Consider the following 121,896-nt stretch of genomic DNA (forward strand, 5'->3'; position numbering starts at 1 on the left):
CAGAGCAGTTATATCACTCGTGTGCCAGAGTGCATACTGTGGTTGATGACTAAAGAAACATGCTACAATATTTATAGAATAATCTGGAAAAAAAAAACCTTCCCATATCCCCCAGCATTCCCTGAGTTATCCTACAGACTTTGTTTCCAGACTCCCTCTGCTCTCCAGACCCATGGTGAAATGTGAGTACTCATCCTTTTCCTCAAGATCTTGCACACATCTTCACAAGATTTTTTTCCTGTATTTACTTTGCTTTTATACAATTGAAAGTAAATTCAGACATTAGGGATTAAAGGTACATATAGGATACGGGACCTGAGAGGTGCATCTGGACAGGTTATGGAGCCGTGGGACTGCCAGGGGATCCTAAGACATTTATTTATTTTTACACTCCTTTTACCACACTTCCATCAACAGTTAGCAAAATACTTTGTGTAGCTCCATCATATTGCATCAACCATCCACATGGTTCGATGTTAAAATGTCTGTTCACAGCCCTCTGTTGGCTTTGCAAGTGATTGTGCTCCAAACACAGTTCACTTCAAGCCTTAGTGGATGTTCCTTTTCTACCCGGTAACAGGACCAGCTGCAGCATCACTGTGTCCACTCCTTTCAGGCTCCAGCCCATCACAGCTCAAATCCTCACACTTAGACACAGACTTCGTAACAGGTGCATGTGTTAGTACTTCTGCTCCTGAGCACATCCAACAAAATACTAGTTTGTCTCTTGATTTGGCGGCAATATGATATCATTCCAAATGGATTCCTACTCTAGAAGCGACTAATAGAACATGAGTGGGAGACGGGCAGGTGGTCTTCTTTGTTATGGTGAGACGTAAGCTCATTGAAATCATCAGGTTTGATTTCATATTTGATGATCGACCTGAATAGAAAAGCTGCAATATACATTAACTTGTGGTGAACTGTGATCATTTGCAGGTTCTGGTGAATTAAATGTGCATTAACTAGTTTTATGTGGACGTCTATGTCAACATAACAGAAAATAATACTAAAATATTAGAGAGAAGTTTTTCATCAGTGGAAGATTACAGCCATGAAAAAGCCACCTCTGAACTTTGAATTGATGTGTTTTATGTTGACAAAGAGTCAATCAATCTCTCACACACACCAGGTCTGAAACAATCAGTGAGACATGAAGGCAACAGAAGCAGCACCGTCCTGCTGCCACAAGGTGGCATCATTTTCAAATCTCAGCAGTCCGCTCAAAATGGATAGATAGATAGATAGATAGATAGATAGATAGATAGATAGATAGATAGATAGATAGATAGATAGATAGATAGATAGATAGATAGATAGATAGATAGATAGATAGATAGATAGATAGATAGATAGATAGTAAAATAACAAGACAAACCTCATCATCACAAGCAGCATCATCATGACATCTGATAGGCTACCATGATCATGTGACACAGAAGGAAGACGCTGTTGCTGGGCTTCACATGCAACTTTATTCCCTAAAACTTTCACAAGTGAAAACAAATGGCATGTTTCTTATCACCAGAGTGATATCTCGATACTCAAAATAGTATTGAATCATATTTTTGACCGGCAGATAGTGAAACACTGACTCCAAAGCATCGATACACCCACCCCTACAGAGGAGATGTGTAACATCACTTACTGGGAAATTAGATTGAATTTAGGGAAAAAAAAAAATTCTCCCAGATGAACAGCACAGAAGACAGAGGAAATGTCATTCTGAACTCTCATCATTTTCCTCAGAGAGGAATCAAATGTGATTGATAAACTCAAGTTTAATCAGTTTAGCTGCTCATCTGAAATCATGAATCTGGCTGAAGAGCCTTTCCAGTCTGCACAATGTAAGACATCCTCCACCTTTACACTCTTAATACAATATACTGTAGATTTGCTAATAATCTTTCATGAATAATGCTTGTTTACTGCATTAAACTCTTTACATAACACAGATTACTTATGTAATGTATGAAAATGTGATGTGGAGTGATAGTCATTCACATCAGAGAAAAACTGCTGAACAGAGATGTGAAGAGAGAAAACAACGGGCTGTAAACTCACCTTTGTTTTAGGAGTGAGAAAGAAAGAGATTTTAAAGCTTTACTTTCAGCGGGAACCCATTATTCAGTAACCCCATCCCCCTTTTGATTAAAAAACTCTGCAGTATTGAGCTCGCTTCATCTTGAATGGCTCACTGGCTGTGAAAAAGACACATGCTTTAACCTGACAGCTTATGGTTGTGTACCATATGGTGTGCACTGCTCTGAATTTGCATTGTGTGAGTGTACAGTGGTTGCTGTATGGCATCATGAGCTGGAGTGCTGTATATTAAGCAGTGAGTGAGCAGCCCATGTTTTTAGCTGATTGGTGGGAAGCAGAAAAATAGGCCAGCATAAAGCTCTGAGCAATGTTGACAAGGTCAACGTTACAGTGGTGAGACCATGGGTCACAGTCGCTGCAGGATGGCACATCTTGAGGGGTGCTGCCAGTATGCAGCAGTTTGTGTCTTTAAAAGGTGGTCTAAGGAAGAACAATGTTGTGCAAGGAAGATAAAGACAATGTCAAGAATATTTCAAAGTTTAGATGCACTAGACTCCTTAAAAAGAAGATGAGCTATATGATGTCATAGATCCTTGTGTGTAATCCAAGGTTTGAATTGGAGAAATACCAGTCACTTCAGTATATCTGGAAGCCTCGTTTCCACCAACGGGTGCAGGTCGGGACGTGATGGTTGGGTTTGGATATGGTTTGTAAACTGTAATCTCATTACATTTCCACAGCCAACCGTAACCTTACCTGAGAGTATCATCCGGATAGCTATAGATGTCTCAGCTACATAACAGCATGACGCCATCGCAGAACAGCACCTTAAATTAGAACTAAAAACACTACACAGAAACAAAGGCAGAGAATGGCATCATCCAACAGTTGGTGTTCTTTCTTCTTGCCGGTGCTTCATAAAGCCATTTGACATGCACCTGTTGGTGGAACTGGGGCTTATCTGGCTCTATAAATGAGTTTCTGAAAAGCCAAGCAGATGAAAACATGAGCAGTCTTGGAAGCCTGTAACTTTTATGTGTGTGGATGTGTGAAATGACTTGGGATTATTATCTTCTGTGACGACCTCTGCATTGTTTGTACACATTTTGAATGCAAAGTGATTAATAAGCCTTTTAATGAGGAGCTCACCTCAAACTCTGGCATTCTTTGACTCGGCCCCTTTTGATCCCAAAGAAATGCTCACAAACCACTTTTCACAAGTCTTTTTCTTTTGTCCTTTTTATGGCTTTATGAGGAACCTTGAAATAACCTCAATCAGTTTCACGATTTGAACAATTAAAATGAGCAAAAACGAGACAAGCCTAACGTACTTTTCAACATTCAAGAACACACTCACCACATGTGCACAAGTCTTTTACACTTCTGAGTCACCGTGAGAAGCACATGACTGATCTTTAAAATCTGAATTTAGAGCCCAAAGCTGATCAGATTGAGAAGGAAAGTTGTAAATATTAGGCAGGTGCCAAACTGGAAGGAAAAATGGATTAAGTTTATATCGTATTTTCCTTGACTGTCATTGGGAATGTGAGATTACTGTATGTAAGGGGAATAAGCTGAATTAGATCACAAACAGTCCACTTCTCATGGAAACAACAAATCTGTTATTTTCACATGACATCAAAGTATATGAGCCTGTGTCTTGAAAAGTATTGACATATTTCTCAATATTTTTAATATAAACACACATTAATAACAACAAAAAAACCCTGTTTTGTGTAGCTGCACCATGCATCAAAGGATGTATGCATTTGTTCATGGGAAACTTTTCTGTTCACCAAAGATGAAACACACCTAACGGCTGACAGACACACACACAAATTGAACTGATTGTATCCTGAGAGCACAGCCGGGCTGAAAGTTTTTCCTCTTTTTTCAGGGGTCGTATTCAGTTCATCTCGCCTTTTTCAAGCGTGAACTGTCCACCTCTTGGCCAGCAACTTGAGAAGTTGACAAGACCACTTGAGTTGCGACTCATGTTCACCCCTTCGACAAATATCGAGTCAAATCTGCTCTTAGACTTCTTATTTTACTCGGCTGTCTTCTGTGCTGCTGTCACACAATCTCTCTCTCTTACATTTCTATCTTTTGTTCTCTCCTGCATCTCAGTGTGTCTCTCTACTGCTTTAGGAATTTTTCTTCCTTTGAATTTTGATTCCTCCCCAGTGTCTGCACTCTCCTCCCACCTTTTCTAAACCTCTCTTTTTCCCTTTTCTCCCCATATCTCTGCCTCCTTGTGTGCCTCTCACTGATGCGTTTTCTCTTCTTTGCCCTTGATGTTTTTTTTTTCTCCTCTCCATCTCTCGATTCGTCTCATACAACCCAGCACTGGGTTTGATCTCACTATACCTTTCTTTTTCCCAGTCTTTCTTTCAGACACAAACACTCCACTGCCTCTCTCCTCCCGGGTTGCCTGTAGATCACAGTTGGCATGTCTTTCTGTGAGCTGCAGAGTTATCAGCGCCTTGATTCATACAAGCTATCTGGGTGACCCATTTTGCACAAATTCACATGTTTTAATGCACCGAAATGAGGTACTATAATGTGTTTCATCAATGCCACAAATTAGCTTTATCACCACGTTGATGGTCTCTCTCTGCTACAGATAATCTCAAAAAAATTTTCAAACATGCAAACAGTAAAGAGCCAGAATAGAAAATTTGTAGATTTTTTTAAAACATATTTTCTATTCTGGTTCAGATGCTGCTCTGCTTGTTTGTCTTAATGATCTTGTACCTTTTAACATGTGTGATGAGTAACCATGCCAACGGGAAAGTTGTTTACATGCAGGAGCACATGACTAATGTTTGAAATTAGAGCCCAAATGAGGTGTGAATATTTGGCAGAAGCAAAATTGGAGAGCAAAAAGGAGAAAATTTAAACCATTTCTCCTTTGATTGCCATTGGGAATGTGAGATCACTGGCAAGTAAAGAGAATGAGTTTGGATTAATGAAGGTGACTAAGCAGGATACTGGAAATGCATCATCTCAGACTCCACACCTTACATAAGAAATGGAATTTGTGAGGGCAGCCCGAGTTAACACATAAAAAATGTATCTGTTGATGCCTCACCTGTAAACACCTTTGTTTCTGTAATTACTTGTGTGGAAACTTGCACCTGCTTCTGTATCTTTAAGGTCAGTTTTGTGTCCTCAGAAAAAAACTGCTGATTGTGTATTCTAAAAGTTTTTCCTCCAATGAGTAATGAGATTTCACTTGAACTGAGTTTCTGTCTATCTCTGCGTTTCCGTTTTCGATTATTTTCTGCACATAAATGGATGCTTTTCCCAATTAAACTATCTAAAAAACATAATTATTTAGCTTGCAAAGATCTATCCAGTCTCAAACACTGGAACCAGTGACGGTGTTTTGGGGCACACATTATCAGTGACACCCCACCCACCACTCCTGACCTGCTGTGAACGTCGCCCGCTTGAGTCCAGCGTCCTCAATACGGGCTGTGTACGTTACCCAGAGAATAAGAGGAAATAACAAGCCACAACAACCGAGGAGGACGTACACAATAACAGGAAGACGTTGGTATGTGCTGAGAGAATGGGGAAAATATGAGGAAAACGGGGAAATAAGGACGCATTTCTCCTGCTGCTGCTGCTGCTGCGTTTCCGGAGTGTCTGTGGGTTTTGCTGGAGAGAGGATGTTGCTGCTGCATCGCGCGGTCGTCTCACCACATCTCATTGTGATTAAGCATCGATTGGAAGTCTGCGTGTGAACAGACAAGAAGCTGAAATGTTGTCTGCGGGGTCTGAAGGATTTCCCTGATAATCTGCGAGAGTCTCCGCGCGCAGCCTTCCTCCTCAGTCGCATCACTGCCGGCTTATGTGAGACGCAAAGGAGAGAGGAGAGAAAAAAGACAGTTGATATTCTCCTCTGTGTTGAATTATTTAGGAGTATCTGTTCCTCAAGCTCAACACATGCTGGTGTCTTTGTCTTACATCTTCTGTGCGTGATTTTAAAGCCGGGCAGGAAGAAAGTGGAGGTGACACGGATGACAGCCGATGGCCAGGCGTCCCAAATTTCCTCAGAAGGGGGATGCAACCTAAAATAACCTCTGTGTCAGATGGTAAGAGAGCAGATTTATGTTCAGGAATCAGCGCACTGCAACGTTTGTGTTTCTGTGTGGACTCGGGTCTGCCGATGTAACCTCCCTGCAGCTTTCCGCACATCTCAAACCGAGGGAGCCTTGAATCTGCTGCACTCACGGCTTCTCCTGAACTGCCCCCCCTCCCCCTCTCCATCCCCCCTGTTCCTGACCCCTCCTCATCACTCGGAGCCCCGACTTTTTTTTAATGGCTTTTGTGTTCAGAAGATGGAGGGTTTTACTGCTGCTGAACGTGCTTGCGGTCGCTGGCTTCATGACCTTCTGGGCCAAGTGCAACACGCGCAGCATCCAAGCCGCCGGTCCGGAGGCTCCGGCTGACGGAAAGCGGCCCCGGGCCAACGGAACAGCACAGGGGTCCAGCATCAGCCACGAGGTGCTGCTGAAGAGGCTGAGCTCGCTGGAGGATGTGGTGTACAGGCAGTTAAACGGTAAAGAGCATAGTAACACTTAAAGGGAAATGACATGTCAACCTGATTTCCTTCAAGGAATGACTGAAAAGAATTAGATTTTTCCTCGAAGGATTCTCACTGACATGAACTCTGAACATGTCAGATGTCTAACAGAGTTTTTTGGGTTTAACTTCATCAAAATTTTCCCTGCAAAAAAAGTACACAGTCTACATTTTACGCCTTAAAGGTCCCATATTATACACTTTATTCCCAATCTGAGACCATTCATTAATATCTAAATGAAATATTTCCGCCATGGTATGGACAAATCGACCCTCAGTTTGAGTGCAGCGGCTTCTCTTCACCTCCCTCTTTTTAGCAGCTTCAGAAATGTGCCGTTTATGGTGGGCGGAACCCTGGTGGAGCAGCTCAGCTGTTGGCTCCGCCCATCGCATCGCCCGTCATGAGGTGATTGACAGGTTAGGCCTTAGCGGTTGCTAGACGCTGATTACAGCGTAGTGAAGGATAAACAAACGCCGGAACACCGGAACCCATTCCTGAAGAAGAAGTGCTAATATATTTTCAAGCTATCAGACTAATAAGGCCGAAACGATAAAATAACTGCCAGCTCTTACCTCTCCAGCTGTGTCACGGACAGTTGGTATTGAACCTGGCTTCAGCTTCAAACGGTTGGTGAAGCCTGCTTTCCATGCCCCCATGTTGTGGAAACAGTCCTCTTTGAAATGCTGGCCACAGACATGCAAAACCTTTGGAAGTTTTCCGGGTACATTTCCTCCAAAAATAAAATTAATCCACTCAGTCCTCGTGGGTTCAATGGATGGAAGTAAAAAAACGTTTTCGTGTTCATTTATGCAGCCACAAACAGAACAGTGCTTCTGTCGCTTAGCCATGTCCGCTAACGAGGGTTGCCGAAGAGGGAAAAACACTGGGCGCTAGGTGATTTTTAGAGGGCGGGCTTTGAGAGCCGGTAGGCGGGTCCATCGCTCTGTGGGGAGTGGTTATTGTCCCTTATGACGTCATAACGTACACGCTTTCAAACAAGCTCATTTCAGCGCTTACTTCCCTAGAGGTGGAGCAGGGGGGAGAGAGAGCGCCTGAAAGAGTTTCACACTTACGGGTCTCCTACACATGCGGGGGGACCAGTATGACTGTTCCAAAACCATTAAAAAGTGAATTTTGCATAATATGGGACCTTTAAATCTTACGACACATTATCTAATTAATTTATTTATTATGGTGGTTGTTATGTTACGTTATTATTATTATTTTTTTTATTATTAGGCTATTATTATTTTTACCCCGGAACAACAATTTACACAAATTCTTCATTCCTCAATTTGACCTATTTACACATATAAAAGTAAGCATAACATTAATGTGCAGAGGTGGTCCAAGCCTTTTTTGGGTATTTAGTAGAAAATTGATTTGGGGGCACCCACCACCACAGCACCACTTAACAACGGTGCTTTATCATTTTAGACGAGGCAAAACAGGTTTGTAAAGCATATTTCATGTACAAGACAAAGTGCTTTACATATAATATTTAAAGCATTACAGCAAAGTGCAAAAGAAACATTAAATAAGATATTTAAAACAAACTAAAATGAATAAAATATATTGATTAGAAACAGATCAATCTAAAATAGAAAGAAACAGACAGAACACAGGCATCAGTGGGAATATATCATTATCGTTATCATTATCATTGTCACCATCATATTCACTGTAATTAAGATATTCATCATCATCACTGTTAATGTGCTTTGCAAGAAAATATATTTGAAAAGAAACACTGTCAATCTTAATTGAATGCAGTGGCAAATTATCAATATAAAGTATAAAGGATTTTGCAGCTGTTAATGAATGTTTGCAAATAACTTCAGAGTTTGTATGTATTTATAAATCAAGTTTTCTCACACTATTAAAAAGGCCTGAGAAATTCAAGTTTGTGAATAAGTATAAAAGGATTTACATGGTTAAAAAAAAAATCCATATTTGTAAAGAAAAAAAATAAAAGTTCTTTTGCAAAAATCTGTTCATGGATGCAAACCTCAAACCTGCATGCAACACTGAAGTTACAGAGGCCCTGTCTTTACATCTGATTGGATGATGACAAATCAAACTGTCCAGTGAGAGAGCAGATGGCTCTCTGTCCATATGCACCACTTCAGGCTTATTTCAGGGGAGTTGAGGACAGCGACTGATTGTTGATGGCTGATTCATATGTCCGCCATCTAGAGGCGGAAAATGGTAACAGGTTAAAGCTCTCTTTCTGGAAACATGACCTGGGGCCTCATTTATCTAACTGTGCATAGCAAAGCAAACTACAGGTGCGTCTGCGGCGCAAAAAGCAAATGCGGCGGACTTCAGCTTTCAGATTTATAAAAGCGTCCCTCGCCTGTTTCCGTTTATAAATCAGAATCAACTCTAACACGGGCGCACATAAAGGGAATTCCTTCCCAAGCCCACATGGTGGCTATAAATGGTCAGGTGAACGCCTATGATATATTCATCACATCATTTCCATGATGGCTTGGGAGGGAAAAAGGGAAGAAGCATAATTTTTCGGTCTGTGAGATAGAGATCCTGATAGACAATACTGACAAATGCAAAAAAGTTTTATTTGCAGGGCGTGGGCATCACCAATGTCAGAAAGGCAGAATAGTCGGAGCAGGCGGTATGATGCTGTCATTTAGTGTCAGAAGGCAAGACATGCCAGAGGCATCAGATGTTGTGGCTGGATATCTCAGTCAGTCAGTAGAGCATCCAGCATCCGTCTGCCATGCGGGAGATCAAAGTTCGAGTCCCACAGAGGTGAACAGCAACACCTTCCAGTTGGGTCTTTAGGCAAGACGCTACAGCCCACAGTAAATCATTTTAGAGAAAAGCATCTGCTAAATGACAGTAATGATGCCGGTAATGTAGTCTTTAAGTATAAAATAAACATGTGCAGATACATCTGAGATTGGTAGCAGATTATTTAGTGTTAAATAATATTTTTTTATTGTTCCTGGGAGTTCCAACTGGGTCGGTGGTGCTGTAGCTGTGGTTGGAGAGGGTGAGGCTAGAAACTCCACGCAGCACCGCCGTTTCCTCAGAGGAAGTCCTGTAGGTGTGTGTTTCATTAGCGTTGCATCACTTCTAGATGCTCCAGTCTGTGTCCTACTCTGCTGGATCTCAGAATAAATGACCAAAGTTTACTTTTCGCATTTTCTTTTACTGACTAGTAAATGTTGGCAGCTGACTCTTCACCTCATCATTTCCTTGATTTTATTCTGTACCGCTGGTGTCGCAGTTTCCTGTTTTCCCAGATTTGTGCGTACGCCATAGTCAGAGTTTGCATGGAAGTATATTCTTCTGCGTGCGTCGGTTTTTGTACCTACGCCAGCTTTATAAAAGAGGCTCCTGGTGCTTGTCGCAATTTTGTAGCTTTGGTATTCTTCACGGGGCCTATTTTTTCTGCTTGCTATTCTAAACCACACACCCAAAATGATTTAAATATATCTTTCAATATAAAGTTAAGACATCTGTGATTACTACAGAAGTTTTAGAATGAACTAAAACAATGTATTTAACCCTTGAATCATATAGTAGTTCAGTTTATCTAGGAGTTAGTAAAGTAATATCTGGTGAGTTACTGTGCAAAAGTAGAAGCTAAAAAAGTGAACCTGAGCAGTTTGACAGATGTCCAAGCTAAACCACCTAAACATGCCCAAATGTGCCATTTGACCTTTAAAGTAAAAAGTAATTTTATTTCACCGATTCAAAATATATCTCTGCAACCCATTAGTTGACTTTCATAATCGACACCTCAATCGACCAATCACAGTCCACAGAATAAATTGTCCAAATTCACCATAGAAACACCAATAAAGCCCAGAAAGAAGTAAGTTTGTACAGGAAGAAGGGTAAAACCGGCATTTAAGGCTCATTTATGCTTCCTTATGTATGTAAATTGAGATGTCATCATTGCTGACACCTGAGGCTCCTCACTCTTGCAAATGCCAGTGGCCAGAGCAGTCACACCTTCGTCTCCTCCCCTCTGGTTGGCACACCACTCGACCAATCACAACGCCAGTCACCTTCCACCATCCACCAGGAAATAAAAGACTGCTGCTGTGATCATCAGGAGGGTGAACCTGTTTGACACGGGCGGTTTCTCCCTCATTGGCAGACTTGTGGTGGCTGTTGATTGTGTGCTTTCTGTGTCTAGTTGGTGGCAACTTTCGGACTTAGTAAAACTTACAGGTTCCAGCAGGGTTAAACCTGACTGCTTTTGATTTGTAGTGTTAATTAGTAGTCTCGGTTTTGGTTTTGATCGCATACAGCTCGTTTGGCTGCTCTTTACATTTTTTGTTTTCAGATTAAGCTTTAAACCTTAGCAGTGTAAAGTTAGTAAGTGTTGGGCTAATTTAGTGTAAAGTGTTTTTAGTTGTACACTGTTCTTAGTTTATTGAAACTGCTGCACTGTTTGTTTAGCCTAGATTCAGTACGCCAGTTTATGTTCACCTTTTTGATTAACTTTGTGGTTTTTGGTTATCTGGCGGGATTTTGAGTTAGACTTCAGAGGTAACAGTTTTGTGTTTCTTTCAGCAGTTTCACCCCCAACACTGGTTGTGTTGCCACCATTGAGATTATTCTTCATTTTTGTTCAAACAATACAACCTGGTTTTTACTTATTTTAAACATCTGTTCACCATTTTTCCATCTTTTTGTTGCACCCTCTCATATCCCTAAAGTGGGTCGTAACACAAATTTTAAAAAACACAAAGTAAGAACAACAATTAAACGTATGTGCATATCATGCTGTGGGGTGACTTTGTGGAACAGTCTGGACCAAGACAAAGCAAAGAACAAACAAATATATTTAAAAAGAGGTATAAAAATATATTATAACAAGGTATATGGAAGATGAGGGATAAAAATTGCTATAAATATGGGATATAAATGGATATGGATATTTATGTAGTCTATGTTTTATATACTTTTTATGGATGTAGTCTTTATTGATATGAATATTTTGGTAATTATATGTGTTTTATATATTTATATGAATGCAGTATGTTTATTGATATTTATGTTGTATATATATTAAGTTGGATAATAATATAGTATATGGATATTATATAGTACATAGATATACTATATAAACCACAAGGAGTAGAATGGGATGGGATTTCCAGAAAAAGTGTATCCTCCCACTCTTTTTTCAAACTTCTTTATATTGATTTGATGATGCAATAATTATTATTATTACTTTTTCATTTTCTTTCTGTTTATAGTTTCTTTCATTTGTTTGAAATAAATTAATTCATTCATACTTTCATGCATTTTTTATGTTGCCATGGTTGTTAAGTCAGTTTCTCCACTAGTGGTCAGTGTCAGAGTTTGTACCGCGAGCAGTAATGCGTCGCTATAAAGTTGTTTCCAACCGCTCAACACGACCTAAACACTTCCATATCCTCGTTCTGAAAGCTTGCACGATTTCTACAGTTGTGCTTATCTTCATTCTTCTTCTGCTTTCCCGCCCTCCCTTCCTGACCTTCTTCTTCTGTGGTTAGTTTCTTTTGCTGGGTGCATCTGCACAGTACTGCCTCTGCGATTTCCGGTGGTATTGCTCCGTCTTCTGCATCAAACGACAGATGGACCAAATTACATGCGTAACCGACGCAGGAAACGGACGAAACTGTCTGTCTGTCTGCGTATCATCTACTGAGTTGAACATAAATGGGCCTTTAGGATTGCTGCTGCCAGTGTGTGCAAAAATGGTTTGTGCTGTACAGATCTTACTCAGCCCCACGTACGGGGGGTGCTTGTGAGGAAAAGGTTAAAAATATATGTAGATAATATTTCAGTAATATCTGTTAATTAAGGTATTTTCAACTTCCAGACATCTTCTTCCAGAGATGCAGGCAGGAAGTAATGAGGCCTGGTCACATGATCAAGTTACATGACACTGATATGATTTAAAGACAACATATTCTTTTATTTTAAAACTTGCATCAGTCACCCAAAGCCAACAGTTTTAGAGCTTCCAGAAGCAAAAAACAAACAAACAAAAACAAAACAAAGTCATATGTTGCTGATGGGATTAAACGGGTTAATTATCAATAATTAAATTATAAATTTAACCTATTAAACTGGAAAATGTTTAAAAACTTGTTTGAGCTGGGCATCAGAAAATGACTGATTTCAAATAAGAAACATCACTGTCATAACTATCAGATGAGTTTAAATGGATGCAATTAATGTGAGTAGCTTTTCACCGCAAGCTTATCCAAAACTGTACCTAATTAATCCCTGAATAGACAATGTCTCACTTCCATGAGGGTGGTTTGAGGTCAGGGTCGACTACAGAGGGAGGATTCAGCACCGTCAGGATTCAGGATGTTTGCCGGCACATAGAGGCTTGAACACAGCTTATCACATCAAGGGGGAGCCACTTTGATCTTTCTACCACCCACAAATACAACCAGAGGATTCATATTCCATCACTAATGTTTAACAATGAAGCCTTGAATCGGATTTCTTTCTTTGAAGACATACTGGTAACATGCCTTGAAATATAGACGTTGAACACATTTCTGTTTGTGAAATTTAACATGTTTGAATCTATGCTGACATTTGTGAGATTCAGAATTCAGCCTCATCAGTTTTGATAGTCAATGACTACGTACAGTGTATTAAGGATAAACAAACAGCTACAGGCCAGAGAGGAGAGTGGTTTAGCCGGATCCTGACATGTAATCTGCTCTTGTTTGTCTCGTCCAGGTCTGTCAAAATCCCTGGGCCTGATTGAGGGCTTCGGGGGTCGGGGTAAAGACGGGCTTCCTGCCACACTGTCGCCAGCCGAGGAGAGTGATGCTAAATACCTGAGAGACAAGTATGGCTACAACGCTTATCTCAGTGACAGAATCTCTCTGGATCGGACCATACCAGACCACCGGCCCAGCAAGTGAGTATATAAGAAGTGGAAAAACTTTCAGTTTCACTTTGACATGTTAAATAAACCAAATTACATAAAGGAACTTATCTCCAGCTTGCTTTGAGAGTTAGATCAGTCTGTTCAATTTCTGCCTCCAGCTGTGTTCAAAAAGGATGGAATATCCTTTGAGGTCCTTACAACTTATTTAAAAGATCTTTTTAATAATTAAGAGCAACTTTTTTTTTTTTCAATAAAACCGTGTCCAACAACACTGCAAGGATTCAGACTTCAGGACAGTTTTAATTTGGACTCTTTCAACTGGTAAGAAAACTGTTGAAAATTTGTTCGATTATCTAAATGAAACACATTTTTGCTAAGTTTCAGGTTAGGTCTTAAGTCAGTTCACTACTCAAGTAACAAGAATTAAATTTAAACCTTAATGTAAAAAAATGAACCTTTTTAAGTTTTTAATGTATTTTAAATGGTAAATGGTAATGTAATTTTATTTGTAATGTAATGTATTTAATGTATTTTAAGAGTTGTTATACTTACAACAATCAAACAGTAAGCTTACCGTTTGTACAAACTTTCCCATTAAATCTTATGTGTCTTTTTTTTATTTAACGTTTAATAAATCACGTATAATAATTAAATGATCTCTGTGGGCATTCTGGCATGCGGGGAGCAGTTGAGGGAGTGGTTGAGGCTTAACGGTATAAACTCTAGGGCAACACTATAGACTCTTCCCTCACCCCCCTCGGTTCCTCTACCAGAAGCCTGGGAGCTTGAGGGTCCTTAGTGTCTCCGGTTTGATCTCTTCTGGATGGAGATGTCTAATGTGTCTCCATGTGTCTATTGAAGCCACTTCTCCAGTGTGGGGGACACGGCCCCCAGTGCTCAGATGACTACTGGTACAACTGTTGCCTTCACCTTCCAGGCTTTCTCCAGCTCTTCCTTGAGTCCTTGGTATTTCTCCAGTTTCTCGTGTTCCGTTTTCCTGACATTTCCATTGTTGGGAATGGCTGCATCCATCACTATCACTTTCCTGTGCTGCTTATCCATGATCACAATGTCTGGTTGGTTGGCCACCAGCATTTTGTCGGTCTGTATCTGGAAGCCCCACAGGATCTTAGCCGTCTCATTCTCCACCACGTTGGGAGGTGTTTCTGCTTGGTTATGGCGTTCCATGTATTCTTTCCCTGCCAGTGTCTTCCATCCTGCTGTGAGGTGCTGGATTGTTTCAGGTGCCTCTTTGCACAGCCTGCACCTGGGATCCTGCTTGGTGTCTGGCTTGGCACGGTAGAGCTGGGGTCCTGCTTGGCGCAGTAGATCTGGGGTCCTGCTTGGCACTGTAGATCTGGGGTCCTGCTTGGCGCGGTCGATCTGGGTCCCTGCTTGGCGCGGTAGATCTGGTGTCTGCTTGGCATGGTTGATCTGGGTCCCTGCTTGGCACGGTAGATCTGGGGTCCTGCTTGGCGTGGTAGATCTGGTGCCCTGCTTGGTGCGGTAGATCTGGGGTCCGGCTTGGCACGGTTGATCTGGGTCCCTGCTTGGCACGGTAGATCTGTGGTCCTGCTTGGCACGGTTGATCTGGGTCCCTGCTTGGCACGGTAGATCTGGGGTCCGGCTTGGCACGGTAGATCTGGTGCCCTGCTTGGCGCGGTAGATCTGTGGTCCGGCTTGGCATGGTAGATCTGGTGCCCTGCTTGGTGCGGTAGATCTGGTGCCCTGCTTGGCGCGGTAGATCTGGGGTCCTGCTTGGTGCGGTAGATCTGTGGTCCGGCTTGGCACGGTAGATCTGGTGCCCTGCTTGGCGCGGTAGATCTGGTGCCCTGCTTGGTGCGGTAGATCTGGTGCCCTGCGTGGCGCGGTAGATCTGCGGTCCTGCTTGGTGCGGTAGATCTGGGGTTTAGCTTGGCGCGGTAGATCTGGGGCCCTGCTTGGTGCGGTAGATCTGGGGTTTAGCTTGGCGCGGTAGATCTGGGGCCCTGCTTGGTGCGGTAGATCTGGGGCCCTGCTTGGTGCGGTAGATCTGGTGCCCTGCTTGGTGCGGTAGATCTGGTGCCCTGCTTGGCGCGGTAGATCTGAGGTCCTGCTTGGTGCGGTAGATCTGGGGTTCAGCTTGGCGCGGTAGATCTAGGGCCCTGCTTGGCGCGGTAGATCTGGGGTCCTGCTTGGTGTGGTAGATCTGGTGCCCTGCTTGGCGTGGTAGATCTGGGACCCTGCTTGGTGCGGTAGATCTAGGGCCCTGCTTGGTGCGGTAGATCTGGTGCCCTGCTTGGCGTGGTAGATCTGGGACCCTGCTTGGTGCGGTAGATCTAGGGCCCTGCTTGGTGCGGTAGATCTGGTGCCCTGCTTGGCGTGGTAGATCTGGGGTCCTGCTTGGTGCGGTAGATCTGGGCTTACTGCTCCTGTGCTGCTGTGATAAGCGCCTTTGTGCTGTCCTTCAGCTTTCTGTTGGTGGTACATTTCCTCTCAAGATGGTTCCTCCAACTCCTCCTCCAGTTCCCACTGCCTGAGACATTCACTCTTTTCTTCATCCCCTGAGGCCATCCTCCTGATGTATTTGTGGAACTTGGATGTTTTATGCAGTAGTTCAGAAATGCAAGGGGCTCCTCTTAAGTTGCATATCTTTGTTATAGTAAATTAAGAATTAATATTTTTTTGAGAAAATACATATCCTCAGAGCTTCTCAGTGCACCTACTATAAAACCATTTGCTACAAATCAATCAACAATCAAATAAAATGAATGAAAACCATATTTTAAGTTGTGTTGGCATCTCACGTCCATTGATTTCCATTTTACTGGGTAGAGACACAGATCTTACGTGTTAATTAAATAAAAACTTTGCAGTTTGCTGATTAGACTTTTTTTTCCATCCCTGTCAATCTGTTCCTGCTTCTTATTCTCAAATGTAATGAAACTGAACTGTCTGGCAGTTTATTGATCTACTGGACCACAACGTGTTGTGTTTTTGTGTGTACTTAGTCTCCACTTTAGCTGTGGAGTCCGACAGCTTTTCTGAAGAACAATATGTTGGATCTTCTAAGCTTAAAGGAATATTTGAGGCTTGAAATTTGCTTTAAGAGTAAGATTTTATTTCAGGTTATGGTACGTTTGTATTTCAGCTTGTAGCCTGTACACTAAAACCTGCATGGTCCAGGTTTGTCTGCATTACTGGTTAAATGAGTAACAGAGCAGGAAATTAAGTCAGTAATGATGCAAAAGCCCTCGGCCCATTCCTGCCACCAGCTGCATGTGTTTTTGAGTTGATGGGATGAAGAATCCAGCGCTCCTATTTGTCACCCAGGGGGGTCTCTTATGTTGCTGGGATGAAAGTGTCATGTGAAGCGTGTTGGGGTGTGATATCTTTAGGCTTAGCAGCAGCATGTCAGCTGGAGTCTGATGAGTCCACGGTGTTTGATTGAGCCTCTTTTTAAACTGCAGAGCAGGAGGTGGCACTGAAACGTGACAGAGGAGGAGCAAGGAAAAGAAATGAGAACAAAAGAAAGATCAAATGTCATACCATCAGATTACATCCATTTGTCTAACTAGGTTATAATCCCCCCCCAACATAATCCATTTATTTATGAGAGCCAGATTTAACTGATACAGAAAGCCATCTAATTTCAGCTGATCACAGGTTTGTCAATACAGATGAAGAAAGATGAGCCGTCAGCTGACTCCTACAGTCACAATCACAGTCACATTCAGAATAATCAATGAAGCTGTACTTGTAAAGAGACAAGTTCACACTCACACTTGTGATCATTCATGCTGCTCTCCTCTGTCTCCTCCACCCTGCTGTCACTGGTTGCTTTCATATCATCATCTTCATCTTTTCCTTTTCTGAAAAGTCATCATCTTTTCCACGTCCTTTGGCTTCAAAATCAATTTAGCACAGCCCTCTTCAGGTCAACTTGTAGATATTCATCTGGCCTGTTGTAGAAAGTTTCTTTTCCCCTGGTGAAAACTTTCTGTAGTAGATTTGGATATTTGCTTCAGGTTGTCTCACTGAAAGTCTTTTTTTCATCTTAATCTTTCTTGTATTTAGATGATGTTTTTTGAACCAAATCTATTTATTATTTGGTTCCAGTTAAAGAAAACTGACACGAACTTGACGCTTCCACCACTCGGAGTCATTGTGGGTGTTATGTGTTTAGGGGATGCTTCATGGTTTATTAATCTTTTAGAATTATGGTTAAAAGTTGTAGTTTTGTTTATTTAAACAAAATTACATTTTCCACATTGTTTAGGGAGTTTGGGCATTTCGTTGGATAAAATTTTTGTATGTCTTTGGGTGACAAACTTGTGTTTTTAGCCAAGTTTTCTCCCAGTTTCATCAGTGCTGGAAGGAATTTCATTATTTATTTATTAAGGAAATTCATTTTATTAGTTTATTGTTTTGTGTTTTATTTAATTATATTATTTACTGTGTTTATTTTATGTTAAAAGATTTTTTTATATTTGTTCATTATATCATAATAATTTGATTATATTATTTATTTATATTTATTAGTAAAAATTTTTAGATTAGTTTTATTTTTATTATTGTTATTTATTTATTTATTTTTTGTTAATTTTTTATGTAACTGTAAATTTTCAACAAATGATCCCAACATTATGCTTGGAGCATTTAAGAATGTTTGAAATTCCTATTTAATATAACACAGAATAAAAATAAATAAATACATAATTAAACAAGTTATTAAAAAAAAAAAAAAACTGGCAGACATCAGCGTTCTTCATGGTTGATTCAATAACAACTTTGTTAGCAACTGGTTTTAAATATTTGCTGCCAAAATGCCCTTAAGAAGAATCATCCAGTCCCAGGAATTTCCATGAGAACACTGGAATTATTATAGAACTACTTGCCATTAACATTTCATCTTATATGGGAAAGGAGATTATTGATTAATAAGAAGGAAATGTTAAACAAGCAAAAGAAGACATGTTCTTCTCCAAATGGTCTAAACTCGGAGCTGAAGCCTAACCATGCATGTCTCCTCTTCATTCGAGCTGTTCACACAGCAGTAAAAATAGGACTTCTCTCTACAGCAGAACGTATAGACCAATTTAAGGAGAAAAATCCATGTGATTATAGCAGAACAGGAAGTGGTATGTGCTTTACCTTTCGTCCTTATTAAACATGATGTCAGCAGCTCCGCAGAGGATGTTTGATCTTTTCCAGCTGCACTAAAAGGATGAGTGTTTTTTAAAGAATATGGAAAGTTTATTTTAAAAACGATCTGTTTGTTTATCTCTCTGCAGATGTAGGAAAGTCAGCTACCCGAGAGACCTTCCCCAAATCTCCCTCATCTTCATCTTCGTCAACGAAGCTCTGTCTGTGATCCTGCGCTCGGTCCACTCGGCTGTCAATCACACACCAGCTCACTTGATCAAAGAGATCATCCTAGTGGATGACAACAGTGACGACGGTTAGTGGAGATTAAATGATCTCTGTATAAATTCTTACAAGTATATTTAGTGTACATCTGTTTGTAAAGGTAGGAAAGAGAGGGAGTAACACAGTTACTGAGGAAAGATTCCCAGTAGGCTTATAGATTTGGGATATTTTGCTTTACCAATAATTCGCTTTAACTTTTTTCCATCAATTCTTCAAAAGTGACTCTAAAGTTGGGGAAATTAAGAATATTGATTTGTTGACACAAGCTGAGGGAATTAATGTTTAAAAATAAGTTGTTTTGTGTAGGTGTTGATAAGAGCTAAAGGATGGAATTGATTTTACTGACTGGGACAGATCTCAGGCTCACAGCAACATGGGTGTGTCCTTAAAGTAAAAAATCCAATACAACAAATTTCTTTAAGAGGAAAACGGACGTAAACTATTGCTTACAACTACAACTGTGAAACAATAACTGCAACTAAATGGTAAATTGCAGGAAATTCAGCTCATTTATTCATACAGAGAATGTGGTGTTGAGTTTGTTTCGTTAAATTGACCATATAAGGTATATTCACAGCATTACTTTTAATTTAGGTCCAAAACAATAACTTTCCTCCTCTTTGATTATTGTTTGATCGAACCACTCGTGTGTTTCCTCATTACTTCTTTTCTGTTTAGATTCAGTTCACAAATAGATATCCTCTGTATAATTATCTAGTTCAATTTAAAAAAGTATTATTCAGTCAGTAATTAAAGGCAGCTCTGGCCTAGATGCAGCAGAATGGGCCCAAACCACAATACTGCCACCACCATGTGCCACAGTGTTGCAGCCCTGCCATGCAAACCATTTTCAGTTTTTCCAAATGGTGGACTAAGATCAGCCCCTCCTAAAGATGTTTGTAGTTATTTACAAGTTCCTCTGGGTTTCTTTGTGACCTGACAGGGTGCTACACACTGGACTTGTGGAGTAATCACCACTGGTTGACTTCTGCTTGGGTAACAATAGTCTTAAATTTCCTCCATTTGTAGACGATATGTCTGACTACAGACTGGTTATCAGATTCATTGAGAGGGTCTTGTCTTTGGCCCGATAAGCATCAAAAACTCCTTTTCTGAGGTTCTTGATAATCTTCTTGGCATGTTACCTGATACATTCTCAGAAACATGTTGTCAAGCTAGGAATTAAAAGTTCCCAACCCTCTTTAAATAAAACAGTATTAAAATAAAAGGTCCTGACATCTTTATAGATGCGTGTTGCTGAACTGCTTTTTCCATTAAATGCCAATTTAATTCTTTGGTGTCATTTCTTAATTTCGATTCTTTAGTTAGATTTAGTAGAAAGACCTGCATAAAATCTGATCATGCTATGTCATATTTATGCTACAATAAGCAAATTTCAAAATTTTCGCTATACATAAGCAGTCAAGTCTCACAAGAAAACGTGTCCACAGGTGGAGTAGTTTAAGTTCAAGAGTAAAAGCTGTGAGATGGCAGTGTAGTCTTTACACAAGGCAACGTCAGCACTTTACCATAAGCATTAAAATGTTTAAGCCATAAAATAAAGCCATTGTTTTGCTACCTAAACCAATGCAGATATTGCAATAGTAAAGCCTTGGTATAAAATTATTCCTTTTTATGTTTTGATCACCTTAATGTTCTTTTCTTTACACTTTATTGTGATTGATTTAATTTTTCTTTTTATATAAAATAGTCGCACAGGCTAAAGTGTACACCGACAGCATAGTAGATGATTTCTTCTCTGAAACATTGGGCCTCATTCGCTAACCGTTCTGACAAATTTATCCCTAAGTCCTTTTTACGAACTTCCACGAATATTGTGGCATTGAACATTTTCAATGAACACTCAGGAGTATTTGTATTAACATTTCAGTGACAGTTCATTAAAATATAATACAATCAAATTCATTTTTTGGTCAGATTTTTAAAATAATTTTAGGTAATTTACAAAGAATTTTGTTATTTCAAAATAAATAGCAAGATATTGCAGACTGTGTTCTAATATTATTTCCCTCAGGGGAAATGATAATATTTTTTATTTCAAGAAAACTAATTAATTCAAGAACAAGTCGCAGTCAAGACGGATTTAATTCTGTTGCTGGTTTAAAGTCATCAGTGCAATCGATGCACACGCGCATTAAAGCCAGATACGTTCCTTCAACTGCAAGAATATCCCTCCGTAAATCACCTGCGACTCCCAGATCCACCTGCCGAACATGTTCTTTAACAAATAAAGTTTCATACAACAGTGGACTTTTATTCTGATAACTAGTTTTATTTGGAGATGGAGGGTATGCCCCAGCTGCTCGGTTAATAACATAATCATTTGTAAAAAAAACTTAAGTAAAAGTTAGGAGCAAATTTAGGAAGATCCATAAGAGGATGTTGATGAATGAGGCTGAATATGTCCTAATCAGACCCCTGATCACTGAGATGAAAAAGCTGAAATGGACACAGACAGAAATGGTGAACTACTTCCTGACTTTTTCAATTTCTACACAGTAAAAAGCTAAATTTGATTGATTTTTAATGTGCAGAGACAAAGCAAAAGTCAAACGCAGCACATACTTTTTTCATGTTTTTTTTTAACATGAACATGACAATAAGCTGGTTTAATGTTGGCATGATGGTGCCGTGGTCGTCTCTCTGGGAAATATAGCAGTCACTGTGTTTGAGGAGTAGCTTCGGCCACGATGACTGATGGTGTCAAATTTTTTTTGCATGGCAGACAGGCAGATAGAGGCAGAACGCTCAATTGGATGTCAGAGTGGAAATGTCCTCGTCTTATTTATTGGGTCGGGCTGCCAAGCTGGGCTTTGTTAGATGAAGGGACAGGGAGGGGAAGAGATGAAACCAGACAAAGTTAAAGGGAGAGAGAAGAAAGACAGGAATAAGACAGAGAGGTGTCGAAGAGAAGTTAGAGGGGCGGGATGTAACTGAAAGGAAGAAAAGGTCAAGGAGTGAAGAGTGCTGAAGAGAATGAGAATAGGTAAAGAAAATGAAAGAGGAGGAGAAAAAAGAGATGAGGAAGCATCAAATAATGGAGATGCTGAGAGAATAAACCAGGCTATTGGAAAAAGAAGCAGGGAGAGATGAAGAAGATGAGAGATGGAGAGGCCCTGAGATAAATGAGGTTGGACAGGGAGGAGGAGAGGCAGGCAATGAGTATCCGGAAGAAATGGAAGGAGCAATCTAACGGAACTGAATGCAAAGAAAGATCTCAAGGAAATAGAAAAAGACACAAGCCTGTCAAGGCTTTGAAGGATAACAGTGGCATTATGTAATCCCACAAAGACTTAAAACCAACAAAGAGTATGTTTCTCTGCCCAAGCCATGTCCTATTATTGTTTTTTACTAAAGTGTCTCAGTTTAATGTTTATACTGCGTAAAAAATTTCATAAATATGCTTCGGACTGAAGGTTTAAAAAAAGAAAGAAAAGAAAAAGTAAAGCTTTTAAAGAATTATGCATGTTTCAGAAACTAAACAATAGTTTTCAGGGAGCTTTTTCTCTGCTGATATAAAGCAGGAAATCACATTGCTTTATAAATCAGTAACTTTGAATGCATAGAAACAGGTAGAGCTTATAGACTCTTGTTGGGGTAACGGAAATAGTTTTTTGGGAAGCTTTTATTCACCATATATTGACAAATTGTCAGCTGCTCCATTAACCTTGTTGCTGTTCTTGAGTCTTCTTTGGTCAATACCACTCACTGTTTAGCTTCAGCATACTCCGAGTTTACTGTTCTGTATTCACCCACAGAAAAAAACAAACCCCTGTGAGTCTGGGTCAGCTAGACAAGACATAATGCAAGCTAAGCCTATAGTTTATGAGCACAGAGATGCAATGACACACAATACACAGTTACAAAAGACTGAACGGTTACGACATGTTTGGAAAAGCTGCCGGGTAAAGTTTCTCTTCTCCGCGAGGAACATGGCAGCACAGTGTAGGTTTGCAACGCTGCTTCTGAACAAACCAATCAATGTCTCTAGAACAATGTCCAGAAGGGCAAACAATGATCCCAAACAGAGCAGCAGATCTAAACTAGAATGGCTAAAAAAGAAAAGAAACAAGGTGTGACATAATCCAGTCAAAGTCCAGACCTCATCCTGATTCAAAGCTGTGGTTAAAACTTAAAGCAACGCTACATAAGTTTCCAACCTTAGAACTCTGAGCTTCCGACTCGTTCTGAAGGCACACTTACGTTCAATATGCATGTTCCTGGAGCTGTTGTTCCCCTGCAGCGTCCTGAGGCTGAAAAACTGCACTTTTATGACCTGGAGAGCTCAAAGAGGGAGCAAGAAGCAAGACAGATGAATTAAGCCGAAAATATTTTTGCTGATAAACCTAGCATTTGCTTATCAACTGGCTTCCTTGTGAGCATTTTTCACTGCTAGCAGAATATGGACAAATTTGTGAAAGTACTGATGGGCAAATGATGAGGAATCAACAACAGAGATTTCAACTACCAAAAATAAGAAAGACAAAATATGATGAGGCATGCCTTGTCCTGGGCTTGACCAGGTAATGGTCAATGGTGGGTAATGAAAAGAGACCACAGTGGGTTGTATGTCTCAAAATATTATATTAAAGATGGTGTGGGGCATGTCTTATGTCACTTGCACCTTTGATGTACTTTTAGTTTTCTGTACAGCACTTTGGTCCTCTATGATTGTTTTAAAGTGCTTTATAAATAAAGTTGGATTGTATTGAATATGAGCGTCTGACAGTATGAAGCCAAACAAGTTACAATGGCCCTCTGGGGACGTCTCTTCCTGAACACAAAGAAACGCCTGTTGATAACTTCAGAAATAAATGACTTAAGTGTTGTAAACAGCAGTGTTTAACTGTCTCATCAAAGGTTCAACTCCTGTGAAGCCGTTTGCTGTTTCCTGGTTTAAAACACCTCACACTATAGCAGAGGAACTTGACTTTATTGTTGTTGATAAAAAGGGGGCCCTGCAGAAAAAACAACTGCAACTTCTTTCTGCTAAAGGAGCTTCTACAAGCTGCTGAATGGTGGGGTCGACTGAAGTTTTTCACACACTACTTCTGCACTTTGGCTTCGTTTTTGTAAAATAACTAATAACACGGTGTAATATGTAATATTCATCTGAGGTTCAAACCTGGTGAGATCCAGATGTAAATGAAGTTCTTGTTTTGACTGTACAGTCACATTAATTCTGTTATTTTATAAGTTTGTCATTGAATTATTGTGGCAGCCCTGAAAATGGCATGGATGCATTAGAGGCTGGAAGATGAAACATGCCAGAGAGAGGGTAAAGCAGCAAGCCGTTGAACCTCGCCACCGCTGCGCCTCTGCCGCTTCCGTCTCGGCTGACGCTGCTTATTGGCTGACAGCCAGCTATCCATCACACAGGAAGAAACATTTCAGTGGCAGAGAGGGCAAGGCAGGCAAAGGCATAACACACACCAGTCACTGCCTGCACCAGTCACTCAGCTCCATGGCTTCGAGCTTCGAGTATGTGTGTGTGAGAGAGAGAAAACACAGCATAGGAAATTACTCTGTGATCAAGAGTGTGTGTGAGAAAGACAGAGATAAGAGCAGAGAGACACAGAGAGAATGAGAAATGTGTTTTTGTTTTAGGGAATGTTTAAGTGTGTGTGCTGGTGATACAGAGGAAGAAGGGTGAGTGTTTCTGTCCGGAGGGAAAAGGCTGATGAGCTGAGTGAGAGATCAAAGGTGGAGCGATCGCTGATGCTCAGGAAGTCGTAGACTCCCTTTGGTGTTGTTTGGATTCTGTTGGAGCTTAAAACGGCACCACAAGGACCCCAGAGAGCAGATCTGTGCCATCTTACTGGTGCTGTGCATGTGCACAGTATTTTTCTGTAGATCTTATATAAAACATGATTATTGTGAAGTTGTGATACTTTTATAATATTATTTTTTGCCTGGATGATTTGCAGCTTTGGTAATATTTTGTACAGATTTAGGACAGGAGAAGATATCAGCTCTGTTGGTCAGCAGTGGTGATTGGTCAATGTTTATGTTGGCACACTTATCTGGATGTAAAAACTAGCTCATCATTGGTCCCCAGTAAAATAAAAAAAAACTAGTATGATGTGTAGTTATAGTCAAAGTACAATATAATACTAAACTGATGTTGTAGTTTGTGTATGTAAATAAATCCAACAGTACATGAAAATCACTCTGAGAAAACTGATCATTTTGTTTGAGCTCATTTATGTCAGCAGGGCTCGCAGCCAGATTTTGCAGATGATAACAACTTTATGTGTAATTTTAAACTTGTCAAACAGCTTTTCTCTATTACTGTATGCAGACTAAATGTGATACTTTACTGTGCCTGGTAGCGAAATGCGGCTCTTCTTTCATGGCCTATCTTTCAGATGTTAGAGGGCATGATTATGTTCAGTGCTGCAAACTGGGATTATCAAGTTTTGATATTGAGGTGTTTCACAAGTGCAAGTGTCTGTAATGATCCCTGACGTATTGTTTATTTACGGACTACAGAGCAGCTGAAAGGACCACTGGAGGAGTACGTGAACAAGCGCTACCCTGGCCTGGTTAAGATCGTAAGGAACCAGAAGAGAGAGGGATTGATCCGGGCCAGAATCGAGGGCTGGAAGGTGGCCACTGCTGAGGTGACTGGATTTTTTGATGCCCATGTGGAGTTCACTCCTTCATGGTGAGTTCTGTCTGGAATAATTAATAAAAATAACAATAATTGTTATTTCTAATGTAGACATACGGCACTTGAAAGGGAAAATGACATGTTCTCTGTTTTGGAGATACAAGTGGAATGAATTTTAAATAATAGCAAGAACAGTAAGAACAAGAAGTTGATTCATTTGTACAATCGTGAATGAGGAAGAAAAACTGAATCCATGTAAAAGGAACAGCAAGCTATTTCACACCTCAGAGGTTTTGAGATAAAAAAAGAGCAGCAGGTTGAGCTGGTAGGATGAGGATTAAAGACACAGAAGATAAAAAACAAACATTCAGCCAAAAAAAGGACTGATTAGTATCTAAACGTAATGCAGTGTTTTATGGTCCGAGCACATGATCCTCATAAGGATTAATGTTTTAGCTGGACCAACTGGGGTGTAGCTTTAATCAGGGTAAACAAGAGTAGATGGCTGACATGAACAGTGTTGTTTCAGGTTATCTGCCCACTTTGGCTGAACTGTCACTTTCTGTAGGTGCATTAAGAGGAATAACTTCCATCTATAACTTGTGATGTAAAGTCTTTTTTTGCAGGATAGACAGCTCTTTGTTTAGCTGGGGTCCAGGATGTTCCCCTCCTAGCCATTTTTCCTCGCTTCTGCTGCTTCTTTGAGCATTTGCTGCTCTGTGGCCTCTTAAATAATAGATTGTAGAAAAAGCCTTAATAATGATTTGAATAATCTACATTTCTCCATCTGAAACTCGTCTTGTCTTGTCAGTTGGTTCATAGCCCTAAATGCACCTCTAAGTCCCTCCCCTCAAAAAGCCACCTGTCGTAGTCATTTCTGTCATGTAACAAGGCACAAAGTGGTACCTTAAAGTTTAAAAGAAACAGTACAAATACGTACCATTTACTACATGGGAACATGAATGTACCTTTCAGGCCCTCAGATGGGTACAAATAGTTACCTTGAGGTCCAGTTGTGAGCTGTAAGTCCAGATTGTAGGCTGGGAGACAGAAATGTGCTAAACCTGTACCTCTTTTCTGACTGTGCATGATCCACCAGTAACACTGCAGCGCTTATAGTTCACTTGAGAAAAAAACCCCAACTTAATTTAAATTAAAAGTAATCATAGTTTAAATTAATATACATTATTTTTACAATGCCACATTATCTTCATGAATGGCATTTTACTGGTTGCCATGGTTACAGAAAGCACAACTCGATATGAAACTGGGTCATTTTTTACCTTTAGGCAGCAGGATGACGTGGTTAGATTAGAACTTGTTCATGGTTAGACCAAAATAATTTATTTTACAATGTGATCATAACCATCATGAAGTCCATTAATATGCCCCTCAAAATCTGATATCTGGGAGTAATCAGATAATTAGAATAATCAGATCTGACACGTCTACATGCACTTTTGAAATATTAAAAAAATCTTTGTACATATTTTTCAGTCAATTATTAGGTTTTTTTGGAGTATATATGTAGTGGCGTAACTTCAGGTTATTTTCAAAACATCTGGTCTTTATTGAACATAGCGATGCTGGTGGTCGTAGTGCTAGCGGCTAATGTGGGAGCTAATAAGCTGCTAAGTAGACTAAATGTGAATGTTTTTCTTTGTTTATACTCAGACCTCCTGCTGCTGCACATCATTGCTTTTTATTTGCATTATCTTCATGTGTCCCTATTTTTAATGGAAGACATTGAAAAGACATGTCCAGATGTAAAAATACTAAATAAATCAGATATACGGGTCTACATGAACAAAGATATCTAAGTATTGTAGAGAAATCTATGTATGTTAATCTGATTTGTCATGACCAGATAACTAATATCAACTGTTAAAAGGTATCAAATTTTGATGTTTACACGCCCCCTTCAGTTATCTGATAACTCCAGAAACAAGGTTTTTGGTGTGCATGTAAATGGACGCCACTTTTACCCTTCTTGTACAGTTACTGTCATGACCACTAGGGGTGACATATTTTTGAGGCTAACTACTATCCAGGTATGATCAGGGTTTGTGAATGAGGACAAGTTCTGAAGAATTTATCTGCTATAAAAATAAAATAAACACAACAAACAAAAAGGCTGTGATGATGAACCACAAAAAAGATGCACCTTTATCATTTTTCATTACTTTCAACTTTTCATTTTGAATCTCCAACTCTCTCTTTCCCCAATTCTCTTCTTGTTTTTAGTTTATAACAGTTGCAACCTGCAACCTTTACAATGCAAAAAGCCTTTTTTGCCCTCTGCCCAGCTAAATAAAACTTGTTTAGAGCTGCAAATGTTACATGACCTTTCAACAAATGACAACTTATAATTGTTTTTATAAATATCTACTATTGGAGATTTGTTGTCATTTGTTAAAAACCACACTTTTATTTCTATTTTTAGACTTTAAACTAAAGAAAGACAAATCTTTTGCAAAACAGGATAGATAGACTTTCTTCTATGGCAGTGGTTTCCAACCTTTTTCCTCGAAGACCCACTTCACGCATATACTAAAATGCCCTGGACTCCCTGCTCCCCCCTGTGCTGGAATCATGCTGGTTTTAGGCTTTCAAAAGTGAGATTCTCACCATATATAATGTATTCTGGTTGAGTCCTGTCCTTTGATAAAGCCAGTTAAATGAACAACATATAGCCTTAGTTTTTTTTCCTTAAAATAGGGACAATTTGTGGACATTAATCACAATGGGTCTAATGTTCAGGGACCCCAGGTTGGGAACCACTGTTCTATGAGATGTAGATATTTGTGGGAAATTATGTAACAAAGCCCTATAGTTTCCAATCGAATGACAAGAAAATTAGACAAAAAAAATATTGCTGTTACTTTTAGTGTCATTATGTTGTGGAAATTCAGAGCAATTATTCCATGAAAAACTGGAACGTAACACCTACATTTAAAAACATTAGCTGGTTCTTTATCATTTTTAGCCATTGTGGAAGGTCCAGAGCCGCAGGTTGCAGACAGCTGGTCTATGTTTTGCTTCATTTTAATAATTTGAACAGAATTTTATTATTCTTTTCAAGCTGTCTTATCACAAAGTGGTTATGTGAATTTGTAGATTTTTTTTTTTCCATTATAGGATGAAAAAAATGTTTTTTTCTTGGTTATTCTAAAGTCCTCCTTAACTCTGATCCTTCCAACCGTTTAGCTGCTAACTGTGGTTTCCAGTATCAATATGTCTAATGTTAGATTGTGAATAACTAATGATCTTAGATGATTGAATCTCATCAAATTTTCATGTGTATTTGAAGAGCTGGATTAGAACTTGCAGAATCAGCCGATCCATGGTCAACCAGTTACGTATGGGGAACAGGCCTCTGGTTGTTTTCCAGCACCGTTCTCTCAGGTTTCTACACCATGCAGCTCACTCAGCAGAAGTAGATACATGCCCTCCAGAGTCGAGCTGAGCTGAATCAAACAGAATTAGTAATAAAGATGGTACAACATGTAGCTCTTTCTCTCTGACTGAAGCTCTCAGAAGATTGGTGATCTTAGAGGTTCTCTGCCGTCTTCTAGTTGGTGCATAAAGTGCATACATGTGAATGTGTTTGCACTCTCATCAGGGCTGAGCCGGTCTTGGCAAGAATAAAAGAAGACCACAAGAGGATCATCTTGCCGTCCATCGACAACATCAAGCATGACAATTTTGAGGTGGAGCGCTATGAGAACTCCGGCCATGGTTACAACTGGGAGCTGTGGTGCATGTACATCAATCCACCCAAACAGTGGTGGGACGAGGGAGACATGTCTGCTCCTATCAGGCAAGCCAACTTCATCTAATATGTACTGTTAAATAAACTCTTGAATGACCTATTTAATATGACACATGATGCAACAGTGAACATGTGGAAAGACAGAGATACTGTCTTTTATATATATTGCCATGGAAACAAGAAATTGGCGCCGCTATTCATTGAAATAGGTGAATATAAAGAGGAATAAAGAATGTAAGGCAAAAACAGAGTTTAGAATTTTTGCAGAATATTTGCTTTGAGTACCTTTATACTTGAAGTAAGCCTGAAACCTCTTAGACAAAAGATCTGTCATTTTAAGCTGCTTTCAGGAACAGTTCTCCAGGCGTTCCGAAGGACTTTCCAAAGCTCTTCTTAGGATATTTCTGCCTTTTGTTCTATTCTCAGTCCAGATGATCCACACTGATTCAGTAATGTTGAGGTGTGGGTAGTGGGGAGGATCCATCCCTCCATCAGATCTGCTCCCACTGATTTTGAATCCAGTTCTTGTGTCATGTGACATACCTCAGCCTTTTCTCCCTGTTTCCCTACCTTAAGAACGGCTTCTTGACAGCCATCTTTCACCATTTCTGATCAGGCTTTGGCCAACAATAGCTGAAGGTCCAGATGCATCCCTCAGGTTCTGTGTCAGCTCTTTGCTGGATTTGTTCCTGTTTCTTCTTGTTTATCTGTCGTACATAGGTAAATGTTTAGTCCTGACTCTTCTTCTTTTGTCTACCACTTGTCCCGTTCTGCACACCATGCCGAGTTCTCAGCTAACAGCTCTTTGGGAATTACCTTGTTGCTGCTAAAATCCTATTTTCTGTCTGTCAAACTGTCTGATCTTTGTCATTTTTCATTGATGCAGCTTAAGAAATGAGAACAAACGATGTGACAGGCTGCTGGTAACAAACTGCCTAAAGATCTGTTTGTCTGTTATGTGTCAATGTAACACTGGATAATATATCTTAAGTTAGGAGCCATTTATTCTTGATTTATAGGTCAGTGTTATAGTGGATTAACAGAAATACCCTTTAAAATGTTCAGGTACAAGGACTGGACTAATCATGAGTAAAAAGCAGCCACAGTCCAAAAGAAAACATTGAAAGTTTGAAGAAAGGAAAGTTATTCCTAATAAAGTTTGGAGAACTGAAGATCACTCAGCTGTTTATGGACGAGGAGTACACACTTCAAAGGAAACAGACGCTTCAGATGTCTCCTCACTTGTTCTTTAATATTTTAGTTAAATCTATCAATGTTTTTTGAAAAGGGAGATTATTTTTCTCTGTTTTCATCATCGACTTTTGGGAGAGATAAGAAGAAAATGTGAAATAAGCTCCTGTCTGACTCCACTAATAGAAGCTGCTCTGCTTTAACCCCTCCATGTCTGTTGTTGCAAACCACATCTGGCCTTTGTTTTATTATTTAGTTTCTTTATATTTGATTCATTTATTTGATTTATTTACTTGCTTTTATTCACTCTTATATATTTATTTATATATTATTTACTTATTATTTATCATCATTAATTAAATAATGGCTTTTTCCGGATTCAATCCAATTAATCCAGATTTGTTTCTAAATGATATATTCAGATGTTAAGGGGTTACTGATCTAATTTCTGAAGTAAAATTTTGTGTTTAGTCTGATTTTCAGAAAGATTTAAATGGATACACATTACACAGCCATTTTTGTGACGGTAAACGTGCACATTTGTGCACCGAACATCAAACTAAAGAGTTAAAACCCCTCAAAACCACATTCACACGGACAAATCCAAACACCAAGGGTTTGAACTGACATTTACTTTGTGAGTTATCACACATGCATGTGTGATAAACGTGTAAAGACTCAGTGTTACGTGTGTTCATTGTGCGTTTCCTCATCGCAGGACTCCTGCCATGATTGGCTGCTCCTTCGTGGCCAACCGTAATTACTTTGGAGAGCTCGGTCTGCTGGACTCTGGCATGGATGTATACGGAGGAGAGAACATCGAGCTGGGCATAAGGGTTTGTGTGTTCGTCTTTGCTCCCTCTTTACCCCTGTAGGTTTAAGTGGAGCAGTGGCCACCGCAGCATGGCATCGCTGATAAACGAGGCCCCATTAAGGGTCCTGGTGGACCAGTCCTGTGTGTGTAGCTCACATCAGGGCAGCGTAGATAAATAGGTCACATGAAGCATAAAGGTTTGGGTGTTTGCTTCTGTGCATTTGAGAGATTGGAGAATCTGTTGTTCTGCTGGGATTCGTTTTATTTGCAGTTTGTACAGACGTGATTAAATATTGAGCAAATTAGTCTGGTATAAGAAAAAATTACCTATAGGGTCTACTACCCCCAAAAGACAAATAACATCCAACTTTGTCTGTCCAGATACCTTTTAACCCCTTTAGCTTCTTGTTTTTGTTGTGTTGCACTGCAAACTTTAGCAAGCACTTGACCCTTTTTTTCAGACTTTAAAACAAAGCTATAAGCAGTAAGATTAAAGAAATCCAAACTGCTAGCATTCATGATCCTTCGCATGCCTCAGTTGATTTAGACTTGTCTTCCCTCTAGTGTTGAGAAATGTAAAATTCTGTGATCTTTAAGTAAATTTGTGCATGTCATTGCAGGTGTGGCTGTGTGGAGGTAGTATGGAGGTGCTGCCTTGCTCCAGAGTGGCTCACATCGCTCGAATGAAGAAACCATACCACAGCAACATAGCTTTCCACACACGGCGCAATGCTCTGCGTGTGGCCGAGGTCTGGATGGACGAGTACAAGTCCAACGTGTACCTGGCCTGGAACATCCCGATGGAGGTGAGAGAGGCCTGTTTCCATAGCAATGGACCCTAGAGCCAGATGCGTAAACAATGCATTCAGAAAAAGGAAGAATGTGCTGTGAGTGTTTTTTAGAGCAACTGAAGCCTGATATAATGAAGTGAAGATGAAACTAAAATGACCACAGAACTTTAGATAAAATACTTTACTGTAATAATGACTTTTTTGTCATTTTGTCTCTCATCATTGGTTTTCAGTTGTTTGTTCTGATTGAGTTAAAGAGGATGGAACTGACTGCAGCTATGCATCAAAGCTGTGTGTAATGATCTGAGGAAGTCTTTGCTAATGAGGCTTTAAAAAGCGGTGTTTTTAGAAATGATTCAGATTTTCTGGCGCATGATTGGCTCATATGCTCCTTTAAGTTTCCAAATGCTCTGTAAGCAAATACAGCGATTCGTCTGTACATCTGCAGCTCCCTCCGAACTGCCTCCACATGATGCTGCTTACTGAAAAGATGATGAGTTCATCTGTTGCGGATAAAGCAAGAGTAGTTGGTCCTCTGCTTGTAGCCCTAAAACTGTGTTTTCTCTGTTAGAAATCGAAGCATTAATTTTTTTTCCTTAAATCAGACTTCTTCAGTATATAAAATATTATAATCACTGATATTTAAAACAGGCTTATAAAAGTGGCTCAAACAATGCACATTCTGTCTTAGTGTGTACGCAGTGTTATACATCTGGTCACTACTGAGAGGACGTTAGTCCTGTAGTAGAAACCAGGTTTACTACAGTCTGTTTTCCATTCGCAGCTCCTGTGCATGACATTGTTTTTCTGCCTGTTACAAACGTTTTGAAAATCTAAATTATTAAATTTGTGATAGGTGAGTATTCCACAGACAAAAGCAACGCTGAGGTGGTGTTTAAATGCTCTGGATTGACTTCCTGTAATGATTCCTGGTGCTCTTGCAGAACCATGGGATTGATTATGGAGACATATCTCAGAGGGTTGAGCTGAGGAAGAGTCTGCAGTGTAAGAGCTTTCAGTGGTACCTCGACAATGTTTACCCAGAGATGAGGAGGTACAATAACACGCTGTTCTACGGGGAGGTGAGTCATCAGTTCGAATTGCATGAAGGAGAATGAAGCTGGAGGGGAAAGCTGCGTTTACATGAATGGAAGTTTAACAGAAGAGACAAACACTAGGAGGTATCCATATTTTTCTTTTTTTTTCATTTCAGATCCGAAACTCTAAAGTAAGCCATTTGTGCATGGATCAGGGTATGAAGGAGAACCACACAGCCACCCTACACCCTTGCCATGGGTGGGGTCCTCAGGTACAGCATAGATTCATCACTCTTCAGTTTTTCCTCTTAAAAACAAGCAGCTTGTTAGTTTTTTCCTCCAGTGATGCGATTCACTGGTGTACGTCTCACTTGAATCCTCTTAGGAGAGAATTCTGCTGTCAAATAAGAATGTTTGTTTCTGGCTTCGCCCCGAAGCCCTGATTCAGCTCGTGCCATCTCCTCGCCACTTCAACCCCCTGGGGCTCCCGTTTTAGCCTGCAGTGGTAAACAGGTGCTTTGGGGTAAAAACCTGGTTCCTGTAGGCACATGTGAAAAGCTAACAGAGCAAAAATGATTTCAGATGACTGAATCTTACCCTTTCTAGAAAACAGACTTGATCCAGTCTTCTTTGTAAAGTCATCAATCTAAATTGTCCTATCATGTTTTTGTTTTTGTTTTTTTTTTATTAATATTTTAGTTTCTCTCTCTTTAATCCTACAACCAACAGCTCTTGGTTTACAGTATATAGAAACATCTAAAGCATTTTCTCTGAATGCATTTTGATATTCAAACTAACTAGACTACAGTTTGTGTGAGTGACAGGTTGTGTATATGACAGGATGGAGGGAGAGGATTGTCCTATAACTGTTCGCTCTTTCAGGAGGCCTGGGAACTGGTGACCGCCCTGCAGTGTAAGACTGCGGAGGTGATTGTGGAATTGAGGAGTAGCAGAAACTGTTTTTCCATCTTAGGATAGCAGACCAACACCGAGGCAGTCTATGGGAAGTGGAGCAAAACTCTACTTCTTGAAGAAGTTAAAATCCGTCAATGTCTGCAACAAAATGACAAATATCTGCTGGTCTGTGGTGGAGGATGTAATCCGCCATCAGAGCCAGTAGCTGGGTTTCTGTTGCTGCTTCGGATCTGGTGAAACATGAAAACAGTAAAAACTGGGGGGAAAATAATCCTATAATGCTGAAAGAAAGTTTCCATTTATTTATTTATTTGTTTGTTTGTTTGTTTGTTTATTGCCTGTTTTAAAGAAGACAATGTCTGTCTTGACAAAGATGAGGACTTGATTAATTGGCTGTTTTGATCTGATCCTGCAAACAATAAATTCACTTGACTGACTGGCCTCCTCCCAAAGATCCCAGAGACTAAAATAATTTCTCTCTATTTTCCTCTTGTGGATGTCCACCACAGTTGTTGTTTTACTTCTGCTGAATTGCACTCTATACCCCCACCTTTTGGCAACAGCCTAGTTTATTCACTCCACACAAGCCACTGGAAACACGTTGGATTTACATTAATGTTATGCTGTTTTCCAAAGATTGCATTTGTTTGTAAATTTAAAACCAACCAGTCACTCAAAGAACCTGAACAAGCGGATAAAGAAAGCTTGTTCTGAGCTGGAAACTCCAGAGACAAACGCTGCCCAACGAACAACACTGCACACCCGCCACACAAAAGTTTTTTTTTTCTTCTTGAGTAAATAGTAGATTATTGCAATTATAATTCCTATTTATTTAATACTAAAGAAATCACAAGTCACACATCTAAAGAATGTCTCAAAGCTTTCATCTTACTTTAATATTACTGTTAAACTGCAGGTCATAGACTTTCACACAACCTGTAAGTCCTCATTATTATTTACAGTGTACAAAACTCATAACTATACTTAAATATAGACATGATCACCATGAATAGCTGCTATTTACATGGTTTTTTATTTAAAGTATAAATGCTTCTACAGAGCTGATAAGATTATTAGTGATTTTAGGAAAAGATACCAAAAGCAATTAGTCAGAAATCAGAGTATTTACACGCATGTTTGATCTTCATGCTTTGATTTTCTCCTCACATCCTGTGGAAAATCTGCTTTTCAGCTTCCATGCACCACCAGATTTTTGTGGCCAGCCAGTTTTGTGCACCCTATGGGCGAGACACTGATGAAGCAAAGTTTTACACTGATAACACTGATTTACAGGAAAAGCTCAGCTCAGCTACTATATACAACTGGGTAGAAACAAAGACATGTTTTGATTCTCAGCAGCATTAGGAGCAGCAGCAAAGCAGGCATTAAATCAGCCTGCAGGATGCAGGGAAGTTCCTGCCAGATTTACAGTCCTCTCCTACAGCTTGCATTTGTTAAGTTTCTGGTGAGGCCTGAAAGAAAGCAGCTGAAGACCTGAACTTTGTAATATTCACTGTTTAACATGTGGTGCTCCATTTTCCAACAGTTGGGACGTTACACCAAAGACGGTCAGCTGTTCCTGGGTCCACTGGGAAGCACCGGTGAGGACACTCGCTGTGTGGTGGATGATCAGATCAGCAGCTTTCCACAGCTCCTCAACTGTGACAAAGTGACCAATGTCAAACAGAAGACATGGCATTTCACTCAGGTGAGAAGTAGAAAGGTGTGCTTTGGTTTTGGCTCTGCTCTCTGATAACATGACAGATTGGAAAAATGGTTTGGAATCTCTGGTCCAGTCCTGAATTGGTTTGAATCCTACGTGAAGGGAACTACTTCATATCAGTTGGTAACTATAAATCTACTCAAACAAAGGTGACATGTGGCTCCCAATTCTTCATTTTTGGCCCTCTATCGTTCATGGAAACAAACAAAAAATATTCCTTTCTTCTTCTTCTTCTTCTTCTTCTATTTCACACACATTGGTACATATCAGCAATAATAAAACAACAATACTAACAACAATAAGATAGATAGATAGAAAGATAGATAGATAGATAGATAGATAGATAGATAGATAGATAGATAGATAGATAGATAGATAGATAGATAGATAGATAGATAGATAGATAGACAGACAGACAGACAGACAGACAGACAGATAGATAGATAGATAGATAGATAGACAGATAGACAGATAGACAGATAGATAGATAGATAGATAGATTGATAGATAGATAGATAGATAGATAGATAGATAGATAGATAGATAGATAGATAGATACTTTATTGATCCCGAGGGAAATTCAAGCATCCAGTAGCATATACATACATTAAGGGTTAGTACTTAAGCACAACTAGACTAATTTAAAATTAAATAAAGGCAAAGGTAGATAAAGGAGACAAAAATAAAATAAAACAAAACACACTTCTTAAAAGATTAAAACATTCTCTGTAGGAACAGACTCTGATTTCAGCGCTTCCCAAAGCATGAGCCATACCTTGTATCACTTAGTGGTGGCTCAGTGTAAACCAGGGGTGTCCAGGTCCGGTCCTCGAAGGCCCCAATCCTGCAGGTTTCGATGTGTCCCTGCTCCAAAACCACCTGTCTCAAATTACTGAGTCATTGTGCAAAACTTAAGAGGCTGTTGGATCAATTTAATTTGAATCAGGTGTGTTGAAGCAGGAAACACTGAAAACCTGCAGGACAGCGGCCCTCGAGGACCGACTTGGGACACCCCTGGTCTAAACGATTATAATAGACACATGAATTTATACATAAAATTCCTCAACAAAGCATGAGAGGTGGGAACATTATTTGATGCAAGCATGTGGCTTGCACTCGTCCATCTTTGAAGTGAAAACAGTATTTTGAATGCATCATGAAATGCTACCTAAAGCATTTTCATTAAAGCCAATTACACCACAAAGGAGCAGTATTTTTGCTTGTGCATACAGTTTACAGAGTTGACGGTGGTCATCATCATTATCATCATCATCATCGTCATCACCATCATCATCTTCGTCATCATCTTCACATAAATCATTTCTGATTATATGACCCAAATATTAGACTTTGTTTACCACATTTAACACCTGGTCTGCTAAATAAAATGAAGGAAATTTTTACTTGTGGTCCTCCTTGGTTCTAGCAATCATGACAACACTCTTTTTAGGATTATCTATGAGCCGGGTGGCCTGTCGCGTTGGCCCGGGGCGTAGGCGGGCTGTCCCGGGGGGTTTTGACTGCTGGCCCTGGGGGGAAGGTGCTGTTTTGGGGGTGGGGTGGGGGGTTGGGGGCCTGGCTCGTGTCTCCTCGCCTCCTGGCTGGGGCTGTCCCCCCGTGGCGTGGGGTGGCGGGAGGATGGTGGTGGGGGGATGGTGTTTGTGTGTGTGTGTGTTGGGGGGGGGGGGGGGGGGGGGGGGGGAGAGAGTGGTGTGGGTGTGGGGGGATGGGTGGTGGAGGGATGGTGTGTGGGAGGGTGGGGTGTGTGGAGGTGGATGCGTGGTGTGTGGGAGGGGGGGTGGTGTGGGTGTGGGAGGATGAATGGTGGAGGGATGATGTATGTGTGGGAGGATGGGGTATGTGTGGGAGAATGTATGGTGCAGGGATGGGGGAGTGTGTGGGAGGATGGATGGTGGAAGGATGGTGTGTGTGCGGGAGGATGGATGGTGTATGGGAGGGAGGATGGTGTGTGTGTGGGGGAGTGGTGTATGTTTGGGAGAGTGGGTGATGGAGGGGTGGTGTGTGTGTGTGGGAGGATGGGGTACGTGAAGGTGGATGTTTGGTGTAGGAATATGATGTATGTGTGGGAGGATGGGTAGTGGAAGGAAGGTGTGTGTGTGTGTGTGTATGGGAGGTGTGAAGGTGGATGAATGGTGTGTGAGAGGGAGGATGGTGTATGTGTGGGAGGATGAGTGGTGGAAGGATGGTGTGTGTGTGTGGGAGGACAGAGTATGTGAGGGTTGAAATGGTGTATGCGTGGGAGGATAAATGGAGGAGTGGAAGGAGAGTGTGTGTGTTTGTGTGTGTGTGTGTTGGTCTGGGGGGGGGCCGGACTGGTTCTCGGGGTGTGCGGCTGGGCGCTGGGGTGTGGGGCTGGCCTCTGGTGGTGGCCGTCTGGGCGGGCCGGGTCCCCCCTGGTGGCATGCTGGCCCTCGGCCTGTGGGGGGGGGGGGGGGGGGGGGTGGCCCGGCGCTCCTGGGCCCGGGCCCTCTGCCCCGTCTGTCCCGGGCGGCCGGTGCCCGGGGGGGTCGGGGACTGCTGGCCTCGGCCCGCCGGGGCCGGTGCCCTGGGTCCGCAGGGCGGCTCCTGCTGGGGTCTCCTGCTGCTGCCTTCCTGGGCGGGCGAGTGGTCGTCTCTGTGGACCGGTCGGGGTCTGTTGCCTGCGGGGGGGCTGGTGGCCTGGGTCTCGGGACCGCTGGCCTGACTCTGGCCTCTGTTCAAGTGAGGTGGCATCTGCATGATCACTCTGCATGGTCACTCCTTCCTGAACGTCTCCACACAGTCTTTGCGTAGCCGTGTGGCCGAGTTCTCCAACACATCCACACAGGTTTCTCTGCGCGTGTTCTTGAATACAGCAGTTTCACTTATATCTATTATCATATTTTGTTTCTTTTTTTAATTATTTCTGTTCTTATTATTATTATTACTCTTACTCTTATTATTATTATTGTTACTATTACCAACTAGCTGTGTAATGACCTACTGGCTAGGATGATCGTAGCTATATATGTTGTAAGTAGTATGGATTACATGGTCTTCTGTATGATGTTTCAAGTCCCCACCCGCACTCCCCACACCCTTTCTGTCCCTCTCTCTCCCCTCCCTCTTCTCTCTACTTTCTTTTCTCTCTCTCTCTCTCTGTCCCCTCCGGTCGAGTCCAGCATTAAGAGTCTGATTTAATAAAGTTTTTTCATCAAGAGGGACTTTATACATGTAGTATAAATCCCTGCTTGATAGAGTAAAATTGCCCAGCACCAGACAGCAGCCAGACAATCATTCTGTTTGCAACGATGCTGGACAAGACAGGTTAAAAGAAAAAAGAAAAAAAAAAAAAAAAAAAAAAAAAAGGATTATCTATGATGTCATACCGCACACCATAACTTGCACAGATTCGAAGCAGTTGCTGTGAACCAGCAGTGTAGGGAGACAGAATGACCAAGTCCTCTTAGCTCTATGTTACCAGGAGATTCTGGTCGCATATGAAGCTTAAGAGTAGAATGTAGATGTTTCAGAATCTTCTCCAGCTAAATAAATATTAATCTGAAATGATCGTCTTTGTAAACAAAGATGAGTCCATCTTCAGTGAGCAGTGTTAAACACAATGGATCAATCTTGGTGTCATTTTGGATTCTACTTTGGAGCTAAACTTTAACAGCCATATTAGAAGGTACATTGTGAAAAATCGCTGATATCTAGCAGTAAAGATGGGTATAAAAATGAGAAATGCCAAGCAGTTGTGAATGTACAGTGGCTGTCAGTGACCAAAATTCTTCCAGATATAAACATGTTTTCATCTATGAGTGGATGCAGTGGCCTCAGGTGCAGTGATGACTGCACTACAGGTAGCTACATGTGTACCATAGCTCATCCCAAATGGTGCTCTAGCTCTTATCAAACAAAAGCCGTTACCTCGATTTTAAAGCTCAGAGGTTCTTACTTCAAACACAGAGTTGTTTGTCTATTTAGAGACACTGGAATAAAAATGTCGGCACAAATATGGCCGCTGCCATGTGTGTGTGTGTGGACCCTCAGCAAGTAGCTATAAGAGAATAAAATATAACATTTATCTTAGTAACATGATTAGATACCGACAGAAACACAGACAGAAATGATATATCACATTTTTGGTAATTGATCTTTGAGTTTGTTTCATGTTGCACCTTTAAAGCAGGAAACAAAACAGCTTTTTACCACCTGAGTTGGTATTTAAAATAAGAGGACATATGGCTCAACATGATTTGGAAACAACGTGTTCATACGTTTTCAGTAGTCTTATAAACAAAAAAAAATCCAGCTAATCCAGAAGGCTGTGGCTCATATCCTCACAAAAACCTAAAAAAGCCTCAGACTTCTAAGATATCTGGGTCAAGTTTGCTTTTCATACAAAGATTTAAAACTAAACATTTAGTTCTTCTGCTTCTCAAACGATCAGAAAACCTGAAGCCTGATCCAAACCTTAGTTCTTCTAATCCAGCTCATAAAAACTGCTTTTAATTAAGATAAGAAGCTTTTTCTTTTCTTTTTGAATATATTTTCTTGCATTTGCACATTAAACAGAATTAGGGTGATGATGATGATGATGATGTATTCCACTGAGGTCTGTTTGCATCGTATGTAATCCACTCTATGTGTTCTGTTGTCTGTTTCTGTTTCATCTTGGTTTGTTTCTATTTAAATTATTTTATTATTTTTAGTTTGCTGTAACTCTAACTTTAACACACTTTTTAACGTTTCTTTGCTATTTTTTTATTATTTTATATAATTCTGTAATAATTTTTATTAATTATAATTTTATATAATTAATAATTGTATATGAAATACAGGTGAACCTGCCTTGCCTGACACCTGATTAAAAAAGGCCTGGTCATCATTCTTCCCCTTGGTGCTTTCCCCATCTCTTTGCCGGTGGGCTTGGTGCCACTTTTCTATTAGGAATGAGGAATTCTTAAACAAAAAGAAAAAACTCTTCCCCTTAGGTTTACCCTGCAGAGGAGAGGTACACGCTGAACTGCAGTTTTTATGTTCAAATTTGCACATTCACAAGGACAGTTTGTGTTGATTCCTCTTTAAGCACAATTTCACATCATAGTCATGTATTTAAATAGTAAATGTTGGTTAAAAACTGTACTACAGGAGGTCTGAAGTAACCTGACAGCTATTTGGTGGTTAAAACATCGGTTAAAGATCATGTAGGGATTCCTCCGTTACATATTAGCTGTTCAGATATAAGCTCTTGTGTACATTTTTTTAAAATATCCCCTTTATTGTTACAATTACTTAATCCTATTGTTGATATGTAGCAGATCAAAATGATTTTGTGCCACTTTCCAAGCTACATGTCTTTGTATTCATAATTAAGGATCAACGTAATATGAATATAACCTGGAAAGACTAATTGAGGAGCATCTGTCTACATCAAACCTGGCTCAGGTTGCACCCTGTCTCAGCATGGCCATCTGTAAAACCTCATTAAGCTGTCCCTCCTCTTGCCTTGCAGAACGAATCCATCATAAATCGAGCCACGGGGCGCTGTCTGGAGGTGGTGCCGGCCAACGTTTATTTTGGCCACCTGCTGGTCCTGCAGCCCTGCTCCGGGCAGAGGTGGACCATCAAGAACACCATGAAGCAATAGTCATCATCCAAGCCAGTTTCAGACGGGTGTTATAAAGTACACGCCAAGACCAGGACCTGTCACGTGACCTCAGCTTGGCACATGAACAGACGATGAGGTAGAGGCTACTCGTCTTTAAACAAAAGACTGGAGAAGAAACTATTTCTAAGATGGGTGCTGCGAATAATATAATGTTACGGTGAATAAAAAAAGGTTTATTTTTTACAAAGAGAGCATTTAAAATGACAAGCTAAGTGTGGAGGCTGATTCTCTCTGAATTTTACAACCTTTTGACGTGATGCTATAATTCCTGTATGTGCCATTTCTCTACAGTGTTTTTAGGTTAAGAATAGACATCCAGTCTATGAAAACAGTGTCATGTCTTATTCAGGGGAAAAAATTACAAGCTTCACCCCCAAACTCCATAGGCAATATGTTGTTCTGCGTCACATCACGTCTTTTAAGATGGAAAATAGAATAAAATACCTGGAATTCAAGTTTCAGTAAATATGCATTGATAAGATTACATTTATAGTTTTAACAGGTTTCATCTGTTTTAGTGTCAAATAGCTGAAAATGTCTAAGAAGTATAAACTTAACAGAACTAATTAAAATATTACAAATGTTTTTTATCCTTTTTTTCCGGTTAGAAGAGTAGACACTGTAAATATTTATCATTTAAAGATAAAGGCATGAACCGTGAATATTACATGGTGATTTAAAAGCTTATTTTATTAATTTTTTTTAGTTGTCAGAAATCATTCCATCTAAGAATAAAAATAATAAAAATAAAATAAAAATATTTTGTGTAAAATTGCCAAGAGGGCTACTGAGCTCAGTCATGGCTCTATACGTCATGACTTTTTTTATTTATTTTTTTCTATCTTGAAGCGTTCCGTAGCATCAGATGCAGTGAATCTTGTAGCATGGTTGTGACTACTTTATGCACATGGGTACCAAGTTGAGTTGATTTGTTCTGTTACCTGCCATAACTACTGCAGACTTCCACAACTAACGAAGCACTTTTGTCATGACAGACAACGGAAAAGTGCATAAGTGTATGGACTGCTGACATGCTGGAGGCCTTCAGGGCTGAAATTATTAAAATACTGACATGTATATGATGTCATATGTTTAATTAATTCAATGTTACTGGTTGAATTTTTGCTCCTAAGATTGTCTTCCAATAAACAACTGATTTCCTGGTTTGTGCTGATTTTAGGTAAATAATACACAGTTTTGTATCCATTACGTTATTTTTGTTGTTGTCAACTTTAACCCTTTAAAGTCCGATGCTAGAAAAAAAATTGGGGTGAAAAGTATTTTTTTAAATCAGAAATCTAAATTAGGCTCTTAAACAAAATTTAAAATTTGTATATTTATCATTTATTAATGCGAGTTATATAAAAATTATTGTGATATAGTCATCTGGCTCCTGGTGTCCACCAGGGGGCAGAAGACAAGCATCAGATTTATTACATAGGGGTTTTGAACAGTTTTTACTATAAAGTGATGCAAAAGGTCTCAAAAACGGTACAGCAATAAAGGTTTAAGTTTCGAAGCTGCAAAGTAAGAACTACTCTGCTGTTCCACATGTTTTTAAATGATTAGTGATTTAAATCATCTCCAAAAATAGAAAATGTCCAAACCTCCCAACTGCATTAAATCTGGTCCATCTTGCACCAACTTGGCTCATACAAACTTTAATTTAACTTCCTTTAAAACCCAAATTTTACCCTCCACCATCTGAAGCAGCCGAGTGGCAGAACATTAAAGAGACTGTGCTATAAATGGAAAGTTATGGATTCCATTCGGCAGCAGCCATATGTTCAGTGAAAAGCATCCTTGAATTAGACGCTGAGCTCCTGCTGTTTACTCACTCTGAGCTGCTCTGGATGTAGCGTTGGTTAAATGCTTGAGATGGAGGAGCCTGCTGGGAGCACAAGGCCCTGTTTCTAGCCGAGAGCTGGAGATTGTGGTGTGGAGCTGAAGGACAGCGCCTGCATGTTAACACGACTCTGAATGCTGATCAGACTATAAAGGACAGGCCTGCTCATCGCCCCCTGGCATGAAATAGGATTACTATATGTTGGTTAAAACCCTGCTAAATGTCACTCAGCTGTTATTGCAGTAAATAATAGAGTAACAGTTTTTTTTAAAGCTACGTAGGTACAAGATTTTGTAGTTTTTAATTTTAAATCCGATGAAAATATTCAAGCAAATAAATAAAAATGGAGGGACATTTAATTTTTTAACTGTTAATTATGGTTTCCATATGGAATCAGCATCTTCATCATCATCAGCAGCAGCAGCAGTGTTTTACCTGTGGGCACTTAATAAAAGCTGTTTAAACTTGATAACAGGACAGAGAAGTCGATGGTAAAAAACATGATCATGTCATCACTGGTGCCATATGGTGCTAACTGCAGGTCAGCTTCACTGCACCTGTCAGCTCTGCCTCCTCCCTGCTTTGTGGCTGGGCTGCAGGATTGTAATCTGCGTGAAAAGACATCAGAGATGCTGGATATAACAGCTACAGAACAACTTTAACTCCAAACACATGCAGCTGGATAAGACTACACATGGCGCTCTGCAAATGTTTGTAATAAGGTAGCAGTGAACCAAGGAGGAGGTTCGATGAAGGCTTTTTTAAATAAAAAAAATAAGTAATTTTAGAATAATTTGTTTTGAAAAAATCAGATTCCTGCCACAACTACCATCAACCAGAGAAGTATGAAATTATTTTTAGAGAAGAAGAACATAAGCCCTGCAGCAGATGGTTCCCACACAGCCATGATTTGTGCATCACTGAGCCAATCTGGCTCAACATGATGAGGAAAAACTGCTCTGAAATGTTTTATTTTTTCCCCACCAAATTATTTAAGTTCATATTTTAAACAAATAATTATATATGTTCCAAGCAACTTATCTTTTCTTCTTGCAACTTTACATGGTATTTGTCAAATTTGCATAAAGATCAAGCAACTGGAAAACATTTATAAACAAAGCCTTACATTTTTACTTTTCCTAATTATGTTTATTCCACCTACTGGATTATTTCTATTGTTGAATTTACACATTAACAACAGAAAAACTATTTTAGTTTCTTTGCACAAGTAAGCCCTGCAATTAAAGAGCTTAATGCCGCCCCCTGGTGGTCACACATAAAGATGCTGTACAATAAAATCATAAAATGATGATGATGATGAAGAATGATGAATTATGCTGAACAAACCTGTGAACTCTGAGCTCCAGTTGTTTCTTCTCTCACTGATTTACCATTGATCTGCCGTCATAATGGCTTTTACTTTTACATGATTGCCCCACCTAGATCCAGGTAATTCAACTCAACAAACTTTAGATTAGTCATAAAGCTTTATGGTAAATAACTTCAACTTATGTTGCTAAATTGTGACTTTTAAGCAAGTGTAGTTACTCTTTTTTACATAATTATTTATAAAAACTTCATCAGTGATAGCAAATAAGAAGAAATTAAAAACATCCCTTTTAGCTGCTGAGAGTATGAGGTCGGTTCCTCGGGTTTGCAGCTTTGTGAGGGCTGTATTAACAGGTACGCTGAGATCCAAGGATGCGTTTAGTGCATTTATTATAAACAGCACAGAGCTATCACAGCGCAGCAAAGATGGATGAATGGAAAAATGAAAACCATTGATTTCAACAGATAATGAAAATGATGAATGACTGAGCGAGTAGCTGTCAACAAAAGTATGGCTACTGTCCAACCCTGACTCTCTCATATGTGTCTCACGTGAGTGCGCACCTTTACACACGTACGTGCACACGCCCACTCCCACGTAAGCCACCTTCCGCAGCACACACACACTCATTTAAGCGCACCATGCACCACACCTTCATCTGCATGTTTCCTACAGTGATCTCTTCGCATGTATGAAGAGGATGGGGGGAAAAAGAACAAATCAGTGCTGATATATTATTACTTTTAGCTGTAATGTGAGTTTGAAATCTGTCAATCTGAGTTTAGTTGTTAGATGTAATAAGACTATAAGAGCATGAAAGCATGATGATGAGCAGTGGTCGTGTGTTGCTGCAGCAGACAAAGTTTAGATCTGTTGGTGACTAAATATATTATTACTTTTATATTTTGAGATTAACATACCTCACCCCTTTCAGACATCAGATATTTTTTACTAAGAATACACTGTTTTATCTTTTCTTGTAGCTCATCCAGCTTCCTCCCTCCTCATCCTCTCATCTCCAGGTGCATTTTGAAAATTTTACACATCCTTTAAAATTTATGAATGTGAACAATTTAAGGGAAATTAGCAGGACAGAGAGAAGAAGACAGGATGATTAGTTTCTATTAACCTCTGAAAGTCCATTTCATAAAACCAGATTCAAAGTTGATGTCTTCTCACCTGATAATCTGCATTCATAATAAGTCCGTTGTTGAAATAATCCATAAAGCACCCTTTAAAAAAAGATTTTTTTATTGCAACAATTCTTAGTGCTATGATTTTTTATACAGGTTTCCATATTTACAATATCACATTTCTCATGTCTTTCATAAATAGTACAACTGAAAGTCATTCTCTAGTTTATCTTTAAATATTGCACGTGCAAAGTATAATATGTGCTTGTCTAATAGATATTTTGTTAACTATGTACAAAGTTACATAACAACAAAAACAGTGGGATCCAACCACCATGCTACTGAAGAGACACCCCGACAGAAAACTCTACATCAATGATGGAGACGTGCAATCGTACTGCATGAGCAGAGACACTTTGTTTACAGTAAAACCGTAAGAATTGTGACTTTAACCCCCCAAAATAAATAAAAATCTAAGTTTTAAAGACAAATGCCTTCTCAGTTAACAAATTATTAAAAACACATCTCCATCAGTGACTAGCTGTTAATAAGTTGAGAAATTCCATCAAAGCTGCATGAATAAAACATTTTAACCCCTCAAAAATAATCAAATAAAACAATAAAAGAACAAAGCTTCCTCCCTCATTTAATCTACACAATATAATACTGATAGATCAAATGTGAATGAAACCTTTTACAGGTTCAAAAAGACTTTTTCTGCCACAGGCGAGAATGCCATTCCATTAAATACACCATTTAAATACGTGATCGCATATAAATGCTGCTCTACCTGCACTGTTGGTAGAGTCAAAGTCAATCCATGTTTTATACATTAAATTATCTTATTTAACATCATAATATCAACATTTTCCAGACATTGTGAATATAATTCTGAGTAAAAAATACAGAAAATCACTGTTATGATAGAACATGGCCGCTGTGAGTTCACCTCACCACTAGATGGCACTGTTACACAAGCCTTCAACCCCTCCATCGTTTTATTGTGGACTGGGTACAGTGCAAAAACAATAACAGCAACAAACCAGATCCTGCATGATACACACATTTCTTCCAGGAAAACTTAAAATCAGATAAAAACAAAGCCCCTCTGATCTTGTATTTCAATATGAAAACAGCGAAAAGTGTTTATAAGTTGTTTCACTTCTGCAGAGTTTTATGGCTTTGGCAAGAAGGTTGAGAGGAAACAGAAAGGGCCTTCATGTTTGTGAGGAAGTAGCTGGACTCCCCCTTCCTGCACCTCTGACCCCAAGTGGGCAGAGAGCACCGACGGTCATGCACACACACAGATACTGTACACCTAAACACACACTTTAGACACTTTAGACACTTTCGACGTGGGTTACAGTATTTACAGAAGACACTGATTTGATCACATGCATTTGATAATAATGATGTTTTAGACCCCTGGTGGAGTGTAAATGTTGCAGATGATGGTCAGTGCAGGAGTTCAGAGCCAACCTCAGTGGACACTTATACTGTGCAGTGAGAATGTTTGAGCACCCTGTGACTTTAACGCAGACTTTTGGTGCACTGCATTGCAAACCGGTTCCAACCTGCAACTTTGCACCTGTCCATCACTCAAAAGGCAGCAACAAACTACTTTTTAGTATCAATTTATCTGCATTTTTCCCCTTAAACATTCACATTTGGTCTAAAAAGAGTAGACGTTATTCGAATCAATCTTAATTTTCCATCTAGAAATCTAGAAATATTATAATTGGACACTAAGAGAGATTAAGAAAAATAAGTAAATGTTAATAATGGAGGGATACAGCAGTGAATAATTTCAGCTATACAACTAACAAAAACTAATATTAAAGACGGAACATTTTAGTCACATTTAAGTGGAATTTTAATAAGGAAAAGTCAACAATTACTTCAGTTAAAATAACTAAATGGGTTGCCTGTCCACACCTTTAAATGTGAGCCCAGGTGGGGTGGTGGGTGGAACTCTACAAGGAAAAGGAGGGAAGATATGATTGATAGCTCCTTTGTTTTCTTTAACACCGTTGGTGATATAATGCAGCTAAAAGCAGTTAAATGTCATGAGATGACTGACGCTAATCAACTTATTCATGACGCCATTAGGTCAGATTTTCAGTCATCTCAGTTCCACCTGTTTTTCCTCTAATCTCTGTGCTCACATACAGTAGCTGTAATTTAATGCTTTCATTTTTTTTATATCTCTGTGTATTTTTACTTAGGGACAGAAATCAGAACCAGGCTTAGTTACCATAAAAAAAACGTCATGGGTATGACCGACATACAGTTTGTGTTCTACACCACCATCACCTTAAAAATGGAAAAAACGGAAATGATTTGATTTTGGAATTGTTTGAAGTGAATCGTAGCTTTATGAATTTTAAGAGTCTGCAAATTTTTAAACCCGCAGTGATGTGTTAGGGTTCGGTACTGGTCCCTTCATGCATCAGGTTAAACTCTGCCATGAGGCCAAGATGCATTTCAGCCCCAGAACAGACTGCACTGAGATTAGAAAATGCAACTCCAGTTTCCTCAGCTGGAAAACATCTCACCTATTTGCTGTATCCATTATCTTTGCTTTTACCACTGACACATTAGGACACAGCTGAATGCAACCGCTTCACACCGTCTCTCTGGGGGTTACCTGCAATCATTTTGAGAAATGAGGGAAATCACAAACAGAGGCAGAAGTTCATCAGACGGACAAAATTTACATCACATAACCCCTGGGATGCACTGGACACTGCTGACGGATAAAGTATGATACACAGAGAGCACTGGAGGGTGGTTTATTTCCACCAGGAGGAAATAATCATGAAAATCTTGAAGAAAACACAATCTGATTTCTTACTGTCCGAACTGCCTGGCTTGTAAGGCTAATGAGGTGATGCCAGCACCTCAAACCAGCCCACAGACACAGATGTAGTAGGAGCGCACCACGAGAGCTCCAGGAGCTGTGGTCTGATGCACACTGATCCTTCTGCTTCAGTGGCGGTGAGCTCTGCCAACAACCTTTCAGGACCTATAATAAGAGGGCTGTTGTTTTGTCCTTCTCAGTCTCTTCTGGGACCCAGACCGAAACTCCTGGTGGCTGACAGATAAGCAGACTCACATTTCGCCTGCTGGAAAAGCCGGCAGCTCTCAATTCCTGCACTTAGTTTTTAATTCTATCTTTTCTTTTTATTGCATCAGGGAAACAGACAACAGTGGATTGTATGGATGTCAGCCCTTGAGAGTTTGTGTTGGAGTAAAGGGGAGGAGTCCTGCATGACTCCTTATGCTGGCTTCATGGGTTTATTGGACGTCGGTTGGAGACGTGCTTCTCGTTTGAAAAAAATCTAAGTGCAACCTTAAAAATAGATTTAGGTGATGATTATTTCTGTGTAATTCCTTGTGGTTCTTTTTCTATCAACAGGGACATGTCCTCACCCACCGGCATGCACATGCAGGCTGGTTTGTTTCCAGCTCCCAGTGGGCATGGCTACTCCATGCCATTCCTCAGCATCTGATTGGCTGCAATGAGCATGACGCTGATGATGAATGCCATGGCGAAAGCACAGATGAGGCTCTTCCTCACGCACGTCTGCCGGTTCTTCTTTGAGGGGTGAACTAAAAGAGAAATAAGAGATGAACAAACAGAGAGATGAATAACAGAAATAAGTAAACAGTCCCCAGACATCTCTGTCTGCACCCAGATGACAAATATAACGAAGATGCAGGGACACACTGATGCCAAGCTGCAAAACGTCTGCACAATATCTTTAAATTCATGTACAGGCAAATAGTACTTGACAGTGAAACTTTCCACTACAGCCGGGATCAAAGGAAATCCGTTGGAGGTGTGAGCTCACATTTGTGTTGCCGGGTAGAAAAAACAGCTCTGCTCTGGATCTCATCTGAATGATCAGTGGGTTACCGGGAAATCATCAGCAGTGAGGGACACAAAGGTTAGTGTCACATATCAGCAGACTCACTTCTCAGCAACAGCCAAAATATATAGAAGCCCAATTAGTCTGGCAGCTGCACGGAAACCTTGCACGGAGAATTTAGTCTATGGTGATCAGATCATGTAAAATTCCTGCCTTAGAAAATAAATAAATACATGCTTCTTTTAATTAGTTTTTAGACATTTTTTACATTTTTTTTTATATCTGCACACAAACCCAGCAGAACATTTACACCAGAGAATTATTAACCACATTTTCATGGTCAGGCAAATGATCCAGGTCCAGGTGTGAGGAAGGTCCAAATTCAATCTGTAGTCATCAGTGCTCCACAGATGGGATCTGAAAGACGTTCCAGAGCCTGGAACATTTAGACATGTGGCTCGCTTCATGCTCCAAGCATGTCTGCAGGGCAGGAGCTGGTAAATGATGAGCTACAGCCAATGAGAGTCCAACAGACATGAGAAGAGGAAACTTTAAACAAGGAAAATAACAGCCATACAAAAACCATGATGGACTGCATGGTGAAGAAAGTAAACCCCAGCTCAGTAAACTCAGCAGAATTTTCTTGAAACTTGATGAGAGCACCAGTAAAGATGACCATTAAAACCATGCATTCCAGACTCTTTTGACGACAAAGTGACATTTATTATGTACATTTCTGGAGATGTCACTATCCAGCAGCATCCTGAGGCTGAGGACCAGTTTCACAACTTTTCCTTCCAGGATGCTGCGTGACGTTGCAGCCGAGTTTCACTTTACACACAGTGTCACACGCTAGCAAGCAGATGTAAACACACTGGCTGTTATGAACACTCACCATAGCTGATTAACCAAAGAAAGGCAAGAAGACATTATTGGAGGAAGAGAGGAAAAAAGAAAGCGGAAAGGGACAGAGCAAGAGATAAGACAAGAGTCAAGATAAGACCGGCTGGAGAGATCTCAGAGCTGAATTAGCCGTCGATTGGGGGCGACTCACTGAGAAAATCTGCAAAAGTTCTGCAGTGGGTCAAAATAATAAGACTCTAGGGAGAAAAGCAGCAAAAAGTAACTGACTGCTAAAGGTTCGAGCTTTTTCTAGTCAAACTGTGACACTTTGCATGCTGGTCCAGTGCAGGTACTTCACTTTCTGCCATGAGGCTGAGTTGCAATGGTTAATTCTTCTGAAATTCTCTCTTCAGTTAAGTTCCAGGTCTGTTGCGGCTCCTCTGAATTCTTCATGTTTCACTGCTGTGATGTTGCTGCTTTTTTGAGGGAGACTTGTGGTCTGGGCTTTTCAACATTAGGCCACATGAGGCTGAATTCATCAGGCCTGTACAGACATTTATTCACCAAACAGACAGAGAGAAGCAGAGGCAACAAGAATGTGAAGCAACTTCAAGCAGACAGAACTTCACCCTGCTCTCCATCATAGCTGTTGTACTACTCTAATGGGTTTTGCCCTCTCATGTCCCCTCGCCTCATTTATTTTATTCTCATTGGCTGTAGCTCCTCGCTGACAGCTCACTCAGCAACTCTCCCACCCCCACCGTCTTCAATCATTATCCTATATTTGTTCAGAATTGGGGACATAGCCACAAGCCTCACAAATTACATCTGTGAAACATTAACACTTCATGACTGCTAACTCCAACTGAGCACCTTAGACCTGGGCAACAACATGAAATAAGACAGTGAGAACCTGACTTTTCTGAAGGCAACACTGAGGCAGGAAAGACCTCCAAACAAGCAGCAGCAGAGGGAGGCAGCATTAAAAGTCAGGTAAAGCATCTCCTGAGAGGAAATGCAGAATTTGGTGGATTTGAGACTTCCACCAGACACCGAATGTAAGGAACTTGCACCTACATGTTAACCCTTTAGGCCACAGAGTTCTTAATATTTCTATGTATACTCTCAGTTAGTAACAAATGCCATCATGGAATGCAATGAGTCTTTGTGGTAACTCCAGGCTACAGTGTGGAGAGAAAAACTAACACTTGACTACAGGAAACCTCTAACCGAACAAGGCTCAGGGAAGGCAGCCATCTGCTTCTGCCAGTCAGACATTTAACATTAGATTAGCATGAATTAAGAGGAAGAAATGAGATGGCAGGATTCCTAAAAAACTTGGATTTACATCAGAATAACCCAGATATATCAGATGAAAGTTTAGGGCCTGTTTAATCATTCTTACGAGTATAGGAGGTTTCTTCTTCACGAAGTAGTGATGAGAAGTCTGGCATTTTTTTATTATTATTATTATTATTAAAGAAGCAGCTATTTTAGCTCCCCCCAGAGGAACTGGCTCTTTTGGCTCTCAAATGGCCGAGAGCTTCTATTTTAGCCTAAGTTACAAGTTATGCATGGTTTGTGTGTTGGTAAGCTATTTTTTATGTAAAGTTTCCATAAAATCCTTATCTTTAGGCATTTCTTGTTAAAAGAAAAAATGTTTATCACACATTTAAATGAACAACTGAACAGAACCACAACAAACAAATTGAATAAACAAAATAAAGTTTTATTTATTTATTTTTTTATCCCAGAAAGAAATGTTATGTTGTAGTAGTTTTTCTTAATAGCACCTAATTTATCCGCTTTTTTCCAACACACTTGCAATTTCAATCCGTTCTCCTCTTTATGCTACTCTGTGTGCCTGGTCCGTAAAACTACACCACCTCCCTTCTTTCACATAATGGCATGGTCCTATTCTTTCCTTGCTTCTGATTGGTGGCATTGTGCCCTTTAAAAATAAACTCCCACCCTTCTGAAGATTTGGCTTTCCCCAACTGGTGTCAGCTCTTCTTGTTCACTACAAAGAATCAGGTTGCTCCCGAACACCATATCATGAAGTCAAGCTGGGCGTGGCTTTATTCATAAAAATTTAAAAAACATTTTTTAAGACATGATGACCGCATCATTTCAGACCTATTCTAAGGCAAAGTCTGAGAAACATTTCAGTAAAGCGAGAAGATTCTGCTCTTTAAACAGAATTTAGACACCTGGCAGTAAAATCTACATCAGCAAATAATATTTGTTTGGCATAATGTCCTCTACATGAAGCATGCAGGCATCCGCCTCAACAGATCAGCTTCTTTCTTTCATTTCTGGTTCAGCCGGCCTCTGGCTCTGCTTGTTTAGCTGCTCTCCTTCCTCACAGCCAGCTGATGGACGTCAAGCAGCCCAGAGGATTTTACCAGCTCGAGGTAATTAGAGTAGCTCAGCCAGTGACCCACAGCCACTCGGCTCCTACTCAGCCTATTTTTAACTCTTAATTCAATTCAGGAGGTACCAAAAATGCTTCTTAACTGCTCTTCTAAAGATAATGTGGAAGAGAAAGACCAACATTTTTCTTCCTAATGATGCTCAGGCTGCTTCATTCAGTGGTTAAGTATCATTTTGGCCTCAATTTCTGTATATAAGGATAAACCTTTAACTAATATTACTCAAAAGCTCTGTGCAAGATGGGTCTTTATGTATTTATACACATAATTACTATAATTACAATCAAAGTAGTCTATAAAGAAACCACTTTAAGGAAGCTGATAATGACCAACCTCATCTGTCTCAATTTCTCTCAGCGATGAAAATGAGTCCTCATAGAAACCAGAATACCTGTTTTTCTTTCTTTCTTTCATGTGACTCCAACCAGTCGTCTTCAGATCAAAACCTCTTCAATGATCTCAAAACTGCAAGTCAAATCCATTCAAGCCTCAGTGTGTAAGGTAAAAACGTTAATGCTGCCATTTGGCTTTTCATCCTGCTCTACTTCATCCCTTCCAGTCAAATTCGCCTCATTCTGGATTCTTCCAGCACGTCTGTGGTTCAGTAGTCGTCTCAGCTGCTACTTTTAAAGCCAGTCACTCTGATCCTCATTCTTTAAATCTTTCTTCTGTTATTCTCCCTTCAGGCCGACTTTCATACAACGACTTTCCAACCCACTTTAATCTCCTTCTGATGCCTGAAGAACCTGATCAGAAAGTATCTGCCGTCACCGAACTCTGAGGAGTTTAGACTCCGGGGGGGTCATACCCGAACTCCTTCCTTCAACCTCACCACTCCACCATGAAGGTCCATCAGAGCATTATCCACAAACAAAATGAGTAATTATAAATGAATAAATTTAGTTTTATTCATTCATTTCAACTTGTTTTGTTTGTTGTCGTTCATCTGCATCATCTGCATACGTGTGAAGTTTATTTGTATCTACATATTAAAAACAGCATTGGGTCTTTAATGGCTCATTCAATTGATTAATTTAAAGAGAGAAGAGACTTTCTCCTGCAACTCTTCCAAACAGCCTTTTTCTGACTGATGAACGTTAACATGCTAACTGAGACCTGGAGAGTCTGAGAAGTGGCTCACGGGGTCTGATCTGGGCTGAACTTGCTGGGACTTCCACTGCTGGGAAGACTGGCGTCGGTCTTTAAACTTTTGTGAATCTTTCTCTCTGTAGAACGTCAGTGACCTTATAACTCGACTGCAGTAAGTACTTCTCTAAGATCATTGCTGATGTATTGCTTCCTTGGCATTTTCTAAACACACCTGAACTGACAAAGTTCAGCTGTCACAGAGGTGATCTCACTGATGATGATGATGATGATTAGTTAATAAAGTGCATTGATCAGCAGCACCTGGCTGCTACTGACCCTCTTAATGCCTATAAGCATTACCAGTGGACTTTTTGATAAATAAACAATGACATGGTATAAAATATCACCAGTTGTAACTGATGTTGTATTTATGGTGAGGATCAGATGATTTTTTATGTCCTTTTTGTCCTGCAGAGGACTGTATATCAGTTAGTGGCGCGTTAATATTCCTTTGTCAGCTTTACCTTCCTGCTCTCACATTTTGTCATTACCTCCATGGCTTCCCTCTAGCAACTATTTCTTGATGACAGTGCAAAGAAAAAGCTTTGATTTATTTTTATAGCCTTCATTTACTGAACTCTATTTCACTCAGAAGTTTAGTGACTATTTAAAATTTTCAATATTTATTCATAAATGTTAACTGAGTCACAAATAAAACAAATTAAGATTTAACAAATGAGAAAAGAACATCTTACTCCAGCATTTATTTACAGAAAAAAATTATTCAGAGTGGAAGATGCATCACATCACTGATGCTGGGCACTGAATCGGATTATATCTGGACCTCTTCGGGTTGGGGTCCAATAAACTGGTAGATCAGCACATGATCTCACAAGACTCCTCACAAGAGTTAGAAAGTCCTGCACTCCTCACTAGAGAACCAAAAATAAGTCCTGCTGACTTCTCATTAAACACTTCAACCATAAAAAATGCTTCTCATTTACACCAAAGATTCCTACCATCAGCCTGCTGCCTCGTCCATGTTCTCCACAGCAAGCTGCAGACAGGCAGCAGGGGTTGGTTTGCTGAGTAGTTCTGATAGTAAATGGTGAAATTTAACTCCAACCAACACAAGAGAAGTTGTTAATTGCTGAAAAGCAACTCAGTTCGTGTATTTTTACTGACTTCTTGAGGTGATCGCGCTGGTCGACCACTGACACGCTTCCACGCCTCCGTTTGTTCACCAGCAGAGTTTAAACTCTCATCAGCATCATGTTTTCTGAGATTCTCCCTTTATGGCCGAAGACACCTCATCACACTTTGATTTGTTTTTTTGTAATAAGAAAATGCAATAATTCAAATAATTAAACTGGGATTTAATCCTGTCACGCCTGGTGTTGCAAATTTGTGTAAACCATTTCTTACCTTTGTTTATTTTATGTCTTTTTATCCAGCTAATTTATTTTATTGATTTATTTTCTTGTTATTAACTCATATGTATGTATAATTCTAATATTATTAATTTATTATTTATCCTTATTTATTATTAAATTATACTGTATTAGATTCTGTTTTTTTCTTTTTGTCCTTTATTTCTAGATTTTTTTGTTTTTGTTTTTGTTTTGTTCTTCTATAATAGTATATAAAATATAGTGTTAAGGGGTTAAAGAGTTAAAATCCTTAAAAAGGGGGGAAAAGTAGGTGATTTATGAAAAAGAAGAGAGCAGAAACCAGTAATAATGTGGTGATTTATTTGTGCGTAAACACTTTTGGCCATGAAGGTCATTCGAGGTTGGACAATACATCAACAGACTATAAAAGATTAAGGAGAAAAAAAGACAATGGATTTAAAAAAGTTTCAAAAGTAGGTTTTGCAAAAATGAATGCTACTAGCCTTAACACAGCCAAAATGATCTCCAAATAAAAAAAATGTTGAGGAAAAAATGTACAGAAATGAGAGGAGAGAAGACAACAGCTACATTTATTTCTAATTTTCTAGTTTAAAGATGTCTGTAGAAATGTGATGATTTTGTTTTATTTATTACCTTAGAAAGTTCTGCAACTTTAAAGCACTGTAGTTTCTCATTTGCAGTTGTTCAGGCTTGTGGTTTTTGATCTCATCACTCTATCATTTGTGTGAGATTGTCCTCGGCTGGAGATGAGCCTTTTCATGACAAGAATTTTAAAGAAATTCTTCTGTTAAGCTGCAGTTTGCTCTGATGTTTCCAATGAAGAGAGCATCAGCTGCTGGGAGGAGCGTTGTGGTCCAGATATTGGCTCACTTTAACTTGTTGTCACCTTAAAAACATCCCTTTATTAGGGACACTTAATCTTTTATTCACAGAATGTAAATGTGAAAAAGTGAAATGTTTTTTGTGCAGGTAAAGTTTAAGTATGAATGAAACTTCAAGCCAACATGACTTTTGTAGTAATTTCTCAGTCAACTGGCCTTTTTTGCTTCCAAGTAAGAACTCAACTTTGGTGCCTGAAACCGTGCATCACAAGGTAATTTCACATCCTTCTTTAAAAGGAAAGTCATTAAAAAACATGAACTTGTGTCTTCCAGAGGGGGTTTCTATGCTTACAACAGCAACAATTGAAAATTTGATATTCAGCAACAAATGGTGCAGACTCACAGCATGGGGATTAAATACATACAGTATGTGCTTTAATGTATACACCTGTACGGGAGCTGTGGCATTCACGGATCAGAGGTGAGTTTTATGCCTCTCATTGGCTCCCAGGCATTTCCCTGGACAGATGCTGCTCCAGCATGTCTCTGCGCTTCACTCTGTTGGTGCAGTTTGTTCAGCAATGAATCAGAGCCTGGTGGGCTTCTATGGATCAGTGGTTACATTCTTTATGCTGCTGTTTTTCAGTGCCACACCATATTGATTGGAGAATGAGGTGAAGCCAGAGGGAAATCAAGTGCCTTTTATGCTCCTTCATATATCAGCAAGCTGATGTAATAGGTGCTAGAGTAACATGATGAATTGTATTTAGTATGAACCACACTGTGACACAGTGTATTGATTGGTCCATGACTGAGCACATTTTGGTATCCCATATTGGTAGCAGCTGGAACCTCAGGACTTTGGGAACAATGGATTGCTCTGTGTGATTCCGCTGTGGTTATCCATCATCATGAACTGAGTAGGAACATCATACTGTCATCACTATGTATGAGTTTTAAGAACTTGATAAAGTGTTGGGGAAATTTGTGTCCATCCTCAGTAACACCAATAAATTCCTTCAGGTACAGGATCGATTCAGGAGAAGGGCGTGTTTGGGAAAACAGACATCAAAGGCTGTTTTAGCTCTGAGCATCAAAGATACACGAGTATAAATGAAAAATGGATGCAGTCATTTTTAAGCTGCTTTCAGAGCTCACAATATCCTGTAATGCATCTGTTAGATTCATGGATTGGAGGTGATTTCCATGCTTCCACATGCCTAAGCATTTCCCTGCGAGAAACATGCTGCTGCTCCAGCATGTTTCTGCTGCTCTGAATGAATTTATATGCACTATGTTAAAAACGTTAGCCATTCATTCTTGTAAGTATGACATACCAAGGCCAAAAGTGGGCAGAAAGGCACTTCTCATTAGCAGTTTTGTTCTTTGAATTAACCCTCTAAGCACCAAAGTCTCAAAATTTCGACATGCACCAGGTTTTGTCTCCTTAAAAAGAGCTTAAACCTATTACCACTTTCCACTGCTAGATGGCAGACATGTGAATTGGCCGTCAACAATTGGCTGCCACCATCAGTGATTGGTCCTGGTTTTGTGATAAATTGGCATATGAAAAAAAATCTGTAAATTTGCCAGATTTAGTCAAACGGCTAGTTTTTGTCTGTTATCCCTGACCAAGTCTTACAAGGAATAATCACATCATGACAAAAGATATTATGGCAACGAGATGGGGACTTGAGTCCGAATGTAAAATCTTTGTACGTATCCAAGTCCTTGAAAAAAAGTAAAGTAATTCTGGTGCACTAGCTCAGGGATCACTAACTGTGGACCTGCGGTGCCACTGTCCTGCAGATTTTACACATTTGCCTGCTGCAATTCATTTGATTCAAATTATTAATAGGTCATTAAGAGGCTTGTGCAGGACTTGAAAACAAGCTGTCATTTGGATCAGGTGTGTGGCAGCAGGGAAACGTCTAAGTACTGCAGGATAGGTGGTGATCCTGCAATAAAAGTGTTTGAACTGCAGCTCATAGCATTTAATTTTATTCTGTGGGTCTAGATAGATTTTGGCTTACATTAAAAACTTTTGGATAATTTATGTTAAGAACATATTTACTAAGCTGAAGAAATTTCCATGTTTATCTACAGGTTTTCCGAATTCAGTAGAGCAAAGAAATCTTCAAGACGAGAGGGGCAGAGCATTTGTCAGTTTAAGCTACAGATCAGTGCTGTTACTAAATGCTGGTAGTTAAAGGGAGAGTACACGTTTTACTTGGATATTATAATGCATCTTCTAAGCGGACCAGACAGCAGGCATCACATGGCAGATTTCTTATTACAATGAAAAGTGACTTGGACTTGCAAAAAGGGACTTGTGAACATCTCAGGAAAACATATCACTTTCATGAAAGAAAAAGCTCCAACCTGCACCATGACAAGAAACTCTGGCCTTTTATCTGAACCTCAAGCATCGGTGTAGTGGTCAAACAAATGCTTATTAACATTCGGGAGTGACCTCACATATGTGATCAACCTCCTGTGCTGCATATGGATCTCTGTTTACCACGGCACTGTCAAGTCACTTTCCACAAACATCCATCGTCTATACTTACTTATTAGAGACAGGGTACACCAGGACAGAATCAACACAGAGAGACAAGCACCTACTCAGCCCAAGGGAAAATTTAGAAACACCAGTCAACCTGAAATGGATGTTTTTGGACTGCAGCCGTCACAGGCGTGGAACTACGTAGGAACAGTATACCTACCCATGTTCAACAAGTCCTGGGATGTCCCATCTATTTTCCATTGCACAAACACATGAGAGATCAGTTCTCTCTGTGCTTTATCTGCCACACAGTATTGATGCTGTAAGTCCTGCCTTGTAACTCATTTCAGCTGATATTATTGGTTCTGCGCTATCATTTCTTCTTAACATGACTGGCTGTCTGCTCTGTCATTCCCTCTAGTGGTCTAGCTGCAAGAGAGAGTGGAACTAATAGTGATTGTGTCTTCAGTCTCAAATTCGGGAGCAAAGACAGAAGGACATCAGAAGTTAATTTTTCTGGCTGAACTGGGTAGTAAAAAAAACACAAACAAAACAAAAAACAAAACAAAAAAACAAACAAAAAACAAACCTTAATGTCAAAAGAACATTTTGGATGATCAAATTGGGCTTGTTTAGATTTTCTACATGATATTGCAAATAAACAAATATCATAAGTGCAACAAACTAAGCTAAAATAATAAAAAGAACCTCCTCATTCCAGGGGCCTCTCTTGGGAACTTTCATGCCTCAATCAATGTGAAAATCAAACCTATGTCCTTGAAGCTGGAGCAATGAAAGCGTCCATGGACAAGGAGAACATGCAAACTCCACAGACTCCTGTGAAGCGTTAACTACCACCACATTGCTGCACAGCCCTCATTTTTGTACATAAAATAAAATGCCTTTAAGCTTGTTTTGCTGCTTACATTTTCTGCCTGTTAAAATCCAGAGCAGAAAGCTCCAAAGGCTGACTCGTTTCAAAACATCTCGCAGTGGTTTGAATTATAATGAGCTTAAAAGAAATAATGACATTTGCTTAATGGTGAGAAGGAGAACGTCCTAGAATACCCTCTGCTGCTCTGATATCCATAAATCTTGGATAGCTGGTTGTGCAGAAGGAAGTCTTGCATATTTCATCCATGCCGCTGCTGAACAGCTGACCAGCTGACACCAGTCCCCACGAACGCCACAAATCAATAAATCAGCATGTGTGCTGGGACTTTGTTGGCCATAGATCTTGAAGAAACGACTCAAATTCTTCTGGACAGCACGGACTACTTTCTCTGTCCCTACTGCAGAGTACACGTCTGCAGCACACACATGTGCTTAAGTGCCTATGTGTGAAGCTAGCTCAGGGATTTTCACTCACCGCCCTCAAACTCTGTCTGACAGTTTCCGGAGTTCTCCTTCAGGCTCTCTTCCTCGTTGATGATGATGTTTTCAATGTCCTTCATGGTCAGGTGGTCGCGGAAGGCGTAGAACAGGATGTGTTTCAGCTCCTCCAGGGTGATCCTCTGCATGTCGAACTGCGGGAGGAGAGAGATGAGAAAAAGAGTCAAAGAGGAGAACATTTACCTCTCACGCAAATGATCTCTGTTTACTTCTGCTGCATCTCTGACAGGGAGGTACAACACAAGCTGCCAAACACAACAATATCTCTGCATTTCTTTTTCTTGTTGCTGTCAATACCAAGGAAAGCAAAGGAAAAACGTCAGAAGTGTAAATTTTCACACATATCCCAGAAGATGTTATTGGTGTTGATTTAATGGATTCACTTTGATCAAAGTGATGCACAAAGTTGACACATTGAATTAAGAGTGAAAGAGTGATGAAGTAGAACAAAATCCATCCAGCAGAGGGTAAAGACACAGACTTCAAAACTCAGGGCAGTAATTCACAAAAAGTCATTTAATTTCCTCGACATGGAGACGCTAAAAAGATGCAATACACTTAAGCTAAAAGCTTAAAGGAAGGATGCGAACAAATGAAGTCCCGAAGAAGATGAAACAACCCAAAACCTCAGTTTCTTTCACAGCAGGTATTACCTTTTCTGCTTTTTGGGGGGAAATCACAGTCCAACAGCAGCTAAAAAAAAGTAAGGGTTCAAAAACAGTAAAGCTAGAAAAACAAACAAAATAACTTGTGAACATGTGGATGTATTATATAAAGGAAAGGGCAAATGTTGCAGCAATTGTGTGGAAAACTGTGAGGAAAACAATTATCCCTTAATCTAATAATATTAAGCAAAGCGATGAAACTGATTAAAAGGGGATACAAACAGACACAATAACGAGATAATAATATTGTTCAAATCTACACACCATAAAGACAAAGCCAATAAAGCACAAAGAAAAACAACTACATAAAAAAAGGAATAAAAATATCCACTGAGCTAAAAATATTAATCAACTAAAACTGATCAGAAGGTGATAAAGCAAAGACACGATTGATAATAACATGATTAAAATCTATACTTTATTGAGAGAAACCCAGATATAGACAAATATAGCTTTGCTGTCTAATTTAAACTGGTGGCCAGTTACATACTCAAAGTTTAATAAAGATATTGTTAAACATAAAATAAAAAAAATAGTAAAACATAAGTACAACATAGTAAAACATAAAAATAAACTATTCTAAAAAATTTAAAACAAAAAAAAGTTCTTTAACTTTAATGATCATTTAGATTGCCTTTTTAATTGTGTATGTGTGTGTTTTTGGTGTACTGGGAGCAGTGGTTGTCCAGGATGGAAGGACCTGCATCAGCCTCCTTCACACACCCGGGGTGAAGCGATTTGTCGGTGAAGGAGCTCTGCACGCTGGAGAGGGTGGGAGCTGTTCTCCAACATGGATGACAGCTTGGTCATCATCTTCCTCTCTCCCACCACCTTTACTCAGTCCAAAGAACATCCCAGTACATCAGTATCATCACCAGGGTTTTGATGAAAATGATGAACATTGCATGCCTTTCCTTCCAAATCACCAGATAATATCTTATGGTGGAGACACGAGTTTCTCCATCTCATGAATCTGTATGAAGGAAACCTTATTACTCAGTGAACGAGGTGACATCGTCAGAGCAGACATAACTGCTTGCTGGAAGGGGAGGAGATCTGAGACATCTCCAACAAATTGGACTGACCTTCAATGTTTCAACCTGGCCTTGACGACAGAGTAAAATCCCGCATCTGTGACATCAAATCAAATCTCTCCACATGGCTGCAGTGAAAATAAAAACGATGACAGGGCAGGATAAAACAAACCTGCACCGGGCAAAGCTGCGGCTTCTAGAAGAATCACCGATGGATGCGAATCATTTCGGGTTCTAGCAGCACTGAATGAAACGTTTATTCTAGTCCTCTATAGGTACAAATTTAAGGTGTATGTACTTTATTCTTTTCATGTCACTTTAACTTCTGCACCACCTAAAATTATTCTATGTTTACAGAATATTTGCTTTCAAACTGTAACATGACCACATTTTGTTTTAACCCAAACAACGTGTTGAACAATGATGATAAGGATGCAAAACATTATTGCTTTATATTTTGAACAAATAGACAATTTCGACCTTTACATGTTTTCTTTGAAAAAAAAAAACAACTTTACAATTTGTCTGTCAGCTTTGGCTAACAATTGGTAAAATAAGCAAATTTCTGCACAAAATATACAGTAGTTGATCAATTTATTAAATTAACAACACTTTTACGAGCCATTTAGAGAACTTTTGAATAAGTTTCCCATTATTTTCTGTTGATTAATGCAGAAAATGATCAGCAGGATAATAAATAAAAATGGTAATTTGTAGATCACTGAATTATCAAAAATGATCATCAGCTTAATTTAGAAAAGAATAAAAAGTTGTAAAACTCCACTTTAGCACAGCAGTATGTCAGTTTGTAAATCACAAACTACAGTGTGTTTGTTCCTCAGCGATGATTGATGTTCATTCAGAGAGTGAAGGAAAACATTCAGTGGACTTTGTTTCAAGCCCAGTTGGTGGTGTCTACATATAAAGCAAAAGTATTTGCTGTTCTTCTGTCTATACAAACGTGAAGAATAGACTGAAGTACTTGGATCTCGCTGATGGCAATGATTACAATAATTTAGATAAAATAGACAATAAGTTCATCATAAAATGACTAAAAGGAATGGCCAGAGGAAATTGTAATAATATATTAAATCAAACAAAAGTATGCATGCTGTGGAGTGAACAAAAGTTTGTAAGTAAACATTTCAAGGTGTGGACTAATGTGGCGAAATTACACATTTTCTTATAAGACTTTGTAGACAGCAGACATTTCATCACGAGAATTCCACATTCAAAAAACAAAACTCAATCTCTTCATTGACTTTACAAGATGTTTCTGACTGTAAACAACTCTTCTATGTTACAGCTTATCACAAATGATATACTGTACAACATAATTTTATCTCTGTCTCAGAAACAGATCAGACAGCAGGACTCTGTTTATTTCTCTCTCGTCTTCCACTGGAGGAAAGAGGAAGAAGGAAATGGAAACCAGCCCTTAACAGAACGATGGAGTTGGAGTGATCTTAAAGCATCTGCCACTTAGAGTTACAGCCAACTCCTGCTACTTCTCCCCGAGGGAGCCAGGTCGGCGGCCTAATTGTGTTTACCGAGCCTTTATGCAAGCTTGCTGCCTTCTAATGATGGCATCGCTGGCGGACATCGAGAGACTGGCAGAACTTCATTTGCCAGGGAGAAGAAGAAAGAGCCAGAGGATGGCTTCATTCACTGAACCCTTCAGGGCAGACAAGAAAAAGCCACTTTATTTTCAGCTTCCATATTCCACAGGCTTGCTCAGCCTACATTCACCTTCAAGCAGAGAGTGACCTTTACAGAGAGTGTGGTGAAAGAAGGGAGAGCCGAAGAGAATGACACACCTGGACCTGACTCTAACAGAAAAGATCTCAGGACACCCAGTGATGCATGACCTACAGTTTACACCGAACTCCATGCAGGAAACCTTTGGTTTTCTTTGTCATATTCTTCTCTTAAGTTCAGTCTGAAGTGCAGTCATAAGCTTCGGGCAAAATGCTCTTAATGGAGACTTTGGAGAAGTTGAAAATGTCACATGCTGTTAAGACCTGCTGTGGTTGAAGCTCAGAAAGAGCTTCACATTGAAATGAATCTGAATTCTTTCAGAGGTACCAGACTTGAAAACTAATCATATTTTACAGATATACTGCAATATACACACAGAGCCCCTGTACAGGGTATGCTTATGATGAAGATGTTATGCTTTGAGTAGCATTAAAGCAGTGATTTCCAACCTATTTTCCCTAAGGACCCTCTTCATAGAACTACTAAAAAACTATGGACCCATAAGTTAATTACTAACATAGCCTCATAATTATATATTTTTTCTTTCAAAATAAGGATGAATCATCTGCACTGTGGCATTTCTCAGACATGTCTCATTCATGAAATGGTGCATAATGGTTTTTTTTACTGGCTCCCAAACACGGGTTCCATGTGAATAAAACACCAACACAGTAAAAACTTGCCTCTGTGTGGGCATGGCCTTCATTTAAATCACACTGCTCTAAACAGTCAAAACCTCAGCGAACCCTGGTGCTCTTTGGGGAACCCTAGGTTGGGAACCACTGCAATAAACTATCAGAAATGTGATATTACAGAATGATTACCTTCATAGAAAGAACAGTGGGGCTCTTTACTGCCCTAAAATGTTACCGTCTCATGTTTCTACCTACTTGTCGCTATTTGTTGGATGTGGACAACCATTCTTCTTGTGAGACTGGTCGGGAGGCTGATTTTCACATCCTGGCAGCAGCACTGTCCTTGAATTAAACCATGAAGTGTTTTGATTTTTCTTCAGGCTGCAAAGGGGATTTAGGGTTTCAGATAATGGAGGGGAGTCACCCTGAAGAGAAAGCTCTGATCATCTCTACAGTCGTAAATGAGGTGCACTCACACACACACACATATATACACACACACACACACACACACACACACGCACACGCACATGCAAACACACACAGGTACCGTGAAGGTGCCAAGAGCCTGCATCCATCCATCTGTTGAGTTCAGCCTGTTGCAGTATGGCAAAATTACACCATCCATATAAAGAGAATGTCTGCACACAGAAGAATTAAATGGATTTGCTGATCTAAACTTAAAGTATTTATAGAGGAAAATATTAATACATTAGACACAATCTACAGCCAGTCTACCTCAGAGAGACAGAAGATTTAAATATAGAACATTTAATCTATCATACTCGTCTCCTTAAATACTACTTTTAAAACCCATCACATTAGTGACAATAAATCTATAAATGAGGTTATTTTAATCATTTTTTTTGGCTAACAAACAAAGAGAAATTCTTCTTTATTATTAGAATGAGCTCAGTCTTATAAAATATTTCTACATGAACTAAAACAGGGTTTACACCCTGACTGAAGGTTCTGACGTTAATTATCAGACTCCTCGTCAGCTGTATGAGGGAGAGGTAGTATCTCTCAGTCCCTCTGAATAGGTAGGTAGGTAGGTAGGTAGGTAGGTAGGTAGATAGGTAGATAGGTAGATAGATAGATAGATAGATAGATAGATAGATAGATAGATAGATAGATAGATAGATAGATAGATAGATAGATAGATACTTTATTGATCCCGAGGGAAATTCAAGCATCCAGTAGCATATGGTTAGTACTGGACATCAGGGGTTAGTCTCTGAACCTGCAGCATCCAGAGGTTGAGAAACCAACTTTTCTACATCTTGGTGCATCACACAGCTGCATTTTGCTCAACAGCACTGTGTCACACACTAGCAACTGCATGTCAACACAGTGGCTATTTTGAACCATGGCTGATTGAGCAAAAAAAAAACAAAAAAAAACCCCAAAAAAACAAACAAACAAACAAAAATAAACCAAAAAGGACATTACCAGAGGAAAAGAAAAAGAGAGAAAACTATCAAAGCTGTTATTTAACCAATTTCTGCTGGTAAGTTTAATTGATTTTTATATATTTTATAGTGTTTTATAACAAACATGTTTCAAAACTCCCCTTTGCTGTCCTGGATCAACATGTAGGTTTTTTCTGCTGTGTTACATGCCCAGCATCATCACTGACCTGGGCTTTTTTCAACAGCCTTTCTACTCGGGTTGAAGGCCTAAAGCCTTCAGGAGAAATTTATACTTCCTTTACTCCTGCATCACCCAGTCATCGAAGAGTAGAAGATTCATTTACAGTAAATGAAAACATAATGTGCATTATGGGGGTACAAACAGAGGAAGAAAAATGGATCACTGTTCATATTGGGTCAGTGTTGCAAGTGGAAAAAAAAAAACATTGGCTACATGTTAAAAATGAGCTATAGTTAGTTTCTTTTTGACCAAAACTTTATAAAGAAAGAGCAGTGTGAGGTCTGCAACCCCTGAACTCAAATGGATATATCAGTCTTGTGTATATAGGGAAAAAGATATGAATAAGACAAACTGAAATATTTTTAAGCCTCGTTCAGATACAAATATAAAAGTTCAAGTTTATTTATATAGCACATTTACTGCAACCCCAGTTGCCCAAAGTGCTGAACAATAAAACAACTTCAGCATAAAACACTACACAGGAAAACAATAAAAATCTGTAAAAATCAAAGACTGGAATAAAGTGTAAAAGCAAACAAATGTCAAGCTCAACTATGTTCCAAAGCCAGTGTAAAGAAGTGGGTCTTGAGCAAGGACTAGAAACAGACTGGGCAGCTCTAATGTGAAATGGCAAATTGTTCCACAACTTTGGAGCAGCAACCGAAAAAGCTCTGTCACCCCTGGATTCGGGCCTAGAAGAACGGACCTTCAGAAGGAGCTGTAAGACCTCAGAGCCCTGGCTGGAGCATGGTGGTGCAGCAGCTCTGACAAATACAAGGAAGCCAAGCTGTTTAAGGTTTTAAAAACAAGTAATGAAAGGGTAATCTTTTACTCATATAAACATTCACACATCAGGGACTTCACACTCTGTCAACCCATCTGAGAAATCTGTTTAAACATCAGAAAGCAATATTATTCCTTCACTTGCTTAACATTCACTTTTAATTTGCTGCAAGCACAATGACGTAAGGCAAGTTTCAGCAGCGGTTAAAAATGACAGAGGACTTAAAGCCAGGAAATAAAGTAAAGACAGGGAACTGGGTAAGACTACTAAACAAGGCATCGATAGACAATTACTGTTAGTATAATTAATCAAGAAGAAATGATTCCCATTAACCCCTGGAACGGAGCAGGCTAAAGGGGCTGGCTGAGGGTCACTGCCCTCATTGACAGGATTCACTTAATCTATAGACACTTTCTCCTGTAATTCACTTTCGTTCCTGAGAATGAGGCGAGGGAAGGTGGATGGGTGAGTTAAGGACAGAAAAAGCTAGAAATCTGAGGGGAGATTGATAGTAGAAAACTGAATAAATTCTAAGCAGTTTTATTTAAAAGTTAAGTGTTGAAACCCGAAAATATTCAGCTACGTTATTGTTAATCAGACTATTACAAAAGTCTGGAACTAAGTGATTCCTCATTTTAATAAAACTCATTCTCAGTGTGACCATAAACAAATTTAAAGTATTTAACACAGGCTCAGTCATCTACATTACAATCAACAATTTCTGATCATATTTGGTCCGTAACTTTTTAGCCTTGGACATCTTTGGAGCCATGGGAGGAGAGACATAAAGGCATGTTACTCTTTGCATCTATGCAAACAGATGCAGGAGACCTTTTTATGCCTGCAGAACTATGCAAACATGAAGACTAACACTTCTTTTTCTGCTTGTACAGTTCTGTCAGTCTTTATTCTAAGAGAACAATACACACCACACTGAGATATGCCAAAGTTGTATTTCATCGGATGTCTGTTAAACTGTTATTTTGGACAAGTTTTGTAATGCACAGAGAAATGGGAAGAAATTATGTGTCCAGATTAGTGTATTTCTGTTAAGTTTCTGGACAATGCCTAAAGCTATAATAATGACGTAAGCAAGGTGCCTTTATCTGTAACTGAATGAGTCATAGGTCAGTCTTGAGAGGCTTAAAAAAAAAAAAAATCCAGTCCTCTGAAAATGGTCAGAGACAAGCACTTGACTGAAGATGAGTGAAAAAGCAGCCAATTTTTAAAGAAAACTGAAGACTTTTGCTGTTTGGAAGCAAAAACTACAGAAATGAAGGGTTGGATCAAGACTTTTGCACAGCAGAAGTGTCAAATCGGATCTTTCAGTATGTCAAAGAATACATCAGGGATTTTAGGCCTGCATGTGAAAGCAAAGGGTGCTGCTGATCCATCTATTATTCTGAATTCAGTTTTAAAAAGACTAACCTCCAATCTTCTTAGGAATGGCTCACAAACTATTGAATTAAATGATGAAAGATGACCTCAATAAAACATCCACATTTACTTCTCGTCCTTTCAGACTGCAGCCCTGATGGAGGTTTGAGGTGAAGCTTCAAGGAAAAAACACCAAGCAGCTCTATGAAACAACGAACAATGAAAATTGGGCTTTTCATTGCTTTCAGTTGTCAAAGGATTTTCTGCATTTGTCTGAATAACATTCTACGCTGTGATGTATTCAGAGGCACTTATTTTGATTGGCAGACACATCATTAAAATTCTGGCCACTCAATAACACAAATGCTCCTCTGGTGTGCGTGGGTGTGTGCGTCTTAAGTGAAGGGACTGTGCAGAAAATGCAGTAATGTGTTGCTGACACTTCTCAGAGCTGGAGTGTGGATAAGAAAGCTCTGTGATGAGGTGAATCACCGAGGTAGCCAAGCTGACTCACATGCAATTAAAGCTATCGAGCATAAGGAGGAATGGTCTGGATGAGGAAAAGGAGAGAAACTGTCAGGAAAATCATGTTCCTCCATTTCCTGCAGAAGGGGGAATGCACAATGCAGGACGAATATGATGCAGAGAAGCAGGAAAAAGTCAAAGTCAAAGTCAGAAGGTCTGAGATTTCACTTTAGAGGCCTGAGGGTTGCGATGCTGCTTCTCTATGAACAGCAAAACTTCAAACAGCACCTCACATGCTTTCTCAGTGCACAAACTAATTGGTGCAGTAACTGTATAGCTCAACACTTTCACCCCTGCCCGATTTAACAGCCACACATTTATTTAAACTTTGAGTCTGAACTTGGCTCACTGCATTACTCTTGTCTGTTTATCCCCATATACATGGCTTCCTTTAAGAAGGTGATTCCTGCACCAAGCTGTCACTCTCCATTCAGTTGCAACACAAATTGAGGTATCCTGGGTAAGGTAAGAGGCTAGGTGCTATTTTCAGATGCACTGCGTGTACTGCTTCTTAATGAAATGCCAGATGCCAACAATTTACCTGGAGTATTTAAAGCCAGCATGCTGCTTAACATGTGCATATGTTTTATGACCACTAGCTTCCTTTTCCTAAACAAAAGCGCGCACAATGAAGGAGAACCAGCTTTTTCTCTGTATGACTTGCCTTTTATTTGAATGTGTGTGTGCAGGCTCCACTAGGAGCATAAGGTATATCCTGCTTCCCAACTGGCCTGTCAGATGTTTATCTATCCTGTTGCCTCCTTTAGTGATAATGCAACCAGGTTAATGGCAATCTCTTCTTCCTCAAGTCTATAACTTAAAAATATTTATTTTCTTTTGTGACATTTGTATTCAGTTTGCAAGTGTTTGCAAAAAACTCTCAGTGAACAGCGGGCATTCAGATTGGTGAGAAGACAGTTGTTTTACTGCAATTACAGGAGCTCCTACAGTCAGCAGACACATGTAGAGAAGTCGACAGACATGTTGAACAGCCAAACTTGCTTAGGACAGTCTTTATATACTCCCTCACCATCTGGAAACTGTCATCTCTCAGCCCCTGGTGCAGGACCCCTAGAGTGAGGTTTTACGTTGACGGACCACAGCAGGAGGGTAATAAGGTTCTTTAATGTTCTTTCACTCTCAAAGACACATTAAAGTTACACAGAGTCTTGTAAAAACAGTTCTGGTCACGTCATCTGGTCACTGACTAGCTCTGTCCCTTACAAAGAGTCACAATATCATTAATACAATCAACACAAGATTTTTCCATCACGAAGCCATTCCATAAAGTAATTCCATGCACAGAAATGCACACTTTTAGGTGTACTGCCAACACAAGTATGTTTTATTTGATTATTTAATTATTAATTTTATTAATGTTTTCCCCTCTTAATTCATTTCCTTCTCTCTCTAGGAGTTTTTGTTTGCTACCGGATTTGTGCTTTTAACTTTATTAATTGTTTGCTTGTATGATCACGGCCTGCATGATGTATTATCCTTATTGCTGTCTTTTGTAACATGCATTCATGCATGTAACATGCGCTCGGTTACAAAGACGTGCACACGGAGCCTGACGACGCAGCACAAGAAAAAGGAAAAAAATTACATTTTTTTTTGCCGCTGTCGCATGGCACTACAACCAACCAGGGAGGGGCTTCATTGACTGACCAATGAGCTGACAGCAGACTAGACAGTGCAGTCTGCAAACAATTTCAACATGGTGGAACAGATCATTTTAGCTGTGTCTAACTTTCCCAGACTTTACAATACTTCAAGCAAAGATTATAGAGATGTAAATAAAAAGGCAGCCGGATGGCGCCAGGGTGAATTTGTCCAAAAGTAGGATTTATCTGGATCATTCTTGAGGTCCGCCAATCATCGGCGTCGCCAGACGCCATTTACTGGGGCACGTGCCCCAGTATAAATGAGCCCCGGTATAAATGCTGCAATTAATTTTCAACAATAAATATTTATCATACATTAATTCAGATAATTCAGATGGGAAAAGATATATATTTCAACTCAAACGCAAGAGTGTTAACTCCAAATAGAGGATCCAGCTCAGGGGCGGATTCTGTCTCTGCATGTCACTGTGCACGAGCAGCAGGTGAACCACACACACACACACGTGTGTCAGGTGAGCAATGGCTCTAATGTTCAAAGCCTCAGGGACCCCCTGTGCTCTTTGGGGGACCTCCTTGGGGGGGTCCCGGATCCCAGGTTGGGTCCCGGACCCCAGGTTGGGAACCACTGATCTATTGTATTGAAAGCTTTCTTTAAGTCTATGAATCCTCCCACTGCATACTTATATTAATAGAACTGGCAATCTCCTCTTCTTACTCCATGAAGGCATTTAATGCTGATCTTTCTGTCCTAAAGCCATGCTGACGGTCCCTGAGCAAATTGTGTCTCTTCTTGCCATTCTATAAATTCTCAGGAAAACAACAATAATTCTACATATATAAAGTGCAGCTTTCAATGTTACCCTTGAAAACTTCAGTCAGGAATGGAGAAACAGTAAAATGTAGCGTTTATTGAAGAATATGTGATAGAGGATTTAAAACATGAATATTTGTCTTGTTTACAATCTCCTTGCTGGAGCTGGACATCAGGTTAATGCAATTTATGAAAAAGGGCAGGAGGTCTTTTCAGTGCCTACCTAACCAAACTGCTGTTGAATGATTGATAAGTAATGGATGTTTTTGAAATATTATAAGTAAATATATATTTATATATCATAACACATCATGCTTTTTTTTTAATATAACACAAAAAGCATAATTTTTTTCTTTGAAGTTATTTGTAGTATGTTTCCAAATGGGAGAGAAAACTTGTTAAATTGAGCAATATTGAAACCTTGTCAGCCCAGTGCGTCAATATGCTATAAAGGCCAAAACATGTTCTGTTGGTCATGCATGTGTGTTGCATGTGTGTTGCATGTGGTTGCGGAAAATGAGGTGTGAGCAAAGACTGCTGCTCTGTCAAGGAATTAAAATCTCATCTAAGGTGAGTTTTGCATCTTTAGATAAAGTTTTGTCTTAAACAAACCTTTGCAGGTTTGTGCCATGTAAGTCCTTCAGCTTCAAAGACATGATCTAAAAACAGGGAAGCAAGCCCACCTGTACTAACATTTCCCTTTATCATTGGTGTGTTTGAATTTTAATGGAAATTATCTTTAATCAAAAATACATACATAAAAAAAGAAACTCAGGATTAGAATTAGCTGTCAAAATTTTACATTGGAAACGAAACTTGTTTAATTATTTTAAACAAGATTAATAAGAAACAATAGTAAATAACACTGCATCTATACCCTGGGGTAAACTAAAGTTCACATAAAACGTTATTTGGAGGACATCTGGATGTGTCCTGTGGTGAGAGTGAAGGCCACAGAGGAAAAGCTTTTGGTCATAAACCAAAATGATGCTCATCCTCAGCATCACAGCGATATAAGACATGGTGAGATTGAGACAAATGGAGTCATTTTTATCTCGATAATCCTCCATAATTCACCTCCCAACCTCTGTGCTGCGATCTGAAGAGGAGCACATAAGAGGGATGGTATTCAGAGTAGACCAGACTGTTTGAAGGATGCTGATTATAGAGGGAGAGGGAGGACATGCATGTTTGAGCACATTTGTCTTGGATGCTCTGACGTCACATCTCCACCTTCATTGCTAGTCAAGGCCATGCCTGGCAAAAGGAATAAAATTTTTCTCCCTCTCTGCCATGTCAGCAGGCCCATTAACACCCTCAGGTGTGTTTGCATCCTGCACGACTGCCTTGAGTCCATCAAACACCAAACTGCTTGTTAAAGAAGTATGGGCTCTCCTCTCCTGCAGGGAGCAGGAATTTTGACAGTCAGCAGCTCCGGAGATGACATTTTATTTCAACTTCAACAATTTTGCATGAAAGTTTGGGAAATCTGGCATTAGGTATCCACTGGTGAATCTATGAGGGTGAAAAAGTTTTATATCAGCTAAAGTAACTCAAGATATCTGAAATGCTCCAAATTCTATTAGACATGCTGTGTGTGTAAACCAAAAACATAATTTTGTATTTGCAATGACAAAAAAAAGTTATTGCACATGTTCTCTGACATGATCTGAACCATTCAGACCTGGTTTAGTGACAACTTTAATCTAAAAAGCCCTCTTTATCATACTGTTCACACTTTTACATAATCAGACTGAGACAACACCAAATACAGGACAAGTTATTAAGACATTGACATTTTTATGTTATCAGTGACATTAGCCTCTGTTTTAATAAATAACTTGAGATGAAGGAATTACAATTACATGATTCTACTTAAATGTAGCATGAACTTTTAAAATTTTTCTTATATTCCACTCAAAAGTTGAATATCCCTATTTTTTGTCACCACATTTCCAGTTCAAGATCTTTATTGTCATTATGTAAGCATAACGAAATTTTGAGGAATCTCAGCTCAAACACATACAAATGAGACAGAACAGGCACACATAAATAAGTAAAAATAAAGATATAAAATATATTAAACATTTAAGAACTACTCTATATTTACAGAAAATGAGAGAATTCAGCAGACAGTTTAGGCCCATTTATGCTCGCTTACGTGTGGAAATAGCGGTGTCTGTTTTAAACATCATGAGTCGCCGTTCTCCACTAATGGGCAGTGCTAAGTTCAGAGTTCACTCGCACAAGCCAACATCAGTTTCAGGCACCATTTGGCAGCGGTAATGCAATGCTATAAAGTTGTTTCCAACCGCCCAACACGCCCTAAACATTTGCATATAGTCTTTCTTCAAAAGCTTGAGCAATTTCTACAGTTATGCTCGTTTTCATTCTTCTTCTGGTTTTTTGTTCCCTTCTTCTTCTTCTCTGGTTTGTTTCTTTCTCTGGTTGCATTTCAGCTTTTCTGCTCAGGATTGCCCTCGTGATTTCTGGTGGCATTGCTTCATATTCTGCATCAAATGATGAATATCTAAACTCCCTGAAATCGAACCAAATTACATGAATAACTGACGCAGAAGACTGACAAAGCTGTCTGTCCATCTGCATATCCGTTTTCTGCATCGAGCATAAATGGGCCTTTACAGGGTGAATCGAGGTGTGTGGTTGTGGAGGGTTGGGTGCATGTATCCGAGTACTGTTGGGGCGTTGGGGTGGGGTGTAAGTGTTGAACTGCAGGGGGGATATTGCTTTCATAACTCTGGGGAAGAAGGTGTTTCTGAGTTTTTTTGTGGTGGTTTTAACGTTCCTGTACCTTTTCCTGAGCGTTGCCTGGGTGGCTGGGGTTGGCTACAATGTGTCTGGCCCTCTTCTGGACTTGGGCGGTGTAGATGGAGTCCAGATCTGGTAGACGGTGGCCCACAATCCCCTGAGCTAGGCTAAGGTCCTCTTGTTCTGTGCTGTGCAGCTGCCAAACCACACCATCCCACTAAGCCACAGGATGCTCTCAATGGTGGCTCTGTGGAAGTTAACGAGCAGCTGAGAAGAGAATCCCGTCCGCTTCAACTTCCTGAGAATGAAGAACTGTTGTTGGGCTTCTTCGCCAGGTGTGTAGTGTTCACCGTCTATGAGAGGTCAGAGGAAATGTGGATGCCCAGGAACTTAATACTGTCCACACATTACACTGCCTCTCCGTGTATGCAGAGAGGGGTGTGTTCAGTCTTCCTGGATCTCCTGTAATCTACAATGACCTCCATTGTTTATTGATGATAAGAACCAGGTTGTTCTTGGAACACCATTTTGTGAAAATCTGGACCTCTTCTCTGTAGTGGGTCACATCACTGCTGAATACGAGACCCACCACAGTGGTATCGTCCACAAATTTCACAACCATGTTGGTGGGGTTGATGGCAGAACAGTCCTGTGTTAAGAGAGTGAAGACGGCAGGCTGAGCACACAACCCAGCAGCGTTCCAGTGTTGAGGATCAGATGTTGACGTCCCTATCGTCACCACCTGGGGCCTGTATGTGAGGAAGTCACTGATCCATGTGCACGGTGATGTTTACAGACCCAGGTTGTGGAGCTTCAGGGCCAGCACGTCTGGGAGAATGGTGTTAAAGGCTATTCTATTCTATTCTATTCTACAGTCATTTAGCAGTGGCTTTCCTCCAAAGCGAGCGTAAGAATAACACAAGCAAGAAATCAAACAGGAGACAATATCATAATACAATACAATAGTCCTTTGTTTAATTACGAGATCCTGATTTCATCACACATCATCATCTTGGGCGTAAGTGCAAGCAGCTTATTCAGTGCTGAGTTGAGCCAAAGACCTGGACAAATCTTTCTAACTCATTCCAACGAGTAGAAGAGTTAAGCTAAGTGTGGAAATGCCGAGGTCTGTAGGAAAGGATCAACTCCACAGAAATATGATCTGACATCCCGAGGTAAGGAGCTGCTGCAGCCTTGTATGTTCCTGGAATGTTATGGTACATCTGGTCCAATATATTAAAGTCTGTATTCGGAAAGTGTATGAATTTGTGGAATTTGGGGAGGACAGATTTTATTTCCATGTGGTTAAAGTCCCCAGCCACAATCACAGCCGCTTCTGGATTTGCGTTTATCTGCATGGCGATCAGGCAGCACAGCTCCTCCAGTGCCAGTAGCATTAGCTTGCAGTGGTATGTAGGCCACTATGATCATGACTGAGCTGAGATCTCTAACCAGTTTAAACGGTCTGCACTTCACTGCCAGATATTGCAGCAAGGTTCCAATAACGTTGGCAGCTGTACACCATGGGTTGTGACCATACAGCGTCAAACCTCCCTCTTTGGTCTTACCCGAAGCTGCAGTCTGGTCGGCACTGTACAGAGCCCCGCTAGCTCCACCACTGCATTGGGGATATTGTTGTTAAGCCATGTCTCAGTGCAGATTTCCATAGAGTTGACAGTCTTACGTGAGATGATCCTCAGACGAATTTCATCCAGTTTGTTGGTGAGAGACCTGGCTTTGGCGAGGGGGAGACTGGGCAGAGCCAGTCTGTATGGGTTAGCTTGTAGCCTTGCACACAGCCCGCTCCGCTTGCCCCGATTTTGTTGTCTCTTCTGTCTCCTGGGCCATAGAGGGGGATGGTGAGGGCCTTTGTGGTCTGCTGAAGTTTGGGTGGAATAAAATTTGCGGATGCACAAAAACATGAACAAAAACATCACAACACATAAATAGGTGTGAGCCTGGAGCCGCTGCATGTGCCTGAACCACCATCTTAGTCTTGATCATTTTTTACACCAGAAAACGTTGGTATATCAACATGGTTCAAGTTGGAAAATAAGAAACTAATCTCTTAAACGTACTTTTAGTTTGCCTGAGCTACTTTTAAATGAATTCTGAACTGAGTTTAACAGCATTGTGTTTGAGTGTCAGATAACATTTATGGTTTGACATTTTAAAAAAGAGATTTTAATGTATTTGATCATAATTACCAACAGCATCTACATGAGTAAAAAAAAGCAAAAAATACTGTCACATTCTGCATTAAGCGATGACTCCTAAGGATTGGCAGCCATTTAAATGGCATAATTTACTTTGTTCTACTACTAATGTAATCACTGGTGAGTCCACCAGTGGGAACAAAAACGGTGGGAGAATGTTGGAAAAAGAACAACTTGTCTTCTCAATATGAAATACCTGAAGGGAGATAAAATGACATTACAAGTAAATAATTATACAAGTTATATAATATATAATATATAATGAAAAATATAAATGCCAGACAGGTGCGAGCTACTACAGTTAAGTAATGTCTATCATGTTTCAGTCTGAAACATGATATAGTGAATTAAAATAGAAGTGAATCTAATATTCACCACTTGGTTGTGAACATGCTATCTTTAAGATATAAAGAATGAAAAACAAAGAAAGTTAAATGAGAAACATAATGTGAGAAAATTATTCATTGTGGCTCATGGATTATTCATCATTGATGAGTTGTGCCAAAGTCATCATAAAATCAAAATTGTGTGCTGGCAGAGAGAACAGATAGAAGGAAAATTAATGGGTGTGCTTTCAGACTGAACGTTTGTCTGACTGTCAAAATCCAGGAAAAAAATCATTTAAAAGAGGCATTAAACAGCTCATATCTGGCTACTTTACCACTACAGGTAAATGAAATTTCTGGCTTTGTGATTAGTGTTTTTCACACAATGAATTTACACATTAGTAGAAATTATCATTATTCTGACAAAATATCATTATTCATGTGTATGATATTCATAATGGCAGGAAAGTTATGTGAAATAACAGAAAAAATAATTTGTAAAAAATTCAGCAATTTTCAGTTATCATAATAATCTTCTTCTTTTTTTTTTTTTTTTTTTTTTTTTTTTTTAATTAAGTAGAGTTTTTCAATGCTGGTCCTAACTGGAGGACTATATAAATCTTAGTGTGCTGTAAGGACATAAGGCTTTGGAAGAAACTTTTTGCTAAACTGCTGTCGTACCACTGACCTCTCTGTCCCAGTTCAGCAGCTGTTTGTGTAATTGGTTTTGCCACAGGGATGCTCAGTAGCTGGAGAGCAGTTACATGAAACTACCAAAATTAATTAAAAATCTAAATATATATATATATATATATATATATATATATATATATATATATATACGTGTGTGTGTGTGTATGTATGTATATGTATGTATGTATATGTGTAGGTGTATGTATGAATGTGTGTGTGTATGTGTGCATGTATGTATGTATGTATGTATATGTACAGGTGCACGTATGCAGGTATGCGGGAATGTTTGTACATGCATATGTATATATGTGTATCTATGTGTATATATTGTATGGTTGTGTATATGTATGTATATATATGTATGTATTTATGTATATATGTATAAAATTATAGTTTTTCCTTTCTTAAATCCAGAAGTTGGGAAGCAGGATGGATGTAAAGAGTAATTATTAATTATGGGTGAAGGGGTAGGAATAAATAAGTTTACTTCTTCCTACCTCTTTTCAGACATGTCAATGGGGTTCAGTTATGTTGTTAGAGGATTATATGTATGTTTTGGTGGAATTAATTTGATCTGTCTGAATAAACATAAACATAAAACATAAAAGATCACGATTTATTTTTTTTCTTTTACCTTTTTCTGAATTTTTTAGGAAATTTTGTGTTATTTTAACTATTGAACAAACAAGTAAAATCAAACAGATATTTTAAAAAGGTTCTGTTAATTTTTTACTAAGCTCTCAAAGTAATTGCAAAGTTTCAAACAATAAACCACCCCACATATTTTGTTTGTTAATGGAAGTAAAAACCATTGTGGAAACCCCTCTCACCATGTACCCACGTTAATGTCATTGATTCAACATAAGTTCATTATTATATATTCAAAGTTTTACACTCTAACATTTACTTGACTTTTTAAGAATAGTATTGCTAACAACTAGATTAAAATGACGTATTATGTCCTCTAAATACATTGTATTAAAAACAACATTATATTGTACAGTGTTTGAAATATAAATGACTGGGATCAATACTAAGACAATGTCCGTATCCCAACCAAAGAACACTGAACTGTGATTAAAATTATAGTGGAGCTTGGAGCTAGTTTGGCAATCAAGCAAATTAAGTGGTGGAAAAATACATTATCAAGTAGAAAAAATCACTTTTCATGTTTATTCTTAAACAAACAGAATCTTTTAGTTGGGTTTGTTTATTTGCAAATACTTCTTTTTGTTAATTATACTGCAGATGATTAGCAAAACACAGAGATGAAAAATGTTTTCTGTGATCAATAACACGGTTGTAATTATCCAGCTGGATAATTAGATACATTTACAAACTGTTCAAGAGCAGATACGAGCGAGTAGGACGGTGAGTGTGTGACAGCGAGTGAATCATCATCCCATCACCCCAGCTGGTGAGGATGTGACACTTTGCCTGATGAGAAAATTTCTCAGTTATAGGACAGAACTTACTCTCAGGCTAGATTTGAAAAAAAGACTGAACCAGAACATGATGAGGTTCAGACAAGGTCTGCTTGAGCCACACTTCCACTGCGTGAATCCTGTCCTACTCTGATGGAGACAAACTGACAAGCTCGGCTGCAGGAAATAAATACTTAATCATAAAATCCTACAAAATGCCACAGGAAGGAAAATGTAATCTGTGAAATGCTGTCAAGAGGTTTGATATCTGTGGCTTTTTATGAGGGTTATAAAAAAAAACCCCTGGCTAAGTGCCCTCAGCACTGTGCTGCTGTAGTTCTGTTCTTACCACGATTCATGAAAAATGTTGCATAGTGATTTTACTTTTCCTCTAAAGTACAGCGATGAAGCTGTAGAAATTTATATAACTCTCATACTCCTTATTGTCAGCTTTTGTTGATGTTGGTAAAGGTTACTGCAGCTCTTTTTTAACAAAGGTATGTTATAACTCTAAATAATTTAGCCAACACAATAAAACAAAGTCTGGTAAATTTAATAGATCTTCTCATCTTTTATAAAATACAATATTTTTCTGGAAAAACCGACGTATGGATGTAACTTCTACATTTGTTTTCTACCCAAAGTTTTTGCAAAGCAGCCCACATGTTGGTGCCAGGATTGTCTAAATGAGTTGTCAAGGGCCACTGCTCCACTGTTCTGAAGGTTTTAGTTGTTAGCCTACTCTTGCACACCTGATTCACATAAAATGGATTGCCTCAGCAAGTTCTCCACAAGCCTGTTAATAATTCAATAATCTGAACCAGGTGAGTTGAAGTCGGGAATCATCTAAAACCTGCAGCTTCATACAAGGACAGATTCAGACAACCTTACCATGTTGCATCAGCACTCCCCTTTCCTTCCAGACCTGGACAGCAGTGGGCTCTAACTAATTGGAAAGTGTGGTGTGGTTAGGGCAGTTTTAATATTGTGAGAAGGATCTAGTCAATATAAGGAATGCTTTCTTATTGATATAACTGAAGGATGATGCACTACCCTGCCTCTCACCTGTTAAAATGCTGGGATAGGCTCCAGTTCACCCGCGACCCGAAATGGCATAAGCGGTCAAGATAATGGATGGATGGATGGATGGATGATGCACTGTAGATGATCAATTCCACTTAAAGGACACGCCATCAATGTTCTTATTCTTTCTGTTTTTACTTTGCATTTTATTTTACTTTTAAATTTATTGCTTCTATGCTGTGTTCAGCACTTTGTCCAACTGACGTGTTAAAGTTCTCTCTAAATAAAGTTGAGTTGAGTTCAGTACAGAAGTTTAAATTGAAATGAGCTTAACGGTTGTCTGCAAAGTTCAACAAAGATTAAAGACAATGTTGAGTTGATAATGACTCATAAGTTATGCAAACCACGACAATACTGTAAGTGAGCTCTGAAAAAATAAAAACAGAGACTGTTGCTTAACAGTCGAAACAGAGTCTGAGATTACTTTCACTGGATCCAAAAGTAGTCCTTTATCTCTCTGTGATGGTGGTTTTTTGGGGATTTATATTGTCCTGAACGAGGGCTGATTAGACTTCTCTTAAGGGTACTGCATGATGAAACGTAAACATTCAAAGGACCTAAAAGATTTTGCATAGCGGTGTCTGATAGACCAGCTTAGGAGATGGCTTATTTAAATAAAAATTATAGTTCATCATCCTCCTCACAACAGTAAAAGGTAACATATTTTGTTTTTTAAAGGCAGATTAACCAGGATATCTAAATAGTAACTAAATAAGTAAATACACACAGTTCAGTAGATAAGAAACCTGCCTTAAATAAGGTGAAAATTAAATATCTTATGCAGAATCATACAGAAACCCATATATCTTTAAATCCTCTGAAAGTGTGCAGATGTCTTTCTACCATTTCCTGTATGTCCCTGCCCAACATCAAACACACTCTGAATCTTGTTTTAACAGAAGCAGCACCTGAAGGTATTTTCCTTTAAGAACATTCACTTCTGAGTTGCTCATCTGGGAACTTTAATCCCATTCATGTCTCTAAACACTCTGAAGCAGGTTTATGCTGCAGGAAGAAAATACAGAAAGCATGCACTTGTGCATGATTGTCTGTTACCATAACGACATGCAATGTTTGGTGTTGAAATTGTTATGAGAAGATCTGCTAAAGGGTATTCCCTTAAGTTCTCTGAACTTTATTTCTCAGTGAAACATCCAGAGGTTTTACTACTCAAACAACCCAGTATGAGTCTCAGAACTGCCTTTTTACATTTTGCATGTAAAGATATAAAATATTGAAAAATGCTTTAATTTTGTAATAGATTTGTAATTAATTAAACTGCTGATTATTTAATCAGTCGATAGATTAAAATTCTCAGAAAAATAAAAATCCCAGAGAGATCCAACTGCCAATTAAAAAAATATTAATAATTAATTTAATAATAAAAAAAAAACTATTTAAAAAAAGTTTACCAAGGGCAGACTGGCTCAGTACTCAAAGTTTTCTCGGTGGGTGGCTTTACAACTGAAATAAACAATTACCTAATAGAAGAAAAAAAAATGTAAATGACTGAGAAGTTCCTCAATAAACTGGTCCCTAGCAAATGGCCAATTTTTCACTTGGTTATGCGTGCCTTTTATATTTCTATTTTCATATTTATGTGTGGTAAGCCCAGAGTAATTTAAATCACTTTTTTATTGTCTGTATACTCCTCTGGCTTCTACACAGTTTATAATTTAATTACTCTCGTCAAAGGCTAAAGTTAGATGATAAGTTGAGAAGAGCAACACAAGTGTTTTTTTTTTTTTTGTTGTTTGTTTGTTTTTTGTTTTCATTTTGGAAATATGTTTTAACAGATTACAAGATTATAATGATCTGCACTTGAGTAAAAGAGCCTCCAATTACAAAGTCAACTTCAATAAATGCTTTAACCAGCGAGTGGGCTGACCAGGAATAAAGTCCCGGTGTGATCTTTTGTCCCTGTTTGTGTCAGAAAATGACTTCAGCTAGTACAGAAGTGACTAAAACCAAGTATTACAGCTATTTTCCCATAAGATTTAATCTTCTACACTATACAATATTTAAGAAGCTACATAATGTATGTGTTCTACATAAAATTTTATTTAATCTAGCAGGAAAAATGAAAGCTGTGAGAGAAATTAAATTAAACTAAAAGGGCAGCATTTACTTCTAAAATACAGTAAATTAGTTAAAAGGTAAAGTGTATGTTAGTTTACTATTGTACTCATTTGAACTGTTACGTAAATTTGCTTCCTTAGAATTAGTCAGAAATCAAATATAGGGCTTTTTGTGAAAACTTATTTTAGTGCAGAGTTTTATGCTCCAGCCATCACTTCCACCGTGCACCCGAACAACAACGGATAAAAACCTTGTAAGATGTGTTGGCTCCTGAATTTTTATCAGTGGGATGTGATGATCAAGCAGCATGAGTTGTCCTAGCTGATGGTTTATTCAGTGTTTGTGGAACTGTTAGAACAACAACAAGTAAAAAGCATTATTTTGCTCTTTTTTTCTTTTCATACTTGCACTGCTAAAATAATTAGCATTTTCTAATTGTCTAATAAAGTTACAGTGCAGGTTACTGATGGCTTAATTTGATTTAATTTAATTTAATTTAATTTAATTTAATTTAATTTAATTTAATTTAAATTTTTTTTTTTTTTTTTTAGTCTGCAAACACTTTCAACATGGACGAAACAGATCATTTTAGCTGTGTCTGACTTTCCAGTACTTTACAATACTTCACGCAAAGATTAAAGAGAAATGAAAAGGCAGCTGTATGGTGCCAGGGTGAATTTGTCCGAAGGATCCCCAACAACCTATCAGGAGCAATTTTGGGTTCGACATGAGCTCGTCAGGCCGAGGATCGAACCGGCAACCCTCAGGCTACAACACGACCACTCTACCCACTGAGCCACGCCGCCCATAGCCATGCCCATTTAAAAGCTTTAAAACTTCATACCAAGACATGGAAACAAAAATCTTTCTGTATTCCAAATGTGTAAAACTTTAAAACATGAATGCTTTAGCAGATATTCAGGGTTCATTTGTCATTATGACAAAACACTAAACAAATTTGTTGAAAGAGGCTGAGTCATATCCCACAGTCCATTACCAGTCTAGACCAAGCACAAATCTGTAATCTCTCGAGCTACTAATTAACAGCAAAATGTGTGGAAATAATGATAAATCAAAGTCTGTAGTATATCTAATGGCTCTCTGAGTATGCTCTGTGCATCAGATGATGTGATTAGTCTCAGTTCCTGATACAGACATCAGCTCAGATGAGATATTTGAGTTTGTAACTGTTGAAGTGATAAAACCCAAAGCACCACCACCACCAGCTGTACTTGGACTGGTACAGCTAACCGTTTTGTTTTGTAAGCCAAGGTCACTGCAGCAGCCAAATGTGGTTGGCAGTACATTCATCCAGCCTGGAGTCTTGTCCCTGAAGACTTGTGTCCTCACAATGTAAACCACAAGATCCTGCCCCCAAGAGGAATCCCGGGTCAAGCCAGTGATGACATCAAGAGTATGGAGCTGCCAAGTGTTAATATCAACGCCAAATGTTCAGCTATTTAACTCACACTTGCTTTATTTGTCTCTGTGCATATTCCGACTTCCTCATCCTACGTCTGTATATTAAATATTTTAAATATTTTAATATTTTACTCAATTAAATTCAGTCACATATTTACTCATTCATTTTTATACCACCAATTCCTCTGTCACTTTAGAATCTCAAATCCTTTTAAGGCTACTCATCAGTCATAATGTTACTCAGAAGACATAAGGTGGTTTTCACTGCTTTTAAAAAAAGCAAAACGTAAACGGGGTTAGCCTCTTCAAGTCACTCTGACTACAAGCTGGATTCTGAACCTTAGATTATCTTGTGACTGAATGTTTTTATGCTGAAAGATAAAATCTTATGAACTCTGAGATAATCAAAGCTTAAATTAATTTTGTGCCCTGACAATAAGATCGAGTCAGTTTATTGCACTACTAGAACTGCAGATCTAATATGCCTTGTAAATTAAAAAACTGAAGTAATTAAGTATAAAATGCAAAAACATTCAAACAAAACAGAATTTACCAACAGGAAAACAGCCAGGAAGGCTGTTAAATAGTATTTGATCCATGTATTTGGTTGACTTACTATTACAAGAAATGCTTAGTTATATTCAAAACAGAAAAATAAATAGATAAAAAAATATGCAAACAATTAGCTTAATGTTTCATTTGAGAAAGAAGAAAAGCTTCCCAGAGTTTCTTACAAAGAAACACTGACTTCTTACAGTTTGAGCTCAGACATTTACAGTTTTCATTTAGTGAACGCAGGACTATTTTCCATACACCCTATAAACAAGCAAACCCTGTTTCCAGATTTATCTTCTCTGCCATTTGACTAACAAAATCATAACAACAAAAATTTTTCATCCCCAAATCATCATATATTAACACTTGTTCAGGAGCCTGACTCAGTTTTATCCCTGTATAGTCATTTTTTTTTTATATACAGGTAATTTTTAAGAGCTGCATATCACCAGGCATCCTTCTATGGTGGGAAAGTGGTGCATCAGCAGTTCTGTTAGTGAAAGCGAACAGAACAAAATGATGGAAAATGTTATTCTATGGAGCTAGCTTATCAACAAATAACACAGATTGCATAAATAAGTCAGAAGACAGGGTAAGCAAGGTTGGTCTTTGAGTCCAACCTCAGTTCTGCTGTTTATTGTTTTTCACTTCTGTCCGACTTTGTTATACACTAAAGGCTTGTGGTTTAGGTTTGGAAAACAGAGATTTTACACATTACCATGGTGACACATTCTGTAACTGATACAGCAGGACAAGTTCATGCTGAACTTGGCTTTATTGTTCAAGCTGAGAGGCTAATGCATTTGTGTTGAGACTCTTGCTTTAGTTTTCCTTTTTTGTGCTTGTTTTTCAGGTCTGCAAAGAGTTTTTGGATAACACCAGCATTGCTCTTCAGGTAACTCACCCGGTCCAGGTCGTTTTACCCTCAGCTTCTATTTTTTTGGTAAATGTTTCTTATCATATTAAAACTTACCTTCCCATGTTAGTGAAACGTGTTGTTCAGCACTGCAGCATCACTAACACTGAACTTGAAGGAACAATGTGGCAGAGGCTATGATCCCTTTTTGCCTCTTTGATGCCTTTATGTGTGACAGATGACACTGAACAACTTTTCTCACGAGGCTAACATCTGAAAAGGGTTCACACAACAAAAGGGGGAAGATGTAACCGTAACTACAAGGCTGCGTGACATAACTACGAACAACAGCACCCTGTTTTTTGCTGGAAACATCTGTCAGCATCAGACATAGAATCAACATAAACATTTAAATTCAGGGACAGATTTACCTGCCAGAAGATGGTATCTATTGTGCTGCCCAGAAAGCCTTCTCTTGTTTCAGATGACAGAAGTTTGGGACCAAGAATTGTCATGAACTCATCAAAATCCACTTGCCCATCACCTAAAAATGAAAGAGAGGGTCCACTGTCAATGACTGATACTCACACGGTCTTCAGCTTGAGTTAAAGAAATACAAACATTTACAGCAAACAAAAAACAACAAACTATCGTCACAGAACTCACCCTGAACGCTCCCAACAGTGAAAGTGAAGTTCTGATGGAAATGGAAAAATTTCTCCTGGTTTAAACGTGTGTACACAACAGATACATAATGAAAGGGGTTGTTTTTTGAGAGTTGTTTTCTTACACTGCATGGAGAAACTGTCTGAGCTCAAAGGGAAATATACATCTCTTGGCATCTTTGTTGTTTCGATTTAAAGCAGTGACACCTCAAATCACACAGAGATAAAAAAAACTGTGAGCTCTGACTGGATCTTTAATGCAGGATATGAGCGGATAGGAGTCTACGAGGACTGTAATGCATATTTCGTGCAGTGCGCACAGATTCCAGCAGCTCTGATCAGCAGCCTGCTGAAAGATGTTGAAGTCAGCCAAAACAAAGCATCAAATCTCTCTAGCCTGATCTCACTGATGTGGCTCATTAGTCTTGGATTATTTGTTCTTTACAAGAGGATGGGGGTTAATCCGGGTGGGCTTTCATTATCTTCCCTGTTAGGAATTTATCTTGTTGTAAAAATTATGTCTGGATAAACCAAACAAACACTGAAAGCTCCTGCTGCATATTACAAGTAAAGTGACTAAACATTTAGCAAAGATAATTTGTCCCTTCATATGAGCTGAAATCCAGTGTATGATAAATAAAATTAAACACTCTCACATCCATCTGCAGTCTGTGTCAGGGTAAAGTTACTGATGCAGGACTCAGTTTGCTCCCAGTAATGGTTATGTGGCAGTTAATCTGGCAGGATGATGGCGCTGTAACTCTGGCACTGACTTCCATCCATACATATTCAACAGACTAAATGAAGGGCTAAAGGCCAGATGAGGCAACAATGAAGATGTCAAGACTGGAGGATGGATAGATGACAGTGAAGACAAATGTGAACAGGAAGACAAGAAAGGATGAAGTACAGTTTTGCATTAAAGTTTAAATTTATGGACAAGGTGTTATGAACAAAGTAAAAAGTGCAACGGCTAAAGGGCCACAAGGTTTCTTTGGAGTTCAGAGAGTTTATTTTTAACTCATCTTTTCTTTTTCTACACAGAAAGAGTCCACAGAAATACAAGACCTATTCTTCCAAGGAGTTCTGGTCAAGAGGGCCGTGTAAAAATAGTCTCAAATGAAGCAATTTTAGTTGTTAATAAAGCTCACTGCAGAGCATTAAAATACAACAAAAGAATATCAACTACATTCAACAAAAATTTCACCTTAAGTTTCCTTCCATCCAGCTTGTGAGAGACCATTAAATGCGTGTAAACTGAAGATTGTCTGTAAGCTGATGGTATTTAAAACTCATCCCGTGCACCCTCTGAATAAAAGAAAAGCAGCAGATCTACTGTCTTAGTTGCTGGTGTGATAGAAAGCTGAACATGTAAAGAGGAAATTTACTTTTACCAATGACCACATTGTTATAAAGGTGTACATTTTCTAACCTGGTGCAATAATATCCAACCCACTGTATGATACAGAACACAACTTTACTCACCTCACATAAAGTAAAACACGGGGATTCATAAAATACTGAATCATGGTTATGAAGTGTAAAACAGTATTTGCTTTAAGAAATAAAAAATTCTTTCATTTATTGTTTTAAGGTGGATAAGTGTTATAGACATTAAATGAAAACTAGTTGTTCATTTATGTAACCACCTGTGTTAAGGCACACAGGTGGTTTTAATCTGAGACGTGAAAACCTATAATCATCAGCTGACTTTAAACATGCTTTAAAAAACAAAAAAAATTATTTTATGCTCCACAAAGCAGTAATTACTGTGTGAAATGCAGGCTTATCTAGATAAAACCTTACAGTTTACATTACATACTTCCTGATTTAAATCACTTTAAACAGAAAACAGAATAAGTCCCAGAATAGAAACCACAAGGAACATATCTAAGTCTTTGTCCATCATTTTTAAACCATTTTACATTATTAAGACTGAAACACTCCCGAGATTATTCAGCATTAAGTACTGCAGAACAAAGCACAACTAACAACTTTTATTAACCAGTACTAAACTGCAGCATTAGTCCTGAACTAAAACCTGACTAATAATCACTTAAAACACATTTATAAACTAAAACCTGTTTTAAGAGTTAATTTATTTGAAGCCAAAACTATGAGTTCACATGTGGAAACACAGCTGTTAAATTAGGTTTCAGTTATGGAAAAAAGACAAAACTTAAAATAAGAAACAATAAAATAAAGAATTATTCAAAAGAAAACTATTTCAGGAGTCTATTGTGACACGGTCATGTGTTAAGCAGCTTTAATATAATGATTAAAACATTGTTCAGTCACTGTGCTATAGCAGAGCTTGCAGCAGTGGTGAGTGGAGAAGTCACTACAAGAAACGAATGAATCCATCATCCAATCCATTATCAGTTTGTTTTAATTCAAGCACAATTTCTGATCTTTGTAATATGAATGAGCTCCAAACACACTATGGGTGCAAAAAGTCAGCCACTTTAAAATGATGAAACAACATTACTAAAATAGCTCTTAGCTTAGCCACCTGCTCCCCAAATGCCTTTCCTGTAACTGGCAGTAACTCAACCTACTTAATAATGGATAAAAGTTTCATTTCAAAGGTGCATAACCAAGATCTAAATTAAAAAGTTTGATTTAGATTCTAGCTATGCGGAAAGTGAATATACTCAATATATCCCATTCTCTATATGTCAGTTTGATACTGTATTTGTGTCATTACACAGTTTTATGGATCTGAAACTTTTAATTACTATGTGGAGGATTCACCAGCCATTAAATAACTAAATGCTCCCAACCCCAACAAACACAGAATGGTTGAATGCCAGCTTTCATTTAGTATCTGCAGTTTGTCCCTAAGTTGCTTTCTGTCTGTCAGAGTTATTCTTCCTGCATTTTAACCAAGGTCCTAGCTTTAGCTGCAGACAGAACAAATGAATTATTAAAAATGTATTCTGTAAAGACAACAAGAAAGGATTACAAGTTCCCCCAAATTCAAAGTATAACAGGTGCAGGAAAGGAAGAGAATGTGTGACCTTAAATGGCAAACAAAGGCTGGTGCAACGCTGTGATCAGAAACAAAGAAGAGCAGTCACACTTAACCATGAAGGTCAAACCAAGCTCAGTTCCAATCACATACATTAGTTTGGCAGAAGAAGAAGAGCAAATAAAAATCTGCTGGAGGTCAGCTGAACGTTGCTGCTGGACTTAGAGTCTGTGGCTGTGAACAAGGATTAAATCCTTGAAGCTGCTTATCTGGCCAAGATGCAATCACTGTCATCAATCCCCGTATATCTGCTACTATCATTCCACTTTGATCAGCAGCTACTAATCATTACATCACTGTGCATCATTTCACAAACTGATTTCTGCCCAACTGTGTGTGCTGGAAGTCCTGCTAGCGAGGAAAGACGGAAAATGGAAGAATGCATGAATAAGGTGCTGCAGCCAAAAATGACTTTCATTCATTTGAAAATGTTATTTCTTATGTCATATGGGATTATATATGATTTCAGATGATGATGTTTGGAGCAGCTTTGGCTCAGAAAGAAGGATGGCTGTATATGATCCAGGCCAGTCCACATATTAAAGTCTCCTTAAGTAGGATAGTGGATCCCATCTTGCACTAAGGGCATGTGATACATAAAAATCAGTATATAGAATAAAAATGGCTGCATGCATTATAAAGCCTTTTGAGTTGTCAAGACAGCACAAGAGCCTGTCATCATCACTCTCTTTTAATGAGACTGCTCTCTAAATATGAACCCATGGGTCATTTGTCCATGCAGAGAATAATGACTTCCATTTACAGTTAATAATATGACCTCTACTGGACTTAATGGACTAAACATAAATGTTAAAGAAAAAAGTGACGATGTTACATGTCACAGATGCAAATGGTGTACCTAAAAGAAGCAATATTTAGCTTTCTGGTCTTACAAATGTGTTTCTGACTTGTTTTGAGGGCACAGGGACATTCATTATGTACATTCCTGGACCCGTTGTTGCCCTGTGGTGTCTCAAGGCTGAAAAACCGCAGCCTGAAATATCACTTTACGTCTGAGTTTTGCTTCACACGCCTTGTGACATGCCATCAACTGGATATCAACACACTGGCTGTTTTGAATTTGCAACCATGGCTGATTCATTAAAGACACACAGAAGGATATTTTTGGAGGAGACAAGGAAAAGAAAGAAAGTGACAGAGAAAGAGAAGACAAGAATCAACATTGGACTGACTTTTACTGGCTAAAGAGAGATCAGAGTACAGGAAGGAAGCAAGATGGATGCTGAATAAACCATCATTAGGGGGCGTGTCACTGAGAAAATCTGTGAATCTTTAATGTATACTTTTACAACTACAAAATAAAAGAGTAAACTCAGTGAGGAAGTGACAAAAGCATTTTCAAAAATCGAAAAGACATTCATTGAGAGTCTGTCTCTAGCTGGCAATCCATGGCCCAAAGCACGACATGAAGCAACATCAACATTCTTCAGTCGGGAGTAACATGGTGTAAAATTCAGCACGTAGAGCATTTGCTGCGGCAGGTACTGAATAAACATTTCAAGGTTTGAATCGCTATAAATGTTGATAATTTGCTCCTCTGTGGCCCCCATTCTAGATAGCTGTCAGCAACCCTCACTGAGCCTACAAACTGACAGCACTGACTGCTGCCTACCAGGTGAGATACTCACAATTCTCAAGTACTTTGCACAAAACCACATAGGTTATACTGTAGGCTATATGAAGGAATAACAAAAATCCTACATAATTGTTTAGTTCGGTCGCCTGTACAGAAGAGTAATTTTAGAGGGGGTCCTGTGGGAGCCTGCAGCTTTTCCTGATGGCTGAGCTAACCTAAAACTACTCTTACAACAACACAAGAGAAAAATTTTCACCCTCTAAAATAAAACAGAAAAAAAAGAAAAATCTCAGCATTTCAAGTTAGTGCTATTGTGGGTATTTACTCAACGTCATACAACCTAAAACAACATGGTTCATCACACGTTCAAATTCACTTCAATCCAGTTTGCAACACTAAATGATAACATGGATTATTGCATAATGGACAGGGTGCATGCAACTTTCTGAGGTTCAAAAAAGCTGAAATATCCCTTTAAGAGTCACAAAAAAAGACCCTTTCAGCTCATATGAATGTAAGGAATTGTTGATCTTATATGACCACATCTTTAAGCACACACATCTTTTAATCTCAACATACTCATGTACAGTAAGATGATACTTCCACTGCTGTGCTTTAAAGTTAAAAACAGTTTAATTTCATTTCCCTTCCTTATTTATATTTGGTACCTACATTCTATGCATTGATGAGTTTCTAGCTCATAATAGCCAGAAAAGGAATGAACTGGTTTCCTACATGCAGTTCGATATAAACTGTTTACACAATATTCTGTCATTTTATATAGTGAATCTGTCAGTTAAAATACCCCCTTGTCATGAAATCAATGAGCAGGTCTGCCTCTTCATTTATGTCTACAGAAGATTTTCAAATAAAAACATGAATAAATGAAGGCATCCATCCAGATTCAGACTCATACTTCATACATCAACAAACCCCCGTTATTTTACTAAAGGTGTCAATCAATACAAACAAGTTGACCTGAGCCGCTTAATGGATAAAAAGTTGTTTTCCAAACCACAACTCCAAAAAATTCAGTCGATGCGCAGAGTTAGAGATAAACGACAGCCAAGGGAATAAATAAATAAATAGTATTATGTCACAGTTGCCCAGACACTAAAGCGACTTCGACCATTGTCAGCTCAGAAAGTCACTTCGCCTGCTTCTTCACTTGTAGCAGACGATGCAGCCATCCGGCCCGGAGGCTAGGAGGCAGAAGCCTCTCCCGAGAGGCTGAGGCAGATGAGTCACAAGGGAAATAAAAGAAGTCTAACTTCTTAAAATTTAATATTGAGTCTTAAACATTTCAGTTTTTTTTTCTCCACACTGATACCAAAAACATTTATCAAAGACTGTTACTGCAGCATGAAGAACTTGAGCGTTTCCCAGTGACATTTGCATATTACATTTTCTCATCCTTGCCTTGTACGAATTTAAAGCATCTTTATAAAGTGTCAGACACAGTTATTGCTGATGACTTTGCCAGAATCTGGGCTTGGCACAGATGCTGTCAACAAGAGAAGGAGTTGTCTGTGTTTGTATTTTCTTGCTGCTGACAGCACTCTGTGAGAGGTTATATTAAAAGGTCAGTGGAGAGGATGGTGTAGAAATAAAAGTAAGCAGATTCATATTTCACTTCTTTGCCAACAGGAACCATAAACACTTGGGATTTATTATTTTATTGTTTTGAGAAGACGCAGTGTAGCTGACTTGGTTGCACCGACTTTCAGGTCTCTGCAACCAATATGCAATACATATATTTGCATTAATCACAAATATTTATTCCTTTATGTTGTTTTTATTCTCAGTATTTGGTACGTGGTTAAAAATGACACAATACAAAGTCTTCCAGGTGAAAATAAATGAATAATGCTATTAGACACATCATAAAGCAGTTTAAGTTCACATTTATAATAAATATGACATTTTCCTGGTGACTATTCATGATGTAACACAAATCCTCTTTTCACAGAACAATTTTATACCCGAGTGTGTGCATGACTCACCATCCATGTCTAGTCTCTGCATGATGATGGCCAGCTCCACCTCACTGGGCATGTACCCCAGAGACCGCATGGCCATTCCCAGTTCCTGTTTGGAAATGAACCCATTTCCATCCCGATCCAGCACCTTAAACGCCTCCCGGATCTCTGCCAAGACAAACAGGAAATCGACTCAGCATCTACAAACAACACTCATCCCTCTTGCTCCCAATTTGTAGAAACATAAATGCCTTTTCATGCTCATTTACAAAAACACCTTTGTCAGATGTCCTCATTTTTCACTCTGTCCTCTTCATTTTCAGGATTTTTTTATGCAGTAAAGCACTTCTACTGACATTGAATTCATTCTGCATTCAGGTATTTCACCTCTCGTCTTTGTTCATTATCGTGATCTGCAAGCCTCTCTACCTTCTTCCCCCCTCTCTCTCTCATCCTGTCTGACCCAGCTTTGGGCAGCATGTTATGCAATTGGTCTCGCTTCACTGCCTCAAGTTAACAAGATCAATTCCAGCCATTGATTCATTTTCTCCACCTGCTGTCACAGCCGCCACCACCTCTGATAGCTTTCACATTCTCAAGCGTACCCTTCAGTGTGCTCCTTATGAAGTCTTATTCTCTTCCACTGTTTCTTCCTTCATATTTCACAGAATATTTCTAATCTTTCAGTTTGCTAACCATCCAGTGCAACATTACAGACTTGGCAAGGCTGTTTATTAGGGGCACACTGCTGTATGACCTTCAAGATAGAAATTGTTTCCTTCCAAAAGCAGTCATTCCTTAGAACATTTTCTACTGCATACAAAAGGGAAAACAATCTTAAAATTTTCTTAATTTTTATTCATGAAGTCCATGACTCTAAACTACAGCTTTCAGCATGTCTGAAACAGTATTATGCAGCATTTACACTTTGAAAAAGAGCCAAGTCTGCATACTGATGCAAGAGGTTGCTGATAAAGGAATATTTCCCAAGACTTTGAATTAAGAAACCAGGTTTCTTCTTTCCACAGGGACATTTCACATTTCTTTAATTCTTTTTGAAATGGTGCAGTTCTCAAAAAAGCTGAACTATTGTAACGTATACATCTTTAGCATAATTAATTCTGTTTTTCTGAATAATGTATTTGTATTCTTTTGAGATTTACTAGAGACAGGAACTCATATCGACCAACTTAACTAGCATAATCTACTAAAGGTGCCAGTTTGTGTTCAGGAGTAATAATTAACACTTCTCAGCAATGTAAATTCTCAAAACATGAGACTAATATATCAAAACAGTCCCCAAATATAATATCCTAATTATCACCTGAAAAAAATTAAGGTCCCATCTCTAAAACTGCAGTACTTTAATGTCATCTCTTTAATCTGAATCATTTTCATACCAAATGATGGACTTCAAAGGTTTATTTGGTGTGGATTGTGGTATGCATGCACAGACTGGGAAATTACAGGAAATATTTAAATCAAGACCAACAGCAAAAGTACCAAGTAGAGAAAATATTGAACAGAAAAGGTGTCAGAAAAATAATGACGGTGCTGCCAAATATTTTAAGTTTCTACATGTATTCAAATGTAACAAAAGACATCCCACCTTTGTGTAGTCTGAACTGGTTGTTAGATGAGGGACTGAACTGCCTTACTTACTCAGCTGAGCTTGCAGTTGGTTCACAAGCTGCTCACCATGTGATCAACCCATCAGTGGACGGAACCAGCAGGCCTTACTTTGCTCTAATAATGCACATATTTCAAATGTGCCTACAGATCAAAGACGGTTTATGGTATGAAAAGGCAGCGAGACTGACTGGCATCTGGTGGTTTTAGATAGAGGTGGAATGTCATTCCTCGGAAGAACAATGACTACATGACATGCATGAGCACGATGTGGAACACTGAATAATTTCAGACTGGTATGTGGAATAAATGGTTAACTCCATCTTTCATGCAAACCTCAGAGAATTTCTTAAGAGATAAATGGAGGGCATATAATAAATCTAAAAGCTTTTCATTAAGCAGCAACAAATAAATATTCACATAAAATTTTAAATGGACTAATATCATCATTGTATGTGCTGCAATGCCTTCACAAGTAGATAAAGTAAAAACAAGCAAGATAAATCAATAAAATACCACTTAGTATAGATGCAAATGACAAAACATCTTCAATAAATTAAAATGTGTTGACTGTGTTGATTGTTTATTGTTTTTTTTTTCCCTGAGGATTAAACACGCCAAAAGCATTTTCTGACAGCCTGAACTAAGAAAGTGTCACTCTGAACTGAAGATCAGTCATTAAGGAATAGCCTCATCAATCATCCTATTATCTGCTCCGCTGCCATCACTCTGAACCTGTCTGCTGTCAAATGAGTTGAAACAGCAAATTTTAAATGGAGCATAAGCTACGAAATTTGTCATGAAGTTAAGAAGAGAGTTTTGGCCACGTAATGTATGCATAGTCTATGACAACCTACACCAACGAGATGTTTCTGTTTCCAGAAATATAAAACACCGTCATCATTTGCAGCTGCACAGAACACAGTTTTAGAGACAATAATTTCCAGGATGCAAACACACAAAAGCAAAGAAACTGTCACATCAAGGCATACAGATTATTTAGCTTACCCTGAAAACAGTGCCTCATGTATAAATCTAGCCATGACTCAGGCCTTTGTTCAGTACTTTCCAGCATTGGAACAGAACAACAACACTAGGACCGGCTTTGTATGTTCAAATAACTCAGTTGAGTTCCGCACAAATGCTCATATTCATCAAGACTGAAGGCACATGGGAAAAATAAGCTGCTTTCTAACTAAAACCCGACATTTGCTACAGATATGTTTCATCAAAAGGATGGGAATGACTAAAGACATCACAGCTAACCCTGAAGGGGGAACTGCACAGAATAAATAGAAGAGTTTTTTCTTTTTTTTCTTTTCTTTTTTGCCTTTGAATTCAGACCTGCAGTATTATGAGCTTGTGGATGAATTGTCTCCATGACAATGTTTAAAGAAATAATGCCTGTTTTCTTGCATTACGTAATCTGTTGACTATAATTTTTCTGCTTAACCTTTCAGATGTTTGACATCAGCAGAGACACAGCTGGTCCATAGAAAGCTGTCACCACAATTTTGACTTCAGCCTTGAGTCAAACATCATAAAGAAGAATATAAGACTTTCATTGGTATTCTAAATTAAATGAGCAGATTACCAATTCTAGGGTTAATACTCTAATGTCTACCAGATCCATCCATCTACTCTTTACAGCTTAATGAGGACTCAGACATGGTGGACAACAGTCTGAGCAGAGATCCTCATCTCCAAGCCAGTCTAGAAACATATATGACCTCTCCTGGCAATCCTGGTGCCCTGAGGTCAGGGGAAGATGTCTAAAGCAACTTCCCTGTGAGATGTCCAGAAGTTCGGAGGAGGTCTTATCTAAACAACTTGTGGATGACAGAGCTGCTCAATTTATCTCTAAAGGTGAGCTCAGGTATCCCACTGAGGAAGCTTGTTGCAGCTGCTGGTATTCACAGTCTTATTCTTTCCATCCTACACACAGATCATGAGCATTGGTAAGATACTGAACACATATAGACTGGTAGAAATACACAGCTTCCCCTTTTGGCTATGTTCTTTCTTCACCAGACAGACTGGTACAGCATCGGCATCACAGCAGAATCAGCATGAAGCTGTAAATCTACCATCTCATTTCTCAACAAGACCACAAAATACCTGAACTTGGATCCAGGCTAATTCTTACTACTGCACACTTCATGTCTCACAATTCAAAACTCTGATCCCATTAGACTTACCCTTGTAAGTCTCCACTCCCTATTAATTCGATCCATAAATGTTATAAAGAGATGTGAAGCTAAAAGGGCATTCATGGAGTCCAACTACAGCACAAAAAGCCTCAGCGTCACTGCCAGCAATGAAAACCAAGCTTTTACTCCAGTTGTAGAAAAGTTTAACATCTTCCTTTCATCACTTGAGCAGGATACAACATTTGTTTTTATGCCAAATGAAAATCTGCAAGTTTAGATTAACTTGCAGATTTTAATAATTAATTTAAAATACAGATACTAAGATATCATTTTAATTGTTACGTTAACATTACGTTAACATCAGCCCTGTCACTCTTCTCCAGTGTCTTATCTTCATCCTGAATTCACATAGTGTTGCTTTACATCACATTTCTGAATTCTTTATAAAGATTTTTTTAAAACAGTCTTGATGCATCTCTTCCAGTTATTATCGTCTCCTGCTGGTTAAAAGATGTCAGATTGTTTTGCATTTTTCTCTCCAAATAAATCTGCAGCTTTATCGTCACTGGCTTTATAACTTGCACTTTTATTGTTATGAGTTTCTACTATAACGCCTGTATTTAAATGGTAACCGGACTGTTCTTACATAGCACTTTTCTAGTCATGCTGACACTCAAAGCATGTCACATTCACCCATTCACACTCATACAGCACCTCTGTTGTTATATACTAAGTTCTTTGCTCTAACACACCCATTCATTCTCTGATAGACACATCAGGAGGCAACGTGGGGCTCAGTGCCTTGCCCAAGGACACTTTGGTATGTAGTCAGGGTAAACCTGTAATCGGACCACCGACTTTCAGGTTGACAGACAACTGCTCTTCCTCCTGAGCTACAGCAACCCAGTATTTATAACAGTATTTATAAAGTGTCTCTCTATGATTGTTCTCAAGAAGAAAGGCTACATAACAGCTTGGAAATAATTCCATCATCAATGACACTTATAAGATATTTCACATGGGGGTGTTTATACTGTGTTTACACTGAAGGTCTCATCTGCTCAGATACAACTTTTTGGCGTGGTTGTTCACATTATCATTTAAATGTGATCTCTATAATACTGCAGTATGAACTGTACATGGCCCTGAAGTGGTCTGCATGTGCAGAAGACGACATGATGTCACAGACAGGACTCAAGTTTCTGCAAGTAAATATGGATGCAACACATGTTTGTGTATTAATTTGCAAATTCTTGTGCAGTTGAAATTGAAACAGTTATGATTAATTGATAAAGGAAATAAGGAGAACCTTAACAATGGCCTTTTGTGCAGCAGTGGCTGCTTTTTCTATAGCTCTGTGGCTACGGAGTCAAAACCCTTTTAATGTGATCAGTGTACGATATTCTTACTTCTTTGGACAACTTAATAGCTCATTGTAGCATATTTCCCTACTTGGAGATGTTCTGGCATCTTCATGTGACTGAAGAAGGAAAGGTCAGCACCATGGACAGCTCCAGAATTCGGTGTATGATCTCTATAACTGGACAATCAGTACCGGGGGGTGGGTGGTAGAAAGTCCTCGGCAGCTTTCTACGTTGGATGACTGATTCAAACCCCAAAACCTGCAAGTGGGAATTTTCCGTCCTTTAAGCAAAGCTTGGTGTTGTTGGGCTGCTTGTTTCCACATGATTGGTCTAAAGTTTTGGATGCTTCTTGAAAGAAGATTTCTATTTAGTCTTCTTCCTGAACCTTTAATAAAACTGTTTATTTTAAGCCTGACTTTGCATGACATTCCAGCTGTATGATAGATTTGATTGAAAAAAAAAAGCTTGGCTGAAGTTGGATTTCAGTCATAAAACTATTTAAAAATTCATTCATTTTCCTCACATACCAACTTTTGAGCCCATTTATATTCTGGTAAAAACAACCCAAGCTGGCTTGAGGTCAAAGATGCAGCTAATATTTGATTTACATAAAACATGAGGTTTCCTAGACATCTTCCTAAATTCTAATTCAAATATTCTGCACCATCCTCACTTTGAAGCATCATGAATCAGATGGCAAGATAGAACAAAATGAAATGTGCTACCTACAAAAGACAACATGATCAAGGTTTGATGTTGTTCACTCACTTTAAATTCACCATATTTAGACTCACACTTCAGATAGTCTTTAAAGTAATATAAAGGAAGAGGTTTTCACATTAATTTTATAAAAAAGGTAAAACTTCCTAAAATCACTGTAACTTAATACTGCACCATGATATTATGTGTTTGTCTCAACACCTAAGTTTGTTCTTTCAGAGCTCCATTAATTGAAAAAAAGGTTTTCCAGCTCCAGAGAGCAAGTGTAGCACAAAGACAGCTTTTGAAGCATGTGGTTTATGCATGCATTTGGCAGGGAGATGGTTGTTCTCCTGCAATGTGCTCTTTCTGTGCTTTTCTCTCTGCACTGTGACTCGATTTACATAATGACTTAAGACAAAGCAGGCTGATTTTAAAGTATGAGCCGCAGAAATGTAAAATTGCCTTCAGGTCCCATAAATAAGGTACTCAGGTCATGGAAAAAGGGTGGAGGATCCTTGGAACGAACCTACAAGGAGCTTTATGGGACGGCATTAACCGTGTCACACATCCAGATAAATGACTGTTGTGACAATAAATTTGAGAAAAGTGGCAATTGTTAGAAATATGGTCCATTACCTTTTAGAGGGAACAGAGGACGTAATACTGAGTGGTAATGAAGAGACACTACATTAATTCTGAATGCATTTAGATATAAAAATTCAATTTAAATCTATAGAGCCAGACGTCAGTTGAGATATACAATTTGGGAGGAAATATGTTGATATTCAGAGACACTGATCAAAATCCTTACAAGTAGTAAAACATCTTGTGAAATCAGTTTCAAAACTGAAGTAGAAAACCTTTATCTCAGAGAGCAAAGGTTGCCCCTTTTCCATTCACGTTCTGCTGAATGATCGCTTGCTCCAAATAAAAACTGACAGTGATGCAGAACGCTGTCTGCTGTATGACTGACATACACCATTATGTCAAATCTGAAACCATTATCCATACTGTCAGAGAAACAACGGGCCATCCTTGCAGCCAAAAGCCGATTTTCCTATGAGATGAGATATTAACAAAAATCCATCAGCTGACTAATTCCACGCTGCCAGCCATGTGGCAGTTCAGCCCACTGCTGCGAGGTTTTTAATGGCCCTGAACATACACAGTAAATTGCCTCTTTAAATATTGCACAGCAGTGAATGTTGAATATGGAGACTGTGGCAGCTGTGAAACTGTGCTGTTCTGGGGATTTGAAATTGTAGAGAGACAGTTAGGTGATTCCAGGACATCTGATGAAAACTTAACATGCCCAGATTTTCAAAACTGGCGTTGTTGTATCACCACTGACAATTATCACCTGTAGCTGAGTCATTAAAAAGGCATTTGTTGTGTTTATTTATGGATTTATGGAAGCATCAACATCTGTTTCTGTCCAGACAGGACTGTAGGTGGGTGTGGTTCCAGTTTAGCTGCAGGGGAAGCGGAGCAGAGTGGTTCAGGGAACAGTGCCAGATGAGGCTGAGCAGGGCAGCTGCGGAGTATTTCTCATCATGTCCCTCTCTTCGCAGACAATGATGCATTTAGGCCCCTGACAGTTAAAACAATGCTGAAAGCCAGCTGGCACATCATCTTTGTAAGGTAGTATTTTATGTTCACCATGATAACAGCAGAAGATATATGAGTGCAAGAGGAAGCAGCGGATGTGACATCAAAGCAGAGATCATAGAAAAACTTTTTTATCACTTGATTGCAGATACGTTCTAAAGCAAACACAACATACACAGCTTCATTTCTTGTGTAACACAGAGCAGGGTCTCTCTTTACACAAGTCAGCCGGATTCATTTACCTAATCACCCTGTGGAAATTCATAGCCTGAAGGAATCTTTTCTGTTCATTAAAAAAAACATCCCTGCAGCTAACAGAGCACTTTTAGCTAAAATAGAGTTAAGCTTGTGGTTGCATGTTTGGAGCTGCCATCATGATGCACAGTGGGGCCAATCAGGTGCCAAATGGTCCACCATGCTGCATGATGACCACCGTTGACATGGGGATACTTTTATTCTTGTAAGAAGGTTTAGAAAAGGTTTCAATCTTCCTCTGTTTCAGTTTATGATCTTGATTCAGCCTCTACATCTTTTCTTTAATAAATTCTGTTTTAAACTGTGGGCATACATAACATTTTGATAATTATGTCAAAAATTTAATTGAATATATAATTTTAAATTAGTCTATTCTTTTATTTTCTCTAACAGCATACTAAATATCACCAGAATATTTCCACATTTTGAAGTTTTGTTTTTTAATACTATAGAATTAAAGATGAATAAAAAGATATTTTAAACATGTAGAACAAGTAAAACAAATGCATTGATGAAACATACATAAAGTATACAAAAAAGTTCATTGAGAAATGATCTGGGAGTTTTTCACGTGCAAATTTCTGTATAATTCATGTAAATGTTCAGAGGTGTTATTGTTGGTTCAGTTTGAAGAAACTGTCTTTCATGTTCGGTTGTAGTGAACATCACTGAGCTTGGCTCAGCTGTGTCAGTGTTAATATTTGGTTGGTTGGTTTCCGTAGGTTCTTGAGCATGACACTGAACCCAACATTTCCCCTGATGAGTTCATGGGTTTGTGAACAATAAGCAGCTGGCTAACCATAAGAGGCTTGAATTCCCAATGGGTGGGAAATCAGAGCACATCCCGGGTGAGCTGGATCTCCATAACAGCTGGAGTCCAAACCTCAACTGGGATCAAGGTCTGGAGTCCAGTCTCCTCCCATTTAAAAGTAACCTAATGAAATTATTGTCAAAGATTACTATATAACCTTTTACATTCAAAAATTTACTTTTTTTTTAAATTGCCAAGTGTTACATAATTTGTAGAACTTTGCCTAAATTCAATTAAAGGCTTAGTTTCTCATTTATTCGTGGGTCATAATTTTGTGCTGAATGTGTTGCATGTTGCATTCACAAACAGCAGCATCATACAGATCAGGCTGGCTCACACCAAATCTGAAAGTTTGTCATTTGTTTGCTCTAGAAAATTTTTTACTGGCAGTTGCAGACAAAAAAGCAACTGTAACTTTATCATTTTAATACACAAAAATGAATTTGTTACTCCCCAAAAAAGCTAATAAACATGTTAGAAAAAGTTAAAAAGTTTGTATTAACCACATTGTTAGAGCTAGCATGTAACTATTTGAAAATGATGTAATTGTTTATAAGAAACTAATGTTAGAAAACTAGCTCCCATTACCCATGTTTTACAGATAAAACTTCTGAATTTATTCCTGAAAACAAGATTTATCGCTTCTGGGCTGAGACACGTTATCCTCTGGCATTCTGATGAATGTGTAAGATAATCACAATAAGCCAAAAATGTTAGCGGTAGCTACTGATTGCTAACATTAGCATGCACAGTTCGCTCCTCAACTACAGGTTTCAGGCTGCAATGCATGATGGTCCATGTCCACTGATACAGCGTACAGCTTCTGAATGAATGAGTTTCCTAATAAAATATAGAATCGACAGCTTCAGGCAGCATTAGAAAAGGACTCAGTCATTCACAGTGAACCAGTGAACAGGTAGACACTTCAAACTGGTCTGCTTGCTTTGTATGGGTGGATTTTTATGAAACATAATATAAATAAAGAAAATATCCATTTTTTTGTTGTGACTGATTCATGACACTAGAAAGCAGTGGGATTTTACAGCAATTGTTTCCAGCATGGAAGAGTTATTTCCTTTAAGCACAAACTATTCAAACTGGTGACCTTGAAGCTGCAGCAGTAATTCCATCAATCCAGCATGTAGTGTAATTACACTGCTTATGGGCTACAGTTAGCAAGTCATGGTATTTTAAATATAATTCATGTCAACCCTCCAACTATAAACCATTTCTTAACTGAGAATCAAAACACAAACCCAGTGAAACAGAAATGAGGAATTAATTTATTTGGATTCCATTTTGCATATTAAAACTTGACCCTGATAGAGTTTCTGGTTATTACCATGAACTGTGCTGCCAATTCTCTAAGTTGCAGGTTAATGCTTCATCACTAAATTAGCATTTTGGAGTCGGGGAAAGTCCAGTTTGTTTGCTACTTGTGAGTCTGCCACTGCTGACGCCGCCAGACTGTTATTGATCATGTTGTTGTACAGGTCCGCGTGATTACTCTCAGGCTGAGTCCAAAACAAAAAGGTACATAAACACAAAGCCTCAGAGGGAGAAAGAGAGAGAGAGGCCGGAAGCTCACAATTGCTACTGGCAGGACACACAGGGAATAATGCATTAAATGTGCTTCATGTGCCCAGATGAGGAAGATGCTGCTTGTTTTGTAGCACAGCACTGACTTTTAAAGCAATGTCAAGTATAAAAATTGACTAATGTGAGTTGGTTTTGCACCATATTTTTAAATTTAAAACAAGTCTATCATTTTTCCTTTTGATTTATAATCTGAATCTTCTAAATCCTCAGTCTCTCTCTTGATGTCTAATTGTGATAGAGCATTTCTTTAATCTTTAGTAACAGTATACCTTAGTTTTGACCCTCCTTATTATAATGCGTATATATAACTCTATTTTCCTGATTAAAGTATTTTAGTTAAAGTGTTTTTCTTTTTGCACTGAGAGGTAGCACTTGAGTTCTCTTGCAAGAATAAATCAGCTAATATGTATTAAAACTAACAACAGCTGCCTTTGGCTCCTGCTGAAAACACAAACACTTTTTTCACCTCTAGAAAAGGCACAATGACGCTGGGATCCATAAATATGCATTTGTTTGAAGTATAATTTCAACCAACACTGAAAGCTACTGAATGAGTGCAAAAGAATGCAATTATCTTGATGCAAATCCATAAAGTACATTTATCTTACAATGCAATAAAAGAATGCAAAAATAATTATCTGAGAAAGTCTTACCATGAAGCTCTTCGACAGAGATGCTGGTCATCACATCACTGTCGCTGTCAGACAGCGAGCGGCTCAGGTAGTTCCCCTTGTAGAGCAGGCCTGCCGTCACATGGTGGAACGGCATCTTCTCTCTGTGGCAACAGAGGGACACGTGTAAATGGTAGAGAAGGACAAAAGGAGGAACGATGAGATATATTTCTTGACTTTTCTAAATCATAAACACCCAATCCAATCTCAACATGGCTATTTGGTTATGGGAATTAACCTGTGAGGCACAAAGATCTCTTTTCCAACCTAAATTGGATGAAAGTCAAGTAAATAAGGCATTAAATATGTACCTATGATCAGCAAAGGAGTGTGTTGCACAAGTTCCTGATACTGGACAAGCTAAAACAAATTAGCATCCAAAGGGCAACCACATAAATGAGATCTACAAATGAAGCAGAACTTATTCACTAAATAGGAAGTCACTCAGTGAGAGAGACACTCATAACTTGAGGTAAATGCAGCGAGTATGTGTGTACGTGTGGGTGCGTGAGCGCATGCATGCGTGCACTGTACGGGTAAATGAGTCTGAACTTGCAATTAATCATTCAATAAATTGAACCTCAAGGGCACAGAAAGAAAAAAAGACCACGAAGAGCAGCAAGATCACAGCAATAGTTCCTTCTTTCTTATTAGTTTTCATCTCTCGGGCACGATGAGGAGCCACAGCTGAGGCAGAATCCTAAATCTAGCAGAACATTAACACTGCACAAGAGAACTGAGCTTTACTGTTAAAACAGTTTACAGGCAATCCTACAATATTTACCCTTAAACAACTTGCAAGTATAAAAGCAACATTTACATTATTTAAATTTCCTCTCTGGGTGTTTAGTATAACAGCTATGAGTGAAGAAAACAGCTCAAATTATTTTTAACCTGCACATCTGTCTTTAAAGAAATATTATATCTATCTCTGACATATATCTAGCATGATAAATGTAAACAAAATTTAAGGAGCAGTAAGATGCAAAGTATAAATATATTTGTATATATTTTTATTTATCCAGGAGGAAACCCTTTTGGAAATAAATATTTTAATTCCTGGCTAAAACAGAAGCAGCACAAGATAACTAAAGGTAATCCTCAGGGTTCCATTTTGTGAGCCATTTTGGTTTCTATGAATTGTGAAAAGAAAGCCAGCAAAACGTACACATTTGTCTATGCACATTCCTTATCTATAACACTGACAAAGCAGTAGCTTCAGATTTTTCTCTGAGCATTTAAATCCAGTTTCCAGAACTGTAGATTAACACAAAGTAAGTGAGATTAAAAAGTTCATGAAAATTTCTTTGAAGCACTTTTGGAGCTATTTCATGTATAAACTATTTTATTTTTTAATTAAATCACAGTCAAGGCAACAGTATATTTTGTCTAATTTTGATAAATTTCCAGCTTAACTCTGCTACCTTCTTTGTCATCCTTGCATGTCACTGGATTGACCTCCAACTGTCACAGTTCATTAGTCCAAGTGTCTTTGGTCAAGATGCTGAGCATCACATTTCCCCTTCCATTTTGTTCCTCACTTGTAAGCTGCTATGGCTCCCATAAATTAATATTTCAGTATCCATGTGGCTGGACCAAGAAATAAAATAAGTTTAAACTGGATCAGCTAGAGGGACGCGGAGTGTCACCTGAGTTTTTCTTCACCATTTTCTCAGCAAGGACAGGAAATGAAATTGCAGTATCTCTGCAACAATGTTTTTACCTTAATTGGTGGCTATCAACCACCTGGCTTTGTATGACTGTATGACTGGTTGGAGCTATCAGCCATCAGTTACCTCCTCACTCAAAAACAGCCTGCATTCTTCTTGCTTGTCAGTTTAATAAGCATTTATATGAAAATGTCTGCACTTTCGCCATGTTGTGACTAATATCAAGACTTTTAATTTCCAAATTCATCAATTATTCAGTCCTCCTTCAATACTTTTTGGATATTACAATAATTTCTCTTGTCTTTCCATTTTATTACCATCCAGTCTCATCCTGTCAGCCATTTAACACAAACCTGTGTTGCTTGAAGAAATATTGATCAGAATGATTTACGGTGCTGTGGCTGAATTGATTACATAGATTCAGCTTCATGAAATGAATCCATTCATCAATAAATTACAGACCATAATATTATGCCACTCCAGCCTCTGGTTTTACAGTGGTAATATGCAGCCGTGTGCTCTGAAAACAGAGAAAATTTGCGGCTCCATTGTGAGTTGTCTCACGTTTCTGATTGACTCTGAATCCTAAAGTAATCTGATTATTCAGTTTGAAGCACTTAAGCATATTAAAATGGGGCAGACATGCATTTTGTTAACAAGGATTGCGTTGTTAAGGACGACACTTCTGTAATGTTCTGTAATTTAATAGTCACAATTTAGAGAGAATAATTCAATATTCTTAAAGTTCCTGTGATATCCTCATAAAATGTGATGTATTTCTGGACTTCTGGGTGAAACAATCAACTAACTAAATTTTTGATTAAAATGACTTAGCAACCCGCAGCTTTGTTAATCGATCACATATTTTTTTTTTATCTCAAATGGAAGTTGTGGTGACATTAGGTTGATTCTGATGAACAGCACCATTAACTTTAATAGTTAGCAGCCTTCCCTCACCAAATGTCATGGTCTATGGGCTTTTAGTTAAGTAGTTTTGTTGTTTTATTGTTCAGTAAGTTGTCTTTGTTACTGTTCTGTCTGGTTTCCTGTTGTTTACACTCTAAGAATGGATTGGTTAGAAAAAGAACCAATTTAGTTGGTTAAGCCAATATTGGTTAGATTAACCAATATATTGATCAGACACTGACCAACCCATTGGTTTTGGGACAACCAATTTAACTGGTTAGCCAAACAACCGATGAAATTGGTAACCGACAGTACACTTCCCTAACCCAACTGTTTGGCTGTAGTCAAGTGTAATGTGTAGTAGATATAGACCTAGAGAACCAGTACATTAATATGTACATGTACAACATGCTAATCTTCATATGATTTTTACCTTTGGCTCTGCAAAAATACTGGACCAAAACAAAAGCCCAGTCTGGTCCCAAGGAACCTTAGTGTACATGCACGAGGCATTTTGTCAAGCTTACTGACCAAGAATGAATGAATGAATGAATGAATGAATGAATGAATGAATGACTAATATATTATTATTGAAAAATAAAATAAAATTGAAATGCATTTTCTTTACCGCTTAACCCAATTCAGGGTTGGGGGAGATGAAGCCCATTCCAGCATTTAGCAGGCAAAAGGCAGGGGACACCCTGGACAGGTCACCAGTCCATCACAGAGCCAACACAGAGAGGCAAACAACTATTTATGCTCACACTCACTCCTAGGGACAATTTAGTGTGACAAATTAACCTAACATGCATGTCTTTGGACGGTGGGAGTAAGCAGACGTACCCGGAGAGAACCCACACATACACAGGGAGAAAATGCAAAAACTCTGCACAGAAAGGCTAGTGTTTGTACCTCCCCCCAGCAGAGACCCAAACCAGCAACCTTCTTGGTGTGAAGCGGTGGTGCGAACCACAGTGCAGGCAAAACAAAATATTGAAATGTAAATTAAAAAATAATAAATAAAATCTATATGTTCATTTTTATATAAAATTAGTTTAGTGCTTATCTATTAAATACATTTATTTTGCTTCATCCTGTATCTTCGTATTGTCAATATAAATAAATATATACGTAATTATGAATGTGGTGCTTTTATTGAGTAAAACTGAAACTGACCCAAATAGAGAATTGTAGACAGGACAGACATTATGGTCTAAAAACCTGCATGTACGTGCCTACTTTAAAAATGTAGGCTAATTAAAAAGTGTAAAGTAGATGATAGCACGTTAGATGAAGTGTGTCTCAGTATGTGTTGCCGTAGTAACGCTGTGCTGCATCTGAGCATGCGCAGTTCATGCTCTGACGATCAGGTACATTTTTAAACCAGGGAGTGACAGAGCTAGCTTTACCGACGAGTAGCCTGGATCCTGCTACCGCGCTTTTCAAACACGTTTTCTTTCGTCGCTGTCTTTCAGTCAAGTGGCAGTTTTTCAGCTACCAACTTTACAGTGTACTTATTGCATTTTTAACTTCGCATTCGGCATGGACATGTCATCGAGAAGCTAAAGTAGTGGGGTTTCGAGAACGACGTGGAAAAGTTCAAGGGTAAGTACATTTATATTTTTACTATTTAAGACCAAAAGAATATGCTTCAATTTTACACATGCATCCATTGCGTGGCTCGCCATAGCTGCCCTCCTCGCTGCATGGCCCGTAGATCGAGGTTATTCACCCGACATGAAATTGATACAGTTAATACACCTGACAAGACCGTTACTGCAGTGGCAATGCGCAGCGTCAGCTCTGGGAAAAAAAGTCTACATTTAAAATAAACAATTTACTGAAAAATATTAGGGTAATTACAAGTTGTTGTAAATGCTTTTATTGACCTGTGTTTGAGTTTGGTCAGTGTACCCCGAAGCGTTTTAATGGCTGATACTTCAAATGATAGAAATGAGTTTGGCCGCCACCACCAGAAATGGGTGCTGTTCAGAGTGGTCATCATAAAAGGAAAAGAAAAAGAGAGAAGCGGAAGGCGGGAACAAGACAACGCTATGGCCAGTCCATGTTGGAAGAGCACAATTAGCAATGCAGAATTACATCCTTGGTTCTGGACACAACGTTGAACATTGAGCCTATGAAATTTTGTGGTATTCTCATGCTAAATATATGTGGTCACTGTTTTTGACTGTCTACAGAGCTGCTAATTATCTGAATTTAACTATGCTAGTCGATTAGAAGGCTGAATACCACACGCTAGCCCTTAAGTAAAAACATAATTTCTTAGGTCAAACACACAATTTGACATTTTGGCTTTCTGATTAATTACAGAGAAATTAGTCACGACTTTGTAAAAACAAAGTCAGTAAATGAGTTGCGAATGAAGCAAAGCAACATTAAACTGCATATGCACGATGTGAGGGCCACGGGAAGAGATGCATCACTAAAGGGAAAGCCAGTGTTTTGGGGCATTCACACAACACAATCAGAAAATTGAATAACCTTTGATGCAGGTTAATATATGCATTTATGATGTAGTTATGTTATTGCATTGCTCTTATATTTTACTCCTACTGAAAACAAAAAAAAATGTGTATACAAATGAAGTAATCAGTGACGTGTGATGACTTGGATGCATTGTGTTGCATAAAAATGCTTCATGTGCTAGTCCAGGTACACATGTGTTGCTGGTCAGTCATTTTAAAATGTTAATATTGCAGTGTGCAATTATACTACTGGTATTAAAGTAAACACAAATGCTACCATACTCTTTCAGGACCACAGTAACATGTGTGGCAACTTGAATTCATTGTGTTGTATTTCATGCATTATGCGCAAGTTAAGGTAAACATGTTATTAGTCACTAACTTAAAAATATTAATTTATTGCACTGCGCCATATTAAAATAAACACAAGTCTTTGGTTCAGGTCCACAATGATATATGTGAGCATAATACTACAGCAGCAAACAAAGCTGGTCACCAATTCTAAACCCCAGTCCCTTCAAAAGCAAATTGCTTTATGCCAGTATCTTATGGTTACTCTTTGCAGATATGCTGTAAAGGAGGTATGGGAAAATGGGGCCACAACAGGACTCAAACAAGTCTCAAAAAGAGGAGACGGACCAGGAAGAAGCTGAAAAAGGAGAAGATCAAGAAAATAATTCAAGCTCAATTGCATTAGAGCAAGGAAACTGTTGCAACACCAAGCTGCAATTTACTGAATAAACCTGACTTTCCCTTTAGTGAACTGGATTCAGAACAAACAAACCAGGCTTCCTCAGCTCTTCAAGAAGTTAATGAAATGGGCCACGTTTCTGAATCAAGTGGAAACCGAGATACTGACAGTCTTTTTGAGTAGGATCCTACCTTCTTTATACATGTACCAAATATTCAGAGGGAGGAAACCTTTGCAGAAAAAATCAAACAGCTGCCAGGTTATGCCCAATGTAGTGCAGAATGCAAATCGACAGATCCATTTGAAGTTGGTTTCCTCCTATATCAGAGAAATGCTATGCACATGGCCACAATGGACAAAGCGTTTAATTCTAGATGTAGGTGAGTAAATAAAAAAATAAGCATGATAGCAGTGATGGTGCCCCAGTGGTGACATGTATCTTCATAGTATGTAAAGAACACACTGCATGAAAACAGTAGATTGGTTTAATTCTAGTTATTATTGGTGAGTGAGTTATGCTAGATTCATAAATGGTTAAGAATATCTATTACTAATACCATGATCATAATGCCATGTATAAGGACTGTTTGGAAATTAATATTCATACGATTTTTGTCCATTTTCAGAGGAAGAAATTGGCAAGGAGAGCTTTTCAAGCCTCACTGATAATCTGGTGAGAGACATCTTTCCTAAAGTGGGTCCACGGGCCAAGTTCATCCAAAAACTTCAAGACTTGCTGGAGGTGTGACATTGACTTTATATAGTACATGCATAGTGTAAAACATGGGTTACATATGTTTTAAGTGCAAAGAGGAAATCCTTCGGATTTCACATTTGAGGTGACACCTGCGCACAATGTTAGTGACAAGGTGGTGTATATATTACCAAGATGCATGCATGTGCACACCCAAAGATATAGTTCATACCACAAACATCTGATAAATGCTTATCCATGTAATGAAACTGAGTGTAAGCCGAGCACTAGTGTCTGTAGTACAAGGTATGAGCATGAGCAATCAGATTAATGAAGATATGGACACATATAGTGAGGGGGAAAAAGGCTGAAGAAATTCAAGATGTATGAGTAGTCAATTCATGATGAGCATGGGGTTTGTGTGTGTGTGTGTGTGTGTGTATATATATATATGTATATATATATATATATATATATATATATATATATATATATATATGTATATATATATATATATATATATGTATATATATATATATGTATATATATATATGTATATATATATATATATATGTATATATATATATATATATATATATATATATTTTTTTTTTTTTTTTTTTTTTCCTAATAGTTGCATGAAAGAATTCCTTACATTGGTCATTTAGTATTTGTTCACCATACTTCTCAGTGTGTCAGACTACCTTTCATGCTTTGAAATATACAGAGATTCAAACTACACTTTATGCCTTTTAGTTTACATTGGTATATCTGAACAACTAAATCCTAATTATCTGTTAGTTATGATTTTTGTCCCTTTATTCTTACAGATTGATGAAGACTTTGAAACACTGTTCAGTGATGAGGCTCAAAGTGGAAGAGCCTTGTTCCAAGGCTGCTACAACAGCTGAAGATGGACTGCAAGGACAGTTCTGCTAGGCAGCTTCTAGCAGAGCTGTACAACCCCGATCTGACACCTTATGCCGAGCTGAAAAAGGAGGAAATGGAGGACAACTATTTGCCATCTCAGGGTGAGTGCATGGACTTGCATAATTAAAGAGCAGGACAACTGTAAACAGTAAAATATAAAAAGAAATGCAGATTTTTATGATGTTCTTGACTGCCCCTGAACCTCTGTGATGAAATTATAAATAAAATGCATAGAAAAGTTAATGTATGTTTTAATGGAAGAAAAATCACAACTTTTCAGGGCAACTTTTGGGAAAATCAGTTGATTTGGCCTGCAACCATCACAAAACAATGAGTGTGAAATCCTGGAGGGACTGTTTAATTATCCTATTTGTCCCCTGGAAATACAATAAAGTATTTGCTTCTATTCTCATTCCAGCCTGGGACTGACCTCATTGATGATCAAAGGACACGGGTGGAGGAGGGTGGAACGAGAGGTGTCCCCCGCCAGGCCCAAGTAGTTGCTCTTGAGGACACAGTGATGGCAGCCAAAGACTATTACCTCCTATATGATTAGGTAATCTACTAGCTGGACTCCCTTGTCAAAGTAGTTGACATCTGCTTTAAGGTATTCTTTGTTTTTAATGTGGAGTACCCAGCAGAGGCTGCTTATGTCTGGACATTCCTACAGAAGGATATGTATGGCATCACCACGCCCTATGATGTGTTGACTCCAAGGATCAAAGAACTCCTGGGACTTATCAAAGCAATATAGTGACTCTACATGCACCTGCATGCAGTGGACATTTCTTGTGTTCTTACTGTCACAGCATCCAATATTGAAAAGTAAGATGCATGTTAAGATGTTTGGGATGACAGTCTATATAAATGAACTGTGGAAGTTGTTGAGGTAGTTTAAACCAGATTGTTGCAATGGATTGTTTTGTATTCAGGTACTTATTTCTACAGCATATAATGTTAGAAAAGTTAGATACATGCATGTTTGCATTAACTTGATGTCATTAAGTTGTTTAGGTTTAGACCAGATTGTGGTATTGGACTTACTCATGTTCAGATAAAAGAGAAATATTTGTGAAGGTGCAAGTATACTTTTGTTCAGAGTGCAAATAGACTGAGCTTGTGACGATATTCACAACCAGGTCATTATTACCTTATATAATGTGGTGTTTAAACCAATGACCATCCACACTGCTATAGCAAGTAATAATAAATGTCACACATACAATGTTCCACAATTTAGATTCAAGTAAGGTATTTGCATTAACTTGCCAACAAGTTGTATAGACTTTTGTTTGTGAGAGTGCGATGTGTGCTATTATGAAGTGCTATAACCAATTAAGACAATGATCCACAACTAGTAAATATTTCTTCACACTTGTACATTGTATTATGTATGTATAATCTTGTTGTTGAATTGCAGTTTGAAGAAAATAAATGGCACTGGAGGTAACCATGGTTATTGCATTGATTCCAAATACTAGTATTAAATTCCAAGCAGTATTAACCAATATTAATGGTTCAATTTTAACCAATGAAAGTAGTCATTATTAACTAATATGAATTGTTCAAATCCAACCAATTTACAATGGTGGCTTCTTACAGGACTTAAATTAACCAATATTTTGGTCAAAGTGACCAATTTGTATTGGTTCGCCCTTTCACCAATGTAGATTGGTTGAGAAACACTACCATATTAGATTGGTTGTTTTAACCAAAAGATCGGTCGGACACATAACTACCAACTAGATTGGTAAAATTCAATCAATTTTTTGGTTATATTGACCAATCTGTTTTTAGGGTGTAGTAGTGGTTCTTTCCCTTGTGTATTCTGCTTTGCTTTCTGTTTCCAGTTCATTAGTACGCCTGGTTTGATTTGCTCATTCACTTCACCTGTTTCCTATTAGTTCCTCAGTGTATTTATACCCCTTGGTTTCAGCTGACCTTTGTCAGAACATCCACTGTGCTTCCGGTTTTGTCCGTGTAAGGCTGTGTTTCTCAAGCCTGGTCCTTAGGGACCACTGCCCTGCATGTTATAGTTCGTTCCAACTCCTGCACACCTGATGCAGATTTATTGAACTGCTCGTCAAGTTCTTTGCAAGCCTGCTAATGAGCCATTATTTTGAGTCAGGTGTGTTAAAGATGAATACCTCTAAAACGTGCAGGGCAGTAGTCCCCTGAGGACCAGTATTGGAAAAACACTAGTATATGGGTTTATCATTAAATCTTGATCCTGCACCTGTATGCCTCTGGCCTCATAGTCCTCCAATTGGGTCCTCACATCCCACAAATCATGACACCAGCAAAAGTAAAACAAATTTAAAAAACATTTTTATCCCAGGATCAAATGCTTTTCAACTGAGGTCCGTGGTTTGGGTTAGATTAAACAAGTTAAGTCTGCAGAAGTGTGTCGTTCCACTCCATCAATGCTTACCTGAGTCTCAGCAGGTAACCAGAAAGTTAAATTCAGCTGTATTATCTCAATATCTTTACATGTTACACATTGTTATGGTGTTTCAGATTTGTTTTATTTCTGTCCAGAAATCAGATCTTCATGAGCTCAGCTACTTCTGTCGTCTTCCACGTCCACAAATCACAGCACATCACAAAAAAGTCCAGTTTAGCTAATTAACTCAAATACTGCTAATGTTACGCACTTCATTGGGTTTTGAGTGGTTTTTATTCTTTTCTGTGACAAAAAGAAAAAACCTGATATGGAAATATGATGCAGATAGTCCTCAACCATTCAGAAATGTTTAGCTCTGCAAACCCCACCTCAAAAGTTCAGGTCGTCTCAACAGTACCTGCCTATCAGGACCCTTTTCAGGAGGAAATTTCTCAGCTGAACCTTTCTCGTGGTTGAAATGAAGGTGATTGAAACAAAGACCACTTAAAGAGCGCGGTTCCTGGAAAGAGTTCCTACAGTAGAAATAAATGTATTGTTTCCACAAATGCTGGTTCTGAAGTCTAAAAACTCTGTCTTTTTAAAGAAAAGTCCAGTATCTTTAGAGCTGAGTCATTTTTCTCACATTTTTTGCATTAAATTAAAACAGGGACAAAGTTCATGCAATCAGTTAAATACTGAGTGAGAACGCCACAGCCAGAAACTGGAAAACAGCCACACTGTAATTCTGCCATGTAGGCAAGCATACACAGGCAGATTCACTGTCATGTGACTGAATCTCAACACAGAAATCACGTGCCTGTGTTCTATCTGGATTATACTTGCCAGCTGACCTAATCACCAATGATCTATCATACAATATTCATCCACGCATGCCAGTTTCTGTAAAGGTTAAGGCTGACTCAGCATTATGAGGACTCAGAGTTCACAGATGAGGAGTCAAATCAAACAGAATAAAAAGGAAAACAGGAAGTTTTTGTCAAACTTCTTCTGACTGTGCTCACTTATCTGCAGCTGACTGATAAGAACTTGTGCAGCACACCTTGCACATGTTGAAGCCTCATTCAGAAAATTTGCAAGGTTCTATGAATGAGATATCACTAGGCACCTGCAGCTTTTATAAACATTGCTGCCTGGAAATCATTTTTGACAACAAGAAAATCAACTTGAATAATATACTAAGAGCCAGCCTCTCAGCTGTCTTTGCATTTCATATCATAACCTAAAATTACCAAGATTTTCCCCTAAATTCCTGTTTTATCAGTGAGTAAGAGCAATACTTTGGTTGATGTTGGAAATGTATAATTGGTTTTGTTTATGTTCCGTTCATTTCTAAATAAGAAAAGGTGCATAGTTAGTATTTCTGTGTTGTGTTCAATGTCTTTTGTGACCTTTGAAATATTTGTGACTTTATATTAAAATGTGTGCGACTGATTTTGCTTTGAGTCCAATGCTGTCCAGATCCAGTTTCCTTTCAAGGCCGATACAGTTCATCTTATCTAAATGGAAAGCAGCCATCAGTAATACCATCAGCCATCCTGCATTTCCTGTTGACATGTCAAAATATCTGATTAAATAGAAAATGAATTGTGTGTTCACCTTCAGCCAAATGTTGATATGAACCTGTGAATAACTAACCATTACCCCACCTTTTATGAATGGGCTGATTAATAAAAATGACCAAAAAACACTGTGAAAAATGTTCTTTAGGTTGATTAAAATATCTAAAATGTAAAAGAAAATGACTAAATCAAGCAGAGATTCCAGATTATTTGCTTCAGCCTAAGAACTGTACACACACAACTCTGCAGATTTGCTCGTGCCTCTGACCCCCTGAACCACCCCTTTATGTGGCAATTTCATTATCAAATTTTGCATTCATGATACATGCATGTTAACCAGCCCAGTTTTTACAAGAAAATGTTTTTTTTCAGATGTTCACAATGTAGCAGTGTCACAATGAAGACCTGGAAATTGTGGAATAATCATGTTATTTATTTCCTGTTGTTTATGTTCAGATGACATAGTACTGCTGCTGAAACCAGAATACTGAACAATCTCTCTTCAAATCTAACCATAAAAATTAGCATTTTTAAAGCTTTAGAAAGATTAATATCATTGATACACTTAATGTGAGTACTGACATACAGAATATGTTTGTTTTAGTAAAAACTACTAAAGCATGAGAATGCCAAAGAGTAGAAAGTCTGACACCAGTGGCAAACAAACATAAAGACATCTCCAAGAACAAATAGAAGGCAGAGCACAAGAAACAAGAGATAATATTTACTGGCATACCTCAGAGGAATAGAACATTTATCAGTGCATAAGATGAAATGTGAGATAATGGACTGAGACCATAATTTAACAGATCTTCAACCCTTTGAGGATTCAGTTTTAGAGCAGAGTTCACAGGCTTCAGCATCATTACGCTGATTAAAATGATCAATGTCTCAGCTGACGGAGTTCATATGCCCTTCAGAAACAGAGCATACGGTAATCACTTAAATCAGGAAGTGATCAGCCTTCATCAAGACATTTTTCCCCTTCTCTAATTGTTATTCCCTTCATACTGTGCTGTATCAGTGTAACAGAAAGACGAGGCGCGCAGTCTGGAATTTAACACTGTGATAAAATGAGCGAGCTCGAGAGATAAAATTACCAAGCTACATCAGCGTTTCACCAAGTAGGCTGCTGTGATGAATTCTGCTTCACTTATTCCTCGTTGCAACAGACTGCTTTGACTTTCAATAACCTGTTTAAATGTTTGGAAATTTAGCAGTTTAATCTCACTCCATTTTGACGTCTGTACCGCTTCCTCTGTCGGACCAAAACTCACAATCCCATAAACGGGGAATTTCAGATGCGCTGATCCAACAAAATGTCATTTTTAAGGGGACTACGGACAGTGTTTCCTTTGAGGAGTCAGACTACAGCTCATCAGGAATCTGTAAAGTTACACATGACTGTGATACAACAAGCAGATGAAACCTGCTCCAGTTTTATGGGATAGTAACTCAAATTTTACATCAGGCTGAAGCCATTAGCTGATGCTGTTATATAAAGTGACTTTCCATCAGTGGGTGATCTGGGAGTCAGTGTCTGGTTCAAGGAGAGTGTCTGAAGTGACAAGATGGTGTTGATGGCGACACTAGCTGTGATTGTTCTGGTTTCATTCAATCTCAGGGACTAGATGCTGCTTCTCCACTTGCTCCAGATTTAAGCCCACATGTATCTCCCTGCTCTGCCCAGCCTTCTGTCTTTTGATTTGTTAAAGCTACATCAGAGATAACAGCAAAGCTCGGCAGCTGAGAAAAAAGCAAACATACTTAAATGTGTGCTGTATACAGGAGAAATACAAAGGAACCTGTTGCAAAATTTAGTTCTCCCAATTCTCCCTTTTTGCTAAATATAACAAATATAAACTGATTTACAGACCAATGAGTAACTTCAAGTTCTGCTACATGTCTAATCTTTGTACTTACACTTCTAGATGGTAAACCTAAAATGATCTGATAGATGTTTTAACATATTTTTAACAAGTCAAATTCACTTTACAACACAAAGAAGCTCGATCTTTTCTTTTTCCATTTCATTTGAGCTGACTGAAGTGTTTAAGGTTCTCATGAAATGGTTGGTTGCTTTTACATATTCCTGTGTTTCACGATCAATTAAAAGCTAAAGAAACATGATTTCACTGTTTCAGTATATGCTGTCACTGGTGGTGCTTTTCTTCCTTCTTACTTTTTTTAGTTATGTATGTATGCATCAATGTTACTTGAAATAATTCTCCTCAGTCTCAAATCATTACAATGAGAAAAACAAGTTTATTTCTATACTTTTCCTGTACAGTGATGAACAAAGAAGAAACAGCTAGTTCTCGTATTTGAGAGCCTGAAATAGCAAATCCAGTTTTTGCTTGAATAAAGAGCAAGGCTGATTGAGAACAGTGAGTTAATCACATCTTTCTGAGGTTATATCCCATCTTTGTTCAAATTTCCATGCAAATCATGTAAAAGAATAAACAGAGCAGACAGTCATCTGAGACCAAACCACTTTTAATGGAAGTGATCATTATCAACAACATAATGTAATGGGCTCTTTCTGTGACCATGCTAAATCTCAAAATTCAGTGTGGTAGTTTTTGCATAATCCTGCAAACAAACAGCAGTGATCATATACTTCTACTTCAGCTCAGGCTTTAGCAGAGAAACACACTTAAACACCCACATAACCTTTGTGGTTGATATGAAAACATTTGACAACTGTTGCTATCAGTCTCAAAAAGGAGAGGGAGTAACCTATGATCTCGCTCTGGATCAGGATTTATTCACCATGCTAATCCTCCATCCCCCTGGGCAACTGTCAGCTGTGTGAAAAGCATTCTTTCCCAGCGGGGAAGATTATTTATTGAATGATCAATAAATTGTGATGCTGAGACCAGCATACATGTTTGATACTGAAGCGACACCTTGAAGTGAACCTCCATCCATAACAGCTGGATGTGCATCTCCCAGAAAATTTTGGGGGCAAATATGTTTTTTGAAATAGAAAGTCTAGTTAGAATATTTATCTTCTAACAAGTCCACTCTAAAGAAAGTGATCTGGATTGTATCAGAGTTTTACGTGTTCCTCCTTTGCTCAAGTTCCAGTAAGTTTTATGATAATCAGCTTGGCGGTTATTGCATAATCTTACAGACAGAAGAAAAGATGAAAAACAGCAGTGGTCACATTCCTCTGTGTTTTGCATTAAGAACTGATTCATCTAATCTCGCCCTTTAAAATAATGAACAGCATTCATTCGATGACATTTCTTTAAGGGCTGTGCATAGGAAGTTGAAGGACAGATGAAATAATAATCAATCTATGAATAATAATATGGAAAAAAACAGACCACTGAGTCAATGACAGAGTCAGTCCTCTGAGTCCTTGTCTCCTTTGATTTTATGAGAAATGACTAATCGACCCATGACCACACCAGAGGGCCAAACTAGTCCGTCCCCACTAGAGACTTCACTCTTGAAGAGAGTGCAACCTGATGAAAAGAGCACAGCTTTACTCACAGCTTTCAGCATGACAGGGAGGCCAGATGGCAATTTACATCAGACTCTGCAGCACAACAGCCAATAGCAATGGTCCGATACTGAGGGGGACACGAGCAGAACACTGTGTACCAGCAGCAGGTCCTCTGGTCACAAAATCAACTCTTTAAGGGATCATAGATACAGTGACATCTTTGTATGTTTATTCTCCTGAGACCTATGTCATCATCATATATTTGGTTGTCTGCATCATAACACTAAATTCTGTGTAACTGGTACCTGTTGAGCACCTAAACTGCCAGTTGGTGGTGTCAGAAGAGATTTTTTTAAATTATATTTATATCTACATTATATATAATAAAATATGTATAATCATAAAATTATATTCACAGGTGCCTCCTAACCCTGAATAGCTACAAGAAATCTCAAATGCAAGTCAAACTAAAGCCTGGGTCTCAATGATTTAAACTCTTGTATATATATATGTATATATGTCTGTCAGAGAAAACAATATTTCTTGTTTAAATGCACCAATACCAGGCGGGTGTGACTCTTTTTCAAGATTTAAAACAATCATTATAGATTCCCTTCTTATTACAAGGTAAAAACTCCTGAACTAAGATTTTAAAAAAGATGCTTTGCTTTAAGGGTGGAGCCACTTAGAACCACAGGGTGCATCTACCTGCATGCCACACAAGTTTTATCATTTTGGTTGCAACCTGTGACAACAAAACAGAAACTCCAAATTCAGCTACATCCGCATAAAATTTAGAGTTTTTACTCACACAATGAAATGCAGCTGTGAGGTTTTGTCTTTTTTCATTGAGGAAGGTTTTAACATTCAACTGGTCATAAAACTGGCCATCTATCTATCTATCTATCTATCTATCTATCTATCTATCTATCTATCTATCTATCTATCTATCTAAAATTATTATTAATTTTATTATTATTATTATTATCATAATCATCATCATTATTATGTAATATATAACTTTGAAATAAAGTTAGATGTTTGAGTTTCTAATGCACACCAGTAATAATGACACTGGCACTATCCTTTCACTCTACTGTTGATCATACAGATGCATTGTAACACAGAAACTCTTTGTAGAAGGTTGAGGCCAATACTCAAAGGAGGTCATAAATATCAATGTATAAACAAAGCAGATTGTCCATCTACATCTCAACGGTGTGACCAAATTTGTCCCTTTAATGTCAATAAGTACATAAAAGGTGTTATTGTGAGTCATGAAATATGACTGGACTTTCTGTAAGAGCAGCAAAATGACTTCCAGTGTTATGGACCATGCAGCATAAAAAATGCTTTAAGTACAACAAACTGGGTGAAAAGACAATTCATCAAAATCAACACAAAGCAGGATTCAAACCTGAACTGAGAAAAACAGATGGGAGTGTCCCACAGAAGTGTTACATCCCTGCACACATACCAGCTGCTTCCTGCAGCAACACTCGTTCTCTGTCTCTCCAAGCTGATCCTTACCCACACTGGTGGCTGAGATCGTACTCTGTAGGATACTGCAGCACAACAGGCTCTCTCACAGGGCTCTCCATCACATCCACTGTCCCATCCGTGAAGTATGGGTTCCCAGGTAGATCTCCGTTTACCTCTGAGTGTGTATCCACCGCCTGAGGATCAGGCTCTGTGACCTCCTCCTCCATTAGACTCTTAGATGCCGAGTTGCCTCCAGCAGCACACTGCCTGTCCACAAAGCACTGAGCCCAGCTCTCTCCACAGTTTGGGCTTGTCCCAGAGCAGCAGCATCAGTCCACAGAAAGCCTTTGTTAATGTTTGAGCAGTGAGAGCAGCAGGTACGGTGGCTCCTCTTACACTCTACTCCTTGGCTTCTTCACACTTCCTCCCCTCCCTCTCTGTGACTCCCTCTCTCCTCCTTTGCTCTGCCACTCACTCTCCAGTGCAAACATTCTTCCACATGGGGAAACTGAGAGGAGAGCTTGTTAAGGAGTCCTAATGACACTCAGCCCTGTCTGCAGCTGCGCTCAGAGAATAACAAGGAGAGGCTAGTTAGAGGTGAAAAGACGCTGATAGAGGCAAAAACTCTAAGACAGACGGAGAGGACAGAAAAATACAGAATGAGAAATCAGCAGGAGCTGCTATGAAAGAAAGAGAAGAAGAAAATGAAGCAACAATAAATAACAGAGAAGGTACAAAGAACCTATGGGTATATCTGTGCCCACAGGTTCTGTCTGGACTGTGCTTCTACGGTGCTGGGATGCTGTGATGGCACATTACAAGGAGCAACACACAGGCTACTGGCGACAGCGCGCGCAATAACAGCGTGCGCCACCATGTGGGGCAAGAGCGCGCTTTAGATGCTGAGCAACAAGAGGATGGTTATGGTGGGTGGGAGGCGGCCTCCCAGCAGGGGGTCCGCACTGAAAGCTCTGCTGAGACCCCTCAAAGCATCACATCGACCCACAACACATGTACACACACTAATACACACTTCCTGTGCGGTGTTGTAATCACATCCATGACCAGGCTTTGATGATGTTGGGATTATATAACTACTAATTTTTGTGGTTTAGATCATACATTTAATATCTGAACACATAAAGATTTTTAAAGAAAAACCCCGAGTTGAGAAAACTGAATATCTCTAGATTATCTTAAGTCGAACAATCAATCGTTAAATTTAAAGACCGTAAAGATTTAACATATGTTCGGAACTTTTAATTTCACAAAAAAAGAAAACAGATCATCTGACATTTTTTCGCACTAATTAATCCGCTGACACAAAACTGCAGTAAATAGGCTATAAATACCAGCGGACATCCTGACCAATCCCTACAACAGGTGGGGCATTTGTGTGATCTACTGCGGATATAATAACCATATATATCCAATAATCTAACAAACACGAGCCTATTAATTTCCAGTTAACACAGTTTATTACCTGATTACCACAACTTACCTTTGAGAGTGTTGAAGGAGATCAGTCAAATCCGTAAGTCGATGCGCGCGCAAAGATCCAGTTTAAAGGCTTGGATTCGATTAAATCACCTGCGTTCGGTCCTACTGATGATCCCGGTGATCTTTGAGTTAACAGTGAATTAGTCCTTTATTTTCACAACGCAGACTGGTCACTTTTCCCCATGGTAAACAAATGAGAGGTCACACTAGTTGATTCGTGTGTGTGCTTGTTGAGTCCAGCAGGCGCGCACCTTTCATTCACTGGAGTTGCACTTTTCCCCCTACACTCCGTGTTTCTGATCTTCTCTTTCCTTCCACGTCGCATCCACGTATGAAATCACAGACTGGTGAGACTAAGCAAAAAAATAAACATTTCTCTGAGTAAAAAAATCCTTGGACTGAAGCTCCACACACAGGTGCAGAGCGTCGGGAAGATGGATGGGAACAGCCCGGTGTCCAACCTAGACGCACAAATCTTTACGCAATCGAGCAGGAAAGCAGCGGATTGGCTGCTCCCACCAGTTTGCAGTTATCAGCTAATCGGGTAATTTTCAACAGGCGAACTTATATCTGACTGAACCTATTTCTTTCAAGATTGTCCGACTGCCTTTTCACTGATATCAAAAGTAAAAAGAAGTGGCGTTTAACAAAACAACTTGTTTTCTTATTGATTAAAAGAAGTGATGCGTTCACTGCTCACAAAACAGGATACTAGAAAATTATCTAGAGAGATTTGTTCCCCTTCATTAACCCAAAATGTTATTCTTGGAAGTTTTTCTTTATTTCCTTTCGTTTTCAGATACTTTTCCTTCCAAAGTTCAGTTTCTGGTATGATGTTTGTCAATACTGTCTGAAAGTAACAATTATGGCTGAGCTTGGTAATAATTAAACCTACCTACATGTTAATTACAGATGCTTATTACTGTTTTTATGGTGACGAATGTTGATGATTTTTCTCCTAAGGAAGTGTTAATCAGCTTGCTGTATTGGCCTCTCTTAGCTTTGAGGTGGGCCTTAATGGACTTCAGCTAAACCCTGCCCTATATAACCCTCACCTCAGTCCAGTGATCATTGTCATGGTATGTTTTTGTCTCTGATGTCTACCAGAGACAGAACAAAGGCGATGAGTCAGACCAGCCAACAACTCTGTGACGAATGACAGAATAAATCAAAAAGATTCACTTTGACAGTCTGCCAGTAATTGTTAAGATGAAAAAGGTTTGTTTTGGAAGTGATGGAATTGCTACAAGTGATAAATAACTTTAAAAAAGACAAACTGATTTTCAAAGTGAGTCCTGCTTTTACAGGATGAAAAGTTATCTCTCCTTTATAGAGGAAAACCAAGTATATACAACTTTGAGTAATCCATGTATGAAGTCATCCATCCTATATTGGCATTATTCCAGTGCAAGGTGCAGATCCAGGGATATAAATGCTTAATGTTTGAGTAGAACAATTCCAAACCTAATTCCACTTCCTTTAGGATAACTCACAGGTCTGTTTATCTATCCATGTTCTATACCTGCTTTATCCTATTTGGGGACACTAACCTTCACTTCGGTCGGTATAGAATCACCTAATAAAATGCTTTCTTTTTGACAGGGGGAGGAAGTCGTTCATGCAGAGGAAGAATGCAA

General features: G+C 38.9%; 2 protein-coding genes across 3 annotated transcripts; one reads left to right on the top strand and one right to left on the bottom strand.

Annotated features, from left to right (window-relative positions):
• Window positions 1-5,462: 5,462 nt before the first annotated feature.
• On the top strand, window positions 5,463-42,619 carry galnt17 (polypeptide N-acetylgalactosaminyltransferase 17). Its single transcript, XM_041995394.1, has 11 exons — window positions 5,463-6,610; window positions 13,364-13,547; window positions 18,791-18,957; window positions 25,440-25,614; window positions 29,183-29,380; window positions 31,242-31,359; window positions 31,958-32,143; window positions 33,073-33,210; window positions 33,342-33,437; window positions 35,627-35,788; window positions 41,301-42,619. Exons 1-11 carry the CDS (start codon window positions 6,370-6,372, stop codon window positions 41,433-41,435), a joined length of 1,800 nt encoding a protein of 599 aa, XP_041851328.1. The 5' UTR covers window positions 5,463-6,369; the 3' UTR covers window positions 41,436-42,619.
• Window positions 42,620-48,187: 5,568 nt separating this feature from the next.
• Window positions 48,188-120,689, bottom strand: caln1 (calneuron 1). Of its 2 annotated transcripts, none has more exons than XM_041995761.1 (6): window positions 120,261-120,689; window positions 102,466-102,587; window positions 91,719-91,862; window positions 84,854-84,966; window positions 60,110-60,266; window positions 48,188-49,377 (listed from the first exon to the last, which is right to left on the bottom strand). In XM_041995761.1, exons 2-6 carry the CDS (start codon window positions 102,578-102,580, stop codon window positions 49,250-49,252), a joined length of 657 nt encoding a protein of 218 aa, XP_041851695.1. In that variant the 5' UTR covers window positions 102,581-102,587; window positions 120,261-120,689; the 3' UTR covers window positions 48,188-49,249. The 2 variants fall into 2 exon arrangements, with proteins under 2 accessions (XP_041851695.1, XP_041851694.1); XM_041995760.1 differs by lacking the exon at window positions 120,261-120,689 and adding an exon at window positions 118,808-119,161.
• Window positions 120,690-121,896: the final 1,207 nt, after the last annotated feature.

The sequence above is a fragment of the Melanotaenia boesemani genome, chromosome 9 (assembly GCF_017639745.1).
Source record: "Melanotaenia boesemani isolate fMelBoe1 chromosome 9, fMelBoe1.pri, whole genome shotgun sequence".
Lineage (NCBI taxonomy): Eukaryota > Metazoa > Chordata > Actinopteri > Atheriniformes > Melanotaeniidae > Melanotaenia > Melanotaenia boesemani.

What these genes read in the sequence shown, in the direction of transcription:
- galnt17 (XM_041995394.1), top strand. Translation starts at nt 6,370, where the DNA reads ATGGCTTTTGTGTTCAGAAGATGGAGGGTTTTACTGCTGCTGAACGTG. An exon ending in CCAGACCACCGGCCCAGCAA is followed by an intron (nt 13,548 to 18,790) that starts GTGAGTATATAA and finishes ATCTCTCTGCAG; the next exon opens with ATGTAGGAAAGTCAGCTACC. An exon ending in ACATCGAGCTGGGCATAAGG is followed by an intron (nt 31,360 to 31,957) that starts GTTTGTGTGTTC and finishes ATGTCATTGCAG; the next exon opens with GTGTGGCTGTGTGGAGGTAG.
- caln1 (XM_041995760.1), bottom strand. Translation starts at nt 118,986, where the DNA reads ATGGAGGAGGAGGTCACAGAGCCTGATCCTCAGGCGGTGGATACACAC. An exon ending in CTCTGTCGAAGAGCTTCATG is followed by an intron (nt 91,863 to 102,465) that starts GTAAGACTTTCT and finishes TTGTCTTGGCAG; the next exon opens with AGATCCGGGAGGCGTTTAAG. An exon ending in TAGATACCATCTTCTGGCAG is followed by an intron (nt 60,267 to 84,853) that starts GTAAATCTGTCC and finishes CTCCTCCCGCAG; the next exon opens with TTCGACATGCAGAGGATCAC.